A 122183-nucleotide genomic window follows, 5' to 3' on the forward strand; every position below is an offset into this window, starting at 1 on the left:
CATGTTCTCCTCCACCAGTCTTACACACTGCTTTTGGAAAACATTATGCTGCTCCTGGTGTAAAAAATCAAGCAGTTTAGCTTGGTTTGAGGGATTGAGATCATCCGTCTTTCCTTGATTTTTTCAATTTGGTGAAATCAAAGAAACGCATTATTTTTAAGTGGTCTCTTATTTTTTTTAAATATAAAAATAAAAGCTGTGTATACAACAGACCATGAAATAGGCCATGATGGATAACATCGGAAAAGAGTAAGAAAGGATAAGAAGGAGCAGGGAATAAGAAGGAATGATTATCAATACTGCGGATTTCAGAAGAAACAGCTACCTACACACATGAACTTTGATGGAGTTTCCCTTTAGAGCCCTCCCCCTTCCAGGAAGCCAATAATTAGCTGCAGCAGGATGTACTGAACCTCTCTACTCTCCCTACACTAGAATCTGTAAAAGGAGGGTCGGTTACGGTAATAGGAGGATAGCAGTGTAGGATCAGTATTGTGGGGTTCAGATAAAAGCCTGCAGCGTCTCTGCAGCTCACACAGAGCTTTCTGTACACACTGAACTGAGCTAACTACAAACTGAACTACTTCTTCAGATCTGAGTGAGTATTCTGACTTTCTGTTTATTGACTTGATAGCAAAAGGAAGCTGAATTTGATTTTTCCATCGCAACACATTGAAACAACACTGATCTCTGACATCAGATCGGATTTATTTGTACATATGGACCTACATTGATTCAACATTGATTGTTTAATATTTATTGTTTGCATTACATTAAGATTACATTAGATTAGAAGTATATGTGCACTCAATCAGACTGTATTATTTTGTCATTACTATAGTTTTGGGAATGTGAATCTATCAAATTCTGATGAGGTTCAGTTCACAGAAACTTAAACTTCTCCATCTGTCCACTTACAGAACAATGTGGGGCTTTTGGATCCTGCTCTTTGCTGCCTCTCTTACAGGTAAGATCTTTTTTATAGCATTTTTTCAGCTTGAGATCATTTTTCAGCCTGCACATGTAACGGCTGCGTGTGCGTGGGTGAAGGAGGACCAAAATCAAACAATACATCTACACAAATGTATAATGCAGTAATAATAATAATAATAATAATAATAATAATAATAATAATAATACAGTAATACAGCATAACTACAGGAAAATAATATACTATAAAACACTACATATAACGGGTATATGTATATAAATATATACTATATAATATATAATTACATAAAAATTAACTGTGACATAACACTGCACTGTGATCGTATAGTATTCATTTTTTCCCTTGATTAGAGATAATATTTACTGAGTTTTCATACTCTGTTGGCGGAGTACTGTGCTACAGTAGATGGATATTTTTTCTTTCTTTGAACACATTAGGTCTGAACACAAAAATTACAATATAAAGAAAATAAACTGCACTTGCAACATACCTGCACAAAGATACAATACAATACAGCAGTTTGATTTCAGCAATTGCACATTTTCACATTCTAAAAGACTAATGGACATACTTTAAGCAGATAATGCTAACATTTTCACCATGTAAAGTATGGGCTAGTTATTAGCTGCTAGCTTAGCATGGTTAGAGAAAACAGATGGATGGATACTTTATTTATCCCAAAGAAAATTTAGGTTTAGTTTAGTTTTAAAATGCTTTTAAAATTTCTAAAATGTGTAAAAGTCAGTTTAACAGTGCTGTCTAGTTACTTTTACTGATAAACAATAATTAAATAGAGACTTACGAACTTTTTATTATTATTATTATTATTATTATTATTATTATTATTATTATTATTAACAAACGACAATATTCAAAACTAACATCAACATGTACAAAAATATATCTTTCAATAACATCTTACCTCCCCAAACATCACACATCAATATGTTACATTAATATTGGCATGTTAAACAACTAGGAATTAAACCAAAACAGTTCCATGTATGTTCAATAATATATATATATATATATATATATATATATATATATATATATATATATATATATATATATATATATATAAAAAATAAATAATAATAATAATAATAATAAATAAATAAATAAAAATAAATAAATAAGGAGAGAGTAAAGCTTCCTTGCATGGGGTCTATCGATTTTGAGAATTACAAACTTATATGTGCATAGTTAACTTTATAATTGTGAAATAGTTCCCCTGTGCTTTGTGTGTGACCTACCTCAGGCAGAGCACATGTTAGACTGTGCCAGAGTGAGGGAAGAAGGAGGGACCAAGCTGCAGCGGCACACTGGCTAACAGGATGTTGCAAATGCAAGGAAAAACTTCAAAATAGTGGACAGAAATTAACAATTATCTTTAAAAAAAAATTACGAAATTATTTGCTGAATATTATTATAACTTTGGTTGAATTTACTATTAATTATTAAGACTATTTTTAAGGTTATTTTTAAACCTGTTACACACATACTTCACATACTTCTGCACTTTTGCAAAAACAACAGCAATTTTAATATAGGCAGTGCATTCTCCACAGATAAGAAATTGAAATGATTGAAATCGATTTCTGAACTCTTAAAACTTTATAAATATGAACTTGTTTTCTTTGCATCTTGCAGTGTTTTAATTGGTCAATATTTTATGGTAAATAGACAATGAAAATGCTCCAAAATGTATTTTTTCTTAAGTTACATTTTACTGAAAGCTTTTTTTACTTATTTTGTAATGCTATATGCAATATGAGACTTTTGTATGACAGTGATGACATATGATTCAATATCTAATGGCCTATGATTCATTATGTTTTAAATTAATTATCAGGGTCAAATATTGGGCATACATTTATTTTTTCTTTTTCTTCCCTTCTCTTAGAGTCCTATGCAGATGTGAATGTGGTTTATGGCCAGCAACTGAGTATTAACATAACTGCTATGGCGGAGAGACTGGAGTTTATATCTGTGGATAAATCCAAGGAGTACACCATCTGGTCCAGCCTTAACGGGCCCAAAAAGGGAAAAGTAATTCAGTGGTCGGGCGGAAAGCACTTCATAATAAACTCTGCCAGTTTTGATGATGAGGGAAACTACACAGAGGTGTCAAATTACCAGACTTTTGTCACCAAAGTGAAGGTTCTCAGTAAGTCAATTTGGCTTGCTTGTCTCTTATAGCCTTTCTAAATCCTCTAATTTTGTTCATTTTATAAAATTCACTCGTCTAAAAACATAAGACTTTACTAAATTACAAACTAACGCTTCATTTTCAAATTGCTTTTAAAGCTTCAACTGAAACCCAGAGATGTGAGGCTGGTGAAACTCTGACCATTTCACTGGATGGTCTTATGGAAGAAGGGGCCAGTCTGCGTTTCTCCAGAGGTGCTGAGGAAATCATGCTAGTACACCAAGGCTTACTTATGATGAGTGTCCCTACCTTCAAAGATCGGATCAAAGTGACCAGCAGTAGTATCCAGGTGCTCAGTGTTCAGGGGTCAGATGCGGGCAAATATACACTCTTGGACAGTAAAGGTCGTGTGGTCAAGATCAGCACACTACAAGTCACAAGTGAGTTTCTGCCATTAAATAATTACACCACACAGTGAAAAGTATTGCTAAGGTTTAGCTTTTGAGTTGAAGTAGGGAAATGCGTCGAATTACACAGCTAACAGAGAACATTATAAGAACGTGTGGCAACACTTTGAAAAGGTTCCAGGAAGTTAAACATGCAATGTTACAGAAATAATGTTCCAAGCAAGTTCTGAAAATGTGTGAAATAATAATAGCTTGCATCACAACATTACTAGAGCATTCTCACATTAGAACGTTCCAAGCTAGACAAATACTAACATGATCTTAACAACATGTTAAAAGTAACATAAAAATCTAAAAATTAAAACATCAGCAATATTAGAAAATTTTATAACATAAAAAACTGCAGTTCAGAAAATGTTCTACTAACCAAAATTGTTAGCTGAGTAATTATATAGTTTTGAGAGTTTCACATTTACAGTTACAACCCTGAACATGACTCTAAAGACTGCCTTAGCCCGATAATTATTTTATTTTATGAATTCCATCTGAACCGGAGACTATTCTACTGGTTTACTGGATTTTAATTAGATAATTAGATTAGTTAAATCTTCTTCTAATCTTCTTTTATTTTACCGGATTAGGTCTTGTCTCTCTACCATTTTTAAGTATATTTGATTACCTAAGAATAAACTGCTTACATAAAAAACACATTTTAAAGATCATATGTTTGAATACTGTTGTTTTTGCTTTTGCTCTCTCCTAATAGACACCTGTGTTGTTGACGTGGATGTGCAGTATGGTCGTCAGCTGAGTATTAAACTATTAACACAGGTGACCTCAATGGGACTGAAACCTGTGGATCAATCCCAGAATTATGTTATCTGGTCTAGCACTGTACGGCCCACTAGAGGAAAAGTGGTGGGATCAGGAAAAGATAGGCGCTTCATTATTAACCCTGCCAATTTTGAAGATCAGGGAGACTACACCCAGAGAAACACAGAGAACAAAGGGATTTGTGTCTCCAAAGTCAAAGTTGTCCGTAAGTTTACTCTTTCTTGTTTTTCGAAAATAATGCCCGTTTCTCTACAATAGTATGCAGCTCTAAATGAGTACACACTTATTTTAGATCTAATGTTCATTTCCTGATTGCTTTTAAAGCCTCTACTGACACCAAGAAACGTGAGGTGGGCAAAACTCTCACTATTCCACTGGACGTCATTAAGAAGAATGAAGCCAGTCTGCAGTTCTACAATGGTGCAGTCACCATTTTGCTGGTGAAAAATGGCTCATCTGTGAGGAATCTCGGGGACCTCTCTAAACAGATCAAAGTGACCGACAGCAGCATCCAGGTCCTTAATGTTCAGAGGGCAGATAAGGGAAATTACAGACTTCTGGACAGTAAAAATCGTGTGGTCAAGATCACCACTTTAGAAGTCATTAGTGAGTTGGCTGCTGTTAAAACAATTCCATCACACACATGGTAGTTATGTTATTACAAGTATTCATTTGGTGAAATTTAAAATGTTTAGCTGGTAAAAGGGGAATGCCGTAAAGTAATGTTGTAGTTTTAAGGGTTTTGAGATAACTTCATCCATTCAAATACAGCCTTAACCATTTAAGAATGGCTGGGCTCTGAGTGGTCCAGTGGGCTAAGATTGACGATTTGAATCTTGTTCATGTACACAGGAATTTTGGCAGTGTTAAATTAACACTGTTAGTGTTAAATTAACACTGAAAGTGTAAAGTTTAACACTTATAAGTGTTGATTTAACACAGCCATCAGCTACCGGAGCCCCGCGAGAGCACAATTGGCCTTGCTCGCTCTGGGTAGATAGATGGCGCTCTCTCCCCACATCACTCCAAAGGGTGATGTCGATCAGAACAAGGCGTCTGTGAGCTTACCGGAAGCAAGTCGCTGCGCTTTCCTCCGAGCGCACTGTGATGCTCCTCAGCAATGTTGCATCAGCAGCAGTTCAAAAAGAGGTGGTGGCAAACCTAACATGTATGGGAGGAGGCATGTGCTAGTCTTCACCCTCCTGGTGTTTGGGCATCACTAGCGATAGGGGGGGTCCTAAGTCTTATAAGCAACTTAAGTTTTACAAGGTTAAATCAGTACAGTGTACTGTCGTTCCTTTGTTTACTTAAAAACAAACTTTCTTACACAAACTTTCAATAAAATAAGATTTTTCATATCTCTTTCATACTGTATATCAAAACACACATGATGGATTGAACTCTTAATTTTTCCTGTCTGCTCTCAGACCCCTGTGCTGATGAAGTGGATGTGAAGTATGGTCAACAGCTGCGTATCAAGATACTAGTCCAAATAAAGTCACTGGGCTTTATGTCAGAGAATAAACTGCAGAACAATACTATCTGGCCCCAGAGTGCCCAGTCCAGCAGAGGAAGCATGGAGGGTGATATGAAGCACTTCACAATTAACTCAGTCAATTTTGAAGATCAGGGAGTCTATATGCAGTGGGACAACCAGAGGAATATGATTTGTGCCACCAATGTAACAGTTTCCAGTAAGTGATTTTAGTCTTTAAGTGTTCATATTGGAATTAAATATTAAGTACTGGACTTTTAATCTATTTTAAGTCTAACACAACCCTTCCTGATTACTTTAAAAGCATTTACTAAAACTGAGAAATGTGAGGCTGGAAATTCACTCACCATATCTCTGAGTGACATGAAGAAGAATGAAGCCAGTCTGCATTTCTCCAACAAAGAACACCTGGACCTCATGCTGGTTAGGAGAGGTGTGCCTCAGCGAAATAGCAGTGACTTCTACGATCGGATCTCAGTGACCAGTAGCAGTATCCAGGTGCTCAAGATCAGTGAATCAGATGTGGGACAGTACACACTCTTTGATGGGAATGATCGCAAGGCCAAGATCATCACATTAGAACTAACTAGTAAGTATATGTCATTAACCCTTAGAACCCTACGGACGGATTTTCCGTCCAAAATCGCACCTTGTGTTCTCAGCTTAATTACTCAGGAATCCCGTAAACACATAAACATAATCCATATATGGTTAGAAGGGGTGGAACGTACTCTTTTTTAAAAATAGTGATGACATCCCAGACATCCCAGACAGAGCTCTGCTCCCCCAACCAATGTTATTTACATTTAGTGCTTCAAACATATGATGTTTCAAACCAAATAATATTAGTATATGACTCAAAAGTGTTCACAGAAAAAGCTAGGTATGGCACTACTTTATATAGTTTTTATTTTACTTGCACAATTGTTATTTTGCACTAAACATAGTTGCCTGATCAAAATACTAAAAGGCATAGGCTGCTCTGCGTATCAGGATTTTAGTATCTACATATATCTTAGAGGTGTGATTATCAAGAAAAATAAGTCCTCCTGATGCTCTCCGTGTATTTTGTCAAAGTAATAAGCCATGTAATCAGTGTTGCCAACTCCTCAGTAAGGAAAGTAGCTATTGGCTGTCCTAAAAGTCGCTAGAAGTCGCTAAATTACGTCATCGCCTAATTTGCATAATACATGTTTTTGAAGCTGTAAAGGATTAGGGTTGTGGGAGAGAAAAAAGTGAGTAAAAAACACCATAAATGTGTTAGAAATGTTATAAAGGAACAACTTCTGTTGTTTTTTTAAATAGGACGTCACTTTTTTTACATTAACTTTATTTTTATGTGAATTACATAGATTAGTTTTTTGCCATGTTCTTAAATGTTATTAAAAGAGCAGCCTGAACTGTTATTCTATGTTTTTTTTTTGTTTGTTTGTTTTATTTTTATTTTCTTAAGTTTTCTTTATTTTTAAACATATCATAGACAAATTGTTCAATGGTTCAATAGATATTTAGCTTTGTTTTTTTTTTTCTTTTTTAGCTTTGTATTTAGCTTTGTTTTTTTTTTTTTTTTTTTTTACGTTTTCTTAAGTTTTCTTTATTTTTAAACCTATCATAGACAAATTGTTCAATGGTTCAATAGATATTTAGCTTTTTATAAAGAGGCAGACACTGTGGAGGAGGTGAGTGACAGGCTATGTGGTGAATGAGGTGAGTGAAGTGAGTTAAATTAAGGGATTTCTTTTCGTGTCACACTGAAGATACATTAATATTTATTCTTCTGCTCTGTAAATACAGAGCGGGGTCAGTCAGCGGCGGCGGTTGTGGGCACGCGCGATTCATTTACAGCGTTCCTGGAGCGGTGTGTGTGTGTGTGTGCTCTGAGTGTGGGTCTGCACTGTGAGTGGTGTGGGGCGGGGCTCACGGCAGCGCGGAGGACAGTAACTGAAGAGCGCGTGTTCATCTCAGAGTCGCCAAAAGTCTCCAATAACACCACAAAAACTCGCTAGATTTGTCGCTAGTCGCTTTTTTACAAAAAAAAGTGGCCAGAGGGTCTGAAAAGTCGCTAAATATAGCGACAAAGTCGCTAAGTTGGCAACACTGCATGTAATGAACTATCATCAATATTCTTATGCTTTCAACCCACTCTAGTCCAAGCATTTTTGAAAATAATGTAAAGTAATGTAAAGTAAAAAAAAAACAAAAAAAAACAGGCGCTTGGTAATTTTTTTTACCAAAACATGGCCAGTTCCAGGAAACTATAAAATTTGCGCTTCCTTTTACAGCCGCATTCGTTCTGGAGAAAAACAGCTCATGGCAGGTGTCTGTCTGATGTAATTACTGTTTGTAAGACCTGAAAGAGGAACTGACAAAAACGAAGAAAAAACACACCATAACAGCCATATACCTCGCAGAATTGATATCACATTATAATGCAACAATGATTTCTTACATTCTTATTGTACTCTCTCTTTTTTGTATAGAACCCGTCAACTGGATGGCTATATGTGGTTTTGGTGTTGTTGTGGTGGTTCTGGGGCTGCTGGCTGGTGGTATCTACCGATGCTGCTGTAGGACACAGTCAGAAGCTAACGTTTCCAACAGAATGATCTGAGAAGTTGCTTCTCCGAGCTTATCGCCACTTGCTCACTGCAGTCCTAGGACCCCAGCACCCAGAGGATGAGGGAGGGATGTATGCCCTGTCAGCACAGTATGGTGAATGTCTAAATTAGAGAGAAGAACATTTTTTGTTTAATTCAGTCTAGTGTTTTGTGATACTACACTCCAACACCAACTTTAAGAACTGAACAATAGTTGAACCTAAATTCTGAGTAAATGTTGTGCTCTGCATCTTGTGTTGGTTTCCATTGAAGCTCAATTGTTTACAAATCTAATGCTGTTCATCTCCTAACTGTACTGTATATACTTGATAAATACTGTCACTAAATCATTTTAAATATTCCTTTATCAGGTTTGTAAATACATTTTATTTTTTACAAGTTATTTTTTACAATATGAAGTGCTTTTAATAAAAAAGGGTTTAAAAACACGTTGTGGTTCTGCCTCGGCTGTGTGCTTTATTCCAACTTAGACCTGTTTATAAAGCAAAGGATGTATATTTATTATGCAAAAGTGTATTGTGATAACAAAACTTATCATGGTATGATTAAATACTGTGCTTTTTGCTTAACCCTGCCATATCTTATGATGTCTGTGTATAGCCAAAGATGATTTGGACAGTTATAAATTAGATTAGTATTCAGCCTCCTTAGTAAGACATATTTTTAAATACCTAAATAAATGTTTATTTTGTAAACAGAGTCAACCACTTCCCAAGGGGAAAACATGTAAATCACAGTTGATTACACACTTCTTCATACAAGTCAACAATAAGATGAACTGTAACTTGTTACCAATATACCAATGAAGGAAAACAATGAGATAGATCTTTAATGTTTCTTAGGTTAGTCTTCTGTGAAACAGAGAAGTTTAATTTTAGATCTGATATTTGTGTCTCAGTTTTTGAATGATTGACGAATCTGGGGTGAACCAAATTTAAGTCAAAGAATTTAAAGAGCTTATATTTTGATCGGAGTGATACAACTGTTGTTTCTCAGGAGTAAAATTTCAGAAATAAGACAAAATAGCTTAAATTTTCAAAAACGTCTAAACTAAGTTAAGGAGAAGTAAATTACACATTAAACCGACACTCCTGCTGCATTAGGGATTTCATTTAGGTCTAACAGGCTAGTCAATGTGGTTTAAAATACAGGAGGACTTACTGTAAGCCTTAATCTCTTACATTTTAGGTTTATTATTCAGTCATTAATTCTAATGCAGAAACTATCTGGAATTATTGGGTAATTGTTTGGTATTGCATATTTTGTATAGCACCCCAGGGTTCTATATAGGGGTCTATGAAACTTATGAGAGTGAGTAAGTGTATAAATATATTGTGTAAATGTAGTGTATAGTGTATAAATAATAAATGTAAAGCCAAGGATGCAATATGATTGACTGAGATAAGTGTGTGTGAATGTATTTACTCATATATGTGTGTAACTATTAACAACTTTTGTTTAATAGTAGTACTGGTAACATTTGGACACGGAACATGCCTCGTTACTGATTTTTCACTCAACCACTCCCCTAAGAAAAAAAAAAAAAAAAAAGAATTACAATAAACAAAACTCAAATCAAAGCTGACAGAATCGTTATTGATTACTTCATTTCTATTTCTATTTAATTATTTAAGTTTTATTCAAGTATGAGCAAATGTATGTGTTTTGTAGGTTGTGAAAATAAGGTTTAACTGTGAGTTTCCTGATTAATTACAATAAAAATTACAATAAAATGCCATATTTTACCACACGATTATGGGTCATATTTCTATATATTAAGACAGAGATAAATGTTGCACAATATAACATTTGTTAATCGTCCCAGAATCCTCTCTTGTGCTGTAGGGCCTCTGTGAGTTTAGCTTGGAGTGTTTCCTTGGTGTTGTACACTGGAAGCTGCAGGAGGGAATGGCAGGTAAGAGCCTCAGGTAAGTGGTCTTGGGTGGAGGGTAATCGGGGGCAAACTCTCATCTTCACCTGGTTCATACCGAGAACAGGCACTCTGTCAAAACCTGTCAGAAACACTGAAAAACAAAAATGATGTGATTCTATTATCAGTATGTGCTTTATTATATTTAGAGTGACATCAAACATGAGAAAAATGACTCACAGAGGAAGGCCTTCTTGTTTCTGTCTGACAGTTCATCAAACACTTCCCAGAATGAGATGATAGTTGGGTGTTTTGGATGGAACAATCCTTCATAAGTCACATTCTGTCCAACAGAGAAATATAGACATTGTCCAATTTAAACCCATGAGAGAAAAAAAAAACTCTTCAACCCCCAAATCTTATTATAAAATAATAAATGAAATAAATACATGACTTATTCTGCCCTCAAATTTTCAGAATGCACTGGATTAAATTCTAAATCTCTTCATTTCATTAATATAATTTATAGGGACCCCACCTGTTTGAGGATGTCCCAGTCACATTCCTCTGAGCCCGCCATCACTCCTCTCAGCTCCTCGGGCTGGAAGACCTCCACCACATCTCGATCACACACTTTATAGAAGCCCCTCCTGAACTCCTCGAACACTCGCTCCACTGACCCGTTCATGGCATGATCAACATAGGCTTCCACAAACTTCTTTCTGTCACAGAAAAAGAAGAGCAGGCTGGTTTTATCACAGACAATGATATGCCTTTTCATATGTCTTGACAAATGTCATCCTCTGTGGTTCATTATAAGTTCTTTTGTATGGACATTTTAAAATGTACACTGGCCAGTTTTCAACCTCACAAGTTATAAAATGTTATAAACAATTTGCATAGTCCTATGACTAAAGGCATGAAATCATCACAACAGTAATTATCTTTAATTATGTTTTGAATTTATTGCTGAACATTAAACTGACTTGTTTGAGCTTGTGATGACCTTCTCAGGCTCGTTTGGATCCAGGTCGATGACTTTGTTGTCCCAGAAAATCTAAAAAAAAAAAAGAAATGTTATAGAGAATTTCTCACAAAAACAGTTATTTTTTTTAACACTACCAAACACTCACTGTGTAAGGCATCTCTGCACTCTGAAGAACCTCATCACTGTAGTCCAGTGTGGATTGAAGGCTCCTAATTATAAAACATGTAAGTCGAATTAAAACAAATTACAAAATAAGGCAAAAGCTCTGATATGGTGAGGAGAGTCTAAGTAACTTTAATGCCAAACTTCTTACTTTCCAAGAACAGGGCTGAACTCTGTGAGATCCTCCAGTGAAGGCTGGACGTTGAGGAGCTTCTTGAACAGAGCTAAAGGAAAGGGCAGGTTCACCACACTGTTGTTGTAAAATACTAGACCACACAAGCAACCGAACAGGAAGTACCTGTCCTCTGGTAAACTGGGCTGTTAGGATGAGAGATTAAGATTAAAAAGTCATCAGGAGCTCTGTCATCTCACACTTCTATAAAAATCTATAAGAGGCGTCATAAAGTGGAGTCAGTTAGTAAAACAGCAAATGTTTCTAATAAGTGTTTGTCTTACCTCAGAGGGAAACCAGATGAGTGTTTTTGTGTCGTTGTACATGAACATTTTAGATTCTGGCTTCAACAACTCTTGAAACACATTGTGGAAAAAGTCCCTTTTATTAACATCTGTCTTTTCAAGGTTCTCAGAGTACACCACCTGTAAATCAATCACAAAAGCACATATATTACTATCACTTCATGACATATTGCTGTCAGACTTCCTGGCTTCCTTCCTGCACCGTCTACCTCTAACAATAAAGGACAGTTCTTCCATTCCCTCCCACCTGAGTACTGATCACCTTCACCTTTTCAACGTAAATGTGCAACAAGTGCCTAAACACACAATTTCTGTTTAGTTCTCTATAATGTATATCACACAGTCTATTAACTTACTTTACTGGACATGTTCTCTATTTTAAGGCAAATAAATCCTACAAATAAACCTTTTTTAACCTATTATTCAACCTATCAATCTGTGTGAGCAAATGTAATCTAAACAATGTCTAATTAGAAAAGACTTAAACGTGTTTGAAACAACGATAATGCATTTAGTTACAACAATGCATTTGAATGGGCCAGACATACCTGCAGCCTTCCTTTCAGAACTAAACAATTAGCAGTCTTCAGCTGACTGAAACAGTCCTCCAGGAGAGCAGTGCGTCTCAACACCAGTCGTAAAGAGCACTACAATTACCGAGAGTGTATTTTAGTAGATAATATTAGTAATATGACCCATTATTTATATTATATTAAATTAGATAAGTCAATAAGTCTGCAGCCAGGCTACATACCTGAACTGGTCTGATTTTCAGAAGGGTGCATTTGGCCTCAAGGTTGAAGATGCAAGGGCTGGACTTCAGGACATTTAGTATTTGCTGCAGCAAAAGAAATAAATTGTTGAAAAAGTTCTATTTTGTCATAAAATATTTATATTTGGCTTGTTACTGTAAGAGAAGGAAACCCACCTCAAGATACTGTACATTTACAAGATACACAGGGTTCTGAAACCAATTAGGGGTCGCCGTAACAACTTGCAACTGTATATAAAACACAAAAGAAAACATTAAGTGTACGCAGAATCACAGCCCTGGATGTTTACCAGCAACAGCAACAGACTGTTACAGAGTGATGCACATCAATAGAGACTTGAGCAGCACATGAGTTGTAAGATTTGAACAGATCTTACAATGTCAAGAAGGGTATTGATCTCATAGATGAAGAAATCTCTGGTGATGATTTCTCTTTGGCTGCTGCTTGATGCCTGTAGAATACACAACAGTACAATCAATTATTACAAAGTATAACAGTAAAAACCTAAATGAATTTAACATATTTTCATAAAAAAAATCAAAGCTCTTACAATTGCCTACAAGGTGATGACAGAACAGGCTCCTTTCTACCTGCACTCACTCCTGAAGGCTTACGCTTCCTCCCAGCTGCTGCGCTCCTCCAATAAACGTCGGCTCACTTTGCCAAACATTCACACAAAGCAATCCAGACTGTTCTCATACAGAGTTCCCCAATGGTGGAACAAACTACCTTCCACTACCAGATCAGGAGAATCTCTCACTATCTTTAATAAACTCCTGAAGACAGAGCTCTTCAAACAGCACTTACTCTCTTAACACCTCTAACACACTTACTACTTCCAACCTAATTTCCTTCTTCCCCTCCTTCACTCCTCTATCCTATTATTTCCCTTTGACCTCCTTTAGGCCCTATCTAAAGATGTTTTTACCTTTAACTTCCATCACTTTTGTACTTCACTATTGTAAGTCGCTTTGGACAAAAGCGTCTGCCAAATGTAATGTAATGTAATGTAAAAATAATTTACCTTGTAGACCAACTGTAGAACTTGCACATATTTCTTCAGATGTTCATCCGTGATGTCCGCTTGTGGGTTAAATGTTTTCTGAGATATGATCTTTGCTATTGGATTACGAAAGAGCTCCACCAGTGTTTTAATGAAGTCATCAGTGAGCTCAGAACAGTAGTTTTCTGAAAGCACACAAAAATAATGGACAAAGAAAGAATGATTACAATATTAGAATCAAAAAAGGAAAGCATACATTTATTGGGGAAAATTATACAATCTACAGGAGGCCCTAGTCCCATGTTTAGTACAAGATTGTTAACCTGGATAAAAGATAAGATACTGTTGGGCATGGAGGTATACACGTTATATATGGCATCCTGCAGCACAATGGCAAACAGATGTTGCAGGTGGGCCTGTAAATCCTGCACACTCATTGTTGGCATCACAGTTGGCTGCTCCAATAAATTCTTAATAGTTGATAAATCTGACAACCCTACAGTCAAAGGAAGTGTTGAAATCTGCTAAATACATTCGTAGGAAACCCTTGCTGTGTGGGGGTTATCGAAGGAAACTCATGTGGTTGACTGTTGCATAGAATGGTTCCCCGGATCATCAAAAAGGTAGTATTGACGCACTCACCAAGACCATGGCTGGATAGTAGATGGCCCATATGGAGAGCAGTTAATTAAAACGGCAATCCTTCTTCTCTTAGTTTCTATAAAAATCAATCAACTCGGCCAAATGTTTTTGAGTGCATCATAGACGCATGTCTAGCTGTCAATGATCTCTTGGCAAAAGATACAGTAAACTACCCAGAAGTAGCCTTTGGGAGTGTTTTTATAGGGCAGCGGGGTAAGCACTTTTATGTCTTCCCAGAGAAATCCAGAGAGCAGGAGCTTGAGGACGTCGGACCGCCTTGTATGTGATTGGTCCAAAGAAAAGCTAGAAGCCAATCGGGTCTCCAAACTGTGGCAAGTTCAGTTGATGCCAATGAGTTCAATTTTGAGCTCACAGGATGGCATATGTAACCTGTATGCCTCCAAGCCCACCTGTACTTTGTACTCTTGTATTCAGGATACAGGCTGTCCCAAAAATCTACTATATACTGATATTGTACTCTTTTTTAACCCAATACACTTTTTTCTAACTTTCTATTACAATTAATTTTGCAATTGCATTTCATCATTACTTTCACACATTCATTTAATTAATTTAATTTGATTCTATCAACTTATTTTTATTTTGGTCAATGAGTGTACATCTACTTTACACTTCTATATATAACATAAATGAAGAGCTTACTCAAAACCTGGAGCATAAATGGATTGAGCCCTAAGATGGCAGAGGCCAGTTCAGCAGTCAGCTTCATCTCACGCAGAGGTTTGTTCAGCACTCTGAGGAGTTCAGGCAGGATGAGGTAAACCCTCAGAGCCTCCACGTCAAAAGCAGCATCACCCAGAGACGGAAGCAGCTTATTCTCCACAATCTTCTCCACCTGAACCCAAAAACACAAACAAAAAAACATAAAATCCAGATTAGGAATGAATGCAACTGGTAGAACCAAGTTTTGGAGAATGTTCTTTAAGTGTGAGTTGCTTTACCTCCGACAGGACCTTGTCCTTCTCAGCTAATCGCTCAAAAGCAGCTCTCACAGATTCCAAATCCAATCCAGAGAAGTTTGTAGAAGTCTGATAGTGTCCATCACAGCTGAGTACAATAAATAGTATTAATGAAGCTCTACACTCTGAGTATCTATTCAACTGCATTTGTATTTCAAGTCCTAACTGCAATATATATATATAAAATATGACTGAATTACCTTTTTTTAATGAAGCTCCCATTTAGACATGCTGCTGATGAGAACACTCTTTTGATCTCTCTGTAAAGGATAAGTGAAAAGTGTACCAACAATATTAAACAGTTAGTCTGTCTAGCAACACAAAACAGAAAAAAATATCATATAGTGACAGCTTTACGAATAATGCACTGCAGAGTTTACACAGATACATGGAGAATGTTTATTTTTTTGTGAGTGAATATCTGCAGTTTGCCTTTGCAAAGTAAATTATATGGAACACTGATAAACTTGGGCTGTGGCCAGACCACCACCCCCTACATTTCCAAGCAAGACCCAGGCTTGTATGGGTAGCCCAACTAGGTTCCAGATTCCATGTTGGCCCATTCCATGTTCGGGCCAGGAGGGGTTAAACAGGGCTTAAGATGGACTGTAACAATGGGGGCAAGTTGGAAGCCTAATATACAAACCCACTCAGAGCCCTTTCCCACCTGGAACCCACCTAGCCAACATTTCAACAATCCGAGTGCCACATGATCATGAGATGTAAAAGAAGAAGTAGCTGGGGTGCATTTTTAATTAGCAGAAGATGAGGGTGTGGTTTTATAGGATGTTAAATGTAATTTAAGGTTTTATCCACAACTAAAGGACACACATTTCTGGACAAGCTGAACAATATAGAAATGATAGAACTATAGAACTAAAAGTAAAAGAAGCATTTTGACTGATTCAGTAGAGTAATATTAGAGACTTCTACGCAAACACGATGTTGTCTGGGTTAAGCAGATTCTCACCAGCACTACCCTGCCCACTTCACACATAGTTACATTTGGAGACTTTAGATCCACTTTTCTTTGCAGAATTGTTTTAATTCTATCACATTGGGGGGTTTTCGAGTAGGAACCAGCTTTTAAGGTCATGCCACAGCATCTCAATAGAATTCAGGTCAGGATTTTGACTAGGCCACTCCAAAGTTTTCACTTTGTTATTCTTCAGCCTTTCGGAGTTGGATTATAGTTTTTTTGATCATTGTTCTGCTGCAGAACTCAGGTTCATTTCTCAGGTCAGGTCACAAATTGATGGCCGCACTTTTTCTTTAGTATTTTTTGGTAGCAGACAGCAGAATTCATGGTTTTAAAAGTTACAGCAAGTCTTCCAGGTCCTGAAGCAGCAAAGCAGCCCCAGACCATCACACTACCACTACTACACTACTCATCAGTCCACAGAGTATTTCCCCACAAGTCTTGGGGATCATAAGTATGTTTCCTGGCAAAATTGAGACAAGCCTTAATGTTCTTTTTGCTCAGCAGTGTTTTTTGTCTTGTCATTCTGCCATGTACGCCATTTTAGCCTGGGCTCTTTCTTATGGTGAAGTCATGAACGCTGACCTTACCTGAGGCAAGTGAGGCCTGCAGTTCTCTGGGTGTTATTCCGAGTCTTTTGTGACCTTTTGGATGAGTCTGGATGGCAGGACTCTTGGGGTAAATTTGGTTGGCAGGCAGCTCCTGGGAAAGTTCACCACTCTTCCATGTTTTCTCCACATGTGGATAATGGCTTTTAGAGGGGTTTGCTGGAGTCCCAAATATTTAGAAATGGCTTTATAACCTTTTTTCAGAGAGATATATCTCAATTACCTTCTTTCTCATTTGTTCCTAAATTTCTATCTTTTGAGTATCTTTTGGTCTACTTCACTTTGTCAGACAGGTGCTATTTAAGTGATTTTTTTGATTAAGAACAGGTGTGGCAGTAATTAGTCCTGGGTGTGAATAGAGAAATTGAACTTAGGTGTGATAAGCCACAGTTATGTTTTAACAAGTGGGGCAAATGCTTTTTTACGCTATATAGGGTTGGAGTTCTTTCTACATTAATAATAAAAACCTTAATTTAAAAACAGTTTTTTGTGTTTACATGTGTTGGTTTTGACTAATATTTAATTATGTCTGATAATCTGGAACATTTAAGAGTGACATTTTTAAACCACTGTAGATGTTTTTCTCCTTATTACTCTTTATTGTGAAGCTGATATGTTAAGGGAACAAATATTACATAATGTTGGTATAAATACTCACTTCTTGATGGTCTTCCACTGCTTTGTGTCACATTCTCTGATCCATCTGTCAATTTGTCTGTCTTCCAATACCACAATTCTTCTCTCTTGCTTTGGTTTTGGGTAATCTGAGTTATTTCCCTAGAAATAGATTAAAAAAACCTATAGTCAGTCAACATGCAAAAATGAACTTGTTTATCATCTGACCTGTCACAGCATATCTTACCTGCTGAGAGCACAGGACAAAGGAAAGATTTCCACCAGCGGCGATCTGCACAATTGTCAGGTTGTGATTCGTCTCTGTGTATTAAACAAGTCCATATGTGATCATTCTGAGCTGGCAGTATGCATCCGATTCAGCAGAAAAATGTCTTGTTTTTACCTGGTGGAAGGTCTACAGGTAATGGCACACACTGATTGGTCTGCTGCCCATTTCCCATCTGCCCGCGTCCGAAGGAGTAGACCGTGTTTGATGAATGAACCAGAGTTAAAGTGTGATGTCTTGAATTCATGGGCAGGAAGAAAAAAGGTAACTGTGGTATCAAGGTAATGCCCTAAAGTTTTCACATTCATTCATCATATTAAATTAATATTACGGCAATTTTTAGTTCCCAAAGTACCTTCCACAGGTGATATGGGACACCTTAGACCCCCAGAGTGCAGTAACCACACGAGGCCGAAGTTCATCTATAAATGAGTTGTGTCCAAGCTGCCCAAAACAGCCTGATCCAAATGTGAAAACAGTTCCTCCCTAACAGAAAATAAATATATTGGCTTTTTATTGGTGGTGTTAATGGATTATAAAATGTACTGGATTAATCACAACAATATTCTGTGATAAATAGTGATAAGTCCCACTTGTTCTTTTAATAGTTTTAATAAGGCATTTAAATGTACATAAATTCATTAACGTAAGATTGGAAAACTGAATGATATGTATATATGTGGTGTCATCATAATAACATTTTTAAAAGAGAGTGAGAGAGTGAGAGAGAGAGGTAGTGAGAGATTTTTTTTATATGCACTCCACTCCACTGACCCAGTCAGTAACCCATCCCTAAAAGACGTACAGCACATGTATTCTAGTTAGTACCTTTGACAATGTGGCAGTGTGATCCTCTCCACATGAGATGAAGACTGTTCTCTTGAGACTCAGGTGAGTCACAGAGGCTGGAGTGTACCTGTCTGTGGCAACAATCCAAATAGAAAAAGAAGAAAAGAGTACAGAGAAATGAAGTATTTACTATTAAACACAATACTCAATAAACACAATACTTATTAACAGACACACCTAAGAATCAGGGCTTTTTGTTAGCTGCCATGCCATAAAATTAAGCGCATATATATATGATATTATCATAATAATTGCATTACACAGCCTCACGCTTGCTTTGCCTTAGTCCTTTAGCGATTTGCTGCTCTGTTGCTGTATGTTAAAATGTTTAAATTATTAAGAGTGGCAATGGGTTTCACTGATATTATTTCGGTTGAATGTTTTAATTATTCAAAATAAATAAATATATTTGAGGGGATTCGACTGATTGGAATAATAAAAGAAAAACTAACATAATATATACTAAACTAAAACAAGCACTCTGGAGATCTACATGACAATACTGTATATAGTTTTTATGTTATGTATAATTTAGTTAAAGTTCAATTAGTCTGGTTAAGTGCAAAAATTAATTACCTAAATATTTTTTTCCTGTTCCCACCTATACAATGTTGACCATCAACAGAAAGGGTGTAACTTAAATTGTGAACTTGTTCCACTGGTTGTGTGTGCTGAGGCTGCACTAGAGTAAGAACAAACTATACACCCTCTGGAACAGCCTGTATTTTTATATTTAAGAAAAAAATAAAAAATATTTTATGCCATTTCTGGCATTTCTTTTACCTTGTTTTTTTACCTAATCAAGTACTTTTATATACATAAATCCAATAAATATGAAGTCAGTCACCACATCTTTTCAAACTACCGCTGATGCAGCATCATTTGTTAACCAGCGTATTCAGAGGAAAGTAACAGACCCCCAGCTCTAATACATTGTGTCCTGCATAACAGCTAGAGTGATGAGAGAAGAGAGAGCACCATCTACTCCCCCAGAGAGAGCAGGGCTAATTACGATCTCTCTCTCTGACTCTGGCTGCTGATGGCGAAGCAGCGCGATCCAAGATCTGAACATTCCATAGTGTCTTCTGAGCCACTCTGAACCCCTTGTGGGCTTATGGGCACCTCCTTTTAAAGATGTTAGAAGATGCTATCTTACGAATGACCTCCACAATTCACATTTTGCTGCACATTGCTAAAAAGAACCAAAGAACACAGCTTACCCTCAGTGTCCCCCAGGCCCAGCTGCCCTGAATTGTTCCTGCCCCACCCAAACACAGCTCCGGACATAGACAAGGCGAAGCTGTGGTCTCCTCCAGCGCTGATCTGAGCCAGTGGGATCCCACACAGAGACCTGAGGGGCTGAGGAAAGCTGGGCTCGACTCTCCCTAAACCCAACTGACCACTGGAGTTCTCACCCCACGTGAAGAGCTGACCATCTGAGAGGACAACATGAAATATCATTCTGTTATACCCATGGTTTTCCATCCATAAAATGTGCATAAACATTATATTTGTTCATTTAAAGTCATTTATGACATATTATCTAACAAACATGTACACAAAGTCTCCAGATTTTAATATGATTAGTATGCTTTTTGAAATCAGAAATTAGCTTAGATCCTATAACTATAGGGCTTGATGATACATAATATCTTGGGCTGTGTATTAGCAATACCTTGGCATTATGATATGTATAAAATATAGGGGTTACAATTCAATATACCATGATATATTGAAATACTGTAAGCAATGTGATATATTGTGATCAGTTAAAGAATTAACAAAAATTATAGTATAAAAAACACACATCATATGTATAAAATCCAACTTCTTTATATGTAAACTGATAGTTAAAAATATATACTCAATTTGAAAAGCAATACAGTATTGTAAAACAAAAGACTTATACTTCAATACAGCATTTTACACAAACCATGATACAACCTTATCGCTGCTTGATACAAAAGGAAAAAAAAGTTTTTATATTTTTAACTGTTCTCATTTTCCATTATGTTTCTACCACAGGCAGATTATTCATGACATTTTGCATCATTGACTTCTGATGACATCTGTTGAAAATAATAGCTGTAATTATTTTAGAACAAGATATATCTCAGAAAAAAATATATATATATATTTAACAATATTAAGCAGCCCTATGTCTGCCCTTAATTTAACACAAGTTAATACAATTTACTTGTACATGTAATTAGAATATTAATGTAAATACCGTGGGTTAATGCCATGCAGTGCTGCTTTCCACATGCAACTTGAATTATGCTCCTACCATAGAGCTTACTGATTGGCCTGTAAAACAGTAACACATATTAAATAAATAAAGTTCCGTGCAAAAAGCTTGTGTAACCTACTTATGGAATGTTAGTATTGTTTTAATGTTAGTCTTTTTGGAAAAATAAATAATGAATTGTATAAATAAAAGAATTTAAAATACAGTGAAAACATAGTGTGTCAAATATTATACATTTTGTAGAAACAACTTACCAGTCATCAAAAAGAAATAATAATTAGAAATAACACATATTGATTAATAATAATAATAATAATAATAATAATAATAATAATAATAATAATAATAATAATGATGAACCTGCAAATATTAGACTGGTTCATCCAAATAATTTTCCCTCCGTTTACCACAAGGACAGCTTGTGTTTCTCCACAGCTCATCAATTGGATCTTGTCATTCAGATTCAGATTCAGACCCTCTGAGATAAAAACAGGAAAACTGATATTGAGATACAGCTTCACTGGAATATTAAAGCATCCACTTAAGGGTTTCATGAAATGCTCCATGAAAAGTTGCAGAACAGTAAGTTCCAAAAACACACAAACATTAAAAACAGAAAAGAACTAAAGTCTAAAGTTTAAATTACATGAATTTCCTGTTAAAATAAAAAAAAAAACATTATTGATCTGTACGTGTAGATTACCTCTACATTATATCACTGTTCATTTAAAAACTAAACACACATTGAATTATGTTAAAATTTCCTTACATACTTCTGTAGTAGGTAGTAGAAGTACTAAGAACAAGGATCTTTGTTTAACCAAAAAGCATTATAACACAGACAACACAGCTCTTTCACAAAAGCATAGGTTGTTCTCATTGTGGTCTCTTAAATGACCCCCAAAAGCTGGTCAAGTCTATGACGGTAATTACCTAAAACTAATAAAAAACAGAAAGCTAACCTCTCATAGAACATTAAAAAACACAAAAATGACAATGCTTAAAAACGACTATAATTTTTAACTAAATAATAATAACAATAATAATAATATTGTATTTATATAGCGCGTTTCCTGAAAACTCAAAGCGCTTAACAACACAGCCATAGACAGCAGACAGTGCGTAAGAACAAGCATGCACACAAGCACTTACACATAACAAATAAAAGACATGTGCAAGTATTAAAAAATAAAATATATACAAATATTTTAAATTCACACAGTATAGCAGCACTTTTTAACAAACAAAAGAATGTATTTTAAACAATTTAACAAACTTTCTGGCAGTAGGTATAACATTCACTACATTTTACAGATATTTCTGGGGCCCCTCTAGCATAAATTACATTTATTATTTATTTTCTTGCAGGGATAATCTGTATTTTAGATTGATATGTCCACATAACAACAGTGATTCTGTGTACAGTTACAGAAAATGTTTTTACATTTTTTTATATCATGTTAAATGTTTTTTTACGGGGTACTTACTGGGTTTACCGCACGGGGCTCCGGATGGGGTCAGTCTGAGGACGGACGCAGACCCATCTCCGCGGATGAGACCCAGCAGCCTCTGCCCGGCCGCGAGCTGCGTGATTCTGCCCCCCGGAGAACAGAAGGAAACCCCGGACTGGGTTCTCTGCACTCCGCCCGGCTTCACCAGCCCGAACCCCGCTCTGACCCCCTCCTCTTCCCCCCAGTAGCACAACATCTCTGGGACTGAGCTCGGGACAGCGCGCGCTCTGAGCAGCTCTGTCTGTTCTTTATAAAGGCTGGTGTTTTCCTGTGAAGTTCAGGCGCGAGAGAGGAAAGGAAAACGAAACCGAGAGCTAAAGATGATGATTCAGCTCTTCTTAAATAAAATCCTCCCACACAGCTGTATTCTCTATTATGGTATCAATCAATGAAAACAAATTTTCCTACATTATCAATGAAGAATAAATCCTCCAGACTACAAAGGAACACATAAGGAATCATGCAGTAACTAAAAAGGGTTAAACAAACCAAAATACTCTAGGTGGTTCTGTGCTGCTGTCATCTTGTGTTGAAAGCTCAAAATTTGATGACATCAAACTATACTGAGATTTGTGAATGAGATCATGTTGGTATATTTTGCCCTTAAAAAAAGATTAGCCACATACAAAAAATATTAAAAATATTTATAAATATTGAAATGTACGTGCTTATATTAAGCAAAAAAGTAAGACTTAAATCAAGTTAAAAGTATATATTTTATATCAATTTCAATATTTTATATACCAAACATTTTGTAAAATCTAGTCATCAGACTGGAAAGGATGATCTGTGATTCTTTTTTTTACCATACCTCTTCCACTGTTTCAATTGTATTTTACCTTGTCCAATTTCATTTTTATATCAAATCATAATAACTTGACTGGGGACTTTTTGTGCTTATTGTAAGTTAAAATTACTTCAAAAATAAGTGAAAATGATTAATGTCACTGTTCCTAAAATAAGTAAAGTTATGTTACACTTACACAAAGTTCACAAAAGGGATTCAAACATTTCACATAGTTTTTTGCAGTGCTAGATTAGATATTTCTTTTTGAGAACTTGGGTCCCACTCCCTACAAAACCATACATAAGACAATATATTAGCTGAATTAATAATAAGAAATATGTATTAATTGAGAGCAATAAAAAAACTCATACCCATTTGATTGCAAAATGTTATTATGTTACTTAGGCCACTTAGGCTACATGTCTGCTAACAAACACTAAAATTCAATTGGTACTGTCCACAAATTACAGTAAAGTACATGCCCACAAATTAACTTGCCACTGAAACTGCATTAAGAACTTTATTCACATCACACAGGCTGGTTAATGTGATTTATGATACAAGATTTTTCACTCAACCATTCCTGCAGAAATATTAATAGTGTGCACTAATGCTTTTCACAACCCATTATCATGCATCACAATAAGAATGGACACTTTTCACTATGTGTATAACTGTGTAGGAAAGACTATACAGTAAAATAAATACAATATATAATAATAAAAAACAGATAGCATAAACCTGTTCCTACGGCAACAGCAAATATGCACAGTTTAGAGGCTTAGACTGATTAGAGAGAATTTACAGACAACCACATTTTTAACACACCTATTATAGAAGCTGTGGTTAAAGCCTTACTCATATTTATGTATATTAAAACAAAGACAAATGTTGTACTGTATACTATTTGTTAGGTCTAGATTACTAGGTAATTTTAATCGTCCCAGAATCCTCTCTTGTGCTGTAGGGCCTCTGTGAGTTTATCTCTGAGTGTTTCCTTGGTGTTGTACACTGGAAGCTCCAGGAGGGAATGGCAGGTAAGAGCCTCAGGTAAGTGGTCTTGGGTGTAGAACAACAGGGGGCGAACTCTCATCTTCACCTGGTTCATACCGAGAACAGGCACTCTGTCAAAACCTGTCAGAAACACTGACAAACAAAAAGGACGTGATTCTATTATCAGCATGTGTTTTATTGTATTTAGAGTGACATCAAATACTTTCCTGAAGATGAGTATCACGAATAACATTTGCATTCCAATATAAACTATATTCTTATTATTTATTTATTTGTTCATTTTAGGTGCAGGTTTTATCAGTGGTTATTGTATATAAATTATTTGGGTGGCTATGACATATAGGGGCAGTGGTGATTGTATCAAGGTACAGAGGAGTTGCTGATGTATCACTAACAGAATGACAGTGGTCCATCATATAACTCTTTCAGGCACACACAGAGTTTCTCTTTCAAAATGTAAGATACACATATTTTTTTAGCTGCAAAATCAAAGGTGATCTGTGAAGTGGTTTCTCTGGGTGGTGTTGACTGTACCACTTGTGTTTTTATTAGGGCTGTCAGTTTTAAAGCGTTTGCTGCCCTGCTCCTCATTGCTGAGATTTTTATTCTCATCTAAATAAGTTTGAATTCAGAAATCCTCACAACCATACTGAGACATTTAAAATCCAATTTATCATGCATTCTTTATTTCAGCACTCTGATTTTATCTCCCCTCAAACATAATGTTATTTTAATTGACACCACTAATATACAGTGAGTGCATTTCTTACACTCATTCTTTTATTTACATTTAAATATCTACTATAAAATTTGCGTCTGAAGAAAAACAAATGCCATTAATGCCACTAGTTTTTTTTAATAATGATAGCAGAATGGTAGAAGTTTCTTTGTTTTGGTGCCGTATATTTGGTTTATGTGCTCAAAAATATAATCAAATGAGCTCATAAAATATATTCTAGGCTGCTTAAAACATCAGTGATAGCAGGGCCAGATCCAGCTTAGTAGAAAAACTACAGTTCTTACATTACTGCCTGTGTGATATATTTTTTTAAGTCTGCCCAACATACATTCAATGTTGTTATAAAATGTAGAGATTTCCTCCATAAACACAACGTATCTCTATTACAATGTTCGTTTTTGTGCACACCTGTTTCCTGTTCAATAAGGATTTTAAGGACACAACACTTGAACTATGACATCATCTCGTTAGTATTTCTGTTAATTTCTAGGCAAATTGTTATATTTTTTGCCCTGGTCCTGTACTTCTTTCTCTTTGTATCCTTTTTGTCTAGGACAGAAAAATACAAATGCTGGTTTATTGAACTCAAACAAGATAATCATGCAGACAAAACTGATAAGGGTAAATCCAAAACACAAGGTCATAAATTTGGAAAATTGCAAGACTATAGTTCACATACAGTAGACGGACAAACGGACATATATGTGGTCACACAAACTGTTCAAAGATGTAGAGTTAGAGAGTGAGATATGTAATGACATGAAAAATGACTCACAGAGGAAGGCTTTCTTATCTCTGGCTGACAGTTCATCAAACACTTCCCAGAATGAGATGATAGTTGGGTGTCTTGGATGGAACAATCCTTCATAAGTCACATTCTGTCCAACAGAGAGAAATATAGACATTGTCTAAATTAAACCCATGAGCGCTGAGGGAGAAAAAAAAACTTGTTAATACCCAAATCTTATTATAACAAAAAGCAAGTAAAACTGAACTAAACACATGACTTATTTAACCCTAAAATCTTCTGAATGTACTGGATTGAATTCTAAATCTCTTTACTGAATTATTATATAGAGACACATTTAAAGAGACCCCACCTGTTTGAGGATGTCCCAGTCGTATTCCTCTGAGCCCAACATCACTCCTCTCAGCTCCTCAGGCAGGAACAACTTCACCACATCTCGATCACACACTTTATAGAAGCCCCTCCTGAACTCCTCGAACACTCGCTCCACTGACCCGTTCATGGCATGATCAACATAGGCTTCCACAAACTTCTTTCTGTCAGAGAAAATATAACAGCATGCAAATATGATTATAGAGATGGACAGTTATCTTTTTATACATTTCCCTGTTAAATAAAAACTCACGTATATTAGAAGCCAATACGCAATAAAAAAAAAAAAGAAGAAGTATTTTTCATTTATTACATGTGACAGTAATAAGTTTCATGCCCCATTACATAGCATGGATCATGCATGCTAAGAATGCTGCATTGAAAAGCAGGATATGCATGCGCAGTAGGACTTGGACATCTTCCTTCGAAAAAGCACTGCAATTCGACATCTCCTTCTGGGTGCAAACAATTTTTTTTTGACAATGAGAGAATATTTATCATTTAAAACTGAATTTTAAGCATTAAACTGACTTGTTTGAGCTTGTGATGACCTTCTCAGGCTTATTTGGATCCAGGTCGATGACTTGGTTGTCCCAGACAATCTAAATTTCAAAAGAAATATGAAATATTACAGGGAATTACTCAGATAAGACAGCTAGTCTTTCTAGCACATTACAAAACACTCACTGTGTAAGGCATCTCTGCACTCTGAAGATCTTCATCACTGTAGTCCAGTATGGATTGAAGGCTCCTAATTATAAAATACATAATTGGCATTAAAATAATTATAAAATAATAGAAAAGCTCTGATATGGTGTTGAGGATCTAGGTCACCAAACTTCTTACTGTCCAAGTACAGGGCTGAACTCTGTGAGATCCTCCAGTGAAGGCTGAACGTTGACAAGCTTCTTGAACAGAGCTAAAGGAAAGGGCAGGTTCACCACACTGTTGTTGTAAAAGGCCAAACCACACAGGCAACCGAACAGGAAGTACCTCTCCTCCGGAAAACTGGGCTGATGAGAGATTAAAATACAATAAAAGTCATCAGGAGCTCATTAAAACTTGAATTTTAATTTTAATTGAAATCATTATGAGTCTGTCCACTTTACACGTATGGGTCAATAGTTAGAAAATTAAGGGAATCAATTGAAATTCAATTATTAATTCATTCAGAATGCCCTAAGTACAATACCAATAAATGTACACATATGCATATGTTTTAAAAATGTATAAAAAATAAAACATTTTGGAGAAGTGTTCATCAAGTTGTTCATAAAATATTGGATTAAAGTTTTTATATATCACTATGGTTATATATTCAGAACAACATTCCTGATATGGTTTTAAAGCTCTATCATATCTAGCAAAACATGCATCTTACTGCTGTGGATATCTCCAGATGTTCCCTCACTCAACATGTAGCAGAAACAGGTACCAAAACTTCTTTCATTGGAGAAACTCGTGTTTAAAATCCAGATACCAAACATTCTGTGAAATCTGGTCATCAGACTGGAAAGTATTGAATGATCTGTGATTCTTTTTTTTACCATACCTCTTCCACTGTTTCTAATTGTATTTTATTTTGTCCAATTTCATTTTCTATTTATTTAAGTTCATATAGTTTGATATTTAATATAGTTTTATGTATTTAAATTTTGTTCTGCTACAACCTAATCTCTATAAAAGTCAATCTTTTTTTTCATCAGCTGGCAACTGTGATTAACCTGAACAAATATCATTTCTGTGTAGAAATATTATTTATTTGATAAATAATAAAAATAAAAATTTAATCAAAAAGTAAGTTATGTGGGCCATAAATTGAAGGTCATAAAGGGCATAACATTGCCAGTAAGTGGATTTAAACCGCAGGCGTTTCCTACATTGAACATGTGAAGTGTCTTTTTCTTACCTCAGAGGGAAACCAGATCAGTGTTTTCGAGTCGTTGTACATGAACATTCCAGACTCTGGCATCAACAACTCTTGATATACATTGATGAAAAAGTCTCTTTTATGGACGTCTTTTATTTCCTCTTTCTGCTCAGAAAACACCACCTGAACATCAAACACAAAATCACATACGGTATATTACAAATGGGTCAGCTAATAATTACAGATCACATTCAACACAAAATTGGCTCCCAATTTATCTTAGCCAATTCACCACCCACTCTAGGACTATCACAACACGCAATGCTTGCAGGACGTGAGGAAGAGGGTGAGACGGCTGTCATGCTCACATCCTGTGTCCTGCACACTAAACACACACCTAAACCTCTGATCCTAGAATCGCCCCATGGTAAACAGTATATACCACGTCTCTTTGTCTAGTCCTTTGCAAAGAATTGACAACACTTTTATACACTGTGTTGTTTCATATTTGTTTCTGTCTGGTTTCTGGTTCTCTCTCTTTACTTTTGTCCATTTTAAACTTGTTGCCTGATTCCTTTCTTTCAAAAGTTTAAAAAAATATTATCCCAATCTCACCTTCACCATATGAGGTCATATTTTAGGGGAATCATCACAGGATATTGGCAAAGCTAAATCAAGCACAAATGTGTTTTTACAACCTTGTTAGCAAGCTGACTGGTCTTGCTTAAATGGAAAGATACTTTTAAAAAGTCCACATACTTTTAACCACTGGATTAAGGATATAATGTATCTTTCCGCTTCAGATTATATGGCAGCCTGTCATTACATATGTGGAACAATTGGAATATTTATCTAAGAGGCTGCCTGTATGTGCCACTGCTATCTCATTAATGTCATTGTTGCTACCTTGTGACTGTTACAGCCACCTTTACTAGACTGTATTTGTTTATTCATGTACTGTTTTGGGAAAAAAAATATATAGGTGCAGTAGAGAGTAAAGGAACACTACACTTTTTTAATGTAACAGTTTATTCAGAAAATACCGGTAATAAAAAGACCTTTGATGATCCTATGTTTTGTCCTCGTCTGGTTTGATGCCTATTAAAACGTTAAAAGTTTTTACCTTAATGTTTGTGATAATCTGGTCTGCAAATCACACTTTCTATTTGGTTGCCAGTCAACAGCTACATTTGCAGCTTTAGTATGTTTACATAGTATCCCCTGCAACTATTATTTCCACCAGAATTAAATTGTTAGCATTTTGAAGGGGTAACCATGCTAACAACCAGGCTACCAAGCTAGCAGCTAATTAAATTTCTATTTTTTTTTTATTCTTTATTTTTTATTTTATTCCCATTTTCTCCCCAATTTACATGGCCAATTAACCAACCCACTCATTAGGACTCCCCCTATCACCAGGAGGGTGAAGACATGGCTCCTCCGATACATGTGAAGTCAGCCACCGCTTCTTTTCAAACTGCTGCTGATGCAGCATTGCCGAGTAGCATCACAGCATGCTCGGAGGAAAGCGCAGCGGCTCGGTTCTGATAAATCAGCTCACAGATGCCTTGTGCTGTGGCAAAAAGTGCCATCTACCCACCCAGAGAGATCAAGGCAAATTGTGCTCTTTTAGGGCTCTGGTAGCCGATGGCAAGCTACATGAACTGGATTCGAACCAGCGATCTCCTGATCATAGTGGCAGCGCTTAGCCTGCAGGACTACTTGGAGTTCATGTAATGCCATTTCTAAGTGTTAAAGTAGCAAATGTATTCTAAATTACAATTAATTAGGGGATTTTAAGAAAAATATTTTTTTAAATAAAAAGGCAAAGTTTGCATTCAGTTCAGTGCTTTTGGATGAGCTGGACATACCTGCAGGCATCCTTTCAGAGCCCACTCATTAGCAGTTTTCAGCTGCCTGAAACAGTCCTCCAGCAGTGCAGTGCGTCTTAACTCCAGTCTGAAAAGGCTCTACAATCGCAGGTATTTCAGAAAAAATAGTAACATAGTTAGAAACATAACCTCGGACTACATCAGAGAAGATGATAAATCTCCACACAGGTAAATCTACATACATAAATTGGTCTGATTTTCAGCAGGTTGCATTTAGCTTCCAGGTTGAAGATGCAGGGACTGGACTTAAGGTAATTTAGAATGACCTAAAGGAAAAATAATCAATGCTAGAATGATTCATATTTTGGTCAAAAATAATAATTATAGTTTTACATGTATAGAATACCTACCACTAGATACTGTATATTTATCAACACTTCAAAGTTCTGGAAAAAATTCAAAGACATCTGAGTGAAAGCGGTTGCCATCTATGTGTTGAAAAAAGAAAGAAAGATTGGTGTGTGCAGAATCACAGACCTGTTCACCAGCACCAGCAATAGACTGACTCAGTTTTGATAGTATGATTAACACCATATGGCAAAGAATTTAGCCAAACATGAGCTGCATTATTACTACAGTTCATACTGTTTCAAAAATGATATTGATGTCATGGATGAAGAAATCTTCGGTGGTGATTTCTCTTTGGCTGCTGCAGGATGCCTGTTAAATAAACAATTGTATGACAAAATACAAATGATGATATGTAAAACAAACAACACACATTTTCAAAAATTGCATCCCAATTTTACTGACCTTGTAGATCAACTGTAGGACTTGGACAAATTTCTTTAGATGTTCATCTGTGATGTCTGCTTGTGGGTGATATGTTTTCTGAGATATGATGTGTGCTAATGGTTTACGAAAGAGCTCCACCAAGTGTTTAAGGAAGTCAACAGGGAGCTCAGACCAGTAGTTCTCTGAAAGCACACCAAAATGTTAACCCAAACAGCTTATTTACTACAACAAATTTGCATATATACATACATACATATACTGTATAATTATTATATACTCTGCTGATTTTGAACATTTACAAAGACACAAACTATCATTTTGGTCACCAGGTTTGTGCACATCTTAAGGTAGGATTTAATGATTTACTCTCCAAATCCTGAAGATTTCGAGGATGTTGCTTGGCAACTTAAAGTTTGAGCTTCTTCCACAGATTTTCTATGGGAAAAAGGTCCAGAAACTGGCTAGGCCACTTCAGAATCGTAATATGCTTTTTCTTAAGCCACTTCTTTGTTGCCTTGGTCATATGTTTTAGGTCATTGTCATGCTGGAAGACCCAGCCACAACCCATATTCAGTGTTCCATGTGAGGCAAAGAGATCATAATTCAAGATTCATATGCAATATTTTCACTCTCCGCACAGTGGCAAGTTGAGTTGATGCTAAATAACTCAATTTTGGTCTTATCTGCACAGATATGTGCAGGACCTGCGGCTACATGGTGGGGCATTGGTACTGCCATTTTTCAGCAAGATAATGCTGGTTCTCCACCAGATGACAACACTTTCTTGGCTTGCCTGGTTGCCAGATTTTTATAGCATTTATAGGACCAGCTGGGATGCCAGTTGTCTTTCTTGTATTCAGGTTACAGGCTGTATTGTACAGTTTTGAACCCAATAAACTTTCGATTACAATTAATATTGCAATGGCATACATATTTCATCATTACTTTCACACAAATAACATTTTATTTGATTCCAAAAACTATTTTTTTTTAAGTTTTTAAGTCAATGAGTATCTACTGTCTATGTTGCGCTTCTATATATAACATAAATGAAGATCTTACTCAAAACCTGGAGCATAAATGGTTTCAGCCTTAAGATGGCAGAGGCCAGTTCAGCAGTCAGCTTCATCTCACGCAGAGGTTTGTTCAGCACTCTGAGGAGTTCAGGCAGGATGAGGTAAATCCTCAGAGCTTCCACGTCAAAAGCAGCATCACCCAGAGACGGAAGCAGCTTATTCTCCACAATCTTCTCCACCTGAACCCAAAAACACCATAAAACATCTAAAGTTATGATTGGAATTTCTTATATTGGCAGGAGAGCTTTCATTACGGTTTCAACAAAGACAGTATCTACATAAAGCACGCTGTATATTTACTTGCCAAAGTGGCTTGCATCATTAAAATGGACTATTTTTACTACTTTCAACACATCGCCTACAAAAACGGACTGTTTAGTTGCCATCTAATAAATCCACCCATTGACAGAGGCCACTGTAGATAATGATGCAGATGAAACAACATCTAAAAAGTGTTGTTAATGTTGTGGCTGATTAGTACAAACATGGAGACTAAAGGAGTCCTACATTACTATTCTTGGAGCAGGTTTTTGATGTGTTTGTTTTAGTGTAAATTTAAGTTGCTTTACCTCCAACAGCACCATGTCCTTCTTAGCTAATCGTTCAAAAGCAGCTCTCACAGACTCCAAATCCAATCCAGAGAAGTTTGTAGAAGTCTGATAGTGTCCATCACAGCTGAGTACAATAAATAGAGTAGCATTTATTCTCCATACACTCTAAAAAACAGAGGTACGATATGAGTACTTTTTTGTACTCAAAGGTACACTCTTCATAATTGTACCCTCAAAGGTACAATATTGGTCTTTACAGGGTCAGATTTGTTTCTTCTGAAGTACAAAGTAATTTCTAACAGCAATAAGTACAGATTTGTACCATTTAACCAACCAAAAGGTACATTCAGTATTCTGTACCACTGTACTAATAAACAATATATATTTAAATTGCACATTTTTTTTATTTGAAAGACAGACAATTTTGGATCATCAAGTTTTTAAGCCATATTTAGTTGATAATTATGTTTATAATCTTTATAATCTTTACTGGCACAAAAAACATGGGTACAAAAAACCCATGACTTTCCCTGAAAGGTACTTTTTGTACCTTAATATAAGGTACAGCCCCAGCGACAAGCTTTGTACTCTTTTATATTTCTTAGATTTCTTGTATTGCTCTGTAGGTTGAATCACTTTTGAATTTTAAGTATCAAGTGCAATGTATTTAATATGACTGAATTACCTTTTTTTAACGAAGCTCCCATTTAGGCATGCTGCTGATGAGAACACTTGTGTAATTTCTCTATAAATTAGTAGAGTAAATAGATTAACAACATAAATATAACAGTTCACAGTGAGTTAGCCTGTCCAACACCACAAATAAAAGAAATGCATATATTTTGTTTAATAACATTCTGTTGGTGTGATGATCTAGGGAGCTAGCGCATAGAACATTTGGTCACCTCTAGTAGTAAATATAGAGGGCAGGGTTTTTTTAGCTTTCATTTTTCAGCAGGATGATGCTCGCCCACACACAATAAGGGTTTTCACCATATAGCAAAACTGCCTTGGCCTGCCTGTTTTTTTAAGATTTACCAGCATAGTTTACAGTTAATATTATTCACAATGAAATATAATGAAAACTTCACTTGTAATGCACTTTAAGCTGAGGTGGGTAATCCAGGTGCAGAAAGCAAAAAAATATTTCAGGATTTTGTTCTAACATTGTTAATAGCCCTGTGTTGTTTCAATTAACTGAATGCCTAAATGTCATTTGACATCAATAAAGTATGTCTCAGGAAGCAGTGAGACACCTCTAGAGCATGCATTTCTGGACAAGCTGAGCAATATAGAACCAATATTGAAAGTGATAGAAGCATGTGGACTAATACAGTAGAATAATATTATACATAATTTTACATAAATTGCATAAAGCATTACATAGATCTTGCAGTTTAGCAGTGTGTCCAAATAGAAATAGCAATGGCAGATACACTATTGTCCCTAATACAGTCAACATGCTTTTAAAGCTGTTGGCAATAATTGGTACATAATTTTTTGGCAATAAATGGTACATAATCTTTTAAGCACTTACTTTTTGATGGTCTTCCACTGGTTTGTGCCACATTCACTTATCCATCTATCAATTAGTCTGTCCTCCAATACCAAAATACCCTCATTTTGGGTTGACTCTGGCTGCACAGAGTCATTTTCCTAGAAATAATAATAATAAAAAAAGATTTAAAAACAAACCCTATATGCAGTCAACCTATGAAGCATGCAAACATTAACTTCTTTACACAGTATAGTTTGATCTATCACAGCATATCTTACCTGCTGAGAGCACAAAGCAAAGGAATGATTCCCACCAGCAGCGATCTGCTCAATTTCCTGGCCGTGATTTGATTCTGTGTATTAAACATTTCAAAATGTGATTATTCTGAGTTGGCAGTATGCATCTGATTCAGAAGAACACTGGCTTATTATTACCTGGTAGAAGGTCTACAGGTAATGGCACACACTGATTGGTCTGCTGCCCATTTCCCAGCTGCCATCCAAAGGAGTAGACCGTGTTTGATGAAGATACCAGTGCTAGAGTGTGATTTCTTGAATTCATTTAAAAAAAATAAGAAGGCTAAAGATCATATTCACATCAATTCAATAATATCAAATAATCAAATAATGGCTGACTGAAGTCTGTGACTTTGGCCCCATATTCATAATCATATAATGAGACAAATTCATGTTTGAATGAGTCAGGCCACAATCAAATTTCCACTTCCAATAATCCGAAGCAGGCAATGTAAATTTCAAACTTCCTTTTTGTAAGCATTGACTACCGTCAAATATAAATCTTTGTAATTTTATGTTTTTAATTTTCTGCAAAGACAAATAAGTGTTTGTCCTATCTAGTTTCATTCATGTGCAATGCTCAGACTGAGGAAACCTAAAGAAATCAGAGTAGGTATATACATGTACTGAGAAATCTGAGTTAAACTACAGCTTTCTTTATTGTTTTAGTTGCAAAAATCCTTATGGTTGGAGTGCATATAAATCTGAAAATATAAAGTCTGCTACCTAAAATAATGTCTGAACATTTTCACATTATTGCAATTTTATCATTGCAAAGTGAGTAAACTGAAGTAGAAAAGTATTTTAAGTGGTATATTTTTCTATATCCATTTAAATTACTGATTATTTATTAATATTTATTTATTGTTTGTCAAAAATGGTGCTGTGTTTGATAAAAAAGGTATTTTAATAATATTTGACAAAACCCATTTAAATTTTCTTATGCATTAAATGTGTAATACTACTCTTAACAGCTTTAATTTGGCAGTTTAACAACTTCTATTAACTATCTATTCATAGAAATAAAAATTATCTACCTTCCACAGGTGATCTGGGACACCTTGGACCCCCAGAGTGCAGCAACCACACGAGGTCGAAGTTCATCTCTGAATGAGTTGTGTCCAAGCTGCCCAAAACGGCCTGAACCAAATGTGAAAACAGTTCCTCCCTACGGAAACACATTATTTTACACAATATAACATTATTTTGACATTTGACATCATTTTGACTTTTTGATGCTTTTTATATTAGATTCATATAGATATATATTTATATAAATATTATATTTATAATAGCTATGTAACTACAATGCAATGGCCTTATGAGACTCATTCTTCATTCAGCCAATACCAACAAATAAACTGTGTACATAAAAAACAGTCTTTAGTTAATATACACTAGCTTATAGATTCCTGTGATTGCATTTTAGAACATTTTTGCTGTTGGGGAGCTTAATTTTTTGTATATAACAATATAAAATGATATATTTGAGAACATGCACACATGCTGATATGTAGCATTGAGGAACCTGAGTATATAAAACATTTCTTTGTTGTATTTATTTTATTCAATGCTAAAATATGAATTGGAAATTCTTTTAAAGAACATCCTAAAGTAAGTACACCACATCCAGTCTAGTTATTACCTTTGACAGAGTGGCAGTATGATCTTCTCCACATGAGATGAAGACTGTTTTCTTGAGGTTCAGGTGATTCACACAGGCTGGAGTGGACCTGTCTTTGGTAGCAAGCCAAATAGGAAAAAAAAAACCACCACAAATGTGGTGCAGTGATTATAGGTGATACTGGTCCTTTAAAGAGTCACTTAACCCTAAACCATATTTTTTTATTAATAAATGAAATTTGTTTTTTTTAAGTAATGAAACATACCAGTCCTGCTTAAAATCCCTAGTAACCTTTCCTAACTTTTAAAAAAAGTTTTTATTGTTGTAATTTCTGCCTCTGCAGCACCCTCTCAGGTTTATCTGTGCTATAGGTGTAGATGATGCTTCTGTATACTTTGTTATGCAGACACATCACATTTAGAGATCAGTCAATTAATAATACCACCCCCCTGCTGATATCCAACCATCTTTATCTCACCGCTATCAGTGGCACACTTCTGCTGCTGCAGCTCAGCCAATCAGCTCTCCCTCCTGTCCTGCCTCTAAACCCATACATCACCCAATGCCTCTCCCAAACTACTCCCTTGACCTCATATTTTTTAGCCTTTTTCAATTTTGAGCTAAGGGTGGAGTCATTAGAAATCAGGGGTTTCAAAATCAAAAATAAAAAAAAAATTGACTGATTTAAAATAAGAAAAAGATGTATAAAATGCGCCTTGATAGTTAGAAGTAGTGTTTTTTTTTAGTAATTGAGTAAAATTACAAAATATTAACCTATGCAACACCCTGCATTTTGATAATTAGGCAAATAACTTGATGATAACAAATGACTTTCTGATACTGTATATAAATATAATATACATTTATTTAAACTTGTTTTAAAACATTAATTGGAACAGCTTAGATATTTGTACTAAACATCTATACTAGAAACTAACCATCACAGGTCAGATTTTGCAGTACATTGCTAATAAAACAGAATCAATAAAGAACACAGCTTACTCTCAGCATTGCCCAGGCCCAGCTGCCCTGCATTATTCCTGCCCCACCCAAACACAGTTCCAGACAGAGACAGGGCGAAGCTGTGGTCTCCTCCAGCGCTGATCTGAGCCAGGGGTATTCCACGCAGTGATCTAAGGGGCTGAGGAGAGTTGGACTTGCCACTACCTAAACCCAACTGACCACTGGAGTTCTCACCCCACGTGAACAGCTGACCATCTGAGAGGAGGAGAGAGAATTCATCTTTTTAACCCAAAAAAGACCATGATCATCTGATCTTTTTCACATCATATAGGAGTGCTGAGTTAAGATAATGCTTAAACTAGCTCCTTTTAAAAGTGTATAAAGTGTACATATTTTACCAAGTCAAATTCCTTAATACATTTCTATAAGGTTGTATAATTTAATTTGGAATAAGTCTAAAACAAGCAGATTCATTTAAAAACATAACATGACATGAGTCAGTGCAGGAAGGTGCACAGTCCTCATATATTTTCTATTTTTCTGTGTTTTAATTCATGTTTGAATATGTTTCTTATTTTATTGTGTTGTTGCTGCTGGACGCTAAAATTTCCTTCGGGATAAATAAACTATCTACCTATCTATATATCTCACTATCTACACAATAGCAAGGTCATAACCACAATAAAGCAATTTCTCTGGTTTATTTGTTTCTGTATTAAAGATATCGATATTCATGTGCTTTTTAAAATATGTCTGCCTCAGTAATTTTATGTATAACTAAAAATTTATAATACATGGAGAAAGATATTTGAAAAAAAGAGTCCTCTCACTGGCTAAATGTGTAAATAATGTAATGAAAAAAATAAAATAAATAATCAAAAAGAAAAAAAAAATACAAATCTGTGCACAATAAAGAGTGGATCAACTCTACTGCCCTGCCCAGCTCTCAGTCCATCATTCATAATTTGAGTTATTTAATTTAAGTACATGGTTTATCCTCCAGGGGGCAGGAGTGTGCATCTAATTTTATTTTATTTTAAATGATTTATCAAATTAAATATTATATATGTAATTATTTATGCATTGGGTATGATTGTATACTATTGATGTATTATTGTTATTTATATATATATATTATTGAATGACTTTATTAATATTTAATATTATTTAATATTTGATTACCTGCCACTAATTATGCATTTTGTCTGTAAAATACACAATATCTTTGCACACAAACTTCTATTAATATTGTTATACAATAGTCCAGAAAGCAATGTCTTCAGTACCCTCTATACATCAGAGTCAATCCAGTTAGATAAGGGTTGAAGCTAAAAAGCCTTTTACTGTAATGTATTCTTCATTTACTTTCACATAAAATCAGAATAGTAATGTAAATACCGTGGGTTAATGCCATGCAGTGCTGGTTTCCACATGCAACCTGAATTACTTTTGTACCAGAGAGCTCAGCGACGGGTCTGTGAAACAGCAACATACACAAAGTACTGAGCAACAGGCCTAGACATAGAACTATGTACACAGAAAAAAATAATGTATAGGCTTTCACATTATAGATGATGTGTAGATAAATCATATTTCAATTACTGAAAAACTAAATTCGGCCTTTGTTGAACTTAAAAATATATATATGTGTGTTTTTGTATGTGTGTACTTACTGCATGAAATCACATATATTTAGTAGTGTCAATTTATGTTTAATTGTTTATTATTATTATTATTATTATTATTGTGTTATTATTAATAATAACAATTAACCTGCAAAAGTTTAATTGGTCCATCAAAAGAACTTTGCCACCATCTGCCAGAAGAACAGCTTGTGTTTCTCCACAGCTCATCAGTCTGATTTTCTCTTTCAGCTCCAGACTCTCTGAGATAATAACAGAAAAACTGACAATTAGACAAACCTTTATTTACTCATGTCATTGTTTTCTTTCTACGATTTTTTAGACTGTACATTTAATTTTAAAGACATTAAAATTATAAAGTAAAACATGCAGAATTATTTTTTAAAGAAAAAAAGTTTTTAAAAAAAGTATATGTTTTATATTTTAGATCCTTCTAAGTAGCAAATTTATCTTTGAAAATAGATCTGCACACTCTTGGTATTTTAATCTCAATGTTCTTCATGAGGTAGAGTCACCTGGAATAGTTTTCTCAGAGCTTTGAAGGAGTTCCTGGAGGTGCTGAACAATAGTTGCTGCTTTTCCTTCATGCTGTGAAGCTCCAGCTCATCTCAAATCATGGTATTGTATTGCAGTTGTACAAAATGAGTCAAATTAATGCATTGGAGTTTTCTTAAAAATATTTTTGGATTTTATACTTTTTGTTAAAAACTGGTTGGTGGAGCAATGAAGACTTCAGAAGGGGAATTCAGACCTCAGTAGCTCACTCATTTACACTGAGAAACCTGACAACCTTATATAATAACTCTTTTAGATCATCTGTAGACATTTCCACCAGCAGTTTCTGAATGAGCCCGTGCTCTTTCTCTCTGACTGAACCATAGTACTGAACATAACCTGGAATCGGATTCAGTCCGCATCACACCCACGCAGTTTAAAATTATTCTTCCGCATGCTCGGTGCAATTACCTATTTTCACCAGTGAGAGCCCTAAATCCCAAAACTTATGAACATTAGCTTTAAAACAGCGTTGATATAGAGTAGAGAGTTTTGGAATATATCTACACCATTGGTCAATTTCTATACAGGAAATACAAGTAAAAGTTATAAGTTTGGAGCCCAGCAAGGCGTATTTTTTGCGCCCTCACAATAACCAAATACACACAAAATCCATCTGCGTAATGCGCAATTCACCGGTGCGCTATAGATCGCTAAAATAGGGCCCTGTGCGTGTAAATGTAATGGTTAAATTAAATTAATAAAAGGAATTTCAGTAGATTTGTATGAAAGAGCTGGTTTAAACACAGGGTGCTTACCGCACGGGGCTTCGAGTGGGGTCAGTCTGAGGACGGACACAGACCCATCTCCGCGGATAAATCCCACCAGCCTCTGCCCGGCCGCGAGCTGTGTGATTCTGCCCCCCGGAGAAAAGAAGGAAACCCCGGACTGGGTTCTCTGCACTCTGCCCGGCTTCACCAGCCCGAACCCCGCTCTGACCCCCTCCTCCTCCCCCCAGTAGCACAACATCTCCGGGACAGAGCTCGGGACAGCGCGCGCTCTGAGCTCGGGACAGGTAGCGCTGTGTTATCAGAGCTGCTGCTGCTCCTGTAAACGAAAAACGAAACCGAGAGTGATTTCCAATAAAAAACACTGGAAAAACCCCAACCTCTCTGCCAACAGGCAATACTTTCATTTCAACAAATAAAATCTTACAGCAGTGCCACACTGGTGCCCTCAGCTCGCCTGGATGGGTACTGCATAAGACCACGTGCCCTGTGTTGACATTTGGACTGGCCACGCCCCCCAACTGCCAAGCCCCTCCTAGCTCCATCCCTCACCTGACTCAACTGAAATACACAAAATATTTAATGTATTTTCTACATTGTAGATTTATATTAAAGACATTAAAACCATTAAGAGACACATATGGAATTATGTAGTAAACAATAAAAAAAGTGTTAGTCCTCCACAATCCCCTGATCTAAACCTGATCAGCTGAGATGGTGATTTGAGGTGATTTGGGATGAGCTGGAGCTTCACAGCTTGAAGCAAAAGCAAGCAACTATTGTTCAACACCTCCAGAAACCCCTTTCAAGAAGCTGAGAAGGAAAACTGAAAACTATTCTAGGTGACTCTACCTCATGAAGACAGTGAGGTTAAAATACCAAGAGTTTGCAGATCTGCCCTCAAAACTAAATGTGATACTCAGAAGAATCTAAAGTATAAATAAAAATATCTGTATAGCTTGTAAAAAATAAAAAATAAAGTTTGAATGAGACAAATTGAATGAGAAGATGTGTGTCCAAACTTTTGTCTGGTACTGTACATGTATCCTGGTCCATTTTTGATAGACTGGACACTAGAAATCCGATCTGAGGTGGGTTTCCCAAAAGGCTCTTAGCACTGAGATGATTCTTAGACGATCAAGCTGGGCCCTGATTGCTTGCAAATAACAGTATGGACTCCTATCTCAACAGACCTAATCTAAGAAACACATCAGACTTGTCTGCATTCCTAACATAGTCTAAAAGCTTACAAAAATAAATTAAAAAAGAAAGAAAAGAAGCATTCTTAGTTAAAAGAAGTTGTAGTTTTCAAAATATTCAATGGTTTTCGATAAGACTTTCTCTAAACACTCATATTATTTGTTTTTAGCAGCCTTTTATGCTGTGTTTTACAGCTCATCACAATCAACATGAGACATTTAAGTTGATACTGTGCAAAAAAATGTTTTCTTAAAAATGTTTTTAAATTATACCATTATAATAGTGCATCCCACTGCCCTTAATAAATCAAACAAATCCCAAATCAGACACATTTATTAATGTCAGTCTCTATAAAAACTCTGAAAGTATGTTTAAAGTAAAAATTCCTTAAGAACAGTGGGTGAAAAAGGGCTTAAGGTACTGATTTTTATTGAAAGCATTTCTTAAAAGAATGTAGAAAAAGTAAAATTTTTACCGTAATTATAAAGATTAAACGAACATCTAAATCGAATTTATTTCCTAAGACATTTTGTAAACTCCACCCATGCTTTGCTTTAGGCTTCAATCTAACCAAACTAAGTAGTGAGTCTTGGCAGTGTTTGTCTTTTGTATTCATGCTCTATGCTTATTATTTTTTATTTTTAGTTCCTTTAAAAATAGATTAAAAGAGTCCTGAATAAACTGCTGGTGTTGATTGCTTAAAACTTTGAAAGTTTTGCTACATTATTGCAGATTTTGGATATCCGCAATAATTGAATACCAGCAGTTTAATGAACACTTGCGAAATATCCCAAACCTAAAGGTATTTAAGGTGTATTTATATATATATACATATAACTGAAATGAAAGTAACATTGTTCATTCTATATAAACAGTGGCACAGAAAACAGGCTGGAGAACAAGGTGAACAGACTTCCATTTATTTATTGTGTGTTTATAGTTTTATTTATTGCGAAATGACAGTTGTCATATATGGGTGTGATGACCAGAATCTTAAGCCAAAAAGGGAAAATAAAGAAAAGAAGCTCTCCAGATCTTAATCTTTAATATACGCAGTGATAATCTTGAGGCTTATTATTCTGCGACTATTGTGAAAAATGGAAAGACTAATAGAATAATGGTGTCCAATATTAAACTAATAAATTATAATGTAGAATAATAAACCAATATTAAACTGTTTGCTTATTATATGAACATGAGCAAACATCTCAAAAATACTCTAATAACAATAGGTCAATAAAACAGATATTTTAATAATAACAAGTAAAAATCAGAGAGTTAAGGTGTGCCAACGACCAACAAGCTAACCAGAAAATATTAAGCGCTTCTAAGCATCCAAAAATAGATGTTTTAAAACAATGCACAACAGCAAACACACTGTACACCATTCTGTCTACTCCCTCCAGAAGCCTCTGTTGTGGTTCAGGGCTTCAACGAGCTTGTCCTGCAGCCGCTGCTTGCTCTCGTACTCTGGGAGCATGAGGAGGCAGTGACAGGTGAGGGACTCGGGCAGGTGCTCCTGGGTGGAGTTCAGCAGGACAGAGACGGTCATCTTCACCTGCTCCATTCCTAGGATGGGTACGCGATCACAGCCCGTCAGAAACACTGGGCATAGAAACAGATAAGAGGACATGAGAGGACTTGAAAGAGTACTGCAGAATTATAATGAACAATGAATGAATAGTGTATGTTAAACTGACTCATAATGTGACATTATGTTGTCACGCCAACAGCAAAATGTACAAATATACACACATATATTTTACTGTTGGTTTGACACCACATGTTAATATTTAAAAAATATCTGATCATTTTCTTCATTTTTTGTTTTGTCTGGTGGTTTTGTCACAATCCCCAAAGTGCAGCTCCTTCTGTGATGAATGCTGGTGGGTTGTCCATGTCAATAGTTAAGTTGAAGTTGATTACATTAACTAAATACTGGTGTTCTAAAGATTTGTTCCAACACAATTAATGGGAATGTTTTAATAAAATCAGTTACATTCATCATATTAAGAAAATAAAACATTTAACAAGTTGCACAATTAATTTAACTGATTGTTTTTAAAAATAATAAATATATTGGGTCTGGGCTTCTAAGAGTTAAATACATGCAAAATTAAATAAAATATATTAAACTAACATTTAACTCATTTTATTATGGGTCTGGTCTCCTAAGAGTCAAATGGTTACACTCAGAGCATCACACAGGTCAGTTTCCCTAGCAGTTTAGATCATCTTATGACTATGAAGCTTTTGGGAAATTTGTCCATCTGTAGATTTTGTTCACTCCTAATGTTATAGTGTTGTAAAAGCTCTACAATATGTTTTTCCATAACATGAGCACTAGCCTTTACCTTTTAGTTTTGAACATACTGTGATATTATTGCTTATTATGACTGCAATCCTCAATAATCATTAAATTCACACCAAGCTTCAGCAACTCAAGAACAATCTGCTGGACTCACAGAGGAAGGCCTTCTTCTGTTCCTCTGTCAGCTCCTCGAACACCTCCCAGAAAGTGATGATAGTGGGGTGACTGGTGTGGTACTGTCCATTGTAAGCCGTGTTCTAAATTTAACAACATGCAGACATTCAGCATTACATTACAGCTCTGGAAAAAATGAAGAGACCACTTCAGTTTCTGAATCAGTTTCTCTTATTTTGCTATTTATAGGTATATGTTTGAGTAAAATGGACATTTTTGTTTTATTTAATGAACTACTGACAAAATTTCTCCCAAATTACAAATAAAAATATTGTCATTTAGAGCATTTACTTGCAGAAAATGAGAAATGGCTGAAATAACAAAAAAGATGCAGAGCTTTCAGATCTCAAATGCAAAAAAAAACAAGTTCATATTCATAAAGTTTTAAGAGTTTAGAAATCAATATTTGGTGGAATAACCCTGATTTTCAACCAGTTTTCATGCATCTTGGTATGTTCTCCTCCACCAGTCTTACACACTGCTTTTGGATAACTTTATGCCACTACTAGTGCAAAAATTCAAGCAGTTCAGCTTGGTTTGATGGCTCGTGATCATCCATCTTCCTCTTCATTATATTCCAGAGGTTTTCAATTTGGTAAAATCAAAGAAACTCATCATTTTTAAGTGGTCTCTAATTTTTGATATGGTTAAAAAGCTGTATATGGATAAATTAGGAGAGAATGTAAAGTAAGTATTTCAGACCTGTCGGAATACGTCCCAGTCGTATTCTTCTGTGCCCACCATTACTCCTCTCAGCTCCTCGGGCTGGAAGAACTCCACCACATCTCGATCACACACTTTATAGAAGCCCCTCCTGAACTCCTCGAACACTTGCTCCACTGATTTGTTCATGGTGTAATCCACATAGGCATCCACAAACTTCTTTCTGTTGAAATAAAAGTATACAAAATTTCATCTGTGGCCAACATTAATTCACCACTTTATTCATTGTAGGTCCATGGCCAAGCAAAACATTATCATCCATTTTTTGGATATTGTAACACCCCACAACTCATACAGGTATTTGCATTCTCAAGCTATCCCTTGAAATATTATGTCATGATAAAGAATAGTTTAAAAACACTTTATAATTGTGCAGATTGAACATAGGAAAATCACAAAGACCAGTCTTATCCTAAGGAATTGCAATCAGGAGCACATTATTTATATTATATTATCAACACTGCAGCCCTTTAGTAATCATGAAGAACGGTGTAGAAATTTCTAACTTTGTGGAAAGAAACACGTTTATTGCAAATTCGCTCCAAATTTATACTTTGCATAAAGTCTGATTTACTTGTTATCCCTTGACACCAGTTTTCCTCTTTCCTGAGGATCCAGTTCCACATCAACTCCATCCCAGTGAATCTGTCATTTACACACACACACACACACATACATATATTTATTTTTTATTAAATATATATATATATTAATAATAGGCTAGACAGATATTTTTTAATTATATAACTGAAATTTCTCATACACAGAAGGACAGCTCCATGTTCTCAACGTCATCATCAGTGTAGTCGTACAGTAGATATCGCAAACTCCTGAGGAAAACAAGCAGAGAAAATAAGAATAGTCCAGTTACTGCTCACTGAAAACAGGAGGGTTAATTACAGTTTTAACATAAAACAACTCAGAGATGCCAGAAAATCTCAAATGCCTCAACTGCAGATTATAATTGGTAATTTTAAGGCTGTCACGATTGCTTAATTTAAAACAATTAGTAGATAAAAACAAAGAATATGAAGTTCATTGGATGTTGTTTGCATTTATGCATCTTTGCAGTATATCACTGATGTCACACAAAATCAGAACATAGAAAAAAAAAATATTTTCATTTATTTAACCCTTGTGTGGTGTTCGGGTCTGTGGGACCCGTTTTCATTTTTCATCAAATGATACTAAAAAAATATTTTTTCTAACTCAAACTCATTGGCATTGGCTCATTTTTTGTGAAAAACATATATCAAAACACATTTTCGATAAACACACACTGTACATTGTTTACGAATTTTGCCCAATGACTCTTCCTGGATATATACTGTATATATACTGTAAAGCATAAGACTGAACAGTCCATTAACCTTCAATGACTGTCTCAAAGCACTTTTACATTTTTTAAATATATTTTAAACTGAGATTAAAACCTAATTTAACTGACATTTTGTGTAGGATATAAGCCTGTACATCAGGCAAGCTGAGGGCATCACTATATCACTGTGTCTGTGCTCACTAGTGTGTATGTGTGTAAACACGGACGCCATATTCCATCTGTGTTTTGCCAAAACCAAAGAATCAGGACTAAAAATATTTTATTTATGCTCACAGAACAGACAAGAACAACCAATCCTCCATTTAAGATACAAACATGCCTGATAGGATAGAAATATAATCTTGTCACAGCAAATATATATATACCTTATATATATTCCATTTTAGTCATTTTAATCTGTAATTTTGCATTTAAATCTGTCGATCTTCATATTGTGTTAGAATTTCTTGATGAATGGATTAATGGAAAAGAAATGCTCAAAAATAATCCGGGATATTTTTGTGTAAGTTAAGAAGGGTTTTCCTTCTCCTCTATAAAGATCTGAAGGATTCTGCAGGACAGAGACAACATGCATCTATTTGACTGCTGGTATAAAGGTTTGATTCTTACTCTCCGATTACAGGTCTGAACTCGATCAGGTCATCCAGAGTGGGCTTCACGTTCACCAGCTTCTTAAACATGGCCAGAGGGAAGGGCATGTGCACGATGTTGCTGTTGTTCAGGGCCAGGCCACACAGGATCCCAAACAGGAAATACTTCTTTGATTCCAGTTTTGGCTAAAAGAGAGATTCGGAGTGAGTCAGCAGGCATGAATCTACTTAACAACAGCCATTGCCGAGGATGTGGCGTCAAGGGATAGATTTTGTACCTTGGATGGGAACCAGATCATTGTTTGGCTGTCATTGTAAATGAACATCTCTGACTCTGGAGCTATGAGCTCAGTAAAGACGTGGAGGAAGAAGTCTCTTTGGTTGACAGCTGTTTGTCTGGAATCTTCAACAAAATGCACCTACAAGAACCACAGTGTTACCAAATATCAACACAATCAACACTTAATTGACATCAACAGCTACATTTGCTTGTAATAACTTGTTACTCATTGATGGTAGGTTGGTATATCATTAGTGTCCAATGAAAAGCAAGTATTTAAATTTTTGATAGTTTTAAAAGACAAACTGTCCCTTACACTGTGCCAATTTTTTCATGAATGCACCAACAGAAATTCTCCAAAATTACCTAAAATAAACTCCTGTTACAGTGACTTCCACTGAAAGTTTAGAAGGTTTTTCCTCTCTCCTGTGAAGTTTTGGAGATACTTGTTTTTCATTGATTTCATAGATTTGATCAGTGTTGGGCACGTTACTTTGAAAAAGTAATTAGTTATAGTTACTCGTTACTTCTCCAAAAAAGTAACTGAGTTACTAACGGAGTTACTCCACTATAAAAGTAATTAGTTACCAGTAAAAGTAACTATCGCGTTACTTTTTATTATTCGCCAAAAAATAACAAACGAAAATAAACCCAAAATGTTGACAAAAATATAATCTAACGAATTTCAAAAAAATAAAACGAAATTCTCCACACAACCAAAGAAAATTACTAAAACTTGTAATACTGAAAAAAGCGGAAAAACGTGTCTGGGGATGAAATTTAACAAACCAAGCCACACTCAAAAGAAATATGTATATATAAAACAAAATAATGGACAAAAACAACAATTTAATGCCCGTTAAAATGGTATTAATATAACAGCTTCACCAAAAGAGAATAGAGCTTAGATCATGCCCAAAAAATCCGACCCAGCCGGAGCCCGTGCACGTTCTGCCCAAGCCTGAACCATAAACTGTCATTATGAGCCTGACCCGATCCGCCCCATAAACTGTCTGTTTTCGGGCTGATTGAATGAGCGAAATATAATCAGAATTATGTTAATTAACACTGTAACATAGAAGCATAGAACTATTATTTAATTTAAATGATTTTTAAGAACAGCTACACACAGTGCTGCAAGTCAAACGCGGAGGCGTTCACGTGCGCCCAGAGCTACGTGATTACAGTTTTCATTTTTATTATAGTTTAATTTTATTTTGTTTTTATTTTTTCTGTTCATTTTAGGGTGGGCTTGCTAGCGCGAGCGCTTTACACAAGAACTAACGGACCACGAGTGCCGCGCGCTCGGCACAACACCTCCCGCTGTACAACTCCGCTGTACAACAGCGCTTATAAATAAATTAAACACAAAAATGAGGGTATTCTATCAGTAATTTCAGTTCGTTTTAGTTAGTTTTATAAACACAAAATACAGTTCGAGATAGTTATGTTTTTCCTTTTAATTACCGTTTTTATTAGATTCAGTTAACACAAATGTTTTTCACTTTCAATTTTCGCTATTTCGTTCGCTTTAGTGAACAATAATAATTGGTTACTTAGCAACATTGTGATTATCACACCAGAGCTTTATATAAAATAAAAATAGGAGCCTGATTTCGGGTCGGTCCTCAGGTCAGGTGGGATTCGGGCAGAGAATCTAAGCTCTAAAATAGAAAGCAGCAGCACCACAAAAACCGGAGCAGCTAAAAAGAGCTTAACGTCCTTAATTCGGAACTTGGGCTGTCCACGGCAATCACTGAATTGATTAGAGCACGCAAATCGTCACAATTGTGCCTCACTTCACCACGGCAAACCACAGGCACAGCGGCCAGAAGCTCAAGTTCACCGGACAGAGGAGGGGTTAACCAGGGCAAAGCGAAATAAAAAAAAAAAGTTCATAGAGCTGCTAAAGTAACGTGCAGTAACGGGGTGTCGGAAATGGTAACGGCGTTATAGTTACAGTCATAGTAATTAGTTAGATTACTCGTTACTGAAAAAAAGTAACGGCGTTAGTAACGCCGTTAGTTTTAACGCCGTTACTCCCAACACTGGATTTGATGTACAGAACAACTGTAAAATGTACTAATATTGTATTGTTTAAATCAATGTTCTATATGTCTAATATAGTTTTTGCTGAAAAGTACTATAACATTCAGATGGCATTTTTCTTGTGTATCAGCTAGCATCACTGTCGCAAATCTAAAATGCAAAAACCTACAAATCACAGTACACATTATACATTATATTAGTAATATGATTTGGCTATTTTGCCCCAATCTGTCCCAAGTCTCAATATGTTTAACCCGTTCAGACCTGAATTATGTGCCAGTGAAGGAAAAATATAAATAACAGTAACGCTGTTTCATGTCTTTAATGCACACAAAAGAAAGACTCTAATATTCTAAAATAAAATCTATATAAACATTAAATCCAATTAACTAAAATACGTTTTTTACGTCTACTGGTTTGGAAGTCATCTTTTGGTTCACAAACCATCCCTAAACACAAAAATAAACATGATAAAAAGTGTGATTAAAGTCACATACAAATAGTAAAAATTGTATATCTTTTAATTTGTCTCTTTGGCTCTAGTGCTGTTTTTTCCAGTGCATTGGGCGGAGCTAAGCTATTGTTTCATTGGCTTATAAACTTTTTTATTGGCTTGTTAATAGTCTATTCTGAATAACAACAATTAGTGTTATGTGCACAATAATTATGCTGGACAGACTGGGAAAGAAGTGCTTACCATCAGCTCTTTTTTGAAGTTGTCGTGGTCAGTGTAGGAAAGGTGTCTGAACGTGTCCTCCAGCAGTGCTGTGCGTCTCAGTTTAAGCAGCATGATGGGCAAAGGGGCCTCTGGATTGAATAACTCCGGCTGCAGCCCCATCTTCACCTGGTTGTGAATGAAGTGGTGCGTCATCTGGAATGATTATAATGCATATATTAGTCATGACCTGTATTTTTAATATCACAGTTAGAGCTGGATAATATGGCCCAAAAATATCTATTACAATATATTACTACATTTTTAAAGATACAATATAATTCCTATAGTGAAAATGAACAATATGATAATCATAAAAAAACTGCCAATAATACCCAAAACAGATATCAGTAACTGTAAACTTAAACCTTAAACCTCTGTCAGTCAGTGACAGATGCAATAAATAATGTTAATTAAAATATTGCAATGTCACGCCTGTCTCTCCCACACTCAGCTCTACCCGCGATTTCCAGCCACAAAACTTTATTAACCAGAATGCACTACTCTGTGTCTCTCACGATCATGTATTGCCTTCAAGAAGCAATTCGCCTGAGTACTAACACCTGGTGAACCAGGTATAAAAGACTGCTCAGTACTCAGCCTGCTTTGTCTAACTACTCTGTGTACTGCCTCTTTATTTATTAAAGAGTGTATTTTACATCTGCGTTTGTCTGAACTCTGCCCGATTAAGACATGTATCACTGTGAGGTGCAGAGAAGACATGGAGGCGGACGTAAACACAGGTAAGAAATAAATAATTTATTAAATAAATAACAAATAAACAAAGAAACAAGGAACGAGTAACACAAAACAAAGATACACAAATAACCAATAACCAAAACAAACCAGAGAACATAAACTAAACCAACTAGAAATAATGATAATAAATAAACAGGGAATATATACAAGAGAATAAACTAGAAATAAACAAGGAAATAAACTATATACGTGAAAACAAGAAATAAACGAGAAACAAGGGACTAAGGCTATAGGAGACAAGAAAACCCTGAGAGAAGCTATGGAACACTGAGAGAGACCAACAACAGAGGTTAGTGCAAAGACCGACGAAGACAAAGTGGCACAGGGGATCTATTTATATGAACCGGAAACACACTAGGAGTGGAAACACCTGGGCAAGGGGCGGAGCTACAAAATGAGGTGGAAAACTGTGGTGGAAAACTACTGAGACAGGAGACACAGAGGGGCACAGGTCAGGTGGGGAAAACACATGACAGAGACATGAGACAAGACAGGAACAGGGTGAGGACGTGACAACATGGGACTGTGTTTAAAATTCATATCAACATTGTTAAAACATATTTACTGAAATAAATACTGATACTGAATGATTGATGAGCAAGAATTACAGTAAATATCAGAACAACAAAACATTGCAATGTTAATTTCTTTAAATATCATGCAGTCCTTCTCAAAGTGGCAGTCCCTAAGCAGTAGATGCAGAATGTAGACGTATCTGGTGATTTTAGCAAGGAATTTGTTGCACTCTATTTCAGTTCAGTTATAAAAAAAAATTGGTGTAACATTGTGTGAATTAGCAGATGAAGACTGAATTTGCCATTCTGATATCTCCATGTTCGCAGTAGCTCCTGTATCAGTAATATTAGCAGCACCACAATTGCTCAGGTAACCAACAAAAGCTGTTATAGCCAGAAAAAGATCCCGAGACCTACCAGACACCCTGATTTTAAAATGAATATAGGAAATGCAGGAATGGTAGCACAAGCACAATGATGCCATTTATTATAATATTTTGTTCTCTCCACACTCAGGAACACTACCTTTGTTATGGCAGAATCGTAGTTCAAAATCCTGATCTTGCTCTGTAGGTCCAGGAGGAATGGGTAACGGCAGAAAACTGGAGGCGTCATGTCCATTTCCTTTTAAACATAAACAATGAATACAGGAGGTGAAAAAATGGAAAATAAAAAAAACTACATAAAATATGCTGCATTTAAATGAACTGGTTTACCTCCACCTGTCCCCATTTAATCTGCCGCCAGAGTGTAATGTCCTGCTGGAGCAACAGCTCTACGTTGCCAATCTCCTCTATGTAGAACTCACTGATGGGAACTTTCCTTGACTTCTCTACCCTTTTGTTGCTCTTCAGGATAAAAACATAAATCAGTGTTCAATGATCTGTACCTTCGATTCTAGAGGTGGGTAATATAATAATAATTTATCCGAACATGGTCAAGTTTGTTATCACTATACACAATATACCTTTCTAAGCACATGTGAATATCATCAGCATGTAAAGAACATGGAAAAAGTGAACACATTTACTTAAAAAAAGTTCATTATTTCAGTTTGATTTAATGAAATACAGCACTTTTTTATATACAGCACTGGAAAAAATAAAAGATCACTTAAAAATTATGAGTTTCCTTGAATTTACCAAATTGAAAACCTCTGAAATATAATCACGAGAAAGATGGATAATCACAAGTCATCAAACCAGGAGTCGCATAAATTTCTCCAAAAGCAGTGTGTCAGACTGGTGGAGGAGAACATGCCAAGATGCATGACAACTGAGATTAAAAACCAGGGTTATGTCAACAAATGTTGTGTTCTGAACTCTTAAAATGTTTTATTTGCATTATTTGAGGTCTGAAAACGTTTTGTTATTTCAGCCATTTCTCATTTTCTACAAATAAATGCTTTAAATTACCATATTTTTATTTGGAATTTGAGAGAAATGTTGTCCGTAGTTTATAGAATAAAGCAGCAATGTTCATTTTACTCAAACATATACCTATAAATAGCAAAATTAGAGAAAATGATTGAGAAAGTAAAGTGGTCTCTGATTTTTTTCCAGAGCTGTATTTCACAGTACTAACAACTCCACTCGCTTACCCTGTACAGATATTTGAGGACCTCCAGGACACCCTTCACTCCAGGGATAAAGTCTAACCACACCTTTGCCTTCAAGAGAAAGGAAAGTGCAGATTTCCACATGGAAATGTGTTTGATCATCATAGGGGCGTCCATGGCGGACCAGTGTTCCTCTGCATGGCAAAGAGAAAACAATCATCAAACATTATTAATGCACTGAATGACTGTAAGGATAAGCAATTAAATGTAGCAAAATAATATAATATCTATCTCAACTAATTATTAAAGCCAACTTTTATATGCTGTATTTAAGTACACTGCATATCTGATATGTGGCAATTCAACTTTTTTCAATTTGACTCAGTAAATGCTCTCCGAGGAAAAGAGAAAACAGATGACAGAAGTGAAGGAGGTGCCATGACCCAAAAGAGACCCATTATTAAAATTTTTGCCCTCTCTAACCTGGCCCTCAAATTTTTTTTAAAAAGTTGCTAACGATTTTGCAGATGGCCCACACTGCACATAAACATGACCATTAACCCTGCATGGTTGTCACTTTGAGAAATCTAATTTTTATTTCTCACAAAATAATTTTTATAATGATTGAGAACAAAATATTTTAGCCTACTTTTTGAGAGCTTGGGGGTCCCTGATGATATATCGAACAAAACTAAAAAACAGTATTTGCCATGATTACCTTGTTATGTTACTGCATAATGTTGCCCTAAGGCAAAAAAAAAAAAAAAAAACACCACTTAGTATACAGAGTTCACTCAGAGAAACCAGCTAAAAAGTCTTCTTTGGTTTAAATGGTAATTAATTCTAATTTGTCCATATTAGTAAATCTGACATTTTGAAAGAAATTATCTGTATATACCTGAAAGGGTTAAAGGACTAAAAGAAGTGTAAATTTCTCAGACAAATGTCAGATCTAGGTCACATTAATAAAAAATAGTGTAAACAGCCTAATAAATTTGATTTGTTGAGAATTTGGATTGCGCCACTTTTTCTGCAGTGTGAATGTAGCCTACATGCATCTCTTTATTAGGCTCTATTGATGCATTTGATTAAGCTGATTAGATCATATAATCTTACTCAGGATTTTCATGGCAGTCTCGTTAAGCTTGGTTAAGGCCACTGCAATCGGCAGCACAAACTCAATGGTGTTCTGCTCTTCATGAAGAATAGGGCATGTGGGCAGAAGCAGGAAGATCTCTGGACACTTCATCACTGCTGAACCATACCAAAGGCTACGCACCAGAGGTATGAGGTTGATCTAGGAGAAAATAACACAAAATATTATCACATAATGGTTGAGATAAAAATAATAAAAATCTTCTCAAAAAGCACATTTGGGATCACTTCAACTGTAGTCAATTGGTTAAGATATGTTTGTATTTTGATATGCATGAGTAAATTTATTTAACAGTTTCTACATGTTTTTGTGACTCAACTGATTTCTTGATCCAAGGAATCTTCACAAGCTTGTCAAATGTCTGGCTGGCAGCATCTAAATCAACTGCCATGGTGCCAGAATTACTCTTACCAATGGCTCCACTACATATAGAGAAATGTACAGTAAACACAAGTAAAAACAGAAAGCGCAAGAAATAAAATGGATTTATTAATAGATTTATAAATCTGGACAGATTTACCTTTCCTCCAGGAAACAAGCAACGATATTCGAGCATGTTGAAAAAGTCAAGCTAATCTCCCTGTGGGGAAAATAAAATTAATACGACATTATACAGAAAACACCAACAACAATGCTTAAATCAAGAATCAAGATCAACATACCTTTTAGCTATCTCTGTGGTTCTGTCTCTCTCCAACATCGAGACCCATCTCTGCACTCTGGCATCATCCAGTCTTCCAATCGGCTCTCCCAGAACAGAAGGCTTAATAAATAAATAAATAAATAAATAAATAAATGAATACATAAATAAATAAATACATTAAGTGTCTTATTAAATGAAGAAATAAGACACTTAATGCACATTTCAGTTTGTTTAATACCAAAAAAATGAAGAACTGATTTCTCTCAAAAGGTGATAGATATTGGTAGATGGTAGATATTATTTGTGGGAAATGCCCAATTAATACACTACAATTTGTTAATTCCAGGAGTATATTTACCTTGGGAGGAGGAAAGAAAAGGAAGTTGGAATTCCAGCCAGAAGAGATCCTCATTTCTATTTAAATTAAAATATATTTATTAACAAAAGAGTTTCTATATTTTAAATAAACAAAACCAACACACCACAAAAGAAACATCTGATAGCTTTAATGGTTCTTTATCTGGATGTATACACTGACATACCAAAGTCTATAGACTAGTATAAGGACCCATGACAATTGATATGTCACATGGAAGCTAAAGAACGCAATCATTACCACCCACTGCACTGTCCACTGTGGGTGGTAATGTCACCCTCTATGATGTATTCCAAACACAGGTAACAGTGTAGATCAAGCAATGCTAAATAACCACACAACTTAAATAAATAAAATCTGTTATCCATCTGCATCCACTTGTGTGTGGTGACTGCTATCCCATGACTTGGCACATCAATGTAGATCTATCAGGTTCAATTTGCAGTTTCTATTTCTTTTCTTAATTTTTTTAATACATTATTTTGTTGCTATTCTACCTAACACAAAATGTTCCATTATTGTTGGCAGTAAACAATATCAGGTTATTTTCAAGATCATATTTTCTAAACAGGAAAAGCCTATACCTGCTTGAATCTTCACTGCTAAATCCTTCCACAGTTCATCCAGTCTTACAGGCTGCAGGCTATCTTTACCACTACCGTTCCCCAGCTGACCTCTGACTCCATGCCCGAATGCATAGAGGACACCAGATGACATCAGAACCAGTGTGTGATGGCTGTTAAAGTAACAAAAAGTACCAATAAATGAGTCTGACACTGTAAATCCATAGACATTTGATTTAATTTAATATTAACATGTAAAAATGCGTTATAGACAGATCAGAGTCTTTTCTGCATGATCTAGTCTGTACAGCTTCCACTGTAGACTGTGAGCGAAAAGAAAAAACACACAATGGTTTCTTGTCTTTGGAATAAAAAAAAAACACTTATCTAGGAGAGACCAAGGAGAGGGGTTCATGAGTAGTTCACTATCAAGTCATGTGCAGCACAGAAATGAATGGGAAGTATATTTAATATCACTATAATTGTTCTTGTTCTTGATTTGCTATAGTGAACAGGGGTATTTTGGATCAAGACTATATATAGAGAAATTTAAAAACAGTTTTGGTAATTTCATATAAATAGGATTAATACAGTGGCAAACTTATATATTTTTTATGTTTTAAATAAATAATGTCAGGTGCAGCAAGGAAGGACGAGGAGAGTGGACACAAATGCGAGTGAGTATTTATGTAAAGAAAAGAAAACAATGAAGCAAAATAAACAAACAAATCAAAGTACTAAAGAAACATGACTGATGCTAAGATGTACAAGAACCGACAACGAGAACAGAATTACACGGATTATAAATACACACGGACAAGAACAAGAAAGAGAAAACACCTGGGGCTAGGGGGCGGAGCTACAAATAAACACAAGGGACAACAGTAAAGGTAAAGACATGGACCAACAGGCGGAGCTACAAATGAACACAGAGAGCAAGAGGAACAGGCAAACAAAAACAGAAACACAAGCACAGATGGGAAACACAGAGAAAAAGAGCAAGGACATGACAAATAAAAAGTCTGCTAAACAAATAATTATTTTTGTTGCAGTAGTATATTCTTAAGATTTACTTATATATATATATATATATATATATATATATATATATATATATTTTTTTTTTTTTTTTGTCATATTGCCAAGAATACTGTTATTACAAAAATACCCTGAAATATTGTGATTAGTTTAGGGCCATATCGTGCACCCTAACTATATACTCGAGCTCACGCATGGCATTAGGCATGGTGCCAATAGGGTTATGGTTATCAGCTACAGGGAGTCCTTTTGTATTGGCAATAGTCCTCTATCAGAGATTTTAAGTTTTTTTAGATGTTTTACTTGAGAAATGAGATTTTGTTATTAATTAAAAAAAATAATAACATAAATAATTTAAATAACATTTCTTCCTCTTTTTCTTCTTCTTATTATTAGACTGTAAATGTATGATAAATGCCTTTCCTATTATATGTTTAATTACTATGAATAACTCAAAAGTATCTAAAAATATTTTAGAATGAATCATTACCTGCCACAGGTTACTTGTTTAGCTGGTCCGTCAATGTCCTCAACTTTCCTGGGCAGGAGCTCCCTGCTGGTGGAGCTGTGCCCGAGCTGACCATGTGCACCATCTCCAAAAGTGTAGACCTCTCCATCCTAAAAACAGGAACATTCTTTCAGGATACGGTGGGTTATGCAGGATGTATAATTTTGGCAACAGCATATAAGGTAACTCTGGGTTGAGTATACATGTTTAATATTCTTTGTGTGTTTCTGTACCTTAGTGAGGACGGCAGTGTGTGCTGCTCCACAGCTGATGTAAGCGACAGGCAGCCGCTTTAGAGCAGGAACAGCACAAACTCCAAAGCGGCCTATCACATCACATATTACATTAAAAACATGAAAGAAAAAAAATCCGCTAGACATGTAAACTAAAATAGATAAGACTGATAGCAACCAGTAAACCAAAAACAGAATATTGTTCTATTATACTGCAATGTATGTCTGGGTTAAACACAAGTTGTAATGTAATATAATGTAAAACAAGTTGAAGCATACATGGATGTTTGAAAGGGCAGGGCTGCAATGTTTTAGAAAGACTTCTAGAAGTGTTTGTAACAAAATTTTACAGAAAAACATTTTGCTTAGATAATCTGTATGCAGACCGTTAACAGTAACTGTTAACAGTAATGTATCTTCATGTTTGTTTTTTTTAGGCAAAAACTAAGAACAGATATGTGAGATTAAATACAGTGGTGATGTTAAAATTAAAATGTAAAATTAAAATCTATAATAAAAGTATTATTATTATTGCTATTAATGTAATACACAGTGCCATACTAAAGTCATCTAAGCAATAAAAAAACATATGGAATTATTTAGTTAACAAAAAAGTGTTAAACAAACTAGAATATGTTTTATATTTTAGATTCTTCAAAGTATCACCTCATGCTTAGATGACAAAATGATGCTTTGCATATGTTTGCTGGATTTTTGCAAGCCAACTTTTTATGAGGCAGTGACCCGGATTTCAGTTTCAGCTTTCAGTTAACAGCTGTGCCTTGTCAGGAGTTAATTACTTGAATTTCTTAAGATATAATATTTAATCAGGATACAAGGTTGAACTGAGGTATATCATTGGATCATGGTAAAAGGTTAAACTGAGGTTTGTTATTGGAATAAAGAGTTGAGTCAATGTATAATGTCAGATCATGATATGATATAAAGTTTAATCGAGGTATGATATCAGTCTACAGTTTGCAGGGAGTAACTATGACAATCAAACATAACTAACAAGGTATGATGTCCCTCCTATGTGTTAAAAGCACTGACAAACAAGCAAATAAGCCTACAAACACACAGCTGCTGTCTAGGTAATGACTCACAGCTTGTATGTGATGGTAATAAGTTAAAAAAACAGCATTAATATGGTGAATATCAGCTGAAATGTCATTCTGAAATCATCCCAGTACCTTTCTCATCAGTCCTATTGAGACCCAGCTGTCCTGCACTGTTCGCTCCACAGCAGAAGACCTGTCCTGAACAGGAGAGGGCTAGAGTGTGCTCTCCACCAGCAGAGATCTGAATCACTGGCACTCCAATTAGAGCCGGTATCACAGCAGGAACAGGCTGCAGGGGCACAGACTTCCCCAGCCCCAGCTGACCATAGCTATTCTGGCCCCAGGAGAACACCTCACCACCTACAAGAAATGGTTTCAGTGTGTTACAACATCTTGCATCATCATCATCAACATCATCATCATTAAAAACATCAGTGTTTCTTACATGATCATTTTCAGATCCCTCTTTTCTGCTAGAATTAATTAGGTTGTTTCAATTCTTATGCTTTTAACACAAATGACTGTAAACCTCCATTTTTCAATCATCAATAATGTAATTATCATGACAGGCCTAGGATAAAATAACTAAATTAAAATGTCAAGAGGCTCAATAAAGTACAAACTTCCATTAATTGTTTTGGTTATGGTAACTCTTTGGGCAATCAGAGTGACACATTTACTTGCTCCTTACAGCCAGGAGCAGCAAAACTCTCAATTAATTTTCCCATTTTACCCATACTTAACTCTGCATCACTTCACTGTAAAAGTGTGATGTCACTCTAAACACTGTGGTTAAACAAAGACTATGAATTGAATATACAGTATATAGCTAATATCTATGTATTAAAATATGCACATATGGGCCTCAATCCTAATCAACCCTACACATGGAAACTGACCAGTATTTGCATTAAATAAAACTGAATAGAATTTAATTATTTTATCATTTGTTCATTTTGTGTTTTTTTTTTTTCACAAAAAGGTACCTAGTCATCCAGTAGCTCACTTACCTTTTGTTAAAGCAAGAGAATGGATATTTCCACAAGCAATCTGCACCACTGGTATTGGTAGGATCATTGGTATTTGAATCAGTCTGGTGGAAAACAGGTGCAAAAGACAACATATGGTATAATATCCTAAAATATCCTAAGACACATAAATATACACATGGAGTAGAGCTTAGTAAGGAGTTGAAATTTGAGGAGGTTTGGACAAAATAAAGTTTCTCTCAACATTAGCTCCTGTTAGAACTTTTCTAAGCAAATTAAACTGGATAGAAAACCTTGGGAAGACCCAGGTCCCACTGAGATTAGTGGCCATGGACACAAGACCCTGAGAACATGCATCATATATTGTGCATTCGTCTATAGCACTTTCAGAAAGCATTGTTTATGAATCATACAGCTAGGCAGGTAAATAATATACTTTGTGTTACTGGTATTTGTTCTCCATTGACTTACACTGGTTTGGAGGATTTTGACACTGGGGTGCTCAGGCCTAGTTGTCCTTCTCCACCTGCTCCCCAGGAGAACACCTGCCCTGAGTCACACAGAGCCAAACTGTGCTCCTGGCCACAGGCCACAGCGGCTACTCCCCCAAGACCTTCAATAACTACAGAGAGAGAGAGAGAGAGAGAGAGAGAGAGAGAGAGAATTAAATTTTTAATAACAGAATATAGTATCATATCACAAACCTCCCCTATTCTGGAAACAAACTGAAGCATTCGACAAAACCTGGGTTTACATCAGTTACTGAGCAGCTCTTTCCTGTCTTGTCTTCTCCTTTGTGTGGCACCAAGCCTTTAAAACGAGGCATTAATAACTTAAAAAGTGCACAAGAAGCTTATTAAGAAACTCTGTTTACATCCCATACTGCAAGCTTCAGCGCCGCCATCACTGTACTGGTAATGACATAGACATATATATACATAGATTCCACACAGCCTGCCTCCTGGGCCGGCTAATACACTTTGCAGAGTCTAGGTATATACATGTGTATGTTATTTTCAGTACAATGATGGTGGCGCTTGTAGCTGAAGCTGAAGGTAGCTATAGGATGTAAACAGTGATTTTTAATAAGCTTCTTGTGCACTTTTTAATGTATTAATGTCTTGTTTTAAATGTTAATTAAAAGCTATTTTTTGGGGGGAAATTATGCCCCGTGTCACCTGGTTTAAAGGGTGTTTGGACAAACTGTTAAAATTTCTGGATGGTGTGCCTTTCATCAAAGGTAAGTACTTTTTATCATGTTTTACTAAACCAAAAGTTCATTTTACACCCCTTTAAAACTGCTCTATGGGTCTAAACTGAACCGTGGGAATTACAATTTTGTTCCAGTCATGTACCACATGTGATGTGAAATGACAATAAATCTCCTTGAATCCTTGAAATCAGCTACCAGCAAAAACTGGTAGTGAGCAGAATTTTTAGCATGGTTAACAACAATGTGTATACAAACTTCTGGTGTCATAAAATGTTAGTAAACCATTACAAAACCATTAAAAAATTGTGTGACAGCTCATCCCACTATTCTTACTGGGGCAGAGCCAAAGTTTCATGAGAACTGCAACAGAAACGAAACCGAAACAACAGCGTTTCAGAGGAATGTAAATAAATGACTCGGTGAATATTTTACTGCACACAATTCAACACGCTGAGAGGAGAAAAACAGAAAACTTCAAACTTCAGAAATACGAACACTTGCTGTATCTTTTAGTCATTTTACAACATCTGTGATATAATTAAACTAATAAAAGCTATCAGGATTAGCAGTACAGAGCTGAGGTGGAGGTGGTGAAAGTGCTACCTGGCTGTTTAGTGTCTTTACTCTTCGCTCTCCCCAGCTGCCCTTTAGAGTTTCTTCCACAGGAGAAAACTCGCCCATTTTCAGCCACAATCAGAGAGTGATTCTCCCCACACGAGACCCCGACTACCCGCTCAGTGATGATGCTGATGAAGGTGGGTTTAGGGAGATAATGCCCCTCCGCTGCGGGCAGCAGCAGCTGCCCTCTGGACGCGTCTCCCCAGCAGAACATCCCGAAGCTGCTGAGAGAAAGCTCCACTGACTGATCTGAGAGGAGCAGCTCCACTGACTCACAATAATGAGCTCAGCCCTGCTGCCTCCTACTGCTCAGAGTGCACTTTTTTATTTTTTTAATTCTGAAATTAATTAATTAATTCTTTTTTTATTATTTTATTTATTTCCAAAATGAGGCCACTTAAAAAATTAAAAGTTTCTTTGATTTTTACCAAATTGAAAACCTCTGGAATATAATCAGGAGGAAGATAGATGATCACAAGCCATCAAACCAAGCTGAACTGCTTGAATTTTTGCACCAGATGTGGTATAAAGTTATCCAAAAGCAGTGTGAAAGACTGGTGGAGGAGAACATGCAAGATGCATGAAAACTGTGATTAAAACCCGGGTTATTTCACCAAATATTGACTTAATATGAACTTGTTTTCTTTGCATTATTTGAGGTCTGAAAGCTCTGCATCTTTTTTGTTATTTCAGCCATTTCTCATTTTCTGCAAATACTCTAAATTATAATTTTTTTATGTGGAATTTGGGAGAAATGTTGTCTAAAGTATATAGAATAAAACAACAATGTTCATTTTATTCAAACATATACCTATAAATAGCAAACTTAGAAACTGAAGTGGTCTTTTAATTGTTTCTAGAGCTATACACACACATGTATGTGGACATGTTTCCAGTCGTGTTGTTTTAACCGTAGAGGGCGCTATTTCTAAGTTTCTGTTCACATGCCGCCAACACGCTTTTGTTTGTCGTTCTGCTGCCTTCAGCATGCCTAACTATCTATTAATTACACATATATGCTTGTACATAAACTATTCATTACAAATTTTCTACTTATGGATACAACATATAAGGAATTTAATACAGGAAAGTTAAACCGCAGATTGATTCACAGATTTGTGACATCGGTGTAACACCGGGCCTTTGGAAGCATTGTGTAAAAATACTGTATTATGCTGTATAGCAATGCTAACCTGGGACAGTGCTAGCAATAGACTACTGAAGTCGTGCGTCATTCGTCCTCATATGTCTAAGCGCTTTTTTCCTATGAGGAAAATGAATGGGCTTTTCAAAAACCCGCCTCTATGACGTTCTGTGGTAAATAAATCTGTGTACATTTTACTCCTGAGCAACACTGGATCCTCTGAATTACGAGTCATAATAAGAAAAATGCTAGCTTAAAGCTAATGCTACAGCGGAGTGAACTGACCTCCCAGTGCAGCTGCAGATATTAACATGGGACTCCATGCAGCAAACTCCAAACTCCGGCTGTAAGTTTACAGCATATTTAACCCAGCTGATCTAACGAACTGACTGCCCTCACTGAGGAGAGCTGAGAGTGTCACAGCAGAAAATCACTAAAACAGGACAGTGTTACTCCAGAACCAGCTGTAACACGTTTTAATATTCACCGTCTTAATTATGCAGTGGAAAAAATAGGTGTTTCTGGTTCATTGTCCCCTCAGTGAGGGCAGGGTAGTTAGTTGATTAGTTGATCAGTTAAATTATTGGGTCATTATTGTAATTATTTTGGTCAGGTGTTGTAATTAGTTTAAACTAATGACCGTAACTAAATACACACCCGCAGAGAAGCGCTGCTTAACCAAGAGCCACTTTCTCGTATTGTCTGCCTTTTAAAGCTCTAACACAGACTGCACTGCTCAATATTACACTGCTCGACATTACTGAAAGAGTTTTCACTTGTTTAAATGCTTTAATGATCATCTGTAAAGAAGAAGAAGAATCCACAAGTTTTTTTCCCAGAAACTTTTTTTCAACAGATTGCAAAACTTTTTTGTCAGATTTATAAATACTTTCAATTAATTATGAAGAGATAACATTGGTGTGGTAAATGCAGTTAAAGACTACACCGATAAGTCATACAACACAATGCAATGCAAAGTCATGGTGTTACCTGTAAACTTGGCAGCAGCAGTAAGAGCAAAAACTGTCCCTGTCCTGTTGCTACTGTCCCGCGACACTCTCCTACTGTCCCGCGACACTCACCTACTGTCCCGCGACACTCTCCTACTGTCCCGCGACACTCACCTACTGTCTCGCGACACTCACCTACTGTCTCGCGACACTCACCTACTGTCTCGCGACACTCACCTACTGTCCCGCGACACTCTCCTACTGTCCCGCGACACTCACCTACTGTCCCGAGACACTCTCCTACTGTCTTGCGACACTCTCCTACTGTCCTGCAGAGCTCTTTAACTGTACCGTGGAGGTTTTTAACTGTACCGTGGAGGTTTTTAACTGTACCGTGGAGGTTTTTATCTGTACCGTGGAGGTTTTTAACTGTACCGTGGAGGTTTTTTAACTGTACCGCGGAGGTTTTTAACTGTACCGTGGAGGTTTTTAACTGTACCGTGGAGGTTTTTTAACTGTACCGCGGAGGTTTTTAACTGTACCGTGGAGGTTTTTTAACTGTACCGTGGAGGTTTTTAACTGTACCGTGGAGGTTTTTAACTGTACCGCGGAGGTTTTTAACTGTACCGTGGAGGTTTTTAACTGTACCGTGGAGGTTTTTTAACTGTACCGTGGAGGTTTTTAACTGTACCGTGGAGGTTTTTTAACTGTACCGCGGAGGTTTTTAACTGTACCGCGGAGTTTTTTTTAACTGTACCGCGGAGGTTTTTAACTGTTTTAACTGTCCTGCAGAGCTTTTTAACTGTCCTGTGGAGCTTTTAACTGTGCCGCAATGTGATACATTGTGTCTTATCTTAGTTTTTTTGAGACGACTTAAGACTTATGAGATAATTCCCCTATTTGACCATCAAATCTATTATATAATATTTCCAGTGTCATAATACAAAATATCAAATATCAAAAATAGTATGACTTTAAATTAATAACTAATATGGACACAGGTAACGACCTTGTTCATGTCTGCACACACATTACATGTGTATTTAGCCTAATCTCACAGTTATCACACTCATATATCTCTTTTATATTCTATATCACATTCTGGTATAATTATATTTTTTATTATTCATTTTTTTCTGATGTGTGTGTACTTATGTGTGTCTGTATATAAGTTCCTGGAACAGTCTAATTAATAAATTATTTTTTTTTGCTATATTCTCGTTTATTATTGTTTATCTACATTCTATTAAAGTCTAAATTAGTCTAAATTAAGTCTAAAAGTCTAAATTTTAGTTAAAGCATTTGCACAGCATTTTGCTTATTTTTTTCTTGGTAAATTTTCTTTAAAAATAATCAATAAAATCTAGGTGTTTGCGTTACACTTAAATTCATAAATCAGTCATCATAAATCACCATCATGAAAAAAAACGTATGTGCTTGTTTTGGGCTCTGAATTACTTAAATAATGTAAAATATCATTTCAATTGCTGATATTTAGATTTTTGCAGTGTAGGTATGAAACGATTTCAGTGACACCGTTTAATTTGTGGTCTTTTGATAGAGCCTATTCTATTGCTTATTACACTGTTTTTCAATCCTGGTCTTTAAGGGCCACTGCCCTGCACATTTTATTAATTGTCATACTTTGACAGCCCCACATTAACACAATAATTGACAGCTGATTGTCTGGTGTATTGGAAGCAGGGACAACTCCAAAAACTGCAGGACAGTGGGCCTCCTTGGCCAGGGTTGAGAAACACTGGCCTATTCCATCAAAATCCCATCACTGTGTACTTGTATTAGTTACAATTAGGGTTGTGCCGATGGACAATATCATATTATTTATTATTATTATATTATTATTATATTATTATTAAGATATAATTATTTATATCTAGGTTACAGCTTGTCTTCGTTTTTTTTCTACATGTCTGTATTCATTTTAAACATTTCATGTTATTCACACAAATATAATACGCCTGCTAGATTTCTATTATTATTACAAAAATAATTCACATATTTATTGATATTTAATCAAGAGATATCAGGCAAAATGCGCTGCGCCGTGCCTCTCTCTCTCTCTCTCTCTCTCTCTCTCTCTCTCTCTCTCTCTCTCTCAGCGCGGAGCTGAATTCAGAGCGAGGCTAAAAATAAAAACTCAGTTTAGTTAAATAAATTAAGATGAGTGAGGACCTATAAATTGAATCAAATATAAAGGATAGGTTGAGGTTTTGGTGAGCTGTTTCAATTATTTGAAACTGAAACAGATATCATTCTGCGTACTATTAGATAGCCTTTGATTGTGTTTTAAATGAGTTTTTATTTTATATTAATTATTTTTTTATTCATTTTAAATATTTTTAGTATTTTATTGATCAAACTTTTTTTGGCTATAGCGGCGTTGGCTGGTCACCTGAGCAACTACTGTGCTTTTAATCCTCTCCTGCTGTAATAAACAGTGGGGAAACCACTTTTCTTAGGTTCTGGTTAAAACTTTTCCCGCTGTGTTCTCAGAATTAAAGAGGTATAGCGAGAGATCAAATGTTACTGGGTGAAATAGTAATAGACACACAGTTTATCAGCATGATTACTGTATTTTAAATCCTCTGAATTCACAGCAACACCTGCACTCATCTCTGCATTTCATCCACCGAGGTAAACATGTTCCCCTGAACTCCTAAAGTAAACGTCAAGCAAAATGACATGATACATCTACAACAATATTGTAATAACTTAACTTTGTTTAATAAGTGTTGGATAACTGCTTGCCACGTCTGAATTGTATAATTTGATTTAATCTGCTTTATTAGGTCTACAAAAAAACTGCAGGACAGTTTAAAAGTTCCACAGGACAGTTAAAAAACTCCACGGTACAGTTAAAAAGTTCCACAGGACAGTTAAAAAGCTCCACAGGACAGTTAAAAGCTCCACAGGACAGTTAAAAAGCTCCACAGGACAGTTAAAGGGCTTCGCAGGACAGTTAAAAAGCTCCACGGTACAGTTAAAAGGCTTCGCAGGACAGTCGTTGAGCTTCTCAGGCCAGTTAAAGAGCTCCGCAGGACAGCAGGCGAGTGTCGCGAGACAGTACCTGAGTGTCGCGAGACAGTACCTGAGTGTCGCGGGACAGTAGGTGGGTGTCGCGAGACAGTACGTGAGTGTCACGGGACAGTAGGTGGGTGTCGCGAGACAGCAGCAACAGGACAGGGACAGTTTTTGCTCTTACTGCCTCTCAAACTTGGCCTGTGAGCACGTTACTTAACATGCATATGAATGGAAGTATTTTTGTGTAGGGGGTGGTGGGGGGGCGTGTCAAGAATCGACCAGTGATTGGCTGAAATGAAAGACAATCAAATATAAAGCGCCAATCAGTATGTTGAAACGCTGTACAGTGTAGACCGGGTTTTGATTGGCTGACACGGATCCCTCTAGTGTTGTGATTGGTGGAGAGGCGTTTGGTTAATCCTCCGTGGGCGGGGCTTGCGGTGGCGCATACTACTGCGGGAGGGCTTACATCGCCATTTGGTTAACAGTGAAAAACGGTTGAAACTGAGAAGGTAAGTTAGCTGTGTTAGCGGCTGTTTCTGTTAATAGAAGTTGAGTTGTTGGTTTTGTGGAGGGTTTGCGTGCTTGTGTGCGTGTGTTTATGCACTAACACTAATGCCAGCTGCTTATTTTTATGGTTTAATGCGTGAAATGAAAGAATTCGGCCATTTTGCAGGGAGGCGTCGGTTGGTAGGTGGGCTGGGAAGGAGGGGATGAATGTTTCCAAAACAGACTGTTTCTGTTTTTTTTTTAATCAATATTGGAAGATGGCAGCAGATTTACAGGGTTTTATTACGGCAAAGAAAGCTGTGGGTTGAGATAATTTAAGGATCTAGTCTAACCTTGAGCTCTCAAGCAGCTGTAATATTGCGTCATGCGTGTTGTATACAAAACAATCATCTTCTCAATTCCACCTTAAAAATCCCATAGTTAGCCAACGCACCACTTAAGGTGGAACGAATGCATGCAACCAAACCTGGATAGTGTAGCGTTAGTGTACTTTTGCGGCTAAAATAAAAATAACTGGAGATTCAGAGCTTAAATGAAGAAATTAATGTAAATTGGAGGCGGTGCCGTGTTGACGATGCAGCTACAGACTGCCTATTGTGTAAGGGGCGGTGTTTCAGACATGTTTTGCTCAGGTTCTTCAGTCCTGTGTGTAACCTAACAAGACCAGTGTTTCTTAACTCTTTAACAAATGATTGGTTAAATGTGTCTTAAAAGAGCAAAAGCTCTAAAAACTGCAGAGCATCATTTATTAGTCTTACAGCAGCAATTAAAAACATTTTCAATTCATTGTGCTAGTAAGTGTATAGTGTGTGGGAGCATGTACCTTGTATGTGTGGATAGTTTATTTAAAATTCAAAGGTGTCCGTTAAAACAGGGAAAAGCACTAACGTTACAAGTTTCAGGGCAGTGGACCTCCTGGATCAGGGTTGATAAAGTTAACATACAGACGCAGAGAAATCAACCAATAATCTAGGGAATAATTACTTTAAAATAAAAAAGCAGTATTGTACATTATATATTATGAATTCAGCATATGTATGTGTGTGTGGTCTACTAAAAATTAAAGTGTGTTGGTTAAAAAGCACTAAAATTTACACTAAAAGGGCAGTGGACCTCCTTGGCCAGGGTTGAGAAACCCTGCTCCTCACACTACATTCTGGTTGGCTTTAGCTCAAACACTGCCATGATTCTTTTACTTCTTTATTTTAGAAGTCACTAATGTTTTGCTGTTAGAGGCAGGATACATAGAAAGGTTGGTAGCTAGCTAGCTTACCTTAGGTAAAAGTAGGTCTGAGCTCAGAGAGATTGTAAAAATGTGTAGGTTAGTAGTACATTATTTGCTGAACACTTAATACCACAACCAACTAAACACCCTACTTTTGGAATTACTTCATTTAAAAGGCATTGATAATGTATTGTTAGAGGTTAAATCTTCATGAAGTTAAAAGTCCTTAATTTAAAATGAACCTGAGAACAGTGAAATGTTAAATAATGTAGCACAGTATATGGTACACACTAAATACACACTAAACAACAAGCCAGAAGTCAAGCATTTCCAGTAAGAGGAAAGACATTAGGAGTCATTGATAATGTGGTTCTAGAAGATAAACATGCAGGATTGTGAACAAACTGGGCCTGAGGGCAGCGATGAATTACAATGAACAGTAACAGGATTTGGGAAACACGCTAGCACAACAAGCGAAGTTATGCATTTCTAATAGGAAGAAAGTAAAACATTTTCGTTTAAATGCCTTTTATGTCCATGTCCCAGAATGGGCTGAGCAATTCAAGACATTCACAGTTTTCACAGTTTTGTGCTTTTCCTGCTCAAGCACACCTGGTTAAACTGTGGTTAATTACTAGGTTAAGAAGGTCTGTTAAAGGAGGGAAATCACAAACTGGGCACATGGTAATGTTGCCATACAGTGGCATTTTCTTTGTGTTGTTATTTTATTATATTTGTTAAAGTTCCATTGGCTTATTTGTTGCCATGCCTTTGCCATAGATGGTTAATACCACCTGTGCTGTGTTTTAGCTGTCCAAGAAATTGTAGTATGCATGTGTTAAGAGCTAATTTATTGACGCAAATAAAGTAATTCGTAGAAAGAAAATAATTAACTTATAAGACATTCATATCATAATTTACTCCACATTAACCTGTCTAATGATATTTCTAAACAGAAATGGACTCAGATGCCTTAAAACGACTCAGTTCAAGGATAGAGCCTAAATATTTTATACTGTATATTGGGGGGGGGGGGGGGGGTGTTTTTGAGTTTTCCTGTTCCAACACACCTGATTGAGGTCATGGAGGATTGTTAGGTGGTCATGTGACCACCATACAGAGAAAACACTGTGCTGTGAAGGTGGATTACATGACTGGAGGAGGGGCGGTGTGTGCTACGTCATGTTTATTATTGACACACAGTGTGGTACGTGCTGTACGTTTGGATCAGCTGGGCATGTAGGTAATCATTTGTTTTTTATAGGCTCAACGTTCCAGTGTGCCCTCTGGTACAAAATCATTGATCTGTGAGCAGGTAACTTAGTTGTTCTTCTTTTTTCTAGGGCTCTCCTGACTTATTTTGAGCGGCTGTGACCTACTTGCTGTTGAAGCCCAGGATTTGTGTGTTCTAAAAGAATTAGTTTGGAGCAGCTGTTTAGTATTTAGTAGTCTTTGAGCTATGTCAGTGGCCGTTCTCGTGCGACTGGCCACGCATGGTGGGTCCCGGGTGTGCCGGAGGGTCGTTCTGAAGACCGGATGGGCCCTGCAGGATGACCCGAAGAGATCAGTCCACAGCCCGTCTGAAGTGCGTCCCAGCAACTCACGCTTTGACCCAGACAGCAGCGGTCGTCCCACTACCTGGGACTCTTTTGGTATTTGGGACAACCGCATAGATGAGCCAATTATGCTCCCTTCCAGCATCCGGTACGGCAAACCCATCCCCAAGGTCAGTCTGAACAAGGTGGGGTACGCGTCACAGATTGGACAACGCAAAGTGAATGAGGATCGCTACCAGCTGTCACAGCTGACCAGCAACATACTGTATTTTGCTGTGTTTGATGGACATGGGGGAGCAGAGGCTGCTGACTTTTGTCACAAGTACATGGAGCAGCATATTAAGTAAGTGTTATTTTTTGCTCTGATAATGGATGTCTTTTTTGTTGGAACTTGGCTCAGAATAATTTCAATATGCTAGTTTTAATTTCTGGCAGCTATGTGTAAAACTTTAAGATGCTAAGTCAGTGGACCAACTTCAGCTGTATTTTTTTCCTTTTTCAGATAGGAATGAGTGTTCATAGTTGGAGACTGTCAACATCCAGAATGAGATTAAAATAAAGCAGTTTTTTTAAAGCCTTGTATTGCAAATGTGTTGATTAAATTTAAAAACAGACCTGATAAAAGGTAACTTCATAAGAGTGATGCAGTTACTGAAAATCAGATCAGCACACCCAAAAATGGTTGTTATTAGATTTTTTTTATTATATTATTTAAAAAATAATGTAATTGTTTGGCAGAATGCTAAACTACCTTCTGGTTAATTGTGTTAAAAAAGGTGGCATTTCTTTCTCCTGCACACACTTCACACATGTATTTGTTGACGAGAACATCACTAAAAGTAAAAGAAGCATGTGGACTGAGGCAGTACAGGAGTATTACAGAATTTTTCACAAAAAGTGCTAAAAAGTTCTCAGGAGCTGTGTACTGCCCACTTCAACTTACATCAAGTTAAATAGTACAGTTAGCAGCATGTGATCAGACTGATTTCTTAATTAAATAAAAAAGTTAAAACTTTGTTCATGTGTCCTGATCATGAATCTGAATAGCATACATTTGTGCTGTATACAGAATCATTTGTCAAGATGAATGTGGTTTAATGATGGATTCTAATGGCATATTTTTAAAATGTGTATGAATGAAATCAGTATGAAGTGCCTGTCTCTGTAAATCTGCACTAGATTCATGTTACTGCATTTGTGTTTTAGAGAACTTGTGACAGAAGAGGACAACTTGGAACTAGTTCTGACAAAAGCATTTCTCAATGTGGATAAAGAGTTTGCAAGGCATCATCACTTCAACGCAGATGGTAGGTTCCCTTACCGTACTGTTTAGAGACTGAGGATGGTGTGGAGGGGTCACTGGGAGGGAGAGAGGTTCACAGGGAGGGTGGTGGGTGTGGTTACTTTGCTAAATAGGTAACTATTTTACGCCAGACTAACACCATACTAGATATACTTCACATTTTGCAGTAGTGATATATAATCTTAAATTAGACATGCTGTAGACTCTTCAGACGCAGTGCCAAGAAAAATACTGTGACCCTGAATAATATTAGTTTATTTAAATAGATGTCTTTGAGGTAGGCACAATACTTGTTCAACTGAAAGTACTGTGGCATTTGGTTTGTCATGTAATTGAATTAAATAAAATGCTTACACAACTAGTCTATAATATTAGATTAGGTTTATTTGATCAGAGAGAGACAGAATATTAACATAAAATCCAGAAGTAAAAAAAAAAATAAAGGTTATATATTCATTGATCCACAAGAATTCTGACTGGAAATTTGCCCATAAAGCACACAAATTCAACCACCTGATACCCTGCCTGGCTGATAGCAGTGGAGTGCTAAAGTTCAGTAACCTGAACAGGCATTGTATGTCTTCAATAAAGGGGAAGATGGTGCAGAAATTATATTTATTATTTTCCATTCCTTAATTCCTTTGTGATTAGGAGCTGAAATTAGCTTCGATTAGCTTATATTTTATAATATTTTTTCTGTAGCTAGCTAGCTAGCTGCTGAGAAAAACCGCTAGCATTTTTTTAATGCTTAATGTGAAGAATGTGGTCATAAAACATTGAAACTACACATTAAATTATGGTATTATAGTGCTAATCGTCAATTTTAACAAAGAAAATACGTACATTTGTGGGTTTCTTACCAGTGATTCTCATAGAGGGGTTGGGGTAAGTGGTAGGGCCAAGAGGTGAAATGGGATTGGGTCTAAGTCATGATTTGCTTTTTCTGGATTCTATATTCTGTCTATCTTTGTTAAAATAAACATACCATAAAAATATAGACTGTTCGTACCTTTGTAGGGACAAACTTCAGGCAGGGGATGAATTTTTATTTTTTCACAATGTATATCAGCTACAAAAAGTGGTTTGGTGTAAAATGTTGACATTTTACACAAACATTTGGCCTAAATGAGAGAAAATTGTAGTATAGACGCACGAATAGTGTGTGCATGTTAATGTGAGTTTGCTTGATGTCAACATCCATATCTTGTGGTCAGATATTATAAAGTCCAGCTTGTGATTTTAAATATTGTGCTTTTATTAGGTTGAATGCTGATGATGTAAAAATTTAACCAGCAATGTCAAACACATTCTCAGCCACACAATTCAACCTATTACACCCTAGCACCCATTAAGATTATTTTTTTCTATTTTTGTAATTTAATAAATCATTATCAAGATTACATATTAAGACTAGTTTGAGAAATTGCATCATTTGCATTTTGTTTAGTTTTACACCAGACCACATTTTAAACTACTGTTTATAGCTTAATTGTTGAATTCTCTTTAGATAAGGTTTAAATTACTATATATAAAGTGCATAATTTTTGGTTATGCCTTGGCAAAGGTTTGTATTTAGGTTCACATTATTTTCCTTGGCTCTAATTCTTTATTTACTAATGCAGTGATAGCAACATTTGTAATTAGTATATATGCACAGTGAACAACTTCTTTGAGACACAGAGTGCGTTCTGTTCTTATTCCCTTTTGGGGGTTAAAAGCGTGCAGGTTTAGAAGCTCTCTTGCTCCAAAATGTAATACCTTTGAGTCTCAGATAGAATAAACATAATCCATTCGCTCGTTTTCTGTATGGCTCGTTCATGAGCCCTGGTTCGTGCAATGTACAATCTTGCCCTGTGTGTGTGTGCGTGTTATCTATGACAGCTGCGTGCGGACCCAGCTAAGAACCCATAAATGCAGCAGCTCTACGCTACCTTTTTGGAAGGCGAGGGGCTAGATTGGTCCAGCGGGTCCCATGCGTGGACTTCTGGAAGGTTCCTCAACTTTCTCTCCCTTTCTTTCTAAATCTCTCTATTGTCTCTTTAGCTACCTCCTGATCTTTAACACATGTATTCAAGGACTAGATTTCTCAGATTGACAAACCTGTGTGAAGGATTTGTCTATGTTACAACACCAGCAACATAATTCTGATTATAGATACCTTTTATAATAAATATGTAAATACAATAATTTAGTAGAGTGCCCTTTTTAACTAAAGTCTTTTGAATTCAGCCCTTTATGCAATTTTTTATTTATCAAACTTCACAAAGCATTTATAACCCTTAGCACTGACCTCAAAAGTAAATTAGCATGTAATAAGTCAGAGATGCTTACTAACTGGCTTGTTCGTGCTCATCTAACAATATGCACTAGGAACTACTGGCATATTTCTTAGAAAAATAATCAAATATGGAATTACCTCACTGGACTTTGAACAAGAACAATTTGTGAATAATATGTTTGTATGTGTTATCCAGACAGGATTATTTACTCTAAAATGATTGCAGTTGCAATGTACTAATATACTATTATCACATTGTAATGCGTATTATGGAGCCCCTCTGGCTCTTGGCAAAAAAGATAATTATGTCTTCATATGTTTCACTGGACAAAAAAGTACAGGTTTAAAAAAAAATAATTAAAGTTAATGCTGGCTGAGGCCTAATCAGGGTCTGGAAAAATGGCTCCTAATTTAACTTACATTTTATTTACACCAATCATCTTCCGCTCTTTATCTTATAATAGTAAATGATTGAAGGCTGTTTAGAGCTTTTTGAAATGTTATTTATTTTAATATCCAGAGTTGGACACTCGATGTAGAAAAGTGCACATCAGCTTACTTTGGGTCATATAGAATCAAATAAATCGTTACATTTTACCTCTTAAAAACTCAGATTTCTCACAGGATGGCATAGAATATTTATAAGCATAGCACTTTGTACATGATTAAGATAGCATAACTAATATTGCAGATTTGGGCTAAATTTCTAAGAAACAAACCTTAGTAATAATCACAAACAAATCTTGTCTAAAAAGTACTTTATGCAGAAAGAGGGTGTGGCTTTTGCCATTGTAATGCAGAAACTGTATCCTGCAGCTGCAGGTTGCTGTTTGATTATTTTTTTGTTTCTGTTAGTTATAACTGCTTGAGCAGCTGCCATTACCCCCCATCAGGCCCTTATATTGTCCCTCTGAAGTTTTGGCATGCATGTTTTTGTGTTAGTTCTCTTTTCCTTTACTTTTTTTTACCTTCCACCTTACCCTCAAAACTACTACTCCTCTCTGCATGATTTAAGTCTTTTCAGCTTTTTCACCCATCCTCTCCCTCCCCCTTCATTTTCCCAAATAAGTCCAAAACTAACTCTCCTACTTTACCAATCTTTGGAGTACAACAAAGCTGTGAGTGTATGTGTTAAGAGTGTGTGAGGGCGTGAGAAAGAAAGTGTGAGATAGAGAGTGTGAAGACATCCTTTGTCCTTGGAATAATTATTTCTCTGTCTATAAATACAATTTAGTGATCCTCTCTGTATGTTATGTTATGGTGTGTGTGGTTGTTTTGAGTGTGTTTTATGTAGTAGTTTGTGCATGGCTACATATGATGGCTCATGTGATTACCCTCAGAAGAATGCAGCTGTAGTAATATTATTCCTTGTCTGCTGGGCTTTGTAACGTGTGTGCTTTCTCTCTGGTGCTTTGCAGCGTCTGCGCTCAGCTCTGGCACCACTGCAACAGTGGCTTTGCTGAGAGATGGTATCGAGTTGGTGGTGGCCAGTGTTGGGGACAGCCGGGCCATGCTATCCCGGAAAGGCAAAGCTGTAAAACTCACTGTGGATCACACACCTGAGAGGAAGGATGAGAAAGACAGGTGAGGGGAAGTTTTTTTTTTTTTTTTTTTTTTTTTTACACAGAAGAACTATAGAGTGGTACTGTGGACCACTCCCAGGTTTAAAAACAGCCGAACCTGTGGAGCAATCACTCCCAGGTCTGGAAAAGGCTTGTGTGAAAACGCCCTTCGAGATTAGGGTTGGTTATATGCCAGAAAGGAGATACACAATACGTATTTTTTTTATCCATCCACAGTCAATGCAAGCTCAAATCATTGTTCTTTAATCAACCAGTTGGCACCATGTCAGCTAATGCCAGCCATAAGCTAGCACTGAGCAGTGGAGTAGTGCAAATGTCCGTAGAAACAGTTACTCCAACAAAAACTAGGTGCCGAATTGGACATACTGCTCTTACCCCCTGCCACCTCCTGGTTGGCGAACAGGAGCCTGTCAATTCTCTGATTAATTCAGGAGCCTGTCAATTCTCAAACTATTAAACACATCTTAGTAGACTGCCCTGCACTTTTAACCACCAGAAAAAAAAACTTTTATAGGGTTACAAATATGAAAGAACAGTTTGAAAAGATTCCACCAGCTAAAATACTTTATTTTTTGGAAGTCCTTCGTATAAAGAAACTGATTTAAGTCTGTGAGGCTCAAGTCGCAAACATTGTCAATGCCATAAAATAGCCGATATGTTGCTGATATATGCACAAAACACAAACAGACTCCAAGAAAAGTGGGATAAACACTTCATAATACTCTAGATTTGTGATCAGAAAACAACCCATCTCCCTGTTCTGCGGAATTTGTTTAAATGCTTAACTTTCTTTCATCTTGCTTGTGTAATGCAGGATTCGTAAAAGTGGGGGCTTTGTGACATGGAACAGTCTGGGACAGCCCCACGTCAACGGCAGATTGGCAATGACCAGGAGCATCGGAGACTTTGACCTCAAAAATCATGGGGTCATTGCAGAGCCAGAGACCAAACGCATTACAGTAAGTATCCTCCTCTATGCTAACTTAAAAAAGCTGAACTACAGCTGTACTGTGGAACCTGAGTTTAAGAGATATTGACATTATTGTTGAAGTAAGAAATTAACAGTTTTGCTGCTTCCTTTCCCAGTTACATCATGTCCACGACTCCTTCTTTGCCCTCACTACTGATGGCATCAATTTCATCATGAACAGCCAAGAGATTTGTGATGTCATCAACCAGTGCCATGACCCCAAGGAGGCAGCGCAGCGGATCGCTGAGCAGGTATAGGTTTTTTTTTTCGGGGTACTAAGCCAGTAGGATTGCATTTAGCATTAAGTATTGCTACAATTTTAAATGCACTGAGAGAAAATGGTGGAAGTACAAAAATATTCTTTTTCTCACTTTTTTTTCTCTCTGTTTTCAGGCTACACAGTACGGTGCAGAGGACAACAGCACAATTATTGTGGTGCCATTTGGGGCATGGGGCAAGCACAAAAGCTCTGAGGTCAGCTTCTCCTTTAGCCGCAGCTTTGTGTCCAGCGGTCGATGGGCATGAGTGTACAAAGATAAAGAGGAAGAGACCAAGAAAAAATGACTGAACAAATAAGCAGGCCAGGTGGGAGGGTGATCCTGGTCTGTCTTGACCAACGTGCAATACTGTCAGTTCATGATGTTAAGGGAACAGGAAGAAAAGACCATCCAGCCTTCATCCCCATACATTTCGGTTTGGACCAGACACCACACACACTTCATAACCACTTAGATCAGATGAGAGACAGCAACATGAGTGACATTATGCTACATGAGTCCTCATTAAGGGTATACCCTCACAGTCATTCAGCACATTTAGGCACAAATGCTTTGTGAGGTAAGGTACACACTACACACTTTAGTGTGTATGATCTGCACACTAACCAGTATTACTGCAGCCACAATTGAACATAACCAGCAATATTTAAAAAATATTTATTAACCATACAGACGGTTCTGTAATTGCTACATTAGTAGCTGCCCTAGTTTTACCTCAGAATACTTGTAAGTGTACGTATTTAAGAATTGTGACTTTAAGCTTCTACAAAAAAGTAGTCTTCTCAGCATTTTTCAAGCATAGACTTTCATCGGAAAAAAAGATTAAGACAGCAGCACTTTTTTCACTCCTTGCAATTTTTCTGGTACATATTAGACTCTCATGCTGTTGGTTGTGTAGTATTTCAGTGGTTTGAAACACTTCCATTTTTATTGTCTTCAAATGCATTGTCACTTTTCAACATTTGAGACATACTAGCTCATATCAGCTCTGTCTCTCAGAGGACGTAAACTAAAGCAAGTTGTATTAATGGCATTGAAGGCTTTATCTTCCTTTACAGCCATTGCACAGCAGCACAGTAAACATTAGCCTCCATATCCATATTGAACCCAATGTTGAAGGAGGTGAAATAACTTCTTCCCCTTTTTTCCCCCGGCTACCTGCTTTTGTAAACTATTAATGTAATGCAATGTATTGGTAATGGCAGAAGCACATGGGGGTTGCGTCTGTATAAAACTAGTGCAACTAGTTTCTGGAGGCAATGCTTGAACAATGTGTTTGACAGACAGCCCAGCACAGCCCATAGCTTCACATACTTGTATATTCTTTCCTGTTTTTGACAGATGTACAGTTGTGGTCAAAAGTTTACATACACTTGTAAAAAAACATAATGTTCTGGCTGTCTTGAGTTTTCAATAAGTTCTACAACTCTTATTTTTCTGTGATAGAGTGATCGGAACACATACATGTTTGTCACAAAAAACAGTCATAAAATTTGGTTCTTTCATAAATTTATTATGGGTCTGCTGAAAATGTCACCAAATCTGCTGGGTCAAAAATATACATACAGCAACATTAGTATTTGGTTACATGTCCCTTGGCCATTTTCACGGCAACTAGGCGCTTTTGGTAGCCATCCACAAGCTCCTGGCAAGCTTCAGGTCGAATGTTTGACCACTCTTCTTGACAGAATTGGTGCAGTTCAGCTAAATGTGATGGTTTTCTTGCATGAACCCGTTTCTTTAGCACTGTCCACATGTTCTCAATGGGGTTTAAGTCAGGACTTTGGGAAGGCCATTCTAAAACCTTAATTCTAGCCTGGTTTAGCCATTCCTTTACCACTTTTGATGTGTGTTTTGGGTCATTGTCTTGTTGGAACACCCAACTGCGCCCAAGACCCAACCTTCGGGCTGATGGTTTTAAGTTTTCCTGCAGAATTTGGAGGTAATCCTCCTTCTTCATTATCCCATTTACTTTCTGCAAAGAACCAGTTCCACTGGCAGCAAAACATCCCCAGAGCATAATACTACCACCACCATGCTTGACAGTAGGCATGGTGTTCCTGGGATTAAAGGCCTCACCTTTTCTCCTCCAAACATATTGCTGGGTGTTGTGGCCAAACAGCTCAGTTTTTGTTTCGTCTGACCAGAGAACTTTCCTCCAGAAGGTTTTATCTTTGTCCATGTGATCAGCAGCAAACTTCAGCCAAGTCTTAAAGTGCCTTTTCTGGAGCAAGGGCTTCTTTCTTGCACGGCAGCCTCTCAGTCCATGGCGATGTAAAACACGCTTGACTGTGGAGACTGACACCTGTGTTCCATCAGCTTCCAAATCCTTGCAGACCTGCTTCTTGGTGATTCTTGGTTGACTCTTGACCATCCTGACCAATCTCCTCTCGGCAGCATGTGATAGCTTGCGTTTTCTTCCTGATCGTGGCAGTGACACAACTGTTCCATGCACTTTATACTTGCGTATAATTGTCTGCACAGTTGCTCTTGGGACCTGTAGCTGCTTTGAAATGGCTCCAAGTGACTTCCCTGACTTGTTCAAGTCAATAATTCGCTTTTTCAGATCCACACTGAGTTCCTTTGACTTTCCCATTGTAGCTTTTGTAGCTGAGTCTAATCACTGGGTCAAATGAGCCCTATTTAAATGGGCTCATGAGAAGTCAACAGCTGTAGTCAATCAGAATCACTTACAAGAAGTGAAGAGGCCATGACATGAAGCTAATTTGATTGACACAACTCGCTACATCACCAAAATTGACAAATTTTGTTGCTGTATGTATATTTTTGACCCAGCAGATTTGGTGACATTTTCAGCAGACCCATAATAAATTTATGAAAGAACCAAATTTTATGACTGTTTTTTGTGACAAACATGTATGTGTTCCGATCACTCTATCACAGAAAAATAAGAGTTGTAGAACTTATTGAAAACTCAAGACAGCCATAACATTATGTTTTTTTACAAGTGTATGTAAACTTTTGACCACAACTGTAAGTAACTTTGCTTGACTATTTAGCAAAAGAATACAAACATGTTTTTTGCCTTCTCCAGCTGAAATATGTTGAAAATCCACTGTCATTTTCATGTGCACTGTATTTAGCCTAACTGTGATCTATTACTTCCATTACTTGCATCTTTCTTTCCTCTAAAATTCTTCTCAAAAAAGAATTTGAGTTTTCCAAATGTCTGCATAATTCAGTCTTTAAGATAGTAGACATTCAGAGTACTTTACTGAAACAAATTATATTTTAGCTGGAGTAGATTTTTGGTGGTTGCAAACCTTTCTTTGTTGTTCTGAGTCTTGTGATCCAATCACACCACATATTTCAGACTGCTGCTAAAGCAACGATAGCTCACTTAACACACCTGAAGAAATGCACTAACTGACAGTTTTGTTACTTTAGCTAATAGACCGTTGTGAATCATTTTGAATATAGAATAGTGCATTTTCATTATTCATTAATTAATTTTATTTGGTTGTATGTAAATGGTTGAATTATGCAGATATGTTGGGGTTCAGTGAAACTTTACTGTACAAATGATCAAATGGGAAGTATTTGAACATACCTGGGGTCTCTTCAGCCCTTTTTACAAGAACCCAAACCCAAACATTTCTGGACCCACAGGAGCGGACTGGATCAGTTGTACTGGATGCTACCCAGGCATTATTCCTCCAGACCTCAATTAGAAAATCTGGGTAATGTCTGAATGAGCCCATATATGAATTGAGCAGGTAATTTTCTAGAGAACTCTGTTTGGAGTGTTGTTGACAAACCTAAGGTTCTAACTAAGCTTTTTCTCCAGAGCACTTTTGGTATAATACCGTGGCTTGTGTATGTCCTACACAGGCAGTGTCCCTTTCCCAAACCACAAAGAACTTTTTCTGTAGTGAAAACTTGTCAGACAGGGAAAAATGTTTAAAACTGTTTAAAACAAGTTCCCCTGTGCCATCCTTTTACCAAGTTTCTGCTGCAATGCTTTTGGAAAACCAGCCTGAACCTCTTCTTTTCCATGGACCACTGTTACATTTAGTGAACTGATGTGTTTATCTAGTGCCTTTGTCTGTCCTCATGTTTTCCTATTATATTACAAGCACAGTGATTGTGGTTTGGAACACTTATGTGGATCTTTAGGAAATAGAAGCTAGGACATGAGTTTGCTTATTGATAAAACACAGACATTCATTTTTGTCGGGCTTGTATGCAATGGTCCCTCCCCCAAGTGCATTTGGAACAGGTATGGTTTTGTATGATATGTTTTGTATATTGTAATATTTATATATTTTGATGTCAAAGAGAAATGACTGTTTTCATATATATATATATATCTATAAATATATATACTGTTAGATAGACTGTATAGTTGTGAACATGCATCATGCTTTATTCAGCTGTGTGAAAGGGAGATTTCGTGGTTTCTGCTTTGGGACCCTCTCATTTGTGAAAATGAAAACAGGTCTGAGTTAAAGGTGTTCATGTTAGAGAGGAATTCTAAATCTAAAACGCTTCCATGAGACTTTTTTCTGTACTGTAGTCATCGATTTTGAGAGCCATACGTGTGTGACCATAGAATGTGACAATCTCAGTTGGAGGTATTTTTAAAATGGTCATGTTTGAGTTATTTTATGTTGGCCATGCATATTTTAAATGCAGTGAATTTTCAGTGCAAACAGCTTTTGGTGTCATTTTAGACATTTGTTGTCTTTTCAATGTCATAGTTGTCCTCATCCTCTGAGCTCCAAAGCCTGGTATAGGAAAAGACGAGCTTGGGTCCTCCTGTGTTTCTCTAGTGGTTATCATAAACTTGTATTGTATGAGCTGAACAGAGTGTCTGAGTGTCTCATAGCAGGAAATGTGTGAAACCACAGGATGCCAGGCCTTCAGAGAGGTGATGTGATTTAGATGTATCACACTGTTATTCTAGCAATGCTGAAATAAATGTGAACAATTTTATGAAGAATGTAAAACACACCTGTACTTTTACTACTTCACTGTTGCATGTGTTTTTCATCTGTTGACGGTTTATCATTTCCGTTCTTCACCTAAAGTTGGTGTACTACAAACTAAAAATGTTTTGGTGCAACTTTATTTGTGAATAAAGCTTGAGCAGAAACTTGTTTAAAAGAACTGATGCTTCTTATTGGTGGAGGGTGTTTCTTCATTTTGTATTTTCAAAAAAAACTTGACATTGTGGTAACAAACATACACTGTATGAAAAAAAAATCCTCTGAGCTCCACACAAATGTTGAATCATTTAAAATGCTATCTAGGCTTAATCCCCGTATAGGGAAACTGCCCCTAAATGTTAATTGTCCTTACTTGGATTGACTTGGCAATACTAGGTGAAACGGGGGGTGCACTAAATATCCAGGGTTTTCACAAATGCTGGAACTAGACCTTGATCCATTTTATAATTTTCAGCCATTGGAGCTCCTGGAACAAGTGAAGATATTGAAAATGATAAACATCTTTGGCATGTTACAATTACTTAAATCGCATATCTCAGCCCCAGGAAAGGCTGAATAACATAATTTTGTAGTTCTTATGTTAAATTGGACATTTCTGTAGACACATCCCTGGAAGATCAGATTGCGATCATTGCCAGGCAAGGTAAATTAAATCCTGAATGACACGTGCCCTTCTGACAGGTAGCAGTGGCTTCTATCAGTTAGCGAGCACAGCATGAAACACTTGGCCATCTGTGTGTATTTGTGTATTTAGGCTTTGTTTTTACCACAGGAGAATATTTACTTTCCTCTGGTGCACTGCATTTTATTTGAAAAATAAAAGTTTAATGCAAAAAGGGAAGCACATGAGAGACACACATCTTGAATACTCACACATTTTAAAGCAATACAGTATGAGAATTGGTATATTTTGCACCTGGACTCCTTTTTCAGTTGGGGAGTGTAATTTACAGGGACAGGGAACACCTCTGCCAAGTGAATGATTTGCAGGTTTAGCAGTACTGAAGCACAGCTCTCTCGGTTACTCTCACACTTTGTGAAATTCACATGCTTCTCTAGATTTTGATTTAAAGCTGGAGCTCTTATGTAGGGCTTGATACTCACCCATCTGGTCCAGAAGTGCCATGAGTTAAATATTAGTCCTGTCAGGCGATTACAATTTTTTAAATCGAATTAATTACATGCTCTGTGACTAATTAATCTACATTATGCACATTTAACTGCATTCATCATCAGTGTATATTGATCTGTAGAAATCAACTGAATTTTTGCTTGGTAACAAATGAATAATAAATAACTGCCACAGACTTCTGTAATAAAAAGTAGTCAGTAACAGATGCTGTACTGTCTTTGTCTTACAACCCAATGAATGTTCTTTTTTGTTTGTTGTTTTACTGCATTGCATTTAATTAATGATATCTGTTTGTATTAAATTGTTGTTTCTGTGATACATTTATCAAAATAATCACGTTAATGTGACAGCCCTAATAAATATAATTCTCTGTACTGTTACTTTGTGATCAAAATTAAAGATGGTGGATGCAAAACTACACCCAGTCAACAACAGTAGCAACCAATTGGGATTCCAAACATCTAAAGCAACCAAATAAAATCATTATAATCATTTTGATCATTACTCGTTCATTCCAGCAGAGGAGGCTGCTGCAGAGTGTAACTGATGAGCTGACCTGAAAAGTCAATTATTGCAGTTGCAGTGTTGGAAGAAAGAAAAATAATCTTGTAAAGTGTAAGAATGGAGCCACTCTCAAAAAACTGATGGCTGGTTCAAAACAGACTTCAGCTCTGTGCATTTATAATTAGTATACGTTCTTTTACATAGAAACGTATTACATAGAATAGAATTTACAGTCCTGAGAAGTCTGTGTTATAAAATGTTGCCATGAACATGTTTCATAACCACCTTTCCTGCTGTTATGAAAATGAATGAAGGACGTCATCACGCTTCCTGGTGACATTTATTTACACTGTGTCCACCTCCCTCCTAACCTGCCTTTATTTACAGTAGAGTAAAACACACCAAAGAACTCTCACACACACGCGAGCCCACATAAGCATGGTCATTAATGGGAGATATAGAGTCAAATGTCAGAGGCTGCTGTTTAAGAAATGGCTTTTCAATAAAAAAATAGCTTATAGGGCTAACTCCCCCTCATCATCCCTATATATATATATATATATATATATATATATATATATATATATATATATATATATATATATATATATATACACACAGTCATAAAAAAAAAGTTTGGGCACCCCTATTAATCTTAATCATTTTTAGTTCTAAATATTTGGGTGTTTGCAACAGCCATTTCAGTTTGATATATCTAATAACTAATGGACACAATAATATTTCAGGATTGAAACTGACAGGTTAAATCTCTGAGACAATTTTTGTATCCTTCCCCTGAACAACTATGTTGAACAATCTTTGTTTTTAGATCATTTGAGAGTTGTTTTGATGAGCCCATGATGCTACTCTTCAGAGGAGATTCAAATAGGAGAACAACTTGCACTTGGCCACCTTAAATACCTTTTCTCATGATTGGATACACCTGGCTATGAAGTTCAAAGCTCAGTGAGGTTACCAAACCAATTTTGTGCTTCAGTAAGTCAGTAAAAAGTAGTTAGGAGTATTCAAATCAATAAAATGATAAGGGTGCCCATACTTTTGCACCGGTCAAATTTTGGTTTAATGCATATTGCACATTTTCTGCACAGTACAATAAACCTCATTTCAATTCTGAAATATTATTGTGTCCATCATTTATTAGATATATCAAACTGAAATGGCTGTTGCAAACACACAAATATTTAGAACTAAAAATGATTAAGATTAATAGGGGTGCCCAAACTTTTTCATATGACTGTATATATATATATATATATATATATATATATATATATATATATATATTTTTTTTTTTTTTATATATATATATATACACCTTATAAAATCAATGTAAAATCAATGTGCTCTAATACATACATTTATACATTGGATATCAATGCTGTATGAATGCATTAGGTATGGGATGGGAAAATGAATATTGGTTCAAAATGTTTTTTCTTTCTGGTTTGCCACTCACCTTTTGCTGGCAGCACTTTCTGGGACACCTGTGGTCTATTAATTAAAGTAAAGAAGAAAAAAAACTATACGTTAAATATGTCAGAAAAAAATATGTTTCAAATGATATCATTAGATTATGGCAATCAATTCATCAACCTTTTTTTATAGAAAAACTTGCATAACTCTCCTTTTTAATGAGAATAGACAGGGATTAAAATAAAAAATAATGTAAAAATTTGCCTTGTATGTCATAGTCTGTTTACATCACCATTAGTATGTGCAATATTATCACTTATTTACTTTAAATTGGCTATTTATTTACTATTTACTGCTATTTATACATACTGAGGAACCATAATCTTATTTTTAGTATTTTTTTTAGTATTTTTATCTTGTATTTGCTTTCGTGTATATATAGATTTCATGTATTGTTGTATATTTCTTGAAACTTCTTCTGACCAGAATTAAATTAAATTTTATTTATTTATTTACTTCGTTTTTTTATAATCTTCTGCTTCCCCACCCATATGGTCTACAGTTTTACTCTGTCCCTTTGTGTTGGGTTTCTGGATCTTGAATTTGATTGCAATCAGTGATAAAAGCATTAGTGAGGTCAGGATGCTGGATCACCATCACCACACCTCTTCACCAGCTCCACACCACTCATTCCACAAGTACTGGATGGAGCACCATCATTACAGAGAACATGGTTCCAGTGCTCCACAGCTCAATACTGACAGGCTTTATGCCCCTTGTAGCCCACACCTGGCATTTGGGCATGGTCCCAGTAGGATTATCTGCTTCAAGCTGTGTGTGTGCATTTGCACATCTGTGTCAGAATTGGACACATTCATTAGAAGGTGTTTCTGCAAACACATATGTGGATATATTGTGTAATTAATTACCAAAATCTGCTGACAAGGATCACTGCAGAAATGTTTTAGTTTTAGTTCTGTTGTAAACTTTTAGAGATCTCAGATGTTACATATACAGTATGCCGTGGCTTGTGTAATCTCTGATGCTATTTGCATGTGCGCTCAGCCCTCCCACTGGTGCCATTTGTTGCTGATGTCTCTTTATAAGCAGCAGGGCTGGAGGAGCCGGCAGTTAACTGCAACACTCTGGAGGAGAGAAGTGCCATAACAGCAGTGATTAAAGGGCATATTAAGAAAAGCTTTTGGAGGAAAGTGAGTATTTTAAAATTTTATCTGCTTTTGTACTCATAGTTAGTTTAAATTTTATTAAATTATTAAAAACACATCCATACAAACATGCTTTGGTTTTTTAGTTTTTGTGTAACTCTAACCAGAGGCTATGTACCAGTGTTGTGCTGAAATGCAAATCATATTTATGCATAGTTGTACATTTTATGTTGACATAGAGTGGTATGTTGTGTTAAGAGGTTAATTTAATTAATTACATTAATTACATAATTACACCAGAAAACTTTAAAAACAGTTTTAGAACAGTTTTGAATTCCATCTAGATGGTGCCTGTACTTTAAAATGAATATAATCAAATTAATCACTTTGACCGAAGTTAAATACATTATATATTTGAATATACTTAGTGTGTTTTACCCTAGAACACAGACGTTAAAATTAGTAACACCATCACTAACGTTGGGTATACACTATATGACAAGTTTTGGAACCCTTCTTTAATTTTACAGCATACAACATCACATAAAATTAAAAGGGCACCATGGATGACCCTATAAAAAAAAAACAGAAAAATTATTGGAAAATCAGGTAATCTTTAACAGGTAATGTCCTAACAAAAAATAATGCTGCTGGGAACTCGGTCTTGGTGAAAATCACCCGAACGCATGTCTCTTGACAAAAACATAGATAGGAGGAGAGAAATAAATAATAACATTATTTATATAACATCAGTGAGCGCCCTGAAGATACCCAAAGTCCCATGTAACTCAGACAGCAGCAACACAATGAAAATCACATGAAAATATAGTGTTGGTGAAAATCACCCGCCATTAGCGTTCTAGGGTTAAGTGCTGAAAAATTAGGTTAAGCACAATCAATTAAAAGACTGATCAAATAAATTCTAAAAAAATCACATGAATGCAGTGCTGAATTAACATGCTAGCAGTGATTTTAAGCAGTTGACCCATGCCTAAACCTCTCAGCCAGTATGGAATCTACATTGGTAGCTTTGGTAGAAGTTGCATGGATTGCTTCTCTTCATGACACTGATTTCATTCAATATTATTTAGACAGAAACTAAAGGAAATTTACTGTGTCATTGTCTTGTATGCTATATAGACAAAAGTATTAGGACATCTGCCCATTATTATATTTTTTGTTTTTTGTCAAGGGAACTAAAAATGAGTTTATCCTGCTTTTGTTGGAATAACTATCTCTACTGCACAGGTTCTGTGTTGCAGATGAACATTGATAGTAAATGTATAATTTTGTAAATGTATATGAATTGGCCTTAGAAGATATTTAACTCTTCTTTTATGTTTAACTGTAAGGAACTGCAGCAATGTTCCTGGTTCAAACGGACTCAGTGTATGTTTAACCATTCATAACTAGAATATTTTTCTCTCTATAAACAATGTCTTTATATCAACTGATATTACTGAAATCAAAAGTTAGTAATTCATTTTTATTAAGTAATAACCATGTTATACCTATGGTAGATAATTAGCTTAAAATGCTGTATGTATACAGCTCTGGAACAAAATAACCACTTAAGTGAGTTTCTTTGATTTTACCAAATTGAAAACCTGTGAAATATAAATCACAAGCCATCAAACCAAGCTGAACTGCTAGAGTTTTTGCACCAGGAGTGGCATAAAGTTATCCAAAAGCAGTGTGTAAGACTGGAGGAGGACTGGTGGAGGAGAACATGAAAAGATACATGAAAACTGTGGTTAAAAACCGGGGTTACTCCACCAAATATTGATTTCTGAACTCTTAAAACTTTATAAATATGAACTTGTTTTCTTTGCATTATTTGAAATCTGAAAGCTCTGCATCTTTTTTCAGCCGTTTCTCATTTTCTGCAAATAAATACTCTAAATGAAAATATTTTTATGTGGAATTTGGGAGAAATGTTGTCTGTAGTTTATAGAATAAAACAACAATGTTTATTTTACTCAAACATAAACCTATAAATAGCAAAATCAGAGAAACTGATTTAGAAATTGAAGTGGTCTCTTAATATTTTTTTCAGAGCTGTATACTGTCTAGATATAATGTATAGATAATGTCTATTACATTTTCAGGATGACTCAAACACTGTGTATGTGCAATACAGTTTGGAGGGGACAAATGCATTAAATCAGCAATTTTCTATTAAGCAGCAGAAAAGGGTTCATTCCATCCATATTTTCCAACATCTTTCAGCTTTGAAATGGGTCATTTTCGATCTACTAGATAGCAAAATGGGGTTAAATCTGCATAGTGCCAGAAAATTGAATGTAATTTCAGCATGGACGTTCCTTCACTGCGTCTCAGCCTCTGTACCAGTGTGGAATGTCTCGTGATCCTCTTTTTTGGGTTCTTGTAATTGAATATACTCAGATATGCGCAGTGCAGGCAGTGTGTTCACTCTGATATCTCACAGCGCTGAGACTGGAACTCTTTCCAAACATTTGATCAAGCTGCAGTCCAGAATAGCAGTACCCGCACCTCGGCTCTTATTTGCAGCAGAAAGAGCAGACAGCACCAGCACAGCACCAGCACTGTGTTAGGATGAAGTTCACTGGGTTTATCTATGCCCTGAAACACCAGACACACACACACACACACACACACAATGTTTCAATTCATTTAAACAAAGCTGTAAATAGATGAAGAAATTTTAGTCCAGAATGATGAACACAGCTGGCTGGAGATTTTATTAGAGGTGGATGGATATACTACACTGACATGCCACAAGTTATAGTACAGGAACTAATATTTTATCCCATGACTTTTGCCATGTCCCCCCTGGTGAAAAAAAATACTTAATTGTACCTAAAACATATTGACAGATGTCTAAGTATGCAGTAAAAGTACAATATAGTGTATTTAAAAAAATAGACTACTATGAAGTACACTTTTAGTTTATTGTAATTCAATATACTTATAAAATACCTACTTCCAAATATACTTTTGTACATTTTTAGCAAAGTCTGTTAAAAACAACTGTTACAGTAGTTCACTTAAAGTACAATGTATCATGTAACTTTTTAGAAAGTAAATTAAATTACTACTACTTATTAAAAAAAATAAAAGTAAATTTACAACATGCTAAAAAATTGTAGTACAGTATATTAAAATATATTTCTGTACCCAATGAAGTATACTAGAAGTGTGCTACTTACAAAAGTAAGTAAATGACAGGAACAAAGAGCTTATTTTTACTCTAATGTAAATATATTTCACATCAATTCTTACTACATTTCTAAAATACTCCGTGTATAATAGTAATACAGTTGTAACACTCATTTAATGTATAATAATTTTACTTTTTTAGGCATGAAAGCTAAAGAAAACTGCATTGACCTTTGAGAGTCTTTTTTCTGACAGTTTTAGCCAGATGCTGCCACACGTGATACACACTGTGACACAGTGGCTTGAGGAATGTTAAATGCTTGCACAATTTCAGAAATGGAAAATCCCATCCATCTGCACCCACTATCAGACCTCACTTGAGCTCTATTAATTCACATCGCCTTGTCATGAGCACACTGTCCAGTGTTTAGCCTTACTCACAAGATAACATCTCACAACTTATACAACTGTGGGGGTGTTACTAAGCCGCCCCTTGAGATAACACTACATACTCAGTGTACACACTGCTATCCCAAGACTTTTGGTATGATAAGAATTGATCCTCACATGAAAATTTCAATACTAAGATAGAGTATTTATTTATTTTTTACTGATGATAAAAGTGTATTTTTTTAACTCTATGTCTCTCTGCTACACACAGTCATTATCTGATATAGGAAATAATCTATAATGGCAAATTATTAGCAGGTATTTTGATTATATGGTGGTTTATATATATATATATATATATATATATATATATATATATATATATATATCCATACCTAAATGGCTTCAGTAAAACCTTCTTAGGCAAAAAAGTAGGCATTAGTTTTGGGACATTAAATGTACTGTCAATTTGCAATTCAGTATATGGTATTAATAAAAAATAAATGGTTTTATTAACCCATAGGAGTCGTAATGATTAAGAAAACTGTATAACATGAATAGATTTAAGATAACTGTCCAGAATGCCTTGCATTTAAAAAGTCCTAAAGCAGACAACTTAATGAAACCTGGCTTGAATTAGAGCAATACAGTATATTTTTATGAACTTTTAAATGTTTTGGGTCTAAAACTTGATGCTGAACTTCTTTAAGTATTTAAAATAATATTGAATAAAACACAATAAACAGCTCCTGGCAGGTTCTGGAGTTCTGAACAGCTGTTTTTAAATTAATCCTGTCTCTGCAGTTGTGCTTTATGGTTGTGTGCTTTACCCATTAACCTTTATTTATGCAGATTAGAAGCCTCTTCAGATGGAGGGTCAAGTGAATCACGCCAACATCGAAATGATTGAGGAGGTGGGCCAAAATGGAACGGTTGGGTCAAAGATCGTCACTACAGAGTCCTTCAGACAGCCGCGTGGATCCACCGTCAGCTTTCACAACATCCAGTACAGTGTGAAGATGAAGAGCGGGCCGCTTTGTAAGAAAAAGGTCATCACTAAAGACATCCTACAGGATCTTAAGTGAGTCTGTGCCTTTTCTGAAGATATGTTTAGACTGCCAGTCTAGTTCGGATTTGGTTGCGATTGCACTCAAATTTGTAGAGATGTGTCTCAGTCTAGAAACTCTAGATGCTTAAAACGAATGTTAACATGTCTTTTGTGTCACTCTTAACACAACAACAATCATGACCATGTCAAAAGCACAACTACTGTTTAAATGGTGAAAAGATATATATTTCCTGCTTTCGTGTATAAAAGTCACATTACTATTGCCATCAGCTGCCGGAGCCCTGAGAGAGCACAATTGGCCATGCTCTCTCTGGGTGGATATGGCCCTCTGTCCTCACATCACTCCAAAGGGTGATGTTGATCAGCACAAGGCGTCTGTGAGCTAATGTATCGGAACCGAGTCGCTGTGCTTTCCTCCGAGTGCGCTGTGATGCTACTCGGAAAAGTTGCATCAGCAGTAGTTTAAAAAGAGACAGTGGCTGACTTTAAATGTATCGTAGTAGGCATGTGCTAGTCTTTACCCACCTGGTGTTAGGGCATCACTAGTGATAGGGGGAGACTTAATAAATGGGTTGGGTAATTGGCTGTGTAAACTAGGGAGAAAATGGAAAAAAAAAGAAAAAAGGCAAATTACCAGTCTGGCAAAATAGTTAGGTTGCCAACGTCATTATCACATCATTATTTGTGATATTCAGCCACACAAATTTGATCTGATCATTTTCAAATAACAGTTCAGACAGCACTATAAAAATACAGGGTAAGTCAAAAGTCACAGGACACCCTTTTTTTCCCCAAAACAAAAGGGAAACAAAATAAAAAGGGAAAATTACATATTTCAGTATATCTCAGCAAGTAGTGTATAAAGGGCCCTTGTTTTAAACATGGCCACCATCCTAAAAGGTGCCATACTTAATTTCTGAAATAAAAGGGTGTCCCGTGGCTTTTGACTCGCCCTGTAGAATTAGTGCTCTCCTCCAAGCATGTTCACCTGTTCAATACTTACGATCCAGTTGCATCAGCATCAGTGTGTAAAATATAGCTGGTGCAATCACAGGCTAGGTTTCCCCCTCCTAGTGCTGCTAGCATTGTGTGATGAGGAATACTGGGCTAGAGAGTGGAATCGGCCCACCACCAAACTATTCCTTTCTGCACAGAAATGCTATTAAATATACTTGACGTTTCTCAGAAGTGATTGTGCTATTTCACACACTTTTTTTCTGGCTTTTTTTGTCCCATAAGAGTGTTAATTATTTGATATTAAGCATGGGCTCCTGCATTTAATCTTCCTGGTTCAGTTGAGCATGGGCTGCTAGGATATAATTAGTTGTAGTTACATGTCACAGTTCATCTTTTTTTGTAGGATTTATGGTACAGGTTAATGAAATGTTTAATTACGCCTGCTTGATACCAGATATCTGATGAAATATTTCAGTTTGATATGTTTAATATAAGGAGATTATTATATAGGGCACCGTAGAAATCATGTTATATGAAGGAATAAAATTAAATAAAAATGTGGCTAAGAATGAGGATTTTGGTTGTTTTAAAATAATTTTAGTTTCCAGTGTTCTTAGAAATGTCCAGCATTTAACACTGGCCTATATTTACCAAATACTGAACATTTGTGAGGGTTAAGAAGGCTGATTTAGCATCAGGCTACACTATTAATCAAAGCTGTATATATAGTAGGGTCAAAAATAGAATTTATATAAAATTTAAAAGGAATAAACTGATCCCAGTTAAGCATTATCACTTTAAAAGGTTTGGTAAACATGGTTTCTGTTGATTCACAGTAAACATTATCGAATGCATTAAAGGCCTGATTACATCAGTTCCTGAGGTAAATGAGGATTGTTTAAGTTTGTTATAAAATGCTAATCTGCAGTGAATCTGTTGTTCAGATTACATTAGCTTGCATTAGCTCTGCTTTACTCTGAGCTCTGTGTGTGACTAAGCATCCTGACTCATAATATGGTATACACATTAACGCACAGTCATCACACACCCAAGACAAGTAGGTGAGAAGCCATGTCTGCTCCAGCCATGTGCCACTGTTGGATAACATGTTTACACTATAAAGTGTCGTAAAGCTCTTATGAAATGAGGTTTCGCTTAGCTGTGTGTGATGGTGGTGCTTAAAGACGGTGGACTGTAAAATGTGGAGAAAAATACTAAATACACTTATTATATTTTAATTATTTTAGAATTTGCACTAATTGCTGTATGGATTAGATTTAAGGTTGTTACTCTTTTTTTACAATATTGTGTTCCAAAAATAATTGTGAGAATTTAAATAAAAATGTTTCATTTTGTGCCACTGGTTTTATGATAATTTAATAGCATAATAATGCAATTGTACTCTTTTCATGAGCAATATTCTTTTAATGTTTCATTAGGAATATTCAGACATTGGAACTGGAATATAAATATCTGTTATTATCCTAAATAAATAAAACAAAGTTAAATAAATACACTATTTGTAAGCACATTTGACATACTGCCTCATTGATGTTAATCGTTTTTTCTTAATAGGCAAAACCAAGGTAAGCAAAATAAGCTAAATGATAAATCGATAATGTAATTATTGCGACAGCACTACCAATATATCATCTTTGGGAAGGCAGTCAATCAGCTAACTCACACTTTTGGCACAAATGTATTTAATATAGGTGCTAATGTAGCTTACCAGCACAATAGCAATCCCACCAGTAGGCTATGAAAACTGTATGTCCTAAACTAGTGGCTAAAACTAGATAAAAATGTTTTAGTGTTTGAGTTGACAAGATTTGAGGCTAATGCCTGAAGATTTAGCAGGTTGCACTTCAGTCTATGCAGCATAAACACATGCAGAAAATCCCATACACCGTTTTTTAAAAGCTGTGAATTACTTAAAAAATGATTTATTGCTTTTATTTTTCTTGATGCAGCACTGGACAGAGAGATTCTTCTTAGATTGAAATCAAACTGGTGTATTTGTCCTTTGTTTACAGTGGAATCATGAAACCTGGGCTGAATGCCATTTTAGGACCTACAGGAGGTGGCAAATCTTCGTGAGTACATTTTAAATAGATCTAAATGTGTCCCAATTAGAGGGGGGCAATATTACCATATTTTTTGTAGCATCATGATATATTTTCATATCACCAATATACTTTTTAAGCATATTGAGGATACCATCCATCCTTAAAGAACACTTACTTAGCTGAATATTTCATTACAAAGAGTGTGATTATTCCTGTTTAATAGGATTAAGGACAGAACCTTTTTGAATATAAATCCCTGTACAAAATATTTAAATTGTATTTTTAAAGATCTGTTGATAATGATGCATTTCGACTGCAAGCATGTGTCTTAAGATAAATATTGTGTGTTGTCAAAAGTTATGGTAATAACATTAGTAAATATATTAGTAAATTTCAGTGTAAAATATTGTTCAACGGTATGTTGTATTTCATGTCTGTGCCAAACGTCAGGTTTCTGGACGTTCTTGCGGCCAGGAAAGACCCCTCAGGCCTGTCTGGTGAAGTCTTGATTGATGGAGCCCCCCAGCCACCCAACTTCAAATGTCTCTCTGGCTATGTTGTACAGGTAAAATAATAATATATGTAATAAAATGAATAATGTTACAAAACAATAATGTGTAATGTAGCAAATAACAATTCTAAATACTAGATTCTAAATACCCATAACATTGAACAGTACATAATAGACTATTATCAAAAAAGTTTACATTTATAATAACAATATTACTGAGTCACTATATGTTATGCACAATTGGCATGGGGTTTTTACTAACATCAGTGCCACTGTTAGGTGGCCGTCACCGGAAATGTAAAGTGAGGATGAACTCTGTGCATCAACTGCTGTGCATCAATGGACTAGTTTCAGTCTCTAATTGTACACCAGCAAACTTGAATTTCCACTACTTGGAAATGAATTGGTTGCTGATTGTGCAGTTTGTGTGTGTATGTGTGTGTTTGTTTATCTGTGTCTGTTCAGGATGATGTGGTGATGGGTACTCTAACAGTGAGGGAGAATCTGCGTTTCTCAGCTGCTCTTCGTCTCTCCTCCTCCGTGAGACAGAAGGAGAAGGAGGCCAGAGTGAATGATCTCATCACTGAGCTGGGCCTCAGCAAAGTGGCTGATGCTCGGGTAACCCACCCCTCCCCTGGATAATATATTGATCTTTTATCATATCATGATAAATCTTCTCTAAATTGTACGGCGAATATCACCATTGCTTAAAGAACACTCTACTGTAAAAATTGTGTTAAATTGAAGTATGTACAGCATTGATCTAATATGAATCAATTTACTATATTTTTACACATCCTCATCTGTTGACATCTCTCTTCTATGTTTGTTCAGGTGGGCACAGAGCTGATTCGGGGCATCTCTGGAGGGGAGCGCAAGAGAACCAACATTGGAATGGAACTGATCATTGACCCCTCTGTGCTGTTCCTGGATGAGCCCACCACAGGCCTGGATGCCAGCACTGCCAACTCTGTACTGCACCTGCTTAAACGGTGAGCAGCCAGTTTCATCAGTTATTACCCAACAATTAGTACGCTGAGAAATACATTTGCATTGTAGTTTCTTATTCTCTACACAGCCTTCATATTCATGTGGTTTATTTATTAGCAGAGCAATACAAATTAATTAACCAATCAGCCAAGTATTTATTCAGTTACTCTCCTTTTCTCCTTTATTGTCCTTTTTTCTTTATTTATAAAAATAACTTTTATCTATTTTTGTACTCTGTGGTCTCCTTGTGTTAATTACTTTCTGTTCTGTTTTCTCCTTTCCAGAATGGCCAATAATGGGCGCACCATTATCATGTCCATTCACCAACCACGTTACTCCATCTACCGGCTCTTTGACAGCCTCACACTTCTGGTCAGTGGCAGACTGGTGTACCATGGACCTGCTCAGAATGCACTGGACTACTTTTCCAACATTGGTACATTTTAACTAATACACAGAAGCACATGCACAAACACACATTAAAATACATATTAATTGAGTACTACCACATACTTGATATTTTAGCCATATTCCTAATTATATTCATTATATTTTTTACTATGTATGGCTTTTATTTTTTAATTAATACCCTTTAGGCCACATTTCTCAGATGAGTACTTTAAGAATGAGCCTTTTGCACTTGGTAAACTAACAAGACTCTCCCAAGTTTATGATATTTGATTTTGATATGGTGTTTCAGGTTATGCCTGTGAAGCTCATAACAACCCCGCAGACTTCTTCCTGGATGTCATTAATGGAGACTCCATTGCTGCGACTATGGCCAAGCTACAGAATGCAGAAGGTATTTGTTTACAATTGAATTATGCTATTTTCAGCCTCTCATAGGTTCTTAACTATTATTACATATACAAAACATGGGAAAATACATACTGTACATATACATGACTATTTTTTGGGATATCACACATTCTCAATTGTCTAGCAACCAAAAACAAAACCCTTTAGAACCATAGTTTAAGAAACACTGGCTTAAACCAAAATCATTCTTCCTCTATTGACACTGATTAGAAGGGACACTGCACTGATGCATGGAATGGTAAGAGCAGCCTCAAGGGCACTTTGCCATTAACCATGAGTTGGGATCGAAACCCATGACCTCTTGAGCAGTTGCCAGATTGCCCAGCCTGTGTGCTGTCTGTTACCACCCAGTTTGCAGCCCTGTTCTTTAGCTCTTTTTGACAGCTTTCCAATTATTAGGCTAACAACTCTAACCTCATGTTTTATGCTTGACTATTTTCAAGTTTTCAATTAAACTATTAGTACTGCAGTAATAATGTTGCTCTTGCTCTTCACTGACCATTATCTCCTGATACATCTTGAATGTGATATGTAGGCTACTTAAGCCCCAGTATTCTTTAGTATTCAGTATTCATGATGTTTTCTGATTTCAAATATATTTAAGATTTGTTTATGGTTAATTCTTGTTTGAAAGTTGATGGTTGTGGTACTTATGATCATTCACTCAACACAAATTTCAGCTATAGAGTTTGAAGAGTCTGGAGACAGGAGGCAGAGTATTGAAGCACGTCTGGTGGAGGAGTACAAAAACAGCAGCTACGCTCAAGACACCAACACTGAACTGGCGCGCATCATCCAGGGCAAAGAGTACAGCATCAGGCCCAAGTCTCGCGTCATCACCTACAACAGTGGCTTCTGCCATCAGTTTAATTGGGTTTTAAAGAGGACATTCCGGAACCTGATGCTGAACCCTCAGACTTCTGTTGCACAGGTAAGAAACCCAAAGTGATTTAATGCATGATATATATATATATATATATATATATATATATATATATATATATATATAAAGATTTGAATATATATACTTTTACTCTTTTTCGTTTTTCTAATAGAAAGAGCAAGTTTTACACTCACAATATGTACTACACAGAAACTGCATTGCTTTGCATAATGTAGTTATGATATACAACAATGAATGCATGCAAAATTACTTACTATTTAAGTATTGTAGCATCACAGGGGGTGGAATAATGAGGCAGGCCATAGTCCCATTGAGCAAACTTTATTTAAAACAGAGAAGAGTGTGGAAAACTGCTAAACAAGTGGTAGTTCTTGCACAAAATGGCAGCTCAACGGTGGAGACACTTATCCACCCTCCCACCCAACATCAACAGGGTCAACAAGGGGGCCCAATGGTCCATCGGGCTAAGCACTGCCACTTTGTTTAGGAAATTGCCGGTTTGAATCCTGTTCATGTACCTTGCCATTGGCTACCGGAGCCCTGAGAGAGCACAATTGGCCTTGCTCTCTCTGGATGGGTACTTCAAAGGGTGATGTTGATCAGCACAAGGCATCTGTGAGATGATGTATTGGAACCGAGTCGCTGCGCTTTTCTCAGAGTGTGCTGTCATGCTACTTGTCAATCCTGCATCAGCTGGCTTGGTTATGTTGGTAGACCAGCTAGTTTATAAAACTTAAATTAAAACACATGCTCTAAAGGTCACCAGCTAAACAGGTTAACCAGTATAACCGGATTAACGAGGTGGCTTAACAGCATTATGAATAATGCGTTCTGCATCCAAGTGATCCAGCCGAACCAGCCAAAACGGGCACATGTCACCCCACTGCTCATTGAGCTTCATTGGCTCCCAGTTGATGCTCGCATCAAATTCAAAGCTCTTACAATCGCCTACAAGGTGATGACAGAACAGCTCCTTCCTACCTGCATTCATTCCTGAAGGCTTACGCTACCTCCCGGCCGCTGCGCTCCTCCAATGAACGTCACCTCGCTTTACCAAACAAACATTCACACAAAGCAATCCAGACTGTTCTCATACAGAGTTCCCCAATGGTGGAACAAACTACCTTCTACTACCAGATCAGGAGAATCTCTCACTATCTTTAATAAACTCCTGAAGACAGAGCTCTTCAAAGAGCACTTACTCTCCTAACACCTCTAACAAACTACCTTCCACTACCAGATCAGGAGAATCTCTCACTATCTTTAATAAACTCCTGAAGACAGAGCTCTTAAAAGAGCCCTTACTCTCCTAACACCTCTAACACACTAACTACTTCTAACCTCATTTCCTTCTTCCCCTCCTTCACTCCTATATCCCATTATTTCCCTTTAACCTCCTTTAGGCCATATCTAAAAAATGTTTTTACCTTTAACTTCTATTACTTTTGTACTTCACTATTGTAAGTCGCTTTGGACAAAAGCATCTGCCAAATGTAATGTAATGTAATGTAATGATTGAGCCTGAATGTTTTTCAGTAGGGTTATATAGTTAAATGTGTGTAAATGTTGCTACTTTCCATCCTTTCACTTGAGTACAGTTTCTCTGTACTTTTCTCTCCGCTGATACTCACTGTTATCACCACACCATATTTCTGTGCAGCAGAATGGATTATAGTGTTTGGGTCCAAACATGGGGGCAAAAACAGGAAAAAAGGAAGCATATCTGTGGGATAGTGCCACCAGCCAAAGACCTTATGACAGGACTTTTGCTCACATCTTAAGCCCAGCTTTCTCTCTGCCTCCTACAATCCACATTCCCCCGTCTTGCTCACACAGGCTCACATTAGCCACCACGCTCATTAGCCACCAAATGCCATCAGAGAAACCTCACTTTAAGAATTATTAACAGCTAATTGGCCCCAGATAATTTAGGTTAATCTCTCCAGGGCCAGCTAGGCTAAGCGGATTTGGTGATTGTTGACGCCCCACTCTTGCCTCCTTTGGCCGGTATCTGCAGTGATATCATACTGGAGGAAAAAGGGTGGACAAAGCCAGGGAGAGTTGGGCAGTGGCGGCCAGGCCATCACCTGACCGTGCGACTTGGCCCCAGAGCGCCGCTTCCACATGAAGGGCGAGTGGGAATGAGGGGAGAGTGGCTCCTCGTCCCCATTTGGCTCTGTTTGCTTAGCCTTTCACCCTGGGAACTGATTTCATGCCAGGCAGACACTTGTCAGTATCCATAAGTCTTCAAGAGATTAATGCCCCAATCTCACCCTGTCTCTCACCCTCATTCTCACACTCACTAACTTCATCTGGGACCTGCTTGTCTGCACCCCTAGAGCATTATGATTCTTGCACAGAGAAATGTAATCCATAAAATAAGACAAAAACTGCTGTTTTAATAAAAAATATTATCCACAAAACATTATCTGCAGACTGTTTTTAAATAGAGGTGAATTATAATGGCAAAATAAAATATCATAATACTTAAAGACATTTTCACAGTACAGATTATGAATTACAATATTTTGTTTTTTAGGTTTGATAAATTAGAGCAGACAGAAAATGCCACATGAGTTCCAGTTTTGCTTCTGTGCTTTTTTTAAATAAAAAATAGACAAGGACTTTTACAAACCTTTACATTTCAGAATGTAGTATAATGACTTCTGGTGATTAGTTGAACACTAATAATTTTGTTAACATTTGGTGTTTTTTTTTTGCCCCAATTTCTTACCTTACAGTTGGGAGTCACTGTCTTCCTGGCCCTCATTGTTGGTGCAATCTTCTATAAAGTGAAGGACAACCAGAGTGGCATACAGAACAGGTAAGGTAGTTCTAAAAATAATTACAAATGTTTCAGTCCTGTCCTCAATATCAGTAATATCACCAAGACTAAAGGCAGGCCGCTCTGCATTGCAAGATTTGGACCTTTTGTTCTAAATAACATTAGTGTTAAATAATTAACAACAATGCAGTTAAATAAGTGAAAAACACTTCAAGATAATGATTATTATACTTATTTTTATTATTTTTATTCTGGTGTTGGATAAAAAAGCTCTGGCTAGCTAATGCCATCTCAATTTCTCATCTCAAAGCTGTTCAGTGGGGGTGAGGTCAGCGCTGTGTGCAGGACACTGGAAATCCTCCACACCACTCCACCCTTCCTTCCCCACACTGGTGCTTATTGTTGTCTAAAGTAAAAACAATGCACTTTAATGGAGCTAAATGGGCAAAGCCTAAACCCTGAAAAAAAAAAACATCTCCAGACCATTATCCCTCCCAAGCCACACTTTACTGTTGGTACTATTCAGTCTGTTAGGTAGTGTTTTTTTTATTCCTTGATGCTTCCATTTCACAATGATGGCACCTACAGTTGACAGGGCAGCTCTAGCAGGGCAGACTTTTCACAAACCAACCTGTGGAAAGGTGCCAACTTCTAAAAGTCGATTTGATTTTAGCATTTAACTTTTAGCGAGGCGTGAAACTGAAACTCCTGAAGGAGGTTGCTTTATAATGGTAGCCTACACACTTACCTCGATTAGTCTGCACTATCAGACTTTTCAGTTTGGTCAGAACCAAAACAGCAAGTGTGAAAGAGGTCACAAACTACATTCCAGAGCAAAAGACCAAAATTTGGACTGACCAAAATAGGTGGTCTGGTGGTCTGGATCAACTGAACCTCAGGCTGTTGTGTGAAAGTACTTTCCTGGGTGCAATCACAGGAATCTAAGGCAGGCTTTTATCAGCCTTTACACAATACAGAAGAAATGATGTTTGCAGTGCAATAGATCAGCTCACAGATGCCCTGTGCTGATCGACATCACCCGAGCACTGACGTAGGGAGAGAGCACCATCCACCCAACCAGATAAAGCAAGGCCAATTGTGCTCTCTCAGGGCTCCAGCAGCTGATGGCAAGCTACATGACTGGGATTCAAACTGAACTAACAACATTCCACAAATCAATGTAAAGTATAGGGAGATATAACAAAGGTGATGACAACAGGATGCAGACAAGCTGTTTAGTCTCTAAAAAAAGCACAAAACTTGGTGCAGACTCAGACCTGAACTTTTGCACTAATAAACACCCTTAAACAGAGTTTTCTGTATTCCCTCTTTTAGATTAATGTCAGCATGTGCCAGGCTGAAAGCAGTTCTGCACACAGATATAGTGTATCATGCTGTACAGTACTCAGATCACTAACATGAACATGACCACCTAGGATTGAGGTGTTATAATCAGAATAACACGTAGGCAGTTCTCTGTGGCTGGCCTGGCCTAAGCCTCTTAACCTCACCACAATCTGTACATTATGTTATAGAGTCTATTATAGGTCAAAAGCCAGTGCACTGGACCATGCGTTTAACATGCATCTCAGACATTCTCTCCTCCTTACATCTTATATCACATGCATGAACAGCTTTCAGCAGACGGATTTCATGGCATTAGACCGTTTGTTGTAACCTTAGATTATATGTCAGCTGAACTGAGAGAAATCCATGTCATTACGATAAAGAATTTTAACCACTTAAACCCAAATACCCTTATACACTTAGTCACCCTTTGTCATATCTAGTGCAACAAACCACAGTGGTTGGCTAGCTAGGGTCATTATAGCCTGATGATAATGTCCACCCATCTTACCTTAAGATCCTTCAAGAACCCAGGTTCTGACTCTATAGCTAGGCAGCCTATATATGGAGAGGGATTTCAAAAGGGCAGATATAGAGATAGCATAAAGAATCTTCCCAAGCTCAACTAATGAATTGCAGCATAGGCTCAGACTCTGCATCGGCCATGTGGAATGCCAAATGTGGTTAATATTCAACAACTGTATAGTTCGCCAAAATGACACAGGTTGATTCAAAAAGTTATACCTGCCATCTGGGTTTTGGCACATGTGGCTCAGGCAAATTGGCATATTATACTCGGCAAGCAGGGGTGTTAGCACATGTAGTTTAAGCCAATTGACATATTATACTCGGCAACTGTGGTGTTGACACATGTTTGGGCCAGTTTTTGTATTATACTCGGCAAGCAGGGCTATTGGCACATGTAGTTTGGGCCAGCTGTCATATTGTACTCGGCAACTAGGTGTTGACATTCTTGGGCCAATTTTTGTATTATACTTGGCAAGCAGGGGTATTGGCACATGTAGTTTAAGCCAATTGCCCTGGGTCAACTGGGGTGTTGGTGTATGTGGTTTGAGCTGATTGCCATATGATACTTGGCAACTAGGTGCTGACACATGTAGTGTACTTGTTGTTTTATACTCGGCATCGGCGTGTTGACACATAGTTTGGGCAAATTATTGTATTATACTAGACGAGCTGGGGTATTGGCACATGTACTTTAAGCCAATTGACATGTTATACTAGGTAACTAGGTGTTGACACATGTTTGGGCCAAGTTTTGTATTATACTACGGCAAGCAGGGGTATTGGTTCATGTAGTGTGGACCAGTTGTCATATTATTCTAGGCAACTGGTGTGTTGGTGTATGTAGTTTAAGCCAATTGGCATATTATACCTGGCAAGCAGTGGTGTTACCACATGTAGTTTGGGCCAATTGACGTAATATTCTATGCAACCGGGGTGTTGACACATGTAATTTGGGGAATTGTTGTATTACACTCAGCAAGCAGGGGTATTGGCACATGTCAATTGGCCCACTTGTCGTATTATTCTCGGCAACCAGGGTGTTGGCATATGTGGTTTGAGTCGATTGCCGTATTATACCTGGCAATTGGGGTGTTGGCACATACGTTTTACTTTGCTGGCGTTACTATACTCAGCAATTGAGATGTTGCCATGTGTATCACTTGGCCCAGGTGTGAGCCAAGCATTTGGGCCAGAATTAAAATTTGCATATTCTTTTACAATCCTGATACTAGTCACATGAAGTGAGCATTGTAAGTCACAGGATTTTGCTGATGTGAGGGAGTGAAAAGAATTTAATGGGCGGGGTTTATTTCCAGCAGCCAATTACCAACTAGTCCCCACCCACCTGTAAAAACAGGGTCAAAACTAAATGCGAGAAAATTCTCAAATTAAAGCAAGACAGAGAGAAGCTTAACTGTGAAAATAAAATACTGAAAGTGAGAACAGATTTCTTATAAAGTTAAAACACAAAACGGAATATTAAACTCTCTATTCAATAATAAATAGTCTGTTTACAAACATGATTTAAAAATTCTTGATATCAATAATAGTCCTCTCATTTTTAAATTTAAATTTCTTGGTTATGGATTATACTTTTGGTTCATAAAACATTTGACACTATTTTGACGCCATATTGATCAGTTTGTTTGAAGAATGATTCAAAGGTTTTCTCAGCTTCACCATCTTGAGTTCCAAATACTAAATCACTCCAGTTATATAATAAGATTAATGTAAATATATATATATATTTTTGCATAAGCAGAATGTGGTGTAGTATACGTTTATAAAGTATGGTTATAAATGTGTATGTAATGTATGCTTCTTCTGACAGATTTGGTGCTCTGTTCTTCATCACGACTAATCAGTGCTTCAGTACACTCTCAGCTGCTGAGCTGTTCATCACAGAGAGGAAACTCTTCATGTATGTGAAAGTCCTCTCTCAGTTTATCTGCATGTTCTGATCAGCTGGTTAATATTAAATGGCGCAGAGTCTGAAATGTATTGGTTTTATTTATTTATTTTTAGACATGAGTATACCAGCGGTTACTACAGGGTTTCTGTCTACTTCCTGACTAAGATCCTGTCTGATATCATCACCCTGCGCACAATTCCTGCCATACTCTTCACCTGTGTCTCCTACTTTATGATTGGTGAGTGGTGGGCTGTTCTCATTTTCAGACCATGTCAGTCTGTTTTAAGTGCTGAAGCCGTAATAACTTATGGACTGTTCTTACTTTATGTGTGTGTGTAGGATTTAAGCCCACAGCCGCAGCCTTCTTCATCTTCATGTTTACAGTCACCCTTGTGTCCTACACAGCCACGGCTATGACCATGGCCATCTCTGCTGACCAGTCTGTTGTGGCCGTTGCAAACATATTCATGACCATCTCCTTCGTCTTCATGATGGTGTGCTATTTCAGTGCTGTTTTCAGTTATTTTTTAATTTATGCACTGTATGTATTTATATATTTATTAAATGCAGGGTTATAAAAGTAAAAAGTTACAGTTTACTGTGTGCACAATGCAGATTATAGTTTCCCACATGAAATAGTTTATTGCTTTAAAAAAAAAATTATGCATTAGAATAAAATATCCATTCATTTAGAATATTGCTTTTGAAAAAAGAAAAAAAAATACACATTGGAAAACACTTTTTTAAACAAAATTCTAAATTGTTCCCAATGACTCCAACAGAAAAATTTCCTGTAGCTTTGAATAATCAAATTTTGTATTTTGGATCAAGGCAGCTGTGGAGGATTTGTCTAACTGTACTACACTGCTGATTGCAGATTTTCTCTGGTCTGCTGGTGAATCTGGAGAGTGTGATGGCCTGGCTGAACTGGCTGAAGTACTTCAGCATTCCACGCTACGCACTAACAGTAAGAATATATAGATTGTTATTTAAAGCCATTCAGTTGCCTTTAATTTAGTTGGATGTCATTCAAAACTAGGACACAAATGGTATTTGCTTTGTCAAACATATTTCTCTGGCTCTTATTAGTTACAGAAAAGGCAAATATGAAAATATCCCTGGGATAAATTCCATTTATGCCTGTAAATAATCATAACTCAAATACTAACATGGAGAACTAAATGCAAAAAAGTCAAAAGTGCTGGAGTGAATGTACCTTTAGCTGAATATATATTAGCTACTCTTACTTTGTATATACAATCTATGGAGACTTTACTATAAAGATAGGGAGCATTCCTCACGTGTGAACTAGGAATACATCATAAAAAGTAATGATCATCCACAGTGGATAGTGCAGTGGATTGTGGATTAATGATTGTGACCGGCAGCATCAGGCCAGAATTGTCCATGAGAACAGGCAAGCAACTTTTGCAGAACTTACACCCCACATGCATATGCCCAGAGGTGGAAAAAGTACAGAAAAATTGTAGTTAATTGAAAGTGCCTTTACTTTGCTTAAATTCTACTCAGGTAAAAGTAAAAGTACCCATCTAAAAATCTACTCGAGTAAAAGTATAAAAGTACTCAATTTAAAATGTACTTTGAGTAAAAGTTACATAGTTACTTTTAATTATTTACTGTAAAAAGTACAACAAATCATAAATTAAATAGTTTTTAATGAACTACTATTTCACATAATAATTTGGCCCTTTCAGGCAGTATTTGTTCAGACCACCCCATAGAACTAGTGGCATAGGTTTCTATGATCCATTTTTTTCTTTACTGTTAAAAAGTTATGGTCATATATGTGACTATAAACTGTATTTTTATAGTTTTACAGTTCATTATTATTTTTTAAATCACCATTGCTATGCTTTAACTGCTATTTACATGTTTTTTTTTAACATTTATGCAGAATGTTTAATGATAAAAATACGTTATTGCCTTGTTATTCCATCCATCCATGCGCCTCGCCAATTTATTTTTTTAATTCAGACAATTTTTTTCCCCAGCATTTTATTTTTTACTCAGTAACGGGGAGTTTTCCAATGTAGCGAAGTAAATTACTGTAAAAATGTATGTAAAAAAGTAAAAGTTAAATTACCTATTTTAAAAACTACTTAAAAATGACAAATTACTCATAAAATCTACTCAATTGCAGTAATGTGAGTAAATGTAATTCATTACTTTCCACCTCTGCATACGCCACAGGTCAGTTGAGGGTTCTTAAGCTTCCACTGGTCATGGCAGAAGTCATAGGACACAATATCATGTAGTATTGTGTCCTAAGACTTTTGCATGTCCCATGACATGTGGCGTTTCAGTGTAGGTAGTCTCTAGTGCTATTCTCTTACTGTATACTGTACACAAGGTTGTGTTTAATGAAGTGGACACCAATGTGACTGTGTCATGGTTTTATTGAGATGAACAAACAAGACTAAGAAAAGCAGGCTGGGCAAAACCACACAATAAACATGAACTAGAAGAACCAGACTAACCATAAAACCAGGAAAAGACACACAGCAACACACAAAGTTAAGACTGGATGAAGGCATGCAGCAAATTAAAACTTTTCAGCAAAACAGAAACACTGTACACATTATTTTTGTTGGGTTTTATTAAATATGTTTGTTTTTTACCACTGCATAAATGACATTATGCCACAGTTAGTGCTGACCCTGCAATGTGATTGGCTGAGAGGCGTTTAATGAGTGCCCTTATCAGCCGGTAATGCACTGTAACCGAAGCTCCACCACATACAGATAAATCTAGCAACGATGTAGCGCTTACAAACCAAACAGCGCAGCTACGAATGAAGCAGCTATGGAACTATTTTAACTTACAGAGTGTTTATAACTAAACATATTGTATTTTCTCAAAATCTTTCAATAAACAGTGACAATGAAACTGTGGTATAATTGCAATAACACTTGAGGTTTGTGCTATAACGTGTAATATTGGCACTGCTGTGCTGCTCTACAGTACTCTGCCTCAGTATTACACGTTATAGCACTCCCTCTCATGTATTATTGCTTAATTATCTAATAGTAAAATTCATCTTGCTTTTTTTAAAGAATAGGCAATTACAAATAAATAAATAATACCCCACTTTATAATAAGTGTCTATAATAACTGTGTAGTTACCCATACACAATCCATGTTATAACAGTGTAACTATTGGCAACATACAGATTGTTACAGATTAATTACAGTTGTACAGGTTATGTTACTACATGTGTATAAAGGTGAGTTAGACGAAGCAGAATATTTTGTCCATCTTTTCATAATGAAATCTGAATAATGATTTTTAGGAATAAAAAAACAATCATATCTCTAATTACACAAGAGTTGTTAGAGAAATATAAGTTTATACACGTTATACTTATTCTACACACATAATACTGACATGTATAGTTACATAACCTGCAAAAACTGTAATCAATCTGTAACAATGTGTACTTCACCATTAGTTACACTATTATTTTATTGATTGTTGATGTGAAACTAAACAGTTATTAGAGACACTTGATAGATAGATAGATAGATAGATAGATAGATAGATAGATAGATAGATAGATAGATAGATACTTTATTGATCCCCGAGGGGAAATTCTAGTTGTTGTTGTTTTTTTTTTTTTAGATAGATAAAATAAAATATTTATAAAATATTATAAAGCGGGAACAAAATATTTATTGAACTTATACCAACAAAGCACAAATTAATTACTTAAATGTCAAAAACATAGTCATTCTCAATTAAATATTCTGTATTTTCTTATTTAGCAAACATTAAACGCACTTTTTGCCATTTGGAACCAAAAAATGATCCTAATATGAAGACTAACTGACAGCGTAATCTGTTCACAGGCTTTGGAGATCAATGAGTTTGTGGGACTGAATTTCTGCGGAAACTTCACAACTAGACTAGCCAACGACACACAGGGGATCACGTATGTATAAACACACACACACACACATAAAATAAATAAAATAAAACAGAACATGTTCTGGTCATTTGGTGTTTCTGTTAAGAATAGAGACAGATCAGTACAGTTTGGCTCTTGCCAGCTAAAAGGTGCCATCTACTACCATCTACTGACCAGAATACCAACTTTCTATTTTTATACAAGCAAAATAATGCAAGTTTGAAGCACATATATTGTTTGTTTATTTTGAATATGCAGTCATATGACACCTCAAAAATTCATTTTTTTTGGTCCCCATACGTACATATGTTTAAATATGTTAACAAATATGTCTCATATGACCTTATAAGAAGACAAATACTAACTGCATGATGAATATTGATGAACATATATTGTTGCCACATCACTCATCCTCTTCTAAAACTCTTTGCTGAACAGGTGCACAGGTGAACAGCATCTGAAGTCCCAAGGAATCGATTACTCCACCTGGGGTTTATGGCAGAACCACCTGGCCCTGATCATTATGACCATCATTTTCCTCATCATTGCCTACATCAAGCTCAGATTCATCCGCAAGTTCTCCTGAGTATTTAGCCAGACAGTCGTATGTGTTTTTTTGTAAAACTTTTATATCTTTTATATATATATATATATATATATATATATATATATATATATATATATATGCAAAAGTTATACAAAAAAATACTAATAATCCTAATAATACAAACACGATCTGGGTCTGAAATTTTATCAAGATCAAGTGCATTTTCTACAAAATATAAACAAAGCAAAATCTGGATACATTCAAGTTATTTTAAAAATACTCTTTGATCATAGACAATATAATTCTAAAGAAAAAAAGGAATTTTTTTAGAGAAATAATTCTCTAAATATTCTTGAGGTTAGATGACTCAAGATTATAAACAGTTTAATGTCTGACATATTCTCTGTCTTTGGTTGTAGTCTAATCAACAAAAATGTAAATATGTAAATTGACTCAAGTTTATAATTTGCATTTGTATGACCTTTTTTACTTTTTAATTCATATTAACTTTTTGTATTTAACAAGTATTCACATGTCAATTAAAGTGCTGCATACATAAAAATGTTTCTCATTATTTAACAGCCACAATGTTTACAGTTAATTTTACAAACGAAAAGACCAAATTTCAGTCTAATTTAAAGCTGATGTCTGTAAGTTTTTAGATTTGGGGGATTTAGGGCACTCTCTGGTGAGAATGGGTAATTGCACTGAGTATGCGGAAGAATCATTTTAAACTGGGTGGGTGTGATTTGGTCTCCTTTCAGAGCGAATAAATCTGATTCCAGGTTAAGTTCAGTTTCAGAGTAAGCGAGCTACTGAGGTTTGAGTTTCCCCTTCTGAAGTCTCCATTGCACCACCAGCCGCTCGCATTTAGAAAACTGAGCTGGATCCTCTTTTAGAGTCTGTACATGTGATGTAAGTAGGTAAAGATGCATGACGTGGCCAAAAGAACTCCCGCAAAAAGCGACCCGACACCCCAGTTTTTAGAATGAATATATTATTAGGCTTAGCAGGGATTGATTAGGAGCTAACGCTGCGTAACCCAAAGCATATTTGTGTGAAATATTTTAATATTACTCTACTGCAGCAGTTTATATGATTCTTTCACTTAAGTTTCTGTATTTCTCAACCGGTAAAATGTGTTCAAAGAATGGTCATTAGTGGTGGTTTAAATCATGAATTCCTCTTCCAGGTTCTAGGGGGAGCCCCAGAGCAAAAAATGCCAATTCTCACATAATACTGATTTAATCCTGTGCTTTAAAGCAGACTAATCTGTTTTAATCTGGCCTAATCCCCTGTCAACAAACATCAATTGACGAATTAATGGAGATCAATCTGAAGCCATGTCAAGGCAAAATCCATTAACTGTGACTACTTAAATCTGTCTGGACAAAATTGACTGAAAACAATGATAACTATTATATATTTAATGTACAAACTGAAGTAAATCAAACAGCTTCACTCATTAACACTGGAGAAAAACACGCCACTGAATAAAAGTCTGCAAACACTTTATTTAAAAAACAGTAATACTGATTAAAAAGTACAGAGGACTACAAAGTACCATAAAGCACAGTACAGAGCCTGATATGAATAGCTGTTTGCTGATACAAGTACTGTCTTGTTAATAAACTGGGGTTGATCAAAATGTATTGATCAAAATAGCATGTTGTAAAATGTTGTATCAAACAGCATTTTGAACGTTAGCAGCATAGAAATGAAAAGCAAAAAACATTCTAATAAAAACAGTGAAAGCAGTGCCAGGATATTTAGACAAAGCTTTGCAAATGCAGCTAAACAATAAAACTCACACGGCCTTCCCATGAAAGCAGATGCACTCCAAATCGAAGTTTGTTTTAAGTTACAATATGTATAAAATAAGAAATTACACAAAACAGTAATATAGATGACAGAATATGACAAAACATGCCACTCTTGCAGCTACATTAAACGACACATAACAGAAATATTATATTTTGGGTCAAATATGAGTAAAGTGTTGTACTGTAGAAAATAATTGTGCTTTATATACATTTAAATGCATAACACTGTGTAAAATGTCCATTACAAATAACTCAAAGTATCGCTATCAAAGCAGAGACCTTCATTGTATAATGCCTTCAGTAAAATGAAAGAAAATATGGATGTTTCATCTTTTTTCAGGACTTTTAAATTTGTGAAATCAAAACCTTTCTCTGAATTTACAAATCAAACTCTTTCTTATTGTTTATATAAACAAACTGAAGGTCACACAAGCCTTCAAGCATTTACCTTCATACATATATTGAGAGAAGACTCAGATAACAGAGCACCTAAAGCAGTTTTTTTAAGTGTACACACTATGGTAGCAATATCGTGTAACAGTTGAAATGGCTACAACATTATAAACCCAATCCAGCACTATAAATATCTAATAAACTAAGCATGTTATAATAAGTAAATTAAAATAGTGCTAATGTACTAAAAAAGTCAGTTCTTGCTCCTGTTCTTCAGAGAATAAAGAGGTCATTCAGGATGTTAGGCTATTAGTACATGCTTCAGATCAGAATTATATACAGTATAATGACAGAATGCATAGGTTATTCTCATAAACATGACAAATGCTGAGGCCCAACCTAAAAAGCATTTTTAAGCTATTTTTTTCTGAAAATACAGACAGCCATTTAAATTAATTAACCGAATTTAAATTGATAGTTAAGTTGGAAAATACAAATAAGACAAAAACCACAGTTATAGCATTGAACAGTTAAAATGAATACAGAATTATTAGCGGCATTGAGAATCAATTGAATTGCAATGGTTTTGTTTATTTTTTTAAAAATGTGGAAAAAAATAAATAGTTGAATTTTTTTGCTGTACCTTATAATGATCGGATTCCACTTTTAGATTTTATGCGTGTTGTTTTTCTGCAGGATAATAATGATGCTCAAAGATGTATGGCCATAGTTTGTGGCATTACCTAAATAATATATGTGCATTTAAACAATAAAGGCTAAGTCTTGGTCTGTTAAAGGTACCATAGTATCTGCCACTTGGCTATGCTACAAATTAGGAAAAATAAATACTTTTTTGACTAAAACTAACTGCAAATATGGAATGTTAACTTCATGCCTGGAGTGACAGCCTTTTCTACACAGTGCTTTATAATAGTACTGATATTACACAGAATGTGTTCATTTTTGAGCTGATATGCAAGGTATGTATACTACAAAAATATTTTGTGCAATCAAAAACATAAGTGTACCTTCATATATTTTAAGAGAAGACTCACATATTTACCCACATTAGTGCTGGGCGGTATGGCCAAAAATGTAAAAATGCACTGTATTTTTTCAAGATTCTGACGGTTTCACTGTATATCACAGAATTTTATTTATTTATTTACTGTACTGTTAGAAGTACATATAATATAAAACAAAACACTAAGGCCTTAAATTATGGCTTTGATTACTATTGGGTTTACTTTGTCCCACAAAGTTACACAATATATGAAGAAATCAGACTTCATTAGCAGAAAAAAACAGCTGAAGAATGTAAACAATAGAGCTTATTATTAATATTGTTGAGACACGCCAACAACTTTAACATGGCTTTCTTTACAAAACTAAGTTTTTTAAATAGTTCCATAAACACTATAAATGGACCTGAAATACTCAATGTTTAAGTATTAAAATAGGTTTTTTCATCAAAAGCTCTATTTCAGAAGTTAGACACAAGTTTAATACCAATTAACAATGTTTTTCTGAAGCCACTACAGGCAGTACAGTATTAAAATCAGCAACAATTTCCTTCTTTCTTCAGTTAACACATACATTTAGTTCAGCAATAATATTATCCTTCAAGCTACAGTATTAATATATTTAAACAGGGCTTTTTCTGCGGTGCTGTTCTACACAATGCTCCACAGCGCCTCTAGTGGTATGGCTGTATGTAAAAAATTCCCCTCCAGTATACTGTATGAACTGGTATACCGCCCAGCACTAACCCACGTATTAATATAAACCTCAGATACAGTATTTTTTTCTAAGGTTCCACACAATCTTCAGTTTAAAAAAAATTGTAGGCAGATTGGAATGTTTATGTGTTAAATGGGTGATTTTTAAACAAGATTTTCTCTTGAATTCTCTGAACTTTAATACATTAAACTTCAATTATTCTAAAACCTGAACTAAAGATAGTACCTGAACTAGAAGTGCACAACGAATGAATAAACTGCAGCATACACTCCATAATACTGTTGTGATTATAAAAATGAGGAATACTTCTTGGCAATGAGCTAAGGAAAGGTGGTCTTAAACATGTCCACTCCCGTTGCCCCCAGCTTCTGGATCCTCAGTGGATAAAGAGGAGGCGGGACGGGCACTGCGTATGCGGGCCTGAGCTCCGATCGGAGTGGCCTGCTGGTGGCTGACCTGAGAGATGGCGTCATCTGACTCCCAGCGCTCGAGCTCTTCTCGCACCAGCTTCTCCATGTGCTCCCTGTGAACCTCTGTATCTCTTCCCATCCTCTCATCCTAACAGATACAATATGGGACAAGAGAGAAACAGACAAAAAAAGAGATGTAATATGTGAAATAAATGTTATCACCAGTTTTGTACATCACCACAGTGGTAATAGATGAGCAGGTTTTCCAACTATAATTTAAGGTGTTTATAACATACATAATACATAAATATTATTATATAAAACATTTTTGTGCAGAATATGCTGCCATTAAAATATATTCTACTAATTTTATTAGCATTTTATTCATTTAATTATTATACATCAGTGTTCCAGTTTAATTTACAGATAGAAATTAACATGCCATTACAATGGCATGCAAATGTTTACATGCAAAGCTTTCTTCCAAACCAAATGAACTAATCATGATTCTAGAATCTTACTGAGGTGTTTGTATGTACATTTTCCCCAATAGTCTGAGTAAACCCCCATATATATATATATATATATATATTTATATATGCATGCTACAAGTACTTAAACATTCTGGTTGGGGATCTAATCGGTTACAGGTGTTTTCAAAGCTATTATTATTCTATTTAAAGATTATTTAAAGAATAATCTACCTCATTTGATCAGATAGAAATTGTATTTGGAATGGCCTCATTTGGAATTATTTAGCCATTGAGTTCATCCTGTTTTACACATTATGTGTTTTCACTTTGGTTCCATTTGTCTAAAAAACGATGTTACAGAACTAAGTAAGCTATTTACATGTTTTCTATTAATCTAGTCTGACCATTCTATTCTCAAGTGTTACAGACATGGCAACCACATGTGTTTACATCTCTTACCTCCATGACACCGTCCAGCAGCCGGCCGAGCACTTCTCTCCTCTTCAGCTTGGCTCTCTCCATAGCCTCCAGCTTTACAATGACTGCATCGATCTTAGACACAATACTTCCAATCGAGTGCTCCATCCGATCCACCCGCCGCACCAATCTGGCAGCACACAGAATTTATGATTACATACAGTGCCCTCCAAACGTATTGGAACAGTGAGGTGTATTTTGTTGCCCAGGAATTTTACTGATACATTAATATTTAAACAATAAACTGCGCTCAGTTTCAGATCTGGGTTTTATCTGTGCAGACTGTGTATTTATAGTTAGAAGAATAACCAACATGAAAACCAGAGAGCGGTCTATAGGTCAAAAAAAGCAACTGTGAAGCTGAGAGAAAATGGAAAATCAAGTAGAACCATTGTATAAATATAGTCCATAGCGAGAACAACAGTTTGGAATGTCCTGAAGAAGTCGTCACCGGTGTACTAAATAACAGGTGATGAACAGGTAGACCATGGAAAACCACAGCAGTTGATGACCCTAAAATAACTGTTAATGACATCAGCAACAACCTTCAGAGGATATAATCTACTGCTAACAGAAGAAAAATGCAGAAGGTTGGTGATGTCAGTGGGTCACAGACATGATGCAGTTACTGCAAGTGAAGCATTTGCAACTAAATATTAAATCTTATTATTTCATTTACCTTAAGTTAATCTGTTCCAACACTTTTGCTTACAATAAAAATGTGTGAGATCGAACAGAATGTGCTATCTTCTGAACTGTGTATCAGATCCGAAATAAAAGCTGAATTATTGATCTTCTGTTTCATTTTCATCTTTTAATGTCAAATTAAAATGTTTTCAGTCTACATCAGAAATAAAGGGATCAGCCTCACTGTTCCAATACTTTTGAAGGAGACAATGTATTACACATTACTTAAGGTACAACACAATATTCCAACCATGATTCTTTAATAGTGAGGGATGAGTTGGTATAGATCAAAAATCATTATTTCCGATTGATCTGATTCTCCTTGGCTCAAATTGAGCTACGTAAGATGCCACATGTGGTGGAAATGTGGAAGTTTAATGTAGAATTGAATACACTTTAGTAGAAAAATAACAATAAGAAGCTTACACTTGGAACTCCTCATAAGACACGCCCCCAGAGCTGCTGCCACGCCGACGGGAACTGTGCCCACTGTCCTCGTCGTCATCCTCCTCAGAGTCATCCTGGCTTCGAGAGAAGCTCCGCCCACTCATTGGCCTGGGTAGCGAACTGCGTTCCAGATCCAAGTCCTCCTGGCATGTGTGTGAGAGACACTGAGCACCGGTACAGCTGAGTGTGTTTGCGTTTGTGTGTACAGGTAAGTCTACATGTAATTCAGTTAAAAGGGCTTCAAAACTCCCAAAACATCTGTATTCTTATAGAACAGTAGCTTTTGCAAAACTTATCAAAATATCTACTACACTATAGTATAGAATCAAGTGGGCAAAAGACATCATCAAATCATGTCAATCATGGTTATTAAGCTTATAAAAATAACTGAGTTGTAAAAGGAACTATATACACATTTAAATTGATTACATTTATATTAAATAGCAGAAATGAGAGGCTCTTTTGGGACACTCTCATTTACTCACTCTTTCTTTCTCCAGATCATCCTTCATCTGTTGGTGTTCATGCTCAGAAAGCTCCTGGTCTCCATCCAGGTCATATTTGGCAAAAATGGCTTCAATCTCAGCATCTGAGTGTCCCTTTCTGCAAATATGAAACATTACACACATCAGCTTTGAGGAGATGATTCTACACAGATTGGCATAAATCAAATATTTTGAAGACATTAATTATGAAATATTATTTAACATGTATATTTTTGCTCACCCTCGTAGGTCCTGCCGAAGCTCATCAAAGTTGAGTTTGCCTCCTGCCTGACGAAGGCTGTCGGAGATGTCATCAACCGTAGTCTTCCTTAGCCTAAGTTTCACCATGGCCTTCTGGTAACCCTGTGAAGGCACACAAGTGACCCACTCCTTATTTTAGTATTTCTTCTGCTGCATTTTCATTATTAGGTTTGGATGAATCAATACAGGCACACTGTAGAGACAAGAAATACTCTTTTTATTCAACTGTACCTTTTTAATGAGGTCTGTAATCTCCATTTCAGATCTTTGCTGAGCCATGTCTGCCTTTACCTCTGAGTAAGTGTCATTGATGATAGCCAAGAACATGTTCTGAGGAACAGAGAAGGGACATTAATTAGCAAAATCTGGAGTGAGAAGACTTATATGGGCCTGGCTACCAATGGCCATCAGGACAATATTTTAATACTCCACTCTATACAACTGATGGATTTTATTTAATTGAACGTTTAGACTACATAGATACAGATAATTATGTTATTGTAATCTATACAACAGAATGATTAATCAATAAAAGATTGTCAAGCTAGTACCAGCATCTGGTCCTCTGGACACACATACATGAGGATTTTCCTAGACAGGGATTGACCCTAGTTTTGGACTACACAGTATTTTGAATTAATATTTTCCACAGAAAGGATTATTTAGTCTAGGACTAGGCTTAATACCTGTCTGAGAAACCAAACCTTTAAGTACTTTTTAGTCTATTAGTAGATTCAGTATACTTTTCAGTGGTTTTGTTTTTTTTTCTTATTATTTTTCTCATTTGTTTCCTTACCAGCAGAATCATGAACATGAAGAACACAAAGGTGGTGAAGTAGATCGGCCCCAAAACTCTGTTTGTCTCTTCAATCTCAGAGAAGTCAAAGTCTCCAAGAATGATCCGGAACTGTGTAAAACTGTGTAAAATGTGAAACAGAGAAAGAATACAATAATCCACCTTAAACTTTAAACAATCCTTTTCAATATTTATTTCATCTTACATTGTTGAGGATGATTAAAAATGATTAACCATATAGACTGATACAAATGTCAGACTATCTTTGGACAAATGCTTCAATTACTATTAAAAAAGGCAAAAATACAATGTCTGTCTTCAAATCAGTGAAAAAAAATGGACTCACATGCAGGCCTGAAAGGTGCTAAAGTCATTGAGCTGGTTTCCAAACACCAGGTAGGCCAACTGCGCGTACGCCAGGAACACAATGAAGAACATGATGGCAAATCCCAGAAGGTCTTTAGCACATCGGGACATTGTGGTGGACAGCTGACTCATGGTCTTATTGAAGTTTATAAACTTAAAGAGCTGTGAAAAAGAAAAATAGAAAACTTCAATTCAACTGTCTATTCACAGTATTAACACAAATATGTTGTTTAAATTATAATTCTACATACAAGCATGTACAAGTTATGAATGTACAGATATGAGCCTTACTTTCACCCAAGCAAGGAAGACAATGACTGCAGCCAGGTGGTTGAACTGAACCTGCACCTGAGCGAGAGGTTGGAAGTTTGGGTAAGTGCTGTGGTTCTCCAGAAGGTACCTCAGCCTGTTACTGACAGCTGATGTCCTATAGATGTTCATAATGATGGCAGGGGCACTCAGCTACAAGCAAAGAGAAAATCATGATCAATCACATAAGCAATGTAATGGCTGAGAAAACAAAACAGCAACAACATTTGTCAAGTTTCTCTCACAGTTACTATGATGACATCCAGACAGTTCCACAGGCTTTTGAAGTATCGCAGGCGGTGCAGACGGATCTCCAGCACTTCCTCCACCATGTAGTACAGCACAAAAAGGCAGAAGACCACCTCACAAGTCCCTACAAAGTAGTCCCAGCTCGACACATATCGCACCAGACGAACTGTCTGGAACTGCCAAGATGTCACAGCGCCCCCCGTCGCAGGAAACTCCACTAGCATTCTGTAAGATAACATTATTAAAAAAAATATAATTGTGTGTTCCTTTATATAATGGTTAAGTTAATAAGTTGGAGTGGAGAAGCTGTTTTACAGACTGTTTTCCTTTATGTTCATAATTTTAACATCATCTTCCAATCAGATTAGAAGTATTTTAAAACAAGTTTATTTAGTAAATCTGCATTTCTACACGACAAACCTCTTTTCTCATTTTTATATATTAGCCAACATTTTAGGGATGCAAAAGTGGCAAAAAGCCAATATTTAACCCTTTCAGACCTGACTTATGTTTTGCTGTTAAAAAATATATAAAAAAAACTGTTTCTGACTGTAATGTGATTTAAAACAGGATTCACTAAATAAATATATAAAATAAGGCTAATAAATGAAAAAGAATCAAACATAGTGTTTGCATTTTGTCTATTCATGGCAGTGCAGTCATTTGTACTTTGCACTTACAACATGTTTTATACTCTACACACATTTTAATACATATGTTTATATATTTTCTCAAATAATTTTAATATTAATATTAAGCTACTGCCTCATTAGCTGAGATGCTACTATGCATTACTTCAGTGAGCAGATTTTTACTTTTTCAATGCAGTGAGCTGGGCTAAGTTGCTAGGTCTGATTGGCTAATAAATGTAAATTCTGATGAGTAATAGGTCTAAATTGTGTGTAGTAAAAGGACACACAAGAAATAAGAAAACACAGTTGTTGGTTTCAGACCAAGGATTTCAATTCAACACATAATTGCAAAATTTCCTTCATTAATAAAAATAAAATGTTTACATATATAGAATTTATATATTTTTTCAGACCTGACAATGCAGAAGAGGTTGACATTTCCATTGTAGACAGAGAAGTCAAGGAACACAGCTCTGGTGCCACGGTCCAGCCACAGGTTGTCCTTTAACTCCTTCAGCTGCCTGGCCGACTCCTCACGGCTGCGGGCCAGATCCTGGTAGTATCCCCCTCCTCTGTAAGTCGCCACCTCACCCCAGTAGCTGCTCTCTCCGAGAATATTCTCCTCAGAGTACACCCACCTGCGACACACACACACACAATTGTTTAAACTACACGGTTAAAAGTTTCGCAAGAACATGGAAAGAACACTGACTAATTAACATTTACCTGTCTGGTAAATACAATTTTAACTGAAACCTGATGACTCTAGAAGTATATTCTTAATCAATTTACACTTCTGAAATTCTTATTCTACATATTACATTTATACATTATAACACAGCACTTTCAAAACAGAATTTCGTTTTGGAGGTGTTTTCTTACGCTGTGTTATTTTTAAGGCCGAAGGGTGCCTTGTCCTCACTGGCGGGCGAGTAGATGCTGTAGCAGTCATACACTTCGTCCTTTAGGTCTTCATGTACAGGACAGGACTTGTTGAGCACTTTGACCTGGCGGAGGCGAGGGACGCCCAGCAGAAGATTCTCATAGTAGATCAGACTCTGGTTCTCTGGGAGGCTCTTGTTGTTGTACCACACATCCCAGTACATCCCATTCAGAAACGGCCCCTCTGTGTACTGCAGAGATTTATACAGTGTGTGAGAGTGTTTATGTGCACTTAATTTAGGAGTCAGGCAATAATTAGCTTTTTACTTTTTAACAAGCCAATAATTTCACATAAGCATATGACGCAAAATTTAAACTTTCTGCTGTGGATTTCCGTTAATTTTCTGGGGAAATATACATCTTCACTTTTTTATGATTTATAATAGAACTCAACACTGCCCTTCTTACTACTTTCTCTATATTACTGTAAATATTAAAACTGAGCAGTTTTCTTTGTGTTATTATTTGTGAAGATATTAAAATAGTTAAGCTATATATTTCATTTGAAGCTCAAATAAAGTTATTTACTTTCCAGAAGTCCTCCATGGTTGAGAGAGTCTTAAAGGTGGTGGGATCCCCTTTTGACAAAGGTGTGTCCAGGAAGAGCTGAGACATGACTTTAGTGTAAAAGTACATGTTGGTGCTTACCATCCCATATGTTACTGAAACACACGCAGACAAAAGACAGTGTTTTATTAGTTTAAAAATACTATTAGTCACAATTATCAGACAAGCTGTAACCATTTGGTTCTTGTTATACATGTTTGCTCCTCTGCATGAAACTTGTGTTTTCCCTTTTAAATTCTTTCCAACTTACTCCTTCTCTCTCCAAAAGTTAGCCTTGACTAAAATCATCTTGCCAGGAAACAGTATAATGATGTCAAACTTTGCCAAAATTATTTTTGATGACCTTAAGTTTCTTGTTCTCTCTGGATGTACAATAAACTGACAGAAACTGTAAATCTGAATCTACTCATTTACACTACAGTAATTGATGATAAGATACTGCTTTTGTGGTGCATTTGGTTTACAACTGGACAAAACTGGACAGTTTTTTTTTTCAAAAGATACAACTGAAGTACAGCGCAGCTTTAACCACACAGAGACATGAATACTTTCCATTACAGCAAGTTATCTACTGCCTGCCAGTAAGACCATTAGGAATTGAGAATAAATGTGACAGGAAATATTAACAGGATATATTGATTTCCCTGTCTTGATTTGTCTTTTCATGCTGAGAAGTAATACCAATTTATACCTAATGTTTGGATCCTGTTTGAATGCTTTAAATATCGTCAAAATACACTAGTTCATCACATATTTTATTGACTGTCTCGCTGTACAAAGCTGTACAAAATAGGAACTGTATTGCCAGCAGGGATTGATCAGCTGCATTGCTCACTGGCTAGATCTGGGAAACAAGTCTAAACTTTATCCATCATGACAGGGCACCAGTCCATCACAGGGTACTATCCACACTCATTTCCTCACACCTAGGGGTAACTAAGTACAAGCAATTCACATAACATGTTCTTGGGGGCAGGGGGAACTGGAGTACCCAAACTAAACTGACAAAGACAGGGAAAGAACACACCAAACAGACAAGAGACCAGAGCAAGGACTCCTTGTCCACACATCCTGGAGCTGCACAACACATGCACTACTTTCAGCACCAGCATGTCACCCCCAACACCCCCAATTTATCTTTAAAAAAACGTTTTCATTTATTGAACCTTTTTGTTTCAACTTGTACTTCATGTACCTAGTTATACTCTATTTTGCATGATGCTTTCCTAGCTATTGAAAAAATAAAGTCAGATGTTTAGATCAGTATCAATGCAGGTATCAGACTAAAGTCTTGAATTAGTTATATTTACAAGAAACTACATTTTAACTGATATTCAAAATTTATGCTACTCTGGGATTAGAATAATCTAACTGATAGTCGATGCAATGGAAGCTTCAATCAGACATGACAGGGTTTATGATGCAAATGTTGTCAGAAAAATGCACAACTGCACAACTGTACAATGTGGTTATTTTATTGAACTTACTGATGCATAAAGTGATGAGGAAGAAGATGTAGGTAACGGTCTCTCTCAGAACGTTCTTTAAATACACTTCCCTGCTGCTTTCACTGTCCTCCATTAGACGTGTGCCCCACAGAACTGGAATCATAAAGCACAAAACAGTTAATCTCCATTAAAATCATAGTGCAAACTGATCAAGTATAAAGCAAAGGCTTTTGTAGGCTTACTAGATATCACAAGCATAAGCAGTATACACTGTATATTGCTTTAAATAATATTTGGATGTTAATAGTTTTTGCCATTATTTACAATGTGACATAAAATATTTTATGACGTAAATGAGACTGTATGTACATAATGGATCTTAAGGTTAAGTAATAGAGACATAATGAGTGTTACACAAGTAATAAGTGTCAAAACTGCCATATACACTATCAGGAAAATGTACAGAAAAGCGTTATGAATTTATTGTTTTAGTTTTTGGTTCTTTAGCTTCTTCTCTGGAAAAAAATCACCAGTAATAGTGACTTATAGTGACTGAAGAATATCTTACACTATTTTGAAAATACTGACTGTCAAAGGTATTGCTTTAAAAATACATTGTTCAGTGCTTCCACATGTTATGGAGCCCCGTTACATATAATAGTGTAAAAGTGATATTAAAGTATTACAAGTATAAATGTTTTAAGAATAAATATGTTTTTTTTTCTATCACATATACTGCGGTTTTGAAAGATCTTATCTTTTCATGTCATGATATTAGTAATGCATAGCAGGCAGCAAAAACGTTTTTACAAATGTAATATAACGTTACATGCAATATGATTACCCCGCGTGTAGATACACTACAATAACAGTGCTGAAATTATAGTGTGCTGCCCTAATAAAAATTAAAATGAAAGAAACGTAATTAAACCTTAATGAATTAACTAAATGTCTATTTATTGTCTTTAACATTTTTATAGTTCGCTTTCTTTATTATTTCCATGTACACTTAGTGTAAAAAAATAGTTAAGAAATTCATCAGCATTTTTAAAAGATTTTTAGATGCCTTTTATAAGTATCTTTAATAAACAGCAATGTATACTTCTGAGTTTCGCCAGTATCCTCTTCCCCCAGCCGTGCTGCATGCCCTCTGCTGGCCGGCCGGGTGAAAGCCCACCGCGGATCCGGCCGCTGCTTCCACCGCTGAAGCTGCCCAGGCCGCTGCTGCCGCTGCTGCTGCTGGAAGCCGTGGACAGAGACCTGCGTCCGGGGCTCCCCGGGGCCCAGCTGGCGCCCATTAGTCCGTCCTCGGGCTCGAAGCCTGGGTTGTCTCGGCTCCAAGCCTGGCGGGAGCTGGAGGCCGGCGGGCAGGGGCTCTCCTCCTGCTCCTCAGGCGCGGAGTGAGGCACGGTGCCCAGCTCTATGGCCTCGCTGGGCGGCAGGGAGGCTGAGGCCGGCTGGGTGTGCAGCTGCTGCTGCTGCTGCTGTTGGGAGCGGGGTCTGGTGGAGCTCATGGTTCAGTCCTTGGTTTGGTTTAGTTTAGTAGCTACAAGTTTAGCTAGCTAGTACATTTTAAGGTGATGAATATGGAGGGGTCTGTTTCCAAACTAACTTTATAGTCAACTAATTTAGATTAACATTACTAGCAAAAATCATGAACTCTCAGAAAAAAGACATCACAAGCAATCCAGCTTCTTCGTCGCCTAAACAAAAAGGAAAACAAAAAAAATCCTGATCAAGCGTGGGGAACGAGCTTAATCGTTGTTTTAAAGCTGATTAAGTGCGTTTTCGTCGTTTCTGGATGATTAAATCCTCCGTTTGAGAAGAAGAGAAACTTTCCCAGTGTCCCGCAGCCATCTTGTTCCCTTCAGTTTTCCCCTAAAACCGCAGTTCTCATTGGCGCAGGGATCAGATTACAGTCCTGAATTCGGGAAAAATCCACTTTCCCTGCGCTGAAATAAACAAATAATTCACTAAAACACATTCAAACTCCTCAAAAACATGAAGATCATACCACTATACCGCCCAGTGCATAATATTAAAGGATGCTGCTCAGTGTATGAGTAACTTAGATTTAACCAATATTTTATGTGTAACTTATATCGTTTCTAAAACAAATAAAATAAAGAAATAAAATGTGCACTGTATCATATTTTTATATTACTGAAAACGAAGCTAAAGTAGGTTATACTTCGTTATACACAAAAAGTAGTTACTCTAACTATGTGGAGGTTTAGTTATATAACAGACTCTCACTGTTTGGGCTCTGCTACGGCTGCTGTTGTTGTTGCTAGGCAACGTTGTGCCCCACCCGCCAATGTCTCTGATTGGACGAGACGAATGATTGGCACGTACAGGTACCAGTTAAACGTTTGGACACACCTTCACATTCATTGTTTTTCTTTATTTGTTAGTTTAATTTATTTTCTACATTTTAATTTAACATTAAACACATAAAACAATTAAGGGACTATTACTACTACTGTACTACTATCACTACTACTATTACTACTACTGTACTACTATCACAACTACTTTTACTACTACTGTACTACTATTACTATTACTACTATTACTAATACTGCTGCTGTACTACTACTATCCCGTCTACTATTACTACTACTGTTACTATCACTACTACTATTACTACTACTGTACTACTATCACAACTACTTTTACTACTACTGTACTACTATTACTATTACTACTATTACTAATACTGCTGCTGTACTACTACTATCCCGTCTACTATTACTACTACTGTTACTATCACTACTACTATTACTACTACTGTACTACTATCATGTCTACTTTTACGACTACTGTACTACTATCACTACTACTATTACTACTACTGTACTACTATCACTACTACTTTTACTACTACTGTACTACTATTACTATTACTACTATTACTAATACTGCTGCTGTACTACTACTATCCCGTCTACTATTACTACTACTGTTACTATCACTACTACTATTACTACTACTGTACTACTATCATGTCTACTTTTACGACTACTGTACTACTATCACTACTACTATTACTACTACTGTACTACTATCACTACTACTTTTACTACTACTGTACTACTATTACTATTACTACTATTACTAATACTGCTGCTGTACTACTACTATCACGTCTACTATTACTACTACTGTACTACTGTCACTACTACTACTATTACTACTACTGTACTACTATCACATCTACTATTACTACTAATGTACTACTATCACTACTACTATTACTACTACTGTACTACTATCACGTCTACTATTACTACTACTGTACTACTATCACGTCTACTATTACTACTACTGTACTACTATCCCTACTACTACTATTACTACTACTGTACTACTATCACTACTACTTTTACTACTACTGTACTACTATCACTACTACTATTACTACTACTGTACTACTATCACTACTACTATTACTACTACTGTACTACTATCACTACTACTATTATAATTACTATTACTTATATTACCACTACTATTACTACTACTGTTCTAATATCTCTACGACTGTACTACTATCACTACTACTATTGCTACTACTATTTTTTTATTTT

General features: G+C 36.3%; 6 protein-coding genes across 9 annotated transcripts; 3 read left to right on the plus strand and 3 right to left on the minus strand.

Annotated features, from left to right (window-relative positions):
• Window positions 1-390: 390 nt before the first annotated feature.
• LOC125802967 (uncharacterized) lies at window positions 391-8886 on the plus strand. Of its 2 annotated transcripts, XM_049481472.1 has the most exons (9): window positions 391-598; window positions 921-967; window positions 2859-3122; window positions 3263-3544; window positions 4278-4550; window positions 4670-4951; window positions 5773-6039; window positions 6145-6429; window positions 8321-8886. In XM_049481472.1, exons 2-9 carry the CDS (start codon window positions 925-927, stop codon window positions 8449-8451), a joined length of 1827 nt encoding a protein of 608 aa, XP_049337429.1. In that variant the 5' UTR covers window positions 391-598; window positions 921-924; the 3' UTR covers window positions 8452-8886. The 2 variants fall into 2 exon arrangements, with proteins under 2 accessions (XP_049337429.1, XP_049337430.1); XM_049481473.1 differs by lacking the exon at window positions 4670-4951.
• Window positions 8887-8894: 8 nt separating this feature from the next.
• On the minus strand, window positions 8895-39942 carry LOC103045994 (uncharacterized). Its single transcript, XM_049480971.1, has 48 exons — window positions 39571-39942; window positions 38388-38499; window positions 38013-38089; window positions 36654-36869; window positions 35673-35764; window positions 35065-35195; window positions 34166-34281; window positions 34010-34083; window positions 33771-33889; window positions 32919-32978; window positions 32252-32357; window positions 31669-31861; window positions 30625-30788; window positions 30457-30531; window positions 30222-30299; window positions 30054-30137; window positions 29851-29949; window positions 28019-28162; window positions 26956-27122; window positions 26797-26860; window positions 26641-26711; window positions 26090-26273; window positions 25765-25867; window positions 24174-24382; window positions 22426-22717; window positions 21299-21416; window positions 20921-20997; window positions 19911-20126; window positions 18670-18761; window positions 18197-18327; window positions 17959-18077; window positions 17803-17876; window positions 17599-17717; window positions 15554-15613; window positions 15336-15441; window positions 15037-15229; window positions 13753-13916; window positions 13105-13179; window positions 12884-12955; window positions 12710-12793; window positions 12504-12602; window positions 11935-12075; window positions 11630-11796; window positions 11462-11525; window positions 11315-11385; window positions 10867-11050; window positions 10569-10671; window positions 8895-10482 (listed from the first exon to the last, which is right to left on the minus strand). Exons 1-48 carry the CDS (start codon window positions 39779-39781, stop codon window positions 10271-10273), a joined length of 5982 nt encoding a protein of 1993 aa, XP_049336928.1. The 5' UTR covers window positions 39782-39942; the 3' UTR covers window positions 8895-10270.
• Window positions 39943-41644: 1702 nt separating this feature from the next.
• LOC103045679 (probable E3 ubiquitin-protein ligase HERC6) lies at window positions 41645-61716 on the minus strand. The gene is made up of 24 exons (XM_022684518.2): window positions 61581-61716; window positions 60137-60372; window positions 58792-58942; window positions 58342-58424; window positions 57464-57691; window positions 56271-56362; window positions 56020-56147; window positions 54513-54664; window positions 53911-53966; window positions 53572-53672; window positions 53430-53489; window positions 53229-53331; window positions 52870-53050; window positions 51796-51947; window positions 50912-51043; window positions 50721-50819; window positions 48904-49077; window positions 46156-46296; window positions 45897-46063; window positions 44712-44778; window positions 44523-44593; window positions 43928-44111; window positions 43206-43308; window positions 41645-42345 (listed from the first exon to the last, which is right to left on the minus strand). The coding sequence occupies exons 1-24, from the start codon at window positions 61616-61618 to the stop codon at window positions 42134-42136; spliced, it is 3111 nt and encodes a 1036-aa protein (XP_022540239.2). The 5' UTR covers window positions 61619-61716; the 3' UTR covers window positions 41645-42133.
• Window positions 61717-65718: 4002 nt separating this feature from the next.
• ppm1kb (protein phosphatase, Mg2+/Mn2+ dependent 1Kb) lies at window positions 65719-76332 on the plus strand. The gene is made up of 7 exons (XM_007234310.4): window positions 65719-65799; window positions 68366-68921; window positions 69785-69885; window positions 73578-73743; window positions 74557-74701; window positions 74829-74963; window positions 75106-76332. The coding sequence occupies exons 2-7, from the start codon at window positions 68482-68484 to the stop codon at window positions 75235-75237; spliced, it is 1119 nt and encodes a 372-aa protein (XP_007234372.1). The 5' UTR covers window positions 65719-65799; window positions 68366-68481; the 3' UTR covers window positions 75238-76332.
• A 7695-nt stretch (window positions 76333-84027) lies between these two features.
• abcg2d (ATP-binding cassette, sub-family G (WHITE), member 2d) lies at window positions 84028-106639 on the plus strand. The gene is made up of 16 exons (XM_007234312.4): window positions 84028-84241; window positions 88580-88808; window positions 91787-91846; window positions 92270-92384; window positions 92796-92948; window positions 93165-93322; window positions 93605-93756; window positions 94021-94122; window positions 94820-95070; window positions 97785-97867; window positions 101535-101624; window positions 101729-101853; window positions 101955-102109; window positions 102493-102582; window positions 105483-105565; window positions 105980-106639. The coding sequence occupies exons 2-16, from the start codon at window positions 88597-88599 to the stop codon at window positions 106125-106127; spliced, it is 1977 nt and encodes a 658-aa protein (XP_007234374.2). The 5' UTR covers window positions 84028-84241; window positions 88580-88596; the 3' UTR covers window positions 106128-106639.
• A 943-nt stretch (window positions 106640-107582) lies between these two features.
• Window positions 107583-120885, minus strand: pkd2 (polycystic kidney disease 2). 3 transcript variants are annotated; one of them, XM_049481542.1, is made up of 15 exons: window positions 119696-120885; window positions 118633-118746; window positions 117107-117240; window positions 116519-116769; window positions 116050-116274; window positions 115001-115229; window positions 114738-114908; window positions 114427-114608; window positions 114081-114201; window positions 113516-113614; window positions 113265-113386; window positions 113024-113141; window positions 112518-112702; window positions 111387-111534; window positions 107583-110602 (listed from the first exon to the last, which is right to left on the minus strand). In XM_049481542.1, the coding sequence occupies exons 1-15, from the start codon at window positions 120105-120107 to the stop codon at window positions 110381-110383; spliced, it is 2733 nt and encodes a 910-aa protein (XP_049337499.1). In that variant the 5' UTR covers window positions 120108-120885; the 3' UTR covers window positions 107583-110380. The 3 variants fall into 3 exon arrangements, with proteins under 3 accessions (XP_049337499.1, XP_007234370.2, XP_007234369.2); XM_007234308.4 differs by having other exon boundaries at window positions 112518-112678; window positions 119696-120883; XM_007234307.4 differs by having other exon boundaries at window positions 112518-112681; window positions 119696-120881.
• Between the last annotated feature and the right edge of the window lie 1298 nt (window positions 120886-122183).

Source organism: Astyanax mexicanus, chromosome 7 (assembly GCF_023375975.1).
Source record: "Astyanax mexicanus isolate ESR-SI-001 chromosome 7, AstMex3_surface, whole genome shotgun sequence".
NCBI classification, from domain to species: Eukaryota; Metazoa; Chordata; class Actinopteri; order Characiformes; family Acestrorhamphidae; genus Astyanax; species Astyanax mexicanus.

What these genes read in the sequence shown, in the direction of transcription:
- pkd2 (XM_049481542.1), bottom strand. Translation starts at nt 120,107, where the DNA reads ATGAGCTCCACCAGACCCCGCTCCCAACAGCAGCAGCAGCAGCAGCTG. An exon ending in ATGATCTGGAGAAAGAAAGA is followed by an intron (nt 112,703 to 113,023) that starts GTGAGTAAATGA and finishes ACCGGTGCTCAG; the next exon opens with TGTCTCTCACACACATGCCA. An exon ending in TGCTGGACGGTGTCATGGAG is followed by an intron (nt 110,603 to 111,386) that starts GTAAGAGATGTA and finishes TGTATCTGTTAG; the next exon opens with GATGAGAGGATGGGAAGAGA.
- ppm1kb (XM_007234310.4), top strand. Translation starts at nt 68,482, where the DNA reads ATGTCAGTGGCCGTTCTCGTGCGACTGGCCACGCATGGTGGGTCCCGG. An exon ending in TACATGGAGCAGCATATTAA is followed by an intron (nt 68,922 to 69,784) that starts GTAAGTGTTATT and finishes TTTGTGTTTTAG; the next exon opens with AGAACTTGTGACAGAAGAGG. An exon ending in CGCAGCGGATCGCTGAGCAG is followed by an intron (nt 74,964 to 75,105) that starts GTATAGGTTTTT and finishes CTCTGTTTTCAG; the next exon opens with GCTACACAGTACGGTGCAGA.
- LOC125802967 (XM_049481472.1), top strand. Translation starts at nt 925, where the DNA reads ATGTGGGGCTTTTGGATCCTGCTCTTTGCTGCCTCTCTTACAG. An exon ending in CACCAATGTAACAGTTTCCA is followed by an intron (nt 6,040 to 6,144) that starts GTAAGTGATTTT and finishes TTACTTTAAAAG; the next exon opens with CATTTACTAAAACTGAGAAA. An exon ending in CATCACATTAGAACTAACTA is followed by an intron (nt 6,430 to 8,320) that starts GTAAGTATATGT and finishes TTTTTTGTATAG; the next exon opens with AACCCGTCAACTGGATGGCT.
- abcg2d (XM_007234312.4), top strand. Translation starts at nt 88,597, where the DNA reads ATGGAGGGTCAAGTGAATCACGCCAACATCGAAATGATTGAGGAGGTG. An exon ending in GGACTACTTTTCCAACATTG is followed by an intron (nt 93,757 to 94,020) that starts GTACATTTTAAC and finishes ATGGTGTTTCAG; the next exon opens with GTTATGCCTGTGAAGCTCAT. An exon ending in TCTCCTTCGTCTTCATGATG is followed by an intron (nt 102,110 to 102,492) that starts GTGTGCTATTTC and finishes TGCTGATTGCAG; the next exon opens with ATTTTCTCTGGTCTGCTGGT.
- LOC103045994 (XM_049480971.1), bottom strand. Translation starts at nt 39,781, where the DNA reads ATGTTGTGCTACTGGGGGGAGGAGGAGGGGGTCAGAGCGGGGTTCGGG. An exon ending in CCCACTCGAAGCCCCGTGCG is followed by an intron (nt 38,500 to 39,570) that starts GTAAGCACCCTG and finishes TTATTATCTCAG; the next exon opens with AGAGTCTGGAGCTGAAAGAG. An exon ending in AGCCCCGTGCGGTAAACCCA is followed by an intron (nt 21,417 to 22,425) that starts GTAAGTACCCCG and finishes TTTTTATCTCAG; the next exon opens with AGGGTCTGAATCTGAATCTG.
- LOC103045679 (XM_022684518.2), bottom strand. Translation starts at nt 61,618, where the DNA reads ATGGAGTCCCATGTTAATATCTGCAGCTGCACTGGGAG. An exon ending in ACCACAGAGATAGCTAAAAG is followed by an intron (nt 53,490 to 53,571) that starts GTATGTTGATCT and finishes TTTTCCCCACAG; the next exon opens with GGAGATTAGCTTGACTTTTT. An exon ending in TCCTCAAATATCTGTACAGG is followed by an intron (nt 51,044 to 51,795) that starts GTAAGCGAGTGG and finishes TTTATCCTGAAG; the next exon opens with AGCAACAAAAGGGTAGAGAA.